This window comes from Anoplopoma fimbria, chromosome 9 (genome assembly GCF_027596085.1).
Source record: "Anoplopoma fimbria isolate UVic2021 breed Golden Eagle Sablefish chromosome 9, Afim_UVic_2022, whole genome shotgun sequence".
In the NCBI taxonomy this organism is placed as follows: Eukaryota; Metazoa; Chordata; class Actinopteri; order Perciformes; family Anoplopomatidae; genus Anoplopoma; species Anoplopoma fimbria.
The window spans coordinates 23,489,979-23,632,536 of NC_072457.1; the positions used below are offsets into that span (position 1 = coordinate 23,489,979).

Genomic DNA, 142,558 nt, shown 5'->3' on the forward strand with positions numbered 1-142,558 from the left:
GAAGGAGAGGTAATAGTGAGCATTTTGTAAAAATAACTAAACTTGTGCTGCCTTCACACATCCAGGACACCTCTTATGAAGTGATGAAAATATATTTTCTCCGAGTTTATATAGTTTTTCTAGTTCATAAATGTATCCAAATAAATGAATCACAAATGCACTACTTGCCACCATCTCCTAAAGTAGCATATGAGCCAAGAAAAGCATCTACTTTTTGATTCAGCGACAACTCATACCTCCGGAGCGCTCTTGAACGCATCGCGGACCCTGGGGGGCGGGGCTTCTTAATTTACCTGTAAACTGAAGTGGGCGGATTAAAGGTGCAGAGCGTCCATCATCCCGCAGAGCCACGCCTGAGCAGCTGGACCACATGAGAGCAGAGACACCCGGCAGGAGACACAAGAGGCTTTCCCACCGAGAGGCGTCTTGTTTTATCGGAGCGGGACTTTGCTGCTGCAAACACGGACACACTGCTGCTGAAAACCAGGTGTGATCTCATTATTTATTAATATCGTGTACAGCTGGGTGGGTTACACTGTGTCTTCTACAGCAGACTTGAGTTCTTATGAATGGTGTGCACTAACTTGTAATTTTAGCAGCATAAATAGTTTTTTGAGAAGGAAAAGAAAAAGTTTTAGTTTAAGAAAGACTAATAGAAATCTGTTTGTTTTGCACAAAGTTACCAGGTGTTTTCATCAGGCGGCACAGAGGAGCTATTTAAACCCGCGCATGCTCAGTTATCACCTGGTTGCCCCTGAATATTGATTTATTTGTATTATATGTTGTGCATTTGGGCCACTGAAACCTTTCTATGTGGCTTTTGCTGACAGTTGTGACATGAACCCACAGCCGACAGCTGACAAAGTCACTTCTCTTTATGATGCTCACAAGTAGAACGGACACCAGTATAACCAGTAACATCAAATGGTAAAGTTTTCATAAGGAATAGTCAATGTAAATAAAGATAGCTGTTTTAATCAAACCGGTTGATCAACTCGTTTTGATTGAAACATTAAAGGAATGCCGTTGTTTTTATTATAGCTGTGTAAACACACACACACACACACCTTGTAATCTTTAATTTAGGACCGGTTCCATGCGTCATTTTTTTTTTTTAACCAGGAAATAATGAAAATAATCTGCGCAGTGACACAATCCAGCTGGAAAAGGAAAACAGGATGTTGAATGAAAATTCCTGTTTTCCTCTCTGGTATTCTTTGTTTAGACTTGAGCTTACATCTTTCACATTTACCTAGTTTGGATCCTCAAGTGCATTTTTGTTTGTCAGGTGAGCCAAGAGATTATCTTTCTTTTTTTCATAAAGCATACTGCACACGCCCTGCTGCCTCGTGTTTCCCCCTCGGGATACAAAGTTGAGTATATGCAGTCATAAAAGAGGACTTGGCTTTGTGTTGATCATGAGGAGCTATGTCTGACACGACTGGTTCAGCTCGGGCATATTTCTGCTCATGACTTGTGAAAATAGTTTACAGATCAAAATGTAGTCTTCCTCTTTTGGTTCAGTCCGGAAACTAGACAGCTCTGCCACATCTCTTTAATTCTGATCTTGTCACCTTTTTATACATACAAACAAATCCTGACATCTTGTTGAGCAGCTATCTACCCATCCACCTCAAAACCTTTCCACTTAAGCAACATCTCCTCGTTCACTTTGACTAATCCCTAACATGTCAGTGCCACAACACTGTCGCCCCCATAGGCCTGGTACCAGCAGCCGGGCTGCAGATGGCTCGTGCTCTCTCTGTTGGGTCAACGCCATGGAAGCCCGGATAAAGCGGGGATTGACTGGCAGCCAAGAACGGGAGAGAGAGCAGGAGCCTGGAGACGCTGTTGAAAAAGTGCAGGATAAGAACACAGGACATGGGGATTAAACAGGCCCACACAGACAATAGGAGTGGTGAGGTTAACTGGGTGATTCTGTCTCCAGACATGGTTAAATTGTTTTGACATGAAACCTTCCCAGTCAGACATTAAGACTGACCTCCTCATCCTGAGGTTAGGGATGTAGTGGATACTCTGAATGATAAGAATCAATACAGAGGCGTGGCCGTGAAGATTGAAGCGGTTTTGTCTTGTCATTTTGAACCACAAAGTGTCAAAATGTACAGAGGCAGAGTTTGTGCAACTTCCTGAGGAAGTTAGCCCATGGATAGCTTAAACAGCAAAGCCACATGCATGTGAATGTCACAAGTTTTCTGTGTTAATGGTTTTGTGTTCTCAGTACTGGTGATGCATTCAGGGCCTCATGTACTTACTGTAAATACGTGAATGCTCTTAGTTTTGTCTGAACTCTGCTGCAGTTTTGATTTTGGTGCTACATGATCAGAAGAAATGGGACTGAGTTCCTCATCATCCTCCCCCACTGACGTTGGAGAGTCTGAGCACATAATGAACTTAAGAGAGACACAGATGACACCTTGTGCACTGATCCCTTTATCCCTCGCTCTATAAGCACACACACACATGCTCAGCTGTTTTTTGTTTTTTTTTCATCATCCATCCTTAACTGGGAGTAGGCAGCTGCTTTAAAATGCAGTTGCTGTACGAACACATACATAAATGATTAATCTTTGAATAGATAATATCACCTTTTAATTGAGAAGAGAAAATTCACTTAATTCCAAATGTACTTGGTTTTGACTGACAGTAATTTCCTGGAGAATAGTTGTTGGGAATTTTTCTCCATTTAAAAATAATTTGGGGGAGTTTTGCTTATCAAACCCAGGATCTTAGGATAGCGGGTGTACAGATTATAAGATTTAGTGTTTTGGGGCTAGATGGATGAAGTTGATTTGACTTTTATACAAATAATATTACTGTTTTGAGTTGTGGATATTATTCAAAGTCCCAGTCATTGTTTTTCTTTATAATCTTTGACTCGACTGTTGCTACCTATTTAACACAAGCTGATGCTGTTTATTGTAATAGTAGCAAATCATCTCCTTTCACTTTCTGAATTATATTTAAAACAGTTTATGCAGATTTATATGTATGAGCCTCCTAATGGTGTCGCTTTAAATGCCTTAACATACTACTTTTTCATAATCATTTGTAGCACTTTTTAGATTTTATTGTTGCGAGAGAAAACAAAGGGCTCGCAAAAACCATATTTCAGCTACACATCCTATGACTTTTTCTCTAATCTCCTTTTTTTTTGTGAAATACTGGATAGTTAATCAAACAATCCAAAGATGGAACATGACTCACAGCTCATCTCATTTTACTTAATCAGATGAATCAACTTGCATCCTGTGGATACATGACTGCGCTAAAGAGACCACTTCACTAAGGTGTGGAAATTAAGAAGGGACCACGCGTTCAACTCAACTCAAACATGTTAAAAGAAAAACAATTATGTAAAGTTCCCATTGACTGGAATAACTTACTGTGGCATGTAAAAACTTCTAAGATAATTCAAAACTAGCGTTTTTTTAATAAGAAATCAAGTGCCTTGCTTGTTATATTTACTTGATGCAATCGGATTATCTCGTAAACAAGAAATTAGTTCAACGAACTATTAAAGGCAGAATGGAGATGTTGGACTTTATATATTTTAGGGTATCTTCATTTTGTTGTGAGTGCTCCTCAGGGCGTGGTTGGTGAAGAATAACATTTCCGTCTGTGTCCAGACTTGCTCCTGACATTCCTGCGAAGCCTCCCTCCACAGACCTCCACCAGCACTTTTACATAACTCACACTGCTAAAGGCTTTAAATGCACAAAGACTGCCTCACTCTCCTGAGGCAGAATATGTAATCGCTGCACCTTGTATTACCTGTGGCGGAAATCGTCATTGGTTGTAGATAATGAGGAGTGAGAGATAGTCCCGGGAATTTGTGGAATTCTGTGTTTAATGAGCTGGTGAAGAAGGAATGTGGGTCAGACAGGGAATAGAGGAAGGACAGGTAGAAAGTTGGAGAACGGGAGTAGCACTATAGAGCTCAGGTGACAAGCAACTATTTGTTATGTTGATTGTGTTGAGACTCGAGTCATGAATACAGTGGCAAAGAAAAAGAAACCGGTTTGTTTGAATTGAACATTTGGATTGCTAATGCTACAGCGTCTTTTTAACATCCTCTCTACAGTTGGTTGTTTTGAATAACTTCGGTGTACAGTTAGATTATAGGTCATAGGTAAAGACGCTGCATGCTGGTAATAATACAGTGAAACATGAAACGACAGCTGCTGTGGTGGTAATGTGCCGAAACCCGTGCTATACCTCCTGTTGCCTCCTGACAGAGCAGATCATTTCAGTGCCTTGAAGAGTCCACGTCAATTCAAACACCTCAGTCAAAATGTATGTGTATTTAAGTTATTGTAGCCCTCAAACTCCACACAGACACTTTAAATCACACACGATGAGTGACGCATGTCAAGCAGCGATAACGATTATGGTTTTAGAACAAAGTGTGCTTTTTGTGTACATTGTTGCATTGAAACGTGTTTCTGTCTTCCCTCTGTATGTAATTTGAGGGTGGGCAAAAGGTTCTCAATATTAAATAAAATCGAATGTCAGCACTATAAAGAACTCCACCAAAGCTACAAAGGCCTTTTAAAATTAAGCCATTTTAATTATTGGTTAAATATATATAATTTGATTATTTTAAATATTTTTTTCTCTTAAATAAAGGGGGGGGGGGACCACTTGGTTCAACCAATTTAAATGTATCTTGAAGCTTTGCACCAATTTGTTGCTTTAATACCATACAACTTTGTAAGAACACTTGAAGTTCATAATTCAACACTTAAGGCAGATAATGTTGAAGCTTGTTGGCCACGCCTATAAGAATATTGGCAACTTATTACTACAAAATAAAGTTGTGCATCTCTTCTTTCTGCTTCATCTTTACTGTAGGTGCCAAATTATGAAGATGTTAGTTGATTACTTAAACACACTCACCTTCTGGCAAAGGCAACATATTGCAGAACCACCATGATCAACACCCTACATTACTGTTTTTTATGGATCCAATAATTCAATTTGTTGGTGATTTAGCAAAAAACCTGTGGAACAAAGAATGCACAATGGTAGAAAATCTGAATCTTTAATGGGCATAAACTAATGTTTTTTTTTTTTTTTTTAAACATTCTACTCCTATACACTGTAAATCCATCTGCACTAAAATTACAAGGATCACAGTATAACATTGTTTGATTCTAGCTCTCTTCCAAAGATCAGACTCTTTAAAAATGGCTCCTTTTTAGTTTAAAATGTTCTCTTGCTCTGCCCTAAAGCTACCATGACGGACGCAGACAAGTTCCTGTATGGGGACCGCACGGGGGTGACCACCTCTCTGGCCAATGCCGACTGGGCCACCAAGAAGCTGGTGTGGGTCCCCTCTGAGAAGCTGGGCTTTGAGGCCGGTTCCCTCAAGGAGGAGCAGGGAGAGGAGTGTTTGGTGGAGCTGACCGACTCTGCCAAGAAGGTGAGAGTGGAGAATTTCTCTTTTACAATCTAAACTCTTGTTTGATTACCAACAAAGAACCAGCATTTTAATTTCACTATTGATGTCAAAATGTACTTCTTACAAATGTGTTTCCAAAAGTTGTAGCCTGGTTCAGGATGTCCTTCTGACAGGTGTCTTGTCTCCGTAAATCTCAGGTGAAGGTAAACAAGGATGACATCCAGAAGATGAACCCACCCAAGTTCAGCAAGGTGGAGGACATGGCGGAGCTCACCTGCCTGAACGAGGCCTCGGTGCTGCACAACCTCAAGGAGAGATACTACTCTGGACTCATCTATGTGAGTTTGGGTGGACACACGCGTTTGTATATATTCTAATGTGACAGATCTCCTCTTGATGGCAGATATTTATTTAAGTAGCTGGTTGCATTAACACTCCTCTCTTCTGTGTTATCCAGACGTACTCGGGTCTCTTCTGTGTGGTGGTCAACCCGTACAAGTACCTGCCCATCTACTCCGAGGAAATAGTGAACATGTACAAGGGCAAGAAGAGACACGAGATGCCTCCTCACATCTACGCCATCACAGACACGGCCTACAGGAGCATGATGCAGGGTACCGCAGCTGATTTGTTGAGAGAATTAGTGTGTCAGCCGCAGTATTGAGAAGCCTAGGGTGCCTCTCGGACCATTAGGCGAAAACTCAAAGATTTTTAATTCACAATGATGTAAACGAAGAAAATGAGTCTTCACATTTGAGTAGCTCGATCCAGATAAATCTATTCATCAATGTATTAACCAGCCAATCATTTCAGCCCAACATGGCTCACATGCACAAAACTCACACACAAACTCTGCAAACTGCAGAGTTTAAAAAACAGAAGTCTTATTATTTCTGGGTGTCACTTCGGCTTCCTGTGTTTTGTCGTTAATGTCATGACTTTTCCTCTGTCTCTTCCTCTCAGATCGTGAGGACCAGTCCATCCTCTGCACGTAGGTTACTCTGTCCCCTTGGTATCTTCACAATAACTTGGTTTAGAAAAGTGAACAGCTTTTATTTCCCTTTTGATACTTTTTTGCACTTATTCAAACAGACGTCTGTTAGTTGTAGGATCAAGCTTGAATTTTGTTTTCCTTCAAAACCTGATTGACTCAAGTCAGATTCAGTGCAACGGAGCTATGTTTTTCTCAACAAAACAATCTCACCTTTAGCTTAATTTAGTTGCTTTTTATCACATCACATGATCAATATCAGCAGATACAATTTACCATGTTATCCTTGAATTTTAGATGTTAAAGTTATCAGTTTTTTATGAGCCCTTTCAGATTTTTTTTTCACCATGTTTGGATAAAAAAATAGGTTCAGAGTTTGATCTTGACATTGGAAGCATTGTTTTATATTTCTGCAGACAATAGGGGATAAACAGGTCAAACTCAACTTTTAATGCCTGATCATGATGTTTAGTGTATTGACTTCTCTGATTGATGCATATTATGTGTCTAAATCTTTCTTTCTCTACAGTGGGGAATCAGGAGCAGGGAAAACAGAAAATACCAAGAAAGTCATTCAGTATCTTGCCCACGTTGCCTCATCTTTCAAGTCCAAGAAAGACCAGGTCAGTAAAAACATAACTGTTTTTTTTTTTTTGTTGTTCCCTTTTCTCTTCCTGAAATTCTTCTGATGGTTCATACGAAGATTTTGAAGGAACTGGATGGAACCCCCCCTTTATTTTCTTCTCCTCCCTGTTCTTTCCCTGATATCCATGTCGGTTCATTTCTATGAAGCAGTCTACCTGAACGAGCCGCGTGCAGGCCTCGACATGCCGGCTTCACCTCTCGGAGTAAAAGTGAAACAGATGTGAATTTGTCTGCTTGTGTTCATATTCTTTATATGCAGGTCGTTTTACAAGAAATGTTTGATGTATCACTTTTTCATGGTTCATCAGGTTACAACAGGTTTCCTCTGCAAATGCATAATGTGTGTGCTGAAGTTGATATCAAATGTGTTGAATTCTGTCCTTTTTCACCTCCTCTCTAGGGCAGTGCAGTTTTATCACATGTGAGTTCATCTCTTTGACTCCATACGCATGGTGTCTGACTCTGTATGCACATGCACTTCTCTACTAACAGGAAACGTTGTATTGTCTTTGTCTGGGTTTTGGAGGAAAATAATAAGATTACTTGAATATAGCCCACTGCACTCAGTAAGCAATACTTTTTGTTTCTTTATTATAACAGAGACCATGTGCAAATAACCTTTACCTTTCTTATAAGGAGAGATGTAATGTACCAGGTTTTTGCAAATGGTTATTTTCGCCCCATAATCCCTGGGCAGGTACATGGGAAATTTCAAGAAATATTCTTGCTAAATTTCTTTATCAAGACTTATTCATTAAGGTTGCTATCAATCTTATGCTTGTATGTTTAATGTGAAGCTACAGCTGGTTAGCTTAGCATACAGCCTACAAACATGGGAAACAGCTGGGCCCTTAAATCTAACACGTTGGGTTTTGTGCTATTATCGTTGGACAGAAGCATGCTAGCAATACTCCCCTGTTTTCAGTCTTTATGCTAAGCTAAGCTAACTAACTGTTGGCTTTAGCTTCATATTTAGCATACGGATATGAAAGTGGTATCAATATTCTCATCAAACCCCTCAAAAGCCTTTGGTATGAGTTCAATAGTTTCTTGTTAAATGCAACAATAAGTTTTCCTTCCGTAGTAAACAGTCTGGTGTGGGTTGAGAGGATTAGGAGACATGTCTGCTCAACGGTTATTTCCCTTGTAGCAGTAAACGGCCCAGCGACACAGCAGAGTAGTTGAGCAGTGACCTTATCTGAGGTTTGTCCCAAATGCTGGAATACACCTTGATGTGTGTGTCTGTAGTTTTAAAGCCATTTTGCCTGACAGTATCCAACTCCACCCAGCAGATATCTTATTCTTAATCTGTTCAGTCCTGAATCTATCATTATGTTGTAGTTTGTATCTATGTAGGTTGTGTGGGGTGTTATGGTGCACTCCTGCATCTCTTTTGGGGATCTTGGCTAACTGGCTTGTTTGTGCCTGCATGGACAAAGAGTTTTTGCTTGAGTGGGCTTGCTGGTATGTGTTGGAATGTGTAGGCTTCAGAATTTGCTTGTGTGTGGTTGATTGGGCAATGATAACATCCCCTGAGGTAGTTCTTCTAGTTTTTTTTTTTTTTTTTTTTAAAGACATTGCAGGCGCCAAGAAAATGCATGTTTTTTTAAGCTGCGCTTGCCTGACTAATATGCAGCTTAAAGTCATGATAAATAAGTTATTGTTGTCTATAGTTTCTGATACTGTGTCCTCTCTGTCAGGGTGAACTAGAGAAACAGCTGCTGCAAGCAAACCCCATCCTGGAGGCCTTCGGCAACGCAAAGACCGTCAAGAACGACAACTCATCAAGATTTGTAAGAAAAACGACTGGAAGGCTCAGACAACAATGTCTCCAAATAACATGAAGTTCATGTCTAAAGCACCAATCAAAATACATGGCATTGGATATTATTAGGTCTGAGTTAAACACCCCGCCCACTTCAAACCAGTGAGAAGAGCACAGACAAAAATCATAACAAATCTTTGAAACTTTGGCAGATTATTTTGCGTTAATGTAGAACTCCATCATTCACTTCAAGCTTATTGTGAAAAAGGGCCTTTTAAATGTTTTACTTTAACATAAAAACACAATACAAGTTTTAGTGCTGCATCATATAACAATTATTTGATTTGTTTTCTCTTTTAGGGAAAATTCATCAGGATCAACTTTGATGTCAACGGATACATTGTTGGAGCTAACATCGAAACTTGTATCCTTTTTCAAAATATGCAAAAATGAGTTTCCCTCAACCTGTGTGTGTGTGTGTGTGTGTGATAGAACCCAGTCAGCTATCCTGTAATGCTCAGTTTGGGATCATTGCGGATATAGATAAGTCTGAAGCCCTATTCACAGGGATAAGCCTGCTGAAAAATTCAGCAGGCTTATCTCGCCGCATGGAGACTTATTTGCACTAGAGCAAGAGTTCTTTGAGTGTTGTATGAACATACATATAATACCATTTATAATATTAAATATGAATATCATATTGCACAACTTTAAATTAAGCAGATGTTACGCAGAGCCTTGACAACATTTCCGAGGGATAATGTCAGTAAATGCCAGTAAAATATAAACGGGGCCACAAGGTGGGGTAAAAATGCAGATGCAAGAACAACCTTTTGTCTCGTACTTTTCAGTTTTTTATTTGTCCTTTAGTGAACATAACCAGACGTTTAGATATTAACCATATAAACACAAAACACAACATGTGGGTTGTTCCAGTTTTGCTTCTATACATTTAAAGATGCTGTTGTCCTGCTGCGTTTGCATGTTTGTCCTTAACTGAAATGTTACCAGATCTGCTGGAGAAGTCTCGGGCCGTCCGACAAGCTAGAGTTGAGAGGAGCTTCCACATCTTTTACTACATGCTGAGTGGAGCGGGGGAAAAACTGCGCTGTGAGACATTTTATTATGACGTGAATGTGTCCAACTGGGCTACGTGAATGAAAGTCGCAATGTGGTTTAGTGAAAATTGAACTTGTTCAAGAGACAGGACATTTATGTCGTTACTTATAGAGATACAGGAAGTAGCTGATTTAGTCCGTCAATACTGGAAACTGAGCTTTTCATCCCTCAGTTTAGTTAGTGTCTCTACTACAATGGGGCTGAAGTTGTATGCATTCAAGCCACATGAAAACGTACTGCCAGATTTCTCTCAGACTAAAATGGTCAATTCTTCATGAATGGTTCTCTCCTCTTTTTCACCATCCAGCTGAGTTGTGTCTGGAGGATTACAGCAAGTACCGTTTCCTGTCCAACGGAAACGTGACGATACCCGGCCAGCAGGACACGGACCTGTTCACTGAGACCATGGACGCCTTTCAGATCATGAGCATCCCAGAGGAGGAAAGAATTGGTACTTGATCATCTTGTTTTTTTTAAAAACTTGTTTATAGACTGTGACTAAGGATTTATTTCATTATCAATGAAAGGTTAGGGTGAGATCACATCAAACGTGTAGTACGGTGGCACATAATCGTCATCATGCGATTCTTTCCTCTGCAGCACACAGTGACCTATTCTGTCTTTCTGTCAGGTCTGTTGAAGGTGGTGTCGTCCGTGCTGCAGTTGGGGAACATGACCTTCAAGAAGGAGCGTCACACTGACCAGGCCTCCATGCCCGACGACACTGGTAGGCTCATTTACACAGACACATCCTCATCCTCATTATCATTATCATCGTCATTATCATCGTTTCCTCTGCACATGCTGTCTGTCTCATTTTCTCAAACCTTCCCAATTCATCAAACATCCACCTTCACGTCTTCCAATGTGACCCCCATGTTTCACCCCCAGCCGCCCAGAAAGTGTGTCACCTGCTGAGCATCAATGTGACCGACTTCACACGAGCCATCCTGTCTCCCAGAATCAAGGTCTGCATGGCAATGGATACATGATTGTTTCTTTGTCATTGGATAGTATAAATGTTGACTATGTTTTTCAAATGATTATGGTTAATTGATGCGAATGTCCACCTTCTTGTCTGTCAGTTTATGGATGCAATGTCAGGACATTTTAACCCTTTTTTTCTCGCTTTTGTTTAAACCTGGTGTGACTTTAGTTTCCTCATCCCAAATAAAGGAAAGATATTTTGTCAATTGCCAGTTTCTTTTTGTAATGATGTCTTTAGCATTGCAGGATGACATTGGATTATTTGTTTTTGCAGGTTGGCAGGGACTATGTCCAGAAAGCACAGACCCAGGAGCAGGCTGAGTTTGCTGTCGAGGCTCTGGCCAAAGCCTCTTATGAGAGGATGTTCCGCTGGCTGGTCCTGAGGATCAATAAGGCCCTGGACAAGACCAAGAGACAGGGAGCCTCCTTCATTGGGATCCTTGATATCGCAGGATTTGAAATCTTTGAGGTGAGCTGTTCAGGGCTTGACAGATTGATAGTTATGCATTGTAACTCTAGTTCTGTAATCAGACAGAGCACTCCGATGGGGCTCGGCCAGCAATGCAGGAATCTGTTTAATGCTGCATGCTATAGAGTGGTGTCAGAGTTCAATGAGATTAAAAGATGTGGGTTCAATTCACAACCAGTCGATGCATCTTCATTTATCAAATTCCTCATAGAAATGAATGGATAACAGGCAGACTGAGTAAAAGCACCTGTGTTGGTTGGGTCTTTAACAGTGTCCCTATAAGACTCCACACACACACACACACACACACACACACACACACACAGCGGGTAAAACATTATGGTGAAGTCTGCAGCCCCGTCTCTCCAGGCGTGGAGGCCTTATGACGAACGTTGCGGATTTTAAATTATCTGTCCTTTTGAGTAATGTTTTCTCTTATTCTCTCTTGCAGTTGAACTCGTTTGAGCAGATGTGTATCAACTACACCAATGAGAAGCTGCAGCAGCTCTTCAACCACACCATGTTCATCCTGGAGCAGGAGGAGTACCAGAGGGAGGGCATCGAGTGGAGCTTCATCGACTTCGGCCTTGACCTGCAGCCCTGCATCGACCTCATTGAAAAACCTGTAAGTCGTCTCCCAATTATCATTCCTCCTCAAGACTTGTACAGATAACACTCGCAGTACTTTTCTTAGCCTGAAGTAAGATTTGAGGTGACTTTTCTGCAGAAGTCACTGACTAAAATACAGTTGTGTAAAACAAACTGAGGCATATGATTATTTGAACTGCAGACCGACTGAGGTGTTTCTGGGGTTTGTTTTCTTCTCTGTTCATCACAGGCCGGTCCTCCAGGCATCCTGGCTCTGCTGGATGAAGAGTGCTGGTTCCCTAAAGCCACAGACAAGAGCTTTGTGGAGAAGGTGGTTCAGGAACAGGGGACACACCCCAAGTTCCAGAAACCCAAGAAACTCAAGGACGACGCTGATTTCTGCATTATCCACTACGCTGGAAAGGTCAATGATAATAACTTAGTTTGTGTTGTTTAGTTTGTGAAAGAGCGATGTTTAATTACTTTTGATGGACTATCATGACAGTAATATTTAGATTTTTTGGTTTGTGGAGGGAGATCATATTTTAGCTAGTTTATAAACTATTTGGTTGTTTGATCTATAAGAAATTTTATAACTCATCATATGCTTTTATTTGAACAATCTTAATCTGCAATTTAACTATTATTAACATCTGTCTTGTAAATATTTATTGGAGTGAAACATACATTATATCACTCTTAAATGTAGCAGAGTATAAAGTACTCAAGTAAAGTATAAGCAGCTGAAAATTGTACTTGTTCTGGTAGTTTCTTTCAACCACTAGATGGCCACGACATATTAATCTGGCTCATTTCTGAGTACACAAAGTATGGCCACTGGTTACACAGCATAGACTGTATTTGTAAATAAAGTCAATGTCATAAAGAAATTTCTGTGCATCAGAATAAAACGGGCATCAAGCAGCATTAACTCAAGGAAACATTGATCTGGTAGAAACCTAAACTTTGCAGCCCTTCTTCATAAACATGTCTCTCCTCTGGTGCAGGTGGACTACAAAGCAGACGCGTGGCTGATGAAGAACATGGACCCTCTGAATGAGAGTGTGGCCACTTTGTTCAACCAGTCTACAGACAAATTTACTGCTGATCTGTGGAAAGACAGTAAGTGACTGAATTTACCAAAAATCTCGTTGTGCAAACTGCTGTGCGCTTCTGTTGTTGCTAAAATTATTGGAGATGCAATTTTTGTTGCCTGTTGAATGTCCATGACTGGAACATCTCGGGCATTTCCAACAGATTCGTGCTGACATTGTGCAGGGATTTCATTTAATTTAATTTAATTTTCTTACACAATGAAGTTTGCACTTGACATGACCTTTTTTTTTTTTTTTTTTTTTTTGATCTGTCACCTTAAAATAACCCTCAACTTATTTGTCAGTAAAATATAATTCCTGAAATGCACAGATAGTAGAAGTAGGTTTTCAAATATTTGTTAGCTCCTCTGGTGTTTTGTCAAAATGTATTTTGTTATCTACATGTAGAAGATGTGAGTTATAAATATGTTTTCATTATGAGGAAATTACTATTTCATTTCAGCGTCCTAAAAAAACACTAACAACATTGTTTTCCACCTTGTCTGTGTCCTGGCAGTGGACCGTATCGTCGGCCTGGATAAGGTGGCAGGAATGTCGGACTCCATTCACGGTGCATCCAGAACCCGTAAGGGCATGTTCCGCACTGTGGGCCAGCTGTACAAGGAGCAGCTGGGTAACCTCATGACCACGCTCAGAAACACCAACCCAAACTTTGTCCGCTGCATCATCCCCAACCACGAGAAGAAGGTAGAGAACAAAGAACACTTGTTATATTAAATATAATGAACTACCAATGTGCACTGGTGCTAATTCATCTCTGGCAAAGAAGAAAACAACTGGAGGTAAAGCTGGGTAACAAAAGTCTTCCACTTAACTTGACATGTGGGGATCCAGCGGTACTCATTTACTCAAACATGGTGTATTGGACAAGATGGTTTTGTTGATGCAGCCGATGTCGCAGATTTGTACAACGTATGACACTCTCCATCCTTAGATGCTCAATTCTAATGATGTATATATTTTTAATAGTATGACGATTAATAACAGTTAAAAAAAGAAACACAATGATGATGCTTTATGTTTCTTCTTCAGTCTGGTAAACTGGAGCCTCACCTGGTTCTGGACCAGCTGAAGTGTAATGGAGTCCTAGAGGGGATTCGCATCTGCAGACAGGGCTTCCCCAATCGTATTGTCTTCCAGGAGTTCAGACAAAGGTGACAAACAAAACACATACCTGACAAACACTTACTCTATATCTTATACACTCAATTAAGAGCCCAGTCCTGGTCTAAACTTCAAGTTCTCAAGTAGGACAAACATGAAAAATAAAGACCAAAAAATAGATACAGACACACATCCACAACAGTGATTGTGCCTAAAACTGCATAACTACAGGAGGCCTAAAGTAAAAAAAAAACAACACACATTTAATTCTAAAAACAACTCCCTCCTTAATTAAGCATTTAGAGTCAAACTACTTGAGTAATTTAATTCTGCTTGTCTGTCTCTCAGGTATGAAATCCTCACCCCAAACGCCATCCCAAAGGGCTTCATGGACGGCAAGCAAGCCTGTGTGCTCATGGTAAGAACAATAACTCAGAACAAAATGGCTCATTGTTCTCCATTTCAAGGTTTAGGACCTGTCACTGAGTTTTTCCATGTCTTCTTCATGTCAGATTAAAGCTCTGGAGCTAGACCCAAACCTGTTCCGCGTCGGCCAAAGTAAAGTGTTCTTCAGAGCCGGAGTCCTGGCTCACCTGGAGGAGGAGAGAGACATTAAGATCACTGATGTGATCATCAGCTTCCAGGCCTGGTGCAGAGGATATGTGGCCCGCAAGTATGAAGGATTAACACTGAAAATATTTTATGAAGAAACTTGTTTTGTAGTTCAGTTTGTCTTTTTACTGCAAATGAATAAATTGAATATATCATTTATATTGTTTTGGTTTTTACTTCAGAGCCTTTACCAAGAGACAGCAGCAGCTGACGGCCATGAAAGTTATCCAGAGGAACTGTGTTGCTTACCTCAAACTCAAGAACTGGCAGTGGTGGAGACTTTTCACCAAGGTAAGAGCTTAATGAAGCTGCTGTCACTGGACAACCTGATAATAGGGCAGAAGTAGTTAAACAATGTGATGGTAAAGAAAATAACAGTATCCAGATTACAAAAATTGGTATATCAACTTAACCACTAAAGCCAAAAGTCCTGTTCTGAATCACTCTGCAGACTTCAAAATCAGTTAGTAACTTTTTATTGCAATATTATGAATCTCGGACAATCTGAGCAGCTATTAATGTGCACCCATTTAAAAAAAAAAACTAAAGAAAGATCCTTTTAAATATCTTAAAGCGGATAAGAAGATTGTTAACACACATGTTCCAAGTCGAGTTGCAAGCCCTCTTTTTTTTCACAACTCTGCTCCAACTTGGATGCAAATCTGAATCTTCAGCTTTGGGTGTAGATTTGTAGATTTTTGACTACCTACTTTGACGTCATTTGTGAGATATTGAGATCTCTATCAAGCATCTATTGGTCACTCACCTTTTATTTATATTAAATTATTTTAACACAACAGTTTTCCGCTCACCATCGTCAGTTTCTCACTAGGGTGCCAATTCATTCACCCTTAGAAATATCGCTATATGCTTTGATAACTTTGCGTTTCTTTCTTTTTCTTCAGGTGAAACCTCTGCTGCAAGTGACTCGGCGGGAGGAGGAGATGCTGGCCAAAGAAGAGGAGATGGAAAAAGTGAGGGAGAGACAACTGCAGGCTGAGCAGCAGCTTCAAGAATATGAATCAAAGCAGAAACAGGTAGGAGGCTCCATGTAGACACTGCAGGGAGCTTAAGCTATGGTCAGCCTTATTTTAAATATGTGAAAGAGGTTTGATTTTAATTTGTGGATCTGCATTAAGTCATGAGTCTTTTTAATTCAGAATGATGCATCACCGAGATGTAATCCTCCAGTCTCTTTTCTTTGACTCCCCGCTGCTAGCTGAGTGGTGAGAAGTTAGCTCTTCAAGAGCAGCTCCAGGCAGAGACGGAGCTGTGTGCGGAGGCCGAAGAGATGAGATCCCGTCTGGCCACCAGGAAGCAGGAGCTGGAGGAGATCTTACATGACCTGGAGTCACGCCTGGAGGAGGAGGAAGAGCGCGCCACCCAGCTCGTTACAGAAAGAAAAAAGATGCAGCAGAACATCACGGTCAGTTAAGTCCTGTGGGAAACAGAGTGTGAGATGCGATGAAAATAACTGTGAAAATGCTTTAATATTGCAAATTGTTTATGTTGTTCATCCAGGACCTGGAGCAGCAGCTGGACGAGGAGGAAGGAGCCAGACAGAAGCTCCAGATGGAGAAGGTCACCACGGACGCCAAGCTGAAGAAGCTAGACGAGGACGTCATGGTGCTGGACGACCAGAACAACAAGCTCAACAAGGTCTTATTGAATGCCTTCACCAGAAAAATGCAGCCTTAATAAACAAAACCATTACATCTAGGGCAACGAGTAAATTCTTTGTTTCTTTATTTTAATCCTCAGGAGAAGAAACAGATGGAGGAGAGGATCTCTGAGTTCACCACCAACTTGGCTGAGGAGGAAGAGAAATCCAAGAGCCTGCAGAAACTCAAGAATAAACATGAAGCCATGATCACAGATTTGGAGGGCAAGTATCTGTTGTTTCATATATCTTTCATAATTATTTGTGTTTTGTAATTCATTTAAATTCCTTCACTTGTGTTATACATTTTCTTTGGTGTTGTGAGAGTCTGTAATCAGATGTCTCACATCAAAATCTATTAAATTGAGAACAAAAGGTAATTTATAGACACCCTTTTTTTTTTTTTTTTTTTTTTTTTTTACTCCTAACACGGCCATGCCCATTTTTTTTTTTTTCAATCCTTTAAATGTATTATTTGTTTTTTTTACCTTTTGCAAATATAAGTAAATAATAAATTTGGGTTTCTGTCTTCTCGCACACAGATCGTCTAAGAAAAGAGGAAAAAGTGCGTCAGGAGTTGGAGAAGAACCGTCGTAAACTTGAGGGCGACTCCAGTGAGCTCAATGACCAGATGGCAGACCTGCAGGCTCAGATCGATGAACTCCGAGCTCAGCTGGCTAAGAAGGAGGAGGAACTCCACGCTGCACTGGCCAGGTATAATAAAAATAAATACATTTTTAAAACTTAATGTTGAATGTTCTTGGAAGTGAGAACTAACACACGGAGTACCTGTTTGTCAATCTAACCCCTCCGCTTTACCTCACCTTCAGGATTGAGGAGGAGGCTGCAGCCAAGAACATGGCCCAGAAGAAGATCAGGGAGCTGGAGGCTCAGATCTCCGAGCTACAAGAGGATCTGGAGCTGGAGAGGCAGGCGCGTGCCAAGGCTGAGAAACACCGCAGGGACCTGGGGGAGGAGCTGGAGGCCCTCAAGACTGAACTGGAGGACACTTTGGACTCCACCGCGGCACAGCAGGAGCTGAGGTAACGATCAAAATGATGTAGTCTTACTGCAGTCCTACCAGAAGTGTTATGTTGTTGTTTTAAAAATGTTATGTAGACGGATCTAAGTGTTCATGTGGAAGGCTCCGAGGGCAACATGAATGCACAAATATTTATACATTTTATTTGTTTCGCTTTTGTTCTCGCCACACTTCTCATTGTGTCTTTATAAACTTCCTCATTCTGTCTCTTCAGGTCCAAGCGTGAGGTGGAGGTCACCCATTTGAAGAAGAATCTGGATGAAGAGGCCAAGGTCCACGAGCAGCAGATGGCTGACATGAGACAAAAACACAACCAGGCATTTGAAGAGCTCAATGAACAGCTGGAACAGGCCAAGAGGGTAATGGCAATGTTATTATTTAGCACATTTCAATACAGGTAAACACAAATAACTTACCATTCAAAGGCAAAATATTAAAATACTGTATAGGCATAAATATAAGAACAAAGGCAGCCCAAACAACACAAGCATACTCTGCTTAGTTTGTCTCTGCAGGATGTCCAAAAACATTTACTGCTGAATACAGACTACACTGAGATGCTTGTAGTTGGTCCTAAAATTCAAGTGATATCAATTCAGTTTGGGGAAAAGGAAAGGGAAATGTGAACTGTGCATCATCTGCATATGAATAGTTTGATACATGGTGTTTCTTTATGATAATACCAAGCAGGACCATGCTCAAATTGAAGACAAGTGGCCCAAGGACTGACCCTTGTGGAACCCCAGAGAACATTTTTGTATAGCAGATATAAACCTACCGATTGAAACATAGAGGCTAGGATGAAAACCAGTTAAGAACCGCACCAGCTAAACCGACTGAAACACATTAAAATGTCAAATACAATGTCAAAGACAGCAGGGAGAACAAGCAGTACTAGAATCGAAGTTCTCTGCGAGTCACTGTTGATCTTAAGGCCATTGCTTACTCTTATGAGAGCTGTTTCATAGCTATGATTTGCTATGAAACCAGATTGGTATGTATCATAGATATTGATGATTAATATATATTCATCCAATTGCTTTTTATATCATTTTTTTTCAAGTATTTTGTTCAGAAAAAGAAGATTAGAAATTACCTCTCTGCAGGGAGCTTTTAATACTATTTTCAATGTTATTATTAAAGCAATGAAAGACAGATTTGAACAGTTTGGTATAGATGGAACTGGGTAACAGGTGCAAGAATAAAGTGGGTGGTCAATAGAGAAGGATGCTCGATGCTTAACAAACATCTGAATAACAACAATCGCATGCTTCATGTGTGCTGCTCCTGCAGAGCAAGGTGTCTGTTGACAAAGCCAAGCAGTCTCTGGAGAGCGAGTGGAACGAGTTGCAGATCGAGATGAAGACTCTGACACAAGGCAAAGCAGACTCTGAACAACGTCGCAAGAAGGCTGAAGCCCAGGTCCAAGAACTCCAGGTCAAATACAGCGAAAGTGAACGACAGAGGCAGGAGGTGGCCGAAAAGATGGCCAAAATACAGGTACTGTATTTTAAAGGATGGTTGACTGAGTGAACGGGAAGTAAAGGATGCGTAGGTGGGGGAAAGACCGATAGTTTGTGATGATATTTCTGTTAGGATGGGTTGAGTGGCTAATTAAGATTGTCTCAATGATTCTTTTCTTATTTTTTTTTCTGGGGTCTAGTTGGAGCTAGACAACGTAAACAGCCTTCTGAGTGAAGCAGACGGCAAGAACATCAAATCCAGCAAAGACCTTTCTGCTACAGAGTCTCAGCTGCAGGATAACCAGGTACAAACAAATGCATGTTTATTGTGTCAAATGCACTGTTGTCTGAAACGAGAAGTCGATTAATCAATGTTCTTATTTATTTATTTATTTATTTATTTATTTATTTATTTATTTATTATTTTTATATTTTGCAAAAATGAAAATATTTACCAGTTCCAGCTTGTCCAATGTGAGGATTTGCTGCTTTTTTCTATTTTATAACATCGTTAATAGAAAATCTTTGGGTCTTCAACAGTTCTATTGACCAAACCATTATTTGAGAAAACAATCGGAAAAATTATCCAATAAAGAAAATAATTGCCTTTTTGCCCTAATCTCTTACAGTATCTATTTACCCTACACATTTTCATTTCTATTGATGGACATGCAGATGCATGTTTGCATCACCCACGCATCCAACTTTGCAGTCGATTTTTCTCAGTCAAATCTGAACAAAGAAATAATTTAGTTTTTAGATTCAGTGTGACTCCCTCTTACCAAAGATATTTATATCCCCAATGTCCATAAATGTACAAATCAATTATAGAAAAAAGACATGCCTTCTTAACTTCTAGTCTTTTCTGTTATTGATCACTTTCGTCTGGCTTCTTTACTGTTAAGTCATCTAGTGATAGTTTCTGCACGTTCATGGTGACACTTCAAACAGGAACTGTCAATCGCTAGCTCAGCATGACTTTTACGTTTTTAGTGCAAATATACCATGATGTTAACAAAGTTATGTTCGTCTTTTTTCCTTCTCTTTCCTCCAGGAATTGCTCCAAGAGGAGACTCGTCAGAAGCTCACCCTCTCCACCCGCCTGAGGCAGATGGAGGACGAACAGAACAACCTGCGGGAGATGCTGGAGGAAGAGGAAGAGGCCAAGAAGAACGTGGAGAAGCAGATGACCACTCTGCAGACCCAGGTCTGTGCACATCGTCACACTCTCTCTGTGCACTTAAACAAAGGCCTGATCTGTGTTTTACATCGCACACATCAGCAGTTCTTGAAATTTATAGTGTTCTTAGATCTTAATCATTCAGGAGAGTTGATTTTAGACTGGCCTCATCAGGAGTCCACAATGTCCCTGAACTTCCACACACTTCATTCTTGTCCTTTCTAATGCCCCCTCTTTTCTTCTACGTCCTAAGCTGGCAGACATGAAGAAGAAGCTGGAACATGAGGCCTTGTCCCTGGATGGGGCAGAGGAGGGCCGCAAGCGATCCCAGAGGGAGTTGGAAGCCGTGATGCAGCAGCTGGAGGAGAAGACGGCAGCCTACGACAAACTGGATAAGACAAAAACCCGTATACAGCAGGAGCTTGATGACCTCATAGTGGACCAAGACCACCTGAGGCAGATCGTCACCAACCTGGAGAAGAAGCAGAGGAAGTTTGACCAGGTATCACGTAAACAGTGTATTTTCTGCACAGAGCAAAAACGAGTAACATTCCCTTAAAGACTGAATATTTTTCTTTTGACAGTTGAGAGGGTATTGTGATTATATTTCATTGTATCCCATTTTGAAAGGAAGACCTGGTCAAGATGGCTGCATAAAAGTCAGACAGAAAAGTAAAACTCAAGCAACGGATACAATAATACATAACAAATCAGAACAACAATAAGTGTCATCGGATTATACAGAAAATCAGAAATCCCAAAACGTCGGATCATTATTCCCAAATAATATTGAATGCACTGTTCATTTCACCACAAAATGTCGCCTTCATTCAGAAGTATTACGTTTTAAAAATGTTTCTACAGTGATGTAACTGCCTCTCCTGATCTCCTCTCCATAGATGCTGACCGAAGAGAAAACAATTTCTACTCAGTACGCAGAGGAGCGCGACAAGGCCGAGGCTGAGGCCAGGGAGAAGGAAACGCGAGCACTGACACTGGCCCGCGAGTTGGAGACCATGTCAGACCTTAAAAACGAGCTGGACCGGGCCAATAAGATGCTCAAAGCTGAGATGGATGACTTGGTCTCCTCAAAGGATGATGTCGGCAAGAGTGTAAGAGAAAAAAACACTCGTCTTTTGGTTCACTGGAATAAATTGTTTTTTGCTAAAAATGTCAACCATGGAAACATGTCTTTTTTTCAAAGATACAACAATGCATAGTTGCTCTCAGCAGTTAAAATGAGAGCAGATTGTTGCTCATGATCATTTCTAGCATTGCCCCTCTTCACTGAATGCCTAAAAGCCCTGTATGTGTAACTATGCAACCTCCTTGTCCGCAGGTTCACGAGCTGGAAAAGTCTAAGCGTGTCATGGATCAGCAGCTGGAGGAGATGAGAGTTCAGCTGGAGGAGCTGGAGGATGAGCTGCAGGCCACGGAGGACGCCAAACTGCGTCTGGAGGTCAACATGCAGGCCATGAAGGCCCAGTTTGACCGAGACCTGCAGGCCAGAGATGATCAGGGAGAGGAGAGGAGGAAACAGCTGGTTAAACAGGTACGAAAGAAAACTCTTAACTGACGTTTTCCCACAAACTATCGCACAGTTGTATATAATATTCAATTTTTGCATATATTTGCTTGCAAGCAAATGCTGAGTTGTAGTTTTACTGACTAAATTGCAAATTAAAACGATTCTTCCTCTCCTTCAGGTGCGTGAGATGGAGGTGGAGCTGGAAGATGAACGCAGGCAGCGTTCTCTGGCCCTCTCGTCCAAGAAGAAGCTGGAGATGGACCTTGGAGAGCTCGAGCTCCAGATTGATGCTGCCAACAAGGGCCGTGATGAGGCCCTAAAACAGCTGAAAAAACTCCAGGTGAAATAGGCCTCCATGCACTCAGACACAAGCAAAAACGTATTGCCAAAGTGAGATTGACTCTGCTAATATTTCATAACTGAATTGCTAGTTTGACTGAGAAATCAACATGAACAGACACAAAGACAAATGAAAATAAAAAATGCAGCCTCATCACTTCAAAATTAGTTGACATGTCTTATTATAAACAGACTAGAAAACAATGAACTCATGATTTCTGAGGATTGAACACATTTTGCAGTAATACCTTCAAACCTTTCAGAATATAGGCCACTTGTTGTTTTCATAAACACATAAAATGAGATATAATCTTAAACCCACAGTGTTCAGTTATGGGGAAATACCAGTAAATTGAATAAAAAGATTACAGTTTGGTCCTTTGAGCACCTGTCACTTTAGAAGTGTGTAGGCTGTCCTGTCACACACTGATTAGTGAATCCCTCACAGTGATGGTGTCTAACCGCGACACTGCTGTCTCCATGTCTACTTTCCAGGCTCTAATGAAAGAGCAGATGAGAGAGCTGGACGAGCTGCGTCTGTCCAGAGACGAAGTTATCAACGGAGCCAAGGAGACCGAGAGGAAGCTCAAGGCCATGGAGGCAGACGCCCTGCACTTCCAGGAGGTACGAATGTAATAATGGGACACCTGACTGAATGTGGGAAAAGTACCTGGTTTGGACAGTTTCTTAGACTCAACCAGATATTATAGATAAGGTGTATTACATGGAATATTATAGGATGGTAAATATGCAAAAATATAATCATTTTTAATAATAATATTGTATATTAGAAAAACATTTTTCTTGAATCTTTGAACTTCTCAAATTTAAGAAAAATCTAAGATACTTCAGTATTCAGCTTTGAAGTATACATTTGTTTCTTTGGCTTCCTCTAGGAACTGGCCACTGCAGAGAGAGTCAAGAGACAGGCTCAGAACGAGAGAGACGAGCTCCAGGAGGAGATTAGCAGCAGCAACACCAAGAAGTATGAGCCAATAGATAGTATTGACGTAAAATGCATTGAAATTTCACAGCAACTAAGGAAATCCGTCTTTATTCATTTACTGTCTTTCCTCCTCCTCACTCGTTGTTTCCAGTTCTCTGCTGGCAGATGAGAAGAGGAGACTGGATGCTCGTATCACCCAGCTGGAGGAGGAGCTGGAGGAAGAGCAGCTCAACACCGAGATGGTCAACGATCGTCTGAAGAGAACCACACTGCAGGTTTGGACACATCATCGCAGATATGTTTATTATAGTAGATAATAATTTACTATTTTTGTTTGCAAGTAGGAGAAAACATTTTGTGTTTGGTGTAAAAGAAAGGATTGTGAAAACATGTGCCATTCGATCCTGGAGTTGCTCCAAGTTTTTTTTTTAAGTTTGACTAATTATGGCATCAGTTTTAACACCAGGACAGAAAGATTAAGAGAAGAAACACTAGACTTAAGTTATTGTCAGCTGGACTTGGAGAGTTGCAGGAAGAAACAACCCTGTGATTAGACCCAAACATGAACAACATTTTTTTAAAGGAATACCCAGGGTGACTGAAGTCTTTGACAAATGCTTCTCCACTGCCTGTTTCTGACATCAGACCGAGCAGCTGACCACGGAGCTGGGTGAAGAACGCAGCGGCTCCATGCGGCTGGAGGGGGCTCGCTCCCAGCTGGATCGCCAGAATAAGGAGCTGAAACTGAAGCTGCAGGAGCTCGAGGGAGCCATCAAGTCCAAGTATAAATCCTCCATCACCACCCTGGAGGCCAAGATCGCTCAGCTGGAAGAACAGCTTGACATAGAGTCAAAGTGAGTACCAGTGCAATGGACACTTTGAAATATCCTCAGATTTTTATTTTGATGACCACATCAGTTGTCATGACAGCTCCATTTCGGCTTTACCCTCTTTAATAGTAGCTACAATTGTTTGACAGGAGATTTATTCCTTTTTTATATTTGTCTTAAAAAAAGTTTCAGTAATTGTGCCTGTGTACTTGTGATTCAGTACAGACAGATGTATAGTGAGGTAATCAGTAAAGCCATGTACTGAGTCCTCACTGCATTTGCTTTTCCTACTCATTTCAGGGAGCGCCAGCAGGCCTCCAGGTTGACCAGGCGCACAGAGAAGAAGCTGAAAGAGGTGTTGCTACAGGTCGATGACGAGCGGCGCAACACGGATCAATACAAAGACCAGGTAAGCCCCATCACTTAACTCTTTTTCACTTTTGCTTTTCAGATTGTTAAAGGGACGACGGAAGAGTCTGGTTGCTTAGTTCCTCACTTGAATCCTTGCTGATCTGGCTGCACAGTTTTTGGCACTTGTTCCTCTATTGGTGCTCTCCTCACTAAGTGAATCCCGTCTCTGCAGGCCGAAAAGGTGAACAGCCGAATGCGTCAGCTGAAGCGCCAGCTGGAGGAGGCAGAGGAGGAGGTGACCCGATCCAACGCCAGCCGTAGAAAGCTGCAGAGGGAGCTCGAGGATGCCACTGAATCGGCAGACAGTATGAACCGAGAAGTCAGCAATCTGAAGAGCAAGCTCAGGTAGAGGCCCCTATAACATTTATGCATTTAACCTTTTATAATAATTTAATTAAGAATTATTTTTAATGTGTCAATACATTAATCATTAAAACGTATGTAATCATTTCATTGCACCATCCCGTCACCCCAGCACACACAAACGTCCTCTCAACTTGCCATTAATATCAATTGTCAATCATAGATTCAGTTCACAAACAAAAATATATATCTTTCTATCTGCCCCTCTATTTTTTTGTATATATTGTTAACAAGTTGGCCACATATCCTGTCAAATTTAATGGGTTGCCTTTTAACATTGTGCATCATTTTCTTCTGGGTTGCAATAGTTCTCTCAATCATGTTTTATTAAAAGGTGGGTTCTTTGATTTCCAGTTAATTAACATACTTTTTTTTACTGCGGTCAATATGAAAAGTATTAATTTCGTCCACCATTATTAAACTTTTGAGCATTGCTACGTCTCCAGATATAGATATTTGGGGGTCCGGTGTAATTACTTTCTCTAATGTGTCTGACATAAGTTTAGAAATCATTAAATTATTGCACTTTGAACTTTAACACTCTTGCACATATATCCACTACGGGGTCGATTGTTGGTCAGAAAATCCAGAAAAGCATGCTTGCGTGCGTACCGAAAAATGCGATCTGATCCAGTAGAACATCCTGGTATTTTTGGCATACTCCAGTGAACATACTATGTATTCAGATTTGGAAGGCACAGCATGTTTATTAGATCACCTTTATCTTGGGCGTTTAGATACAGCAGTTCAGCCCCAATGCATCTCCTATGTGGGGTTTAATACATGCAGTGAAATATGTTAAATTGTAATAGATTTTACTAGTCTTTCGGCATATATATTCATATGTAACATCTTTTCCCATTCATGTTTGTGCTGTGCAGAGTAATGCTCAATTCCGCTGCCCAAGGCATTTTTCAAATTTTTATATTAATCCCTTTTGTGAGTCTGCATTCAGAATAGTTTAGACTCAAAATGTTAAATAAAAAGCCCGCATTGCATGCTGGGTATGTGAATTTTCAAAGAGGGCAGGGAAGGTCAATTGAAAAATAAGCTGCATTAAGTTTCTGAAAGGTCAGTTTAGAAGTCTGAGTAATCCTGCTTAATTGAAAAAGGTTGTATAAAGCCTTTAGTGGCTGCAGAAAGTATTTGTGCAGCACCTGACTGTGTTTGCTCCATCATTTATTTGTTTTAAGACGTGGGGACCTGCCTTTCAATATGAGACGTACCTTGAATCGCACTGGCCTGGACAGTGATGAGGATGTGGACGTGAAGACTGAAACACCTGAGCCTGCAGCTGAGTGAACGGAGGACGGCCAGGAGGGAAATAATACAAAGACCACAGTCAACGTTCAGATATAGTTTTTAAAAAAGCCATGAAAGCTATCAAGTAAGATTTATTTTTTGTGAGAGGATTTAGCCATGTGTTCTCATTGACATTCGTCTTCTAGCCATATTGTTACTTTCCATAAAATACATTTATATTTGGCTAAAAAAATCGATTTCAACTCAGTGAATGTGAGCAGTGTTTTTCTGAGGCTTTACACTTACTTTTCAGTCTATTTTTCTACTTAATGGGTATATTATATATTATCTCGCTTGTAATAAGCCATTGCAATTTAGTTTTATTTTTGCATGAGGTTTATGTGCAGTTTCTGTACCATTTGTGGGGAAAACACTGGAGATTTTATGCTTGTTTTGCACACAAATATGGGTATTTTGGGAGTTTTGATGCAATTCTAAACTCTGGTTCACATTTGCTATTGTCAGCATAAATCTGCATTTGTACTGTATGGTTTTCCTCTCACTGTGTCATCCTTTCATGTTATTACCTCAACAAATTTTGCTCAAAGCCAACACAGACAAAATGAACACACAGATTGGAAATTGTTCTTTTCATCAGAGGTGGTGTAGTCAAAAGGCAGCAATGTTGGTGAATATGTTGGTAAAAATGTTGTACCATCATCTATGATAGCTTGGTTGATGTATCATTTTTCAATGGTTTTACACTTCATTGATTGTTGGTGGTGGGTCATCATGTTGTAGCTCTCACTGGACTATGCTTTGCACAGCGGAGGGGGGGGATCTGTAAGCACATTAGCCTCTGAATGTTTCCATTCATATTTTAGATTCAGTATGATACCCTAACACTGTATTATCAAACCAATAACATGTTATATTGATGCCAATATTTTAAGGTTAATCTATATTTTAACAAATGCCTTAAATGCAATAAATTGACAAACTATCAAATGCATTTGACTCCCTCGTCTCTTGTGAGTTACCTGAATTCGAAATGTTTGAGGGCTTGAAAGATTGATACATTTTTTTATCTAATATTTTTTCAGGTCTGTCCTAAAACAATACTTGCATGCCAATACACACACTGAAACTGTTATCATTCCTCTGTCCATGACTGTGAAAGGAATCCTTCCTAAAGCAAATATTAATGCCAGTAGCCGAGGCCAAAATCTGCATTCCTCTTTGAAGAAGTTTAAAGTTCAACTAAAGCTAGTATGAGGCCTCTGGAGTCTGAGTTGCAAAAGCAAAGGTTCTTTGAAAGTTGGTCTTATTGGTAGAAAATCCCCTCTTTGAAAATAAATGAACAACACAAAGTAACCCTGAGTGAGTGATTGCCCTAAATAAGGAACAACCTATATCAGCTTTAAACAAGTTGTCCTCTTCTACTGCAATTATTTCCAAGGAAACTCATAACTTCCCGTTAAATGATGATGCTGCTGCCATGGGGAGAAGCTGAAACCTGGTCTCAGCAAGCATCCCATCAACAATGGCTTTATGTCTTTGAACTGTAAAACATATGGCCATTGTAGTCTGTGTGAGGCTGCACATTTAACTGCAGTCAGTCATCTCCAAATGCATTTATTTGTGAATGAAACCAACAAACCTATACTCAGAGGATCAGAGAGCGATATACTCAGAAATATTTGTCAGCTGTGTGAAGGAGTTATGAAGGAATTCTGCAGGTATTGCATTTTGTTGTTGTAGTATGAAGGGATGGTATGCTGGTTAGATGGTAAGAGGAGAATATGTCTCAGGTTTGTACAGCATTGGGCCTCAAAAGAATGACGCAAAGTAGTCAGACATAATCTGAGAGTTGATTTATGTTCTTACATAACTCATTTACAAAAGGTCTGCAGGATTTCTTTCTTTCTTTTCTTAATTAACAATATATAACTGAAACATGGGTGAATACTAAGCCACACTGCGACATGATTCACGTACATTTTTATATTAATCCCTTTTGTGAGTCTGCATTCAGAATAGTTTAGACTTTCATCTTAATAACCACGAAGTGTTTAAATAGGACATTACATGAATGCATTCATTACATTTAATGTTATTTATTTCTTAATGCCGTATTTATGTAATACTGAACAAGTTGGAAATGGGTAATAGTCAGGCATATATTTTTTATTTTGTTTTTTGGGAGGATAAATTGTTGGATTATATTTGTAATCATTAAATTTACACTTGATCATTAAGTTTTGCTGACGGAATTAGACTTTCAGTAGTTTAAAAAGTCGACTGCCGTTTAGAAGTCTAAATAAATAAAGGTTTTACAAATTGTGGCACAAATGTTGTCAAATAATGTACGATACATACACTGTGTAACTGGTTGAAAAACACATTTTATACCTTTAACTACTTTTCATATGAGGACTGACACACGGTCAACAGCAGCACCCGGAGGCCACTATTAGAAATGCAATTAATTACATTGTCCACATAACGGCTTGTTTTTAAAATAAATTATAACTAATACAGCAAGATGTGAACTCCTCTCTTTACTTACATTTGCTTGTACCTTATGATGCCGATTTTGCACACAAACAGAATTTACCTCACTGACCAAACCAACCAATGCACCCTGTGATGTGTGTGTCGGTAGTCTAATGAGTGTGTGTCGGTAGTCTAATGAGTGTGTGTCGGTAGTCTAATGAGTGTGTGTCACAATGAGATGATGTGTGTGTCGGTAGTCTAATGAGTGTGCGTCACAATGAGATGATGTGTGTGTCGGTAGTCTAATGAGTGTGTGTCACAATGAGATGTGTGTCAGTAGTCTGAGTGTGTGTGTCACAATGAGATGTGTGTCAGTAGTCTGAGTGTGTGTTGGTAGTCTAATGAGTGTGTGTGTGTGTGTGTGTGTGTGTGTGTGTGTGTAGTCTAATGAGTGTGTGTGTCACAATGAGATGATGTGTGTCAGTAGTCTAATGAGTGTGTGTCGGTAGTCTAATGAGTGTGTGTCGGTAGTCTAATGAGTGTGTGTGTGTGTGTGTGTGTGTGTGTGTGTGTAGTCTAATCAGTGTGTGTGTGGTAGTCTAATCAGTGTGTCGGTAGTCTAATCGGTAGTCTAATGTGTGTGTCGGTAGTCTAATCAGTGTGTGTCTAATGTGTGTGTGTGGTAGTCTAATGAGTGTGTGTGTGTCAGTAGTCTAATGAGTGTGTGTGTGTGTGTGTAATGTGTGTGTGTGTGTAGTGTAATGTGTGTGTGTGTGTAATGTGTGTGTGTGTGTAGTCTAATGTGTGTGTGTCGGTAGTCTAATCAGTGTGTGTCAGTAGTCTAATGTGTGTGTGTGTGTGTAGTCTAATGTGTGTGTGTCGGTAGTCTAATGAGTGTGTGTGAGTGTGTGTGTGTGTGTCGGTAGTCTAATGAGTGTGTGTGTGTGTGTGTCGGTAGTCTAATGAGTGTGTGTCGGTAGTCTAATGAGTGTGTGTGTGTGTAGTCTAATGAGTGTGTGTGTAGTCTAATGTGTGTGTGTGTGTGTGTGTAGTAAGTGTGTGTGTGTGTGTGTGTGTGTGTCGGTAGTGTGTGTGTGTGTGTAGTCTAATGTGTGTGTGTGTGTGTAGTCTAATGTGTGTGTGTGTGTGTGTGTGTGTCAGTAGTCTAATGTGTGTGTGTGTGTGTCGGTAGTCTAATGAGTGTGTGTGTGTAGTGTGTGTGTGTGTGTGTGTAGTGTGTGTGTGTGTCGGTAGTCTAATGAGTGTGTGTGTGTCGGTAGTCTAATGAGTGTGTGTGTAGTAGTCTAATGAGTGTGTGTGTCAGTAGTCTAATGTGTGTGTGTCAGTAGTCTAATGAGTGTGTGTGTGTAGTGTGTGTGTGTGTGTGTGTGTAGTCTAATGAGTGTGTCAGTAGTCTAATGAGTGTGTGTGTGTGTGTGAGTGTGTGTGTGTGTGTGTGTGTGTGTGTGTGTGTGTGTGTGTGTAGTGTGTGTGTGTCGGTAGTCTAATGAGTGTGTGTCGGTAGTGTAATGAGTGTGTGTCAGTAGTCTAATGAGTGTGTGTGTGTAATGAGTGTGTGTCAGTAGTCTAATGAGTGTGTGTCAGTAGTCTAATGAGTGTGTGTCAGTAGTCTAATGTCAGTAGTGTGTCGGTAGTGAGTGTGTCACAGTGGGATGTGTGTAGTCTAATTTCAATTCAATTGTGTGTGTCAGTTTATTTTGTCGGTAGTCAGAATCACAAATTACAAATTTGTCTCAGAGGGCTTTACAATCTGTGTCACATGTGACATGTCTGTCCTTCCCTCACATCGGCACAGGTGTCCCCTAAAAAGTCTAAAACCCTTTAACAGGGAGAAAAAAGGAAGAAACCTCTGGGAGTGTGTGACAGAGGAGGGATCCTTCTCCCAGGATGGACAGAATGCAATAGATGTCATGTGTACAGAATGAGCAGCATAACAGTTCTTAGATACAACACATTCAATGTATATGACATAAATTATTCATATAATAAGTACTTATAATAACAGCAGCAATTATTACAGTAGAATTATAGCCATGAAAATAGGGATAGTAATGTGACTAATAATATATATATAATGAGTGTGTGTGTCACAGTGGGATGTGTGTAGTCTAATGAGTGTGTGTGTGTATGTTACATCAGAGAGCCAGGCTAGAGTTCAACATCGTGACGTCATCACGTCGACGTAAGCGCTGCCAGAAAGTTCCTCGTTCAGCTCCTCCGCAGTGTCAGCAGCCGTCAGACCCTCTCATCTCTCTCATCTCTCTCAGATCACCACAGTACACCTGAACATGGCGCTCCTGAGGCTGTCACACGTGAGCTTCACCTGCATCAACCCTTAGCACACGTCACAGTCCGGTAAGACGAGCTAGCACGCCTGTTAGCATGCTACCGTAGCTAGCTCAGACTAGCTCCACCAGCTCCACCAGCTCCAGGCAGCATGGAGGCTCTGCGGCTGTGAAACGTGACTGCTGTCGGCTGACTTCCCTCCTTTTCTTTAGTGACGTCGGCTGAGACTGTCCAGCTTCAACACGGCGGCTCCAGGGGAGAAACTGGACTCAGCATCCAGGTCCAAGATGGAGCTATCAGCGGTGAGTCTGCAGGTCACCAGTCAGTCAGTGTCACCAGTCAGTGTCACCAGTCAGTCAGTGTCACCAGTCAGTGTCACCAGGCTGTCAGTGTCATCAGTCAGTCAGTGTCATCAGGCAGTCAGTGTCATCAGGCTGTCAGTGTCATCAGGCTGTCAGTGTCATCAGGCAGTCAGTGTCATCAGGCTGTCAGTGTCATCAGGCAGTCAGTGTCACCAGGCAGTCAGTGTCATCAGGCTGCCAGTGTCAGTCAGTGTCATCAGGCTGTCAGTGTCACCAGGCTGTCAGTGTCATCAGTCAGTGTCATCAGGCAGTCAGTGTCATCAGGCTGTCAGTGTCATCAGGCAGTCAGTGTCATCAGGCTGCAGGTCATCAGGCAGTCAGTGTCATCAGGCAGTCAGTGTCATCAGGCAGTCAGTGTCATCAGGCAGTCAGTGTCATCAGGCTGCAGGTCATCAGTCAGTGTCATCAGGCAGTCAGTGTCACCAGGCAGTCAGTGTCACCAGGCTCAGGCAGTCAGTGTCCTCAGGCTGTCAGTGTCATCAGGCTGCAGGTCATCAGTCAGTGTCATCAGGCTGTCAGTGTCCTCCAGCTGTCACTCAAAAGGCTGAATTGACAAATATGTTAACGTGCAAATTAAGCAGATGTCATTTAACCAAATTCTCTTCATGAGTGTGGGAGACCACGTGATGTTATTTTGCAGATACACATTGTCACCTTCAACATTGTAGAAAAACATTTTATATCTTTAACCCTTTCATGCATAGAGGTCACTACAGTGGACGGTTGTTCAAATGTTGTGTTCTTGTATATGCATGGGTTTTGATGGCATAGTTGCACATCAGCCACTACAGTGAGCGCTGTTGTAGTGGCTGATGTGCAACTATGCCATCAAAACCCATGCATATACAAGAACACAACATTTGAACAGCCGTCCACTGTAGTGACCTCTATGCATGAAAGGGTTAAGAGTATTAACTGTATTATTTTACATTGCCTTTGTATTCCTGCCCGTTCTGTCTCAGTAACCGTAACCTCTGTCCAGACAGAAACTATTTTAAATTATTTAACAAACCTCTGTTAGTAAAACCTTTTGGTGTAATGTGAAGATTGCTCAGGCCAGCCCTGTAGGAGGTCATTAATAATGTATTAATCACTTTTTCTTCCTGTAGAACAGACGTGTATTGAGCCTATGTTAGTCCACTACTACAGACTTGTCAGTTTGCTTCTCAGACTCAACTCACTCTCTGAACTGACAATGAATACATATCTTGGGTGCTGATTGATCAAAGGTCCTTCCTTCTTGAGAAGCTTAGCCCAACCCACACCATCTGTTTAACTGTTGTTTCCTGTAACACTGTATATAATCTTGACCAGGACCTACTGTAGTCAGAGAGAATTATACAAGCATACTGTGCAGTTCTGTCTCCACTGCACAGTGAATAAAGCTCATCTGAACCAGCCACTGAATTGGACCTTAAAGAAACTTTTCTTCCACACTATAAACTGTCCAACCAGCTACCAGGGGTCAGTTAATGATAAAAAAGAAACACCCAGTCCAACTTGATGGCACAGCAATTGAAAGTACATATGGGCAGTACTGATCAAACTCCTTTATTACAGTGTGTGTGTGTATAATGGCATTGGAGACTTGCCTATCACATTGGACGTCCTAAATTTAGAGTTCTTGATCATTAAATAATTATTTGCTGCCCATGGTTATGACAAAGCCATGACCGTTATTTTGAAATTCAAAATATGGCTGCTGTTAATTAAAAAATATTTTCTGAAATAGGCCTGTAACAAATGTTGCCATTGTCACAGACTAAGCCTACACGGGGCGCACGCTCTATCACCTGTATGACATGTGAAAATAATACAATAGCATGATAATGCAAGAATACCCTTTTTAAAATAGCAATTAACTTGTATTTCTTAAAAATGTTCAGACATTGGAATTGGAATACATTTATAAAGATACATAAAATAAGACAACAAACAATAATTCAAATTGACTCTCGGGTTCTGTTATCAAAAATATGCGATATCTTATAATGGCAGAGAACATGGGGGGGTTTTCTCTTTCTCTTAAATCACACACACACACACACACACACACACACACACACACACACACACACACACACACACACACACACACACACACACACACACACACACACACACACACACAGCCACTTCATGACTCATGCCGTTTGACAAAGATGCAATTTAGCAGTGAGCTTTGCAGAGGGGGGCAATGCAGATGTGTCGGTGTGTCCCTGAAAGATAAAGATAGAAGCCCATAGAAAAACCCAGGCTGGATTAAGCGTCTGCTTGGCTGTGACACAGGGTGGGGGTTTGGAAGAGAAGCAGGAGAAAAGCCATTGTGGGTCGGCACTGGAGCAAGAGAGATAGTGTGAGAGAGGGGGAAGGAGGGTTTGTGAGAGAGATGGACGTGTATTTTATAGTATGCTATGTTTAATAGCAGCATCACAGAGAGAGGGAGGTGAAAGAGGGCAAAATGCAGGAAAAAGAGGATTCTCAGAGCAGAGCCCCTGGCAGGAAGGTAGGAGTGTGTATTTGTCAGAATGCGTGCATTAAAGTGGCACATGTGTGTAAACGCTACATATAGTATGTTGTGTATATTGCAGACAGCTAATGTATGGTGCTGACATTTTATTTTGTGTGTAATTATGGTTATTGTTTTGCCTTTATAAGAAACATTTTCTTTTATCCGTTTACGTATTTTTTATTTTTATTTCTGGAGCTGTTAACCTTAAAATGCAGCTAAATATAGTGATTATCTGTCTTTCTGTCAATCCATTTTTGTGTGTCATGTTTGTCCGTGAGGCATGTAACCACCGATAATGTCGAGTCTCAGTTTAATTCTACCCAACAGCCGTGTGTGCGTGTGTGCGTGTGTGTGCGCGTGCGCGTGTGTGCGTGTGTGTGTGGGCGGTGGGCTGTCTCTGCACATCTCCATCATCTCCACTGTGTGGGAACCTGACCTCTGCTCTTTGCTTCCAGCTTTTTTTTTTTTGTAAACAAAATGTCATACACGCATATTTGTATTCAAATTAAAGTCTATTTTTTGTTTATGAGATAATGTTTATGATTTTAGGGCACATTTTTGTTGCGTCGGGATTTTGTGATGCAGATATTTGTCTGGATAATATTTCCATGCCCTTTTATAGAGAGTCTGTGGCATTCAAGGAGAGATGACACATGACGGGAAAGCTGTTGAATGTCACATTTTCACATTATGCTTTTTTCTCTGTGACTAATCCTTTATGTTTCTCTTTGCCTCGTCCCCTCTCTCTCTCCGTCTGTCATCCTCCAACACCACCCTGCCTGTCCATAACTCTGATTTCTCTTTCCTCCTCTCTTTACCATTCCTCCATCCCCCTTTCGTTCCGTCCCTCTGTCTCTCTCCTCTATTGTGCCTCTCTCTGTCTGTCTCTATCTCTGTCTGTCATCTTCCTCAGGCTCACCCAGCTCTCAAAGCCTTTATGTGTGGCTCTCTCAGCGGCACCTGCTCTACGCTGCTCTTCCAGCCTTTGGATCTGATCAAGACACGCCTGCAGACCCTGCAGAACAATTCCAAGCCGGGGTGTGTGTGTATGCGCGCATGTAACACATAGAAACACTTCATGTGTATGAACTTGCAAACACCAACACCACACATTTTGCCTGCATGCCATGAGAAATATGGACTTCAGCATGTCCCCGGTGTTATCTTTCTCTTACTCTCCCTTTTTTCAAAACACGCTCTCCAGATGCAAAATGACACATACACAGCATTGCAGGGCACGATTTGCAAGCAGTGCTGGCCCTGAATCTGCTGTTATGACCGATATAGGGCAATTAGTCACACCAGCACTGTAATCATACTGTCAGTCCGCTAGATTGCAATAAGCCCCACTGGAAACAGGAACAGGAAATGTTAACAGCTAAAAGAGGATTTAGGCTTTGGTTAATTATTGTTCAACATTCAAAACAATTGTTTTTGGTCTGTCTTTGAGTGCTGCTATTGTTTTTTTGTTTTTTTTAACATGTTTGCACATTTGAATGTGTCTGTAACCATTCCTAAATGTCCTCCTGCAGTGCACCAAAGGTGGGGATGTTCACCGTTTTAATCAACGTTATCAGGAACGAGAATTTCTTCAGCCTGTGGAAGGGAGTTTCACCAGTGAGTAACTGACCTTACTTATTACCATCAACACATTGCAATTCAAAAATCCCTGCATTTATACATCCTGTAGCTGCATGTATGTATGTAGTCAGTGAGGGGTTTGTTCTCCAGCATCTCACTGTCTTTCAGATCACAATAACATCATCTCTCTGTCTTGCTCTAAGAACCAGACAAACACTCAGCCAAATTCTGCTTGCCCCTAAAAAACAAATAAATAGTTTTCAGAATATCACTGTTTTTTTTTTTTTTTTTAGCTAAAGCCAACTTTAGCATCGTCAGATTCATCAATTCTAAAAAAATATTTAATACTGCTATCTCTCTCTTGCAGTCTTTCGTGCGCTGCATCCCCGGCGTGGGCATCTACTTCAGCACCTTCTACTCCCTGAAGCAGCACTTCTTCCTGGAGCGGGCACCCAACGCTGGCGAGGCTGTCCTGCTCGGAGCGGGCGCCAGAGCCGTGGCTGGTGTCTCTATGCTGCCATTCACAGTCATCAAGACACGCTTTGAGGTGAGCGGCAGTTTCTTCACACACTGAGAGACCTCTGAGCAGAGATGTGCTGCATGATTTATGGACTTTAATACTTCTCTGATCATCTCCTCACAGACAAGTTTCAGTTGATGTTGTTGAATTAACTAGGCAGTTTACAAAGCAAGACAGTAGTTGATGTATGAAAGGCTTAAGGCAATGATTTGTCTTTGTCATCTGTTTTTTAACCTGTTTTTACTATCTTGTTATAAACCACTTTTTTTCTGGTGACATTACATCCCAGAATAAAAGGCCTTTAGCAGACACATGTTTGAAATACATAGGTGACAATAAATCTAAAAATATTGATCCAACAAAAATATTTTATGAACACTCATGCTCCAAGAAAGGAAGCTACTTTGTTTGGGGCTATTGGGTCACCAAATGAGGAGTCTTATTTATAAATAATACTTATGACTCCTGTGTATGGGGTCGTCTTTTCTTACACAGGAATATGCCTCTCCCATTCTTGATCTTGCCTACAAAGCTCTGATTGGTCGGTTGTTTTTAACACTAGCACAATTAACCTAACCAAAAAATACACACACGACTCTACTTGTTGCTGCAGTAGAAAACAGAAGAGGATTTTGAGAGTGATAATGTCCTTTCATGAAACGTCTACCTCCATCTTATTCATTAATCAGTTCTCCTTGGTTATAGCACTTATTGGCTGACATGAGACTGCACAGTTGAGCATAACAATTACTGTATGGTCTCCAGTGACTATCTGTATCTCTGAGAAAGAGACTTCGTACCCCAATAAATTATCATTACACCTAGCATGCATAAATGAATGACCATAATATTCACCTGGTAGTCCTCTGCAGCTGCCTGTAACACTGTATTAAAAAAGAAACTGTAACCAGCTGAGTGTATCGAGGCGATAATACAATTAGTGTTGGCAAAAGTGTAAATAAATGTGTTCCATATTCATTGTCCATGTTTGTATGTTGTTTCAGAGTGGCTGTTACAACTATGTGAGTGTGGCAGGAGCTCTGAAGAGTGTGTATGAGACGGAGGGACTCAGGGCTCTGTTCTCAGGGCTGACTGCCACGCTGCTCCGAGACGCTCCGTTCTCCGGCATCTACGTCATGTTCTACAGCCAGGCCAAGAAGGCGCTGCCTCAAGGTGAGAGCCACACCGCATCAGCTCACCAAAATGCAGGTCTTTAAAATGTGAAGCGCTGTTTTTATATATCTAGATCTGATGAGCAGGGAGTCGGCTAAGTGTTGTCCTTGTTCTACAAAAAAATCAGTCAAGGGTATAAAGAGGTTAAGTGCTTTTTAGTATATGTCTTAAAACGTTTTTTTCATACAGCAACACAAGGTGTGTTTTTATACACCTATTTTAACGCATTTTCAATTGATAAATACAAAATGAGTGGAAAAAAACTGAATAAAAAAAAAGTAAAGTCTTGAATGAGGTTACAAACATTGGTGTACCGATTATTATTTTTTTTACTCCAAGTGTAATGGAAACAGGCTAATAAATCATGATGTACATGAACTTAAATGTCACTCGCCACTAAAGACGGAAGATTGCTATAGATAAACACATCTTTTCTCAAATACAAGACAAAGACATAATACAATATTTCCATCATGTTTTTTCGTTGCTTGAGGTTTGGGTGCCATCATTTTATAATTGGCACCCAGCTAGACCAACAATGTCACCATCTGTGTATCTCAATGAGCCCAATTGTTCACGGATAGAAACGTGCGTTAATACATATTTTTCTTTTGCCACTTTTTGGGGACGTTCTGTAAATATTTGCGTTTAGTTTTAATAGAAACTTAACCGCCGTTTGTTTCATTTTAGTACAACAAAACGTCCAGCCCTCTGCTCTTTCTTGAAACATGCTCTCCTACTTTTCTCCTGACGCCTGGTCTCTCTTCTCTCAGAGGTGACGTCGTCGCCCTACGCCCCGCTGGTGAACTTCAGCTGTGGGATGGTGGCAGGCGTCATGGCGTCGCTGGCCACGCAGCCAGCAGACGTGGTGAAGACCCACATTCAAATCAGCCCATCCCACTGGGGGACGACAGATGCTATCCGCTACATCTACACGGTGTGTGCTCGTTTGATCACAGCTGTCAGTTTTTGTCTTGCCTCATGTGCACTTTATTTCAGTGAGAGGCATCCCTCATTCTTGTTGGCAATAAGGGTGTAGCTTGGCGACTCTAGCGGTATCATACTGATCTTTCCTGGTCTGTCCTCTCCCTCAGGAGCACGGCATGGGCGGGTTTTTTCGCGGGGCTGTCCCCAGGTCTCTGCGACGCACCCTGATGGCGGCCATGGCCTGGACCGTCTACGAACAGCTGATGGCTCGAATGGGCCTCAAATCCTGAGGAGCATCATTTACAAGACGCAACAGAACAGGATGAAATATGAGGGATAATGTCGTACATTATTTTCTCACTAAAAGCCCTGCGAAAGAAGAAAAGGGATCCGAGGAGCTCGTAGAGACCGGGAACCAGCACAACCAAGTTTTTGAGAAGAATAACCAGGTGGATGAATGTGAGAGAGTAAGACCGCTGTGTGTGTGTGTGTGTGTGTGTGTGTGTGTGTGTGTGTGTGTGTGTGTGTGTGTGTGTGTGTGTGTGTGTGTGTGTGTGTGTGTGTGTGTGTGTGTGTGTGTGTGTGTGTGTGTGTGTGTGTGTGTGTGTGTGTGTTTGTTTGTTTGTGCGTTTTTGTTGTTATTTAGTTGTTTGTGAAAAATGTGCTTGTGTGTGTGTCTGTACGTTTTGAGATCGTGATGTTACACCTGACACACTCTTAATGTCAATCTTGGGCTGAAGTGACATTCCCTGCTGTGAAGTGAACTTATTCCTCATCTCACTATTTATGTTTGGACACCCTGAGGTCTGGCTGCCACTTAACAGAAAGAGGCTCTGTGACTGTGCTTAGGTGTCTTTGACAAGGTGTTTTGAAAATCTGTCAAGACAACGGGGACTCTCAGAAAGCTGGCTGGTACATCTGGTGAGGTAACCAAAAATCAAAGCACTGCAGAGAGAAGAGCTCTGGCTTCTGCCATATTTTCAAACGTTGCATAAGATTGAGCAATGTTTCTTACTTGCCAATTAACAAGAAGACTTTGATTTTTAATTTGATGCAGGCTCAGACAATCGCACATGCTCAAACAGCTGCATTATCGGAAGAAAATCACAATAAAGCCTTTTATTGCAATAGCGCTCAAAACTATGCCAATTAAATTCTTATAAAACTGTGATGCATTTTGTGGCTCAGCAAAGTGAACCCAGATGTGATTTTTTAAAGAAGTTATGATAGTCCGTCACATCTGGGCTTAACAAACGTAGCAGACAAATATTCAGACCTGTGATTTCAGTCAGAACAGGATTTTGTTGATTTGAATGAGTTTTTTTTAATTTAAATGCTTCTTTTAGGATAAAAACAGCAATGCAATTTGCACTTTTTAAATTTGATTTATTTTTCCCCATACGCATTAAGTTAATAGTTTAATGACAAACTTGCAAACTTTACTTCAGATTAAGTTTGGGAGTCAGTCACCTCCTGTGAGCATATTTCAAGAAAATGTAGCTTGCAAGTGAAGCATTGCTTGATCATTGTGCCACTGTGTTTATAAAAAGGATACAGAATCCTTACCAGTGCTGGAGAGATGTGGACGTTTTCCAGCGTCTTGTTTTTGTAAATGTTGGACTAGATACAGAATTATTTGTTGAACGGACGAAAGCCCTGTTTTTATGTACATTGTACAGACTCTCTTCGCTATAGATATTTATTATTGTTGATATAAAAAACAGGTGATATATTGAATTGATTATATTATATTTCCATAGTGTTTATAGAAATAATGCCAAATGTAAGATCTCAGTAGTGGAGGAGCTTGAAAGATAGAATGGATCATTACACAAACACATTTGAAGATTTTTTGGAAGTCTTGATAAGATGACAGAAGGTTCACTCTGAGAATTTTAATGACGAGTAGATTTCAGTGTTTGCTGTGTATCTACATGTGCCATTATTCCCATGTTGAAGTTTTACCTCTTTGATAATCTTCATCAAACTCCAACGAAGACTACTCCTGTAGTCTTCGTTGATCCTCTGTTGGGGATTATTTTGTTTATGGTAATTGTATATATTTGGTCTGTGCATGTGTTTGCTCAGACAGACGTTGTGCCTGGCTGGTTTTTATTGTCAATAAATTTCTCTTTTGAAAAAATATTTTTGACTTTTTTATTGTGGTTTTCCATTCCTTATAGCATTTGATATAAGAACCATACCAACTAAGGTTTAACAAACATTCTCACAATTGTTCAACATTTGACGAAATATTTAAATGCATAAAAAAAGGTTGTCATTGATAAGTTTGTGGCTCTTAACAAACCTGTGCCCTTTAGTTTCTAAACTGACTTGAAAGACAGAAGCATAAAATGTTTTGCTAAAATCAAACACTAACTTCACCATGTCATAATAGTACAAATGGCAATAATAGCAAGAAATAGTTGTACAAAGCAGAAAAACAAAGAAAATTAAAAGTATCCCGTAAAGATGTGAATCACATGTTACCTCCAGTGAGACGTTTAAAACGTATGTGACATGAATGACATTTAATAGCAGATGAAGTTCAGTTCTTCACTGCAGTCCCAGTTCTCCCACAGCCCCTCTTTGGTTAAAGCTCCACAGCGTTTCTGTATAGGACACTGGTGCTCCTGAACTCCTCTCTTGGGCCAGGCCTCATACTCCAGAGGGTCACCGTTCACCCACAGCCAGTGGTCCCCTAGGTAACGCAGGCCGATCCACACTTGCTCGGTGATGTGATAGTGCTTGATCTCCCTCAGGGCCAGAAGGTGCTCGGTCTCAGAGGCCAGACTTGTGAGTTCAGTGTGTTTCTTTCTGCAGTACAACATCGCCTGCTCCCAGGTCCTCTTGTACTCCACCACGATCAGGTTGAAGCATAAAAAGGGCAGTAGACGTGAAGATTGTAAATTGTGCCATCCGTTCCAATTACAGCTGTGCCAACAAACAGAACCATAATCTTGATTTTCGTCTGGTTCGTCCTTATCCCACGGTATGTTTGATGCATCTCCTCCTCCTGACCACTTCCACTGTTTTGCATCTCTGTAGAGACCGATCCAGAACAACGTTCTAATGTTCTCAGCTTTCAGTCTCTCTTCAACCCATGGTGTGGTGATGGGGGACAGATCAGTATAATTATCTCTGCAGTACTGTTGAGCAGTATGCCATTGGTGTAAATCTTCCACATATACATGCTTTCCGTACTGCCCAGACACACTCGCAATAAACAGCATTTTTAAAACCACGTTCTCCATGCTGGTGAAGTTAACAGGTAATTGTAGAGATGAGTATCAAGCGTGTTCTGTTCAAGGTGAAGGCTGTGTTTCAGGTTTCTGTTGCCTCTTCATATAAGTTGGTGAATTCCCCCTGTTGTGACTAAACGTCATTGTTTGCATACGTAAATTATGCAAAATTCTATCTCCTTATCCGGGTTGTCCTGTGTTTATACGGCCCTCTCACCCCATGTTTCCTGTCCAACTCAACTGTTCAATTATCAATAATGACCAAATGAAATACCCCCCCAAAGAAAGCCATTAAATAGTGGCACAATTGCCTAACTTGATATGTACGGGAAATGCAGTGTTCTTACTGAAGAGGGCCACGACATAGGATAATCATCAGAGGCCACGCAATGGCTTAGTTTAGCCATGCTTGACTGCCAGAAGTAAAATGAACAAGGAAACTGCTTTGCAAGTCTGTGAAGCCTTCTCGCATTTTACTAAAAGTTTTGCTTAAGAATTGTACTTGAGAAACAAGTGGGGAGTTAAGTCCTGTTTGAAGTCACGATATCCAGCCTGCCATTTGACTTTGGACAACATCGCATTGCATCATAATCTGTGACCTATCAGATTCTGTGGGGTAACGATCAATTTTAGATAAAAAGCCTGATGTGTTGAAATAACATTGACAGGTGAGGTGTAAGGACCATGCAGACAGACCTACGACTGGCCACCAGTTTCTGCTATCACAGCCACATCATGTCACAGCTGGTAGTAACAACATTGTGATCTTTGTAAAAAAAAAAAGAAAAAATCTGGTCACAGATTCTGATGGGTCACATGTCGTAAAATCAGAAACAATAGATTTATAAATGAACAACACAAAGAGTCTACAGCAGCACTAGCAGATATGAAGGCTTTACTCATCAGTCCTTTTCAAACTGTGATTAACATATGTCTGAGTATAATTTATTACCCCTTACTCAGCTCCTTTTTATTACTATTATTTTCATTTGTATGATTTATTTTTATATTTAAATCCTGTTTATTTATTTTTCTATATGTTCAACAATAATGATAAAGATAACAATTTGTAGGTCAGAATGGCCAGAAAAGCATGCTTGTTTGCATGCTGCAAAAGGCAAACGGATGCAGTAGAACATCCAGGTATTTTTGGTATACGGCATTGACATAGTATGTGTTGGGACGTACTAAATAGTATGGTAGTAAGGGTAGTAGAACGCACACAGAAGTGATTGAGATATACGCACACAGAAGAGACAAGACGATAGACATGTCTGAGGAATAAGTGAGTGAGAGAAAAGACATTCAACATCTGTCCATAGATATATAAACACCTGGCAGAGTACTTAAGCACCCGTTTGTGGTAGTTCCTGCTACGGTAGGTGATGGTAGGTGTCTCCAGCACCACATTATGGTGTGATGACACACACACACACACACACACACACACACACACACACACACACACACACACACACACACACACACACACACACACACACACACACACACACACACACACACACAGACTCACAAGCTGAAAACAACATCACCAGAGTCGATGTTGCAGCTGGTAATAAGAATGGACAGACTCTTCCCACAGACAGTAAAAAACCTGTATGTCTCATATTAGTGCCTACAACGCACCAAGCGGCTGCTCTTTGAAACAGCAGAACATAAAAGAAAGGAAACAAATGTAAGTAACAATAAAAAAATTAAGAAAAGACTTTAAGAGAGAACACCACTAAATATATTTTAAACCTGTGTTAGATTTTTAAAGCGGAACTTGTGAAAGCTTGCATTGCCTATGGAGTTACCCTGCTGTTGTTATTCATGTGTAATGGTAAACAGCTACTGAGAACTGCAGAAAATATTATGTTATTGTGATAAATAACTGTGTGCCAATGAAAATCATGATTTGCACAACTTGTTTCGACTGGAAAATACATTTTCAGACAGAAGGCACTGACCCACTGTTATTGAATGAATCAAAAAAGCTCATAAGATACAAAAGATATCTCACAAACATTTGTAACTATTCAAATTCTGAATATAACTATACCAAATGTAGAGTGTCAATTAGAGTCATTATTAGAATAGCATGTTATGAGTGGAAGATAATCGTTAAAAATAGTTATTTTTTATATTGTAAGAGGTCTCCAAGACAACTATCTTTCTGCTGAAGAAGATCTTGAGATGCAGTTGAAAGCTCTAGAAAGGCTAGTTAGTTGACTTTGAAGCAGGAATACTCTTCGTCAAACTAGATGGTTACAGTTGTGTCAGGATTTAGGGTTAGTCTTATCAACAGGATGATACAATATTTTAATGAAACTTAAGTCAACTCACTTTTAATTTGAATGTACTTTTATTTTGACAGATACACACACACACACACACACACACACACACACAGACACACACACACACACAGACACAGTACACACACACCACACACAACACACAGACATAAAACATAGCAGTCAAAAGTTTGGACACACCTTCTCATTCAACTACTTTGAAGAATGTAAAATATAAAACATATTCTGGTTTGTTGAGCATTTGTTTGTTTACCACATAATTCCATATGTGTTCCTTCATAGTTTGGATGTCTTCAATATTAATCTACAATGTAGAAAAAAATTAAAAGAAAAATAAAGAAAAACCATTGAATGAGAAGGTGTGTCCAAACTTTTGACTGGTACTGTATCTATCTGCTGTATGTATTGTTCATGTGTGCTTTATTTGAGAGACCTCTGGTCTCTACTAGGCATGGCTCTATCACGTGGTCTCTCCTGCTCAGGCTTTCTGCTGTTCCATTAGTGCGCCTGGCAGGCATGACTCAGGGCATGAATGTCCCTCTCAATACGGAAGTAGATCCCACTATAAATTCAAAGGCACTTCCTGTTTCCTTCCCTCTTCACCACGACACCGTGCTCTCCATGCACGTGGTGAGTAACAAACCAACTCTGGTCTTGCTCATTGCCACAAGGCCTGTGCTCTCTAACACAGGAGTATGTGCTGTATTCAAATAACATAAAAAAAACAAAACTGTCTGCATGTCCAAATGTGTATTTCCATGAGTCTCTTTCGTTTTGCATGCGTTTGAATAAAAGAAAAGGCCTTAAGTCCTCGCTGAGTAAAAACCTCTGGACCTCTTTAAATAATGTCACTTAATATTCCATTAAAAGTAAATGATGTAATGATTTAGAATACACATTCATAAAATAATGGAAGATTTGCACACCACATATGGTTGATATCTGGCCTTTTTTTTATAAAAGCCTTGTGTCTTTAATAGATTGAGAAGGGACCCTGTTCACTATTCTGTGCTGCCATTTCTACCAGGTGTCTTTTTATAATAAGACTGACTGACATTTTTTTATTTAACCAAAGATGATCCCATAAGGAGGTTGCCATCAATGTTTGTACTCTTGTGGTCATTTTGTTGCAGAGTGTAAAATGTATTTCTGTTGTCCTCAACTCTTCCAGCTCTCCCACTAAACTCAGTGGAAACCATGTCTGTCTGGGCTGCAGATGGAGGAGGATGTGCTGAAGGGCCGTTCAGTAGGAACCAACATGCACTTGCAGATGGAGAAGTGTCCACAAGAGGAAGAATGACAGTGAGTCTTGTAATCGCTTATTCCTGCGAACATAAAAAAGCTAAATAGTTCTAGTTACAAAGTTCAATTTCTGTTGTAAGTACAGTTATAAGAATTATTACTGTTGTATTAATCACTAGTCACCGTTTGTCCTTTTCTGAGCTGCATTTGCTCAGTGTATGAACGTATGAATGTGGTGGTAATGTGTGAAAATTGCTGTGTCCCTACATAGGCTCGCTGTTGAAAGTTTTACTTAGGTTTGATAGTTTTTAAAATTATTTTTTAGTTGTCTTATGTCCTGCTGCGATTGGACACTGTTCAGTGTATCAGAACAGGCTTGACCTCAGGACAGTCAAATCACAGGACCTTTCTTTGAACTGGATTTATTCAGATGTTTGTGTGGCAAGTAATTTGCCTTCCTTTTGCCTTTCCCTCTCCAGGTGTGCACATTAACCTGAGGACGACCTGGTGGCCGCCAGAGCCATATTTGCAAGCGAGAATCCCGGTATCTCATCCAGGAATACAGGTCTGTTTATGGAAAAAGCTACATTAGTTTCATCTTTTTAAAGTAGGATTACTTAAAACCTCCAATTATTTTGGTCTTGAAGAGAGATTAAAGCAAGACCATGTCACTTTAAAATAAAAATGGATAACAAATTTGTCTCAAATAAAAAGTTTAGATCACAACGATTAAAGCGCAGAGTACAAAGCTTGACTTTTTTTTAGAAGTAAAGCGTATTCTATTGCACGAAACATGCAGCACACCATTAAAGCCTGGCACTGATCTCATCTGTGTTAAGGTGTCGGAAGTGTGCCAGAGTGATATGGCCGGGTTTTCGCTAACACCATTAGGACTGCTGTCCCATGACTGGAGTTTGATAGTGACCTGTGCCACATTTCAACATGAAATACTTAAGAGCTTTTTTTCTCTCATACTCTACTAACTCTGTACTTTCTGCAGACCCAATTGCCTTTAATGTTATAACCCTCGCAATATGTTTTTGTTGCTTCAAAGTGAATTGCAGCATGTTTCCAGTTGTGTTGTAGATGTTAGTGAAGTCGTCACTATGCTGCATTTACGGTGTGACGTTAACGGACACAATGTAAAAACAAACTGTCCTGTACTCCAACTTCGGTCTTGCTCATTGCCACAGGGCCTGTACACTCACTAACACAGGGCTATGTGCTGTATTCAAATAACATAAATAAATGTGTCCAAATGTGTATTTCCATAAGTCTTTCGTTTGGAATGCGTTTGAATAAAAGAAAAGGCTGTAAGTTGTTCTCGCTGAGTAAAAACCTCTGGACCTCTTTAAATAATGTCACTTAATATTCCATTAAAAGTAAATGATGCAATGAAAAGCTTGGCTTTCTATCCATCCATATCGAATACACATTCATAAAATAATGGAAGATTTGCACACCACATATGGTTGATATCTGGCCTTTTTTTTTTTTTTTTTTTTTAAGCCTTATGTCTTTAATAGATTGAGAAGGGACCCTGTTCACTATTCTGTGCTGCCATTTCTGCGAGGTGTCTTATTATAATAAGACTGACTGACATTTTTTTATTTAACCAAAGATGATCCCATAAGGAGGTTGCCATCAATGTTTGTACTCTTGTGGTCATTTTGTTGCAGAGTGTAAAATGTTTTTCTGTTGTCCTCTCCCAGCTCTCCCACTAAACTCAGTGGAAACCATGTCTGTCTGGGCTGCAGATGGAGGAGGAGGATGTGCTGAAGGTCCGTTCAGTAGGAACCAACATGCACTTGCAGATGGAGAAGTGTCCACAAGAGGAAGAATGACAGTGAGTCTTGTAATCGCTTATTCCTGCAAATGTAAAAAAGCTAAATATTTGTAGTTACAAGTCAATTTTTGTTGTAAGTACAGTTATAAGAATTATTACTGTTGTGGATTTGGGGGAAACACTAATCACTGTTTGTCCTTTTCTGAGCTGCATTTGCTCAGTGTATGAACGCGTCCTTTCTTTCTGTGGAGACAAATATCAATTTGTTGGCAGAAATAAATTGTTATACTAAAAGAAAATCTTAAAACACTGCAAGTTAATCAGAGTTAAGGTTCAATGTGAAAAGAGCAACGCAAAATCAGGTCTATGTTTGGAAATTACTGTTTATGAAGTCATTTACAGACTAATATGAGGCTCACTGTTAGTTACTTAGTTTTCAATATATTTTTCTGTCCTTTAGTTTTATGTTCATGTTTGTTTTGAAGATATATTCTGTTAAAGCTAGACCATGTCACTTTAAAATAAAGAGAAAACAAATTCTTTGTCTCACAAATAAAAAGTTTAGATCACAACGATTAAAGCGCAGAGTACAAAGCTTGACTTTTTTTTAGAAGTCAAGCTTATTCCATTGCACTAAACATGCAGCACACCATTAAAGCCTGGCACTGATCTCATCTGTGTTAAGGTGTCGGAAGTGTGCCAGAGTGATATGGCCGGGTTTTCGCTAACACCATTAGGACTGCTGTCCCATGACTGGAGTTTGATAGTGACCTGTGCCACATTTCAACATGAAATACTTAAGAGCTTTTTTTTCTCTCGTACTCTACTAACTCTGTACTTTCTGCAGACCCAATTGCCTTTAATGTTATAACCCTCGCAATATGTTTTTGTTGCTTCAAAGTGAATTGCAGCATGTTTCCAGTTGTGTTGTAGATGTTAGTGAAGTCGTCACTATGCTGCATTTACGGTGTGACGTTAACGGACACAATGTAAAAACAAACTGTCCTGTACTCCAACTTCGGTCTTGCTCATTGCCACAGGGCCTGTACACTCACTAACACAGGGCTATGTGCTGTATTCAAATAACATAAATAAACAAAACTGTCTGCATGTCCAAATGTGTATTTCCATAAGTCTTTCGTTTGGCATGCGTTTGAATAAAAGAAAAGGCTGTAAGTTGTTCTCGCTGAGTAAAAACCTCTGGACCTCTTTAAATAATGTCACTTAATATTCCATTAAAAGTAAATGATGTAATGAAAAGCTTGGCTTTCTATCCATCCATATAGAATACACATTCATAACGTAATGGAAGATTTGCGTTGATATCTGGCCTTTTTTTTCCTTTTTTTTTTCTTTTTTATAAAGCCTTGTATCTTCAATAGATTGAGAAGGGACCCTGTTCACTATTCTGTGCTGCCATTTCTGCGAGGTGTCTATTATAATATGACTGAGTGACATTTTTTTATTTAATCAAAGATGATCCCATAAGGAGGTTGCCATCAATGTTTGTACTCTTGTGGTCATTTTGTTGCAGAGTGTAAAATGTATTTCTGTTGTCCTCAACATCTCTTCCAGCTCTCCCACTAAACTCAGTGGAAACCATGTCTGTCTGGGCTGCAGATGAAGGAAGAGGATGTGCTGAAGGTCCGTTCAGTTGGAACCAACATGCACTTGCAGATGGAGAAGTGTCCACAAGAGGAAGAATGACAGTGAGTTTTGTAATCACTTAATACTGCAAATGTAAAAAAGCTAAATAGTTCAAAACAAATTCTTTGTCTCACAAATAAAAAGTTTAGATCACAACGATTAAAGCGCAGAGTACAAAGCTTGACTTTTATTTTAGAAGTCAAGCTTATTCCATTGCACTAAACATGCAGCACACCATTAAAGCCTGGCACTGATCTCATCTGTGTTAAGGTGTCGGAAGTGTGCCAGAGTGATATGGCCGGGTTTTCGCTAACACCATTAGGACTGCTGTCCCATGACTGGAGTTTGATAGTGACCTGTGCCACATTTGAACATTAAATACTAAAGTGCTTTTTTACCTCTCATACTCTACTAACTGTACTTTCCTGGTGTCTTTTGTTTATTTTTTACCGGGGGAGAAAAAATGAAGAATGCAGATAAATGTAAAAACATTCAACAAAAAGGATATAATGAAATTTCACACGTTTCCCTTTGTTCTCTACAGTGGACTGGAGTGGCAAAAATGAAGGCTGGTCTCCGGCTGCCTCTGCACAGAGCTCAGACTGTCCTATCAGAACACATGAGAAATGCAGAGCACTATGAGCAGAGAAATCAATAAAGTTGGCTGTTACTCATAATACTGTCTTGTATCATTCGTCTGCCTAAAGTATGCACATGCATCATGTTGAATATCAAATCTGTCAAATGTTTAATTCATGTTTATATTTATAAGTGCATAGCATTGTTCAATGCCACATACTATAGCAATAATGGCTGGCAAAAGTGTGCAATGCCTGTCTTCATCAAAGGGAAATTAATACAAGACTGCTACTGCAGACTCTGCCGACCAGGTTGATATCATTTTATGTTTGTGGTGTTTGAAATGTGACCAAAAGGGCACTCAAAATGAGCCATCACTCATCTCTGTATAAGAGATTCATAGGGACACATGCACTTGTGCTTCTGTGCGTGTGTCACTGGTTGCCATGATGATTGGAGCACCTGGGTGGAGAAGCAGACTAATTAAGAAAGGTTAGGGTAGACAGTGGTTTTGAACAACACTACTTCTCAAACTCCTGCCCCAAATTGTAAAGCCATGAGTCCAATGGACAACATATTGATATCATCAGAGAAGACTCTGAGGAATGCAGAGATGTACTTTGTATGTTTGTTTTAAAAAATGTGAGCTTCAGAGCAGATAATTGGTAACATCTGCTTTCTTTAAGACATTGTTGTCAGATTTAACATGGAGTCTAATGGAGCAGTTGGTTGGAGTTCATGTCAGTTTCAGGCTCATGGAGTCAAATGTGTAAGTCTGTTGGATGTCATAGACACATGTCTACGACCAGCGCATTATTTCCTACGTTTTTACCACAAAATGGTGTATGAAAAGTGAAAATTGTGGAAAAAAAGAGCAAAATTACAGAATATTTTCAAGCTGTAGGTCTTTACAGGCTTGTTGCCACACAGAATGAACTGATGCGGTAATGTAATAAAACCACTTAATGAAAAGCTATATAACACAACTATACCAGAATGTCTAATCCAATCATGATCCATGTTGGGTTTCTTTAGTACGGACTCTTTATTGCAATTGCTGATCAAAAATTGTATCGAAAATGTAGCGATCAGGAACGTAAACTTTTGTTGAATCGGTATTCATTAATACAGCTTATGGATGAATGATATGGTGTCACTTGATGGGGTATATGGTCTAATGCTCCACATAATGTACTGCTGAATTTAAAACATTCCACCCCAGATGGGACTCGAACCCACAATCCCTGGCTTAGGAGGCCAGTGCCTTATCCATTAGGCCACTGGGGCTTTTCTGCACTGGCGGTTATCGGGTTAATTCAAAAATGGAACCAGCAGCCAATCAGCTCCGTTCCGTTGCTAGGCAACAAAGAACACACCACTTAATCAAGCTCAACGCAGAGGAGATGAGCCGTTTCCGGTTGAGACCCAGTATATTTGTGTATTCGACTTCAGAATAAATGTCATGCGAGAGACGTTTTATAAAACGGCTGCAAGTGTTTGGTATTTTCCTTCAATTGCCATCTCCAACCTGGGGTTCATGGGGGGTTATGACATGATTCAACCTGATTAGGTGTTTAAATACCTCGCTACAGTGTCGGGTCCTTTGCTTGTGCTTTTACTTTGAAAATACGAGAGCGGAAGAATAACTCCACGTTAATGGAGATCACACGTGATTCTGCAGGACGGAGTGGGGAAAGGTGCTGAGATGTCTTGTTAGATGTCTTGTTAGATATCTGTTAGATATCTGTTAGATATCTGCTATTGTGTCCCTGCAGCCGTAGCAGTGACATGCTGTTGTTTATGTTAGTTTCAACGTAAGATATGAAGATAAGCTTGTAAGGTAACATGTGACGTTATCAGTGTGTGTTCTCGTTACCTAGGTTAACTAGATAAACAAGCCCTATCAACACGTCTGCAGGAGACACTGCTCGACATGGTGAGTTAATGCTTCTACATATCTCTGAAACTCTTATGCATGTTTAAAACTTAACAGTCTGAGACAACTGTGCACCTTTGCAGATCCTCTCTCGCGTGAAGCCAGCCCTTGGGGGAGACACACCTGTGAGCATCAGCGAGAAGAAGAAGAAAAACAAGAATAAGGTCCCCCCCCTGGAGGACTACCTGCAGCAGAGGGACTACCTGGGGGCTTTCACACTGTTAGAGGTGCTTACAAAGTCAGCTCATGGGTCAATAACATCATTATTGGATGCACAGGCTTTCTGAGTGAAGTGTTTGTGTTTCTTTTATGTGTGCTTTACTGCAGCTGGCCTACATCTCATTGGAAAAATGCACATCCAAAAAAGGGGTCGAACAAAATGTCACATAATTATTTTTGTTACCACTAAGTAATCATACAGGAGTGTGATTTCAATACAAATGTAGTAAATGCAAAATAACCTTAAACCAGTCTATCATCAGTTTTGCATATCACTTTAAAGTCAAAGTGGTTGGGATTAGGTAAAGGCAGGAGCTGGAGACAGGTAAGATCAATGTGTGTATAGTGTAACGGATGAGGTCAGAGTAGGCAAATTACATTATGGAGAGTCAAACCAGATGATTCAAATTATTAACACACATTTTATTTGTGCATTTGTTATTAAATCAGAGCAAATACCTGCATTTAGGCTGGGTATAGCATTGTTTTTGTTTCCACTCATCAATAAAACAAACAGAATGTACGCTAGTTTATCATATTAGATTCGATAGGTAGGCTTTAATTGTCAGAGCAATACAAACATTCAGGTTCTCTCATGTGGCTCAAAAGTGTACTGCAGATATGAATGGTAAAAGACTATGGAAGAGATTTAGCAAATTTATTTGGTGACCCTAATAAAATCTCCTGCAACCCTTCTGTGGGTCACTACATACTTTTTGGAAATAACGTGATTAGACCATAATTTTTCCAAATTAAGTAATGAAGCAGCATTTCCTATAACCAAAAATATCAAAATGTGATGATTCAGTGAGATGGAACTACTGGGTTAACTAGCCCCCGTAGCTGAATAAATAATTGCTGCTCTTTCATGAAGGGGTTAACCATTTTTTTTCAACTGCAATGCCTCCTGCAGATTATCCTGTGTCATGCCCTGGTATTTAAGTTTCAGAAATAGTATCACTCCCACATCTATGCTACAGACAGCACTGTATTACTGAGTTCTGCTGCTGCTGATTTGTTGCTGTGTCATCTCCAGTTTCAGAGAAGTATTGGCGAGAAAGAGGAGCATGCAGACCTCTGGATTGGCTACTGCGCCTTCCACTTGGGTGATTACAAGAGAGCTATGGAGGTATTCTTTTTCTATATATGTTTCTGAATGAGTGTGGGTATGTTTGTACACAGAATTATGCATAAGGTACCCCACATGCAGTAGTTAAATAACTAATCATTCTGAATACTTGTTGGATTAATGTATAAGAATGTGACTGATTGTTTTCTGTAGAGTTTGATCACACGGGTAATATTTCATTATCATGTTGTGACAGGAGTACAAGTCTCTGACCATGAAGCCTGAATGCCCTGCTGAGGTGTGGGTCTTTCTGGCCTGTGCACTGTTTTTTCTGGGTCTCTATCAAGAAGCTGAGGAGGCTGCATCTAAGGGTAGGCTGTTCCATCTGTTAAGTCCTCCTTTGCACTCTATTCTAACCACTGCATTCAACCCTCTTACTCACCAGTACACCAAGGCATTGTTGAGCATTTGATTGTCTCTAGCTCCTGAACATAATATAATTAATATCATAACATCCAACCAGTACTATACTATATTTATATTTTCACATATAAAAAGATGAAACATATTTTTGCTATTGATTGGACCATACTGGTGGAAAGATGATGTGGGTTCTAAATATCTAAATATCAATAATTGTTGTTTTGTTCTTTCATGTGATTTCAGTGAAGTATCAGTTTTGTCATCTTGGATTTGATTTGTAGCTCACCAATACATAATCCAATGTCACCAATTATGAAAGTCCATCATTTTCGGCCAAGTGGTGTCCTCATACTTTGGCCATATGGTGTGTTTTTGGACAACCTTCAATTGAAATAGTTATTGTGCATCAAGTTTTATTCAAGAAGTCTAGTAATTACTTGCAGTCTTTTATCATAAATCAGCTATTATTGCCAATACCTTTTTTGGAGATTGAGAAACACAAAGACATACAGTAGATTTAACAGGTTTTGCTAAATGGGGTTGTTGGTACACTTTTGGTTCCCATTAATTCACTCCTCAGTTATTGTCTACATTTATGGTTATGATGTTAATGAATTGTGCCCTTTTATTTTCATGTGGTTTGCTGTCTAAATACATGTGGTGTCTCTTGCTTTCTGTAGGGCCAATGTCCCCCCTCCAAAACAGACTACTCTTCCACTTGGCTCATAAGGTTGGGAAACTGCCATATTATTTTACTATTGACTGTCACAATATCAGATTTTCTAAAGTGATTATCATGGCCAAAATAATTTATTATAGCGATATTATTGCAATATCTGTAGAAAATTTTAAAAATAATAATGCTATGAGTCAATTTCATCTTTAACTTTGTTTATTTTGCTTTTTGTTTCTTGTTGGCAAATTAATTACAGTCATAATTCAAGTGCAGGCAGGTGGAGAAAGGGTTTGTAGCCATAACTGTATAAATACAATTATTTAAGAGGCCCTGGCTTATTAACACAATATTATCATATGTGTATTATTAACATTTCAATAATTCATGTTTAAATATCTGTTAACGTCTAAACCGCTTTATTGTGATACCCCTACATACAATACTGATCTTATAGTTAATTTCACCTTGTTTCGTTTAAACTTAAATATGAGGAAAACGTTTTGGCATATCCAGTGTTTGTGTAATAGATTTTCTGTATGTTAATTTCAACACAGACCCCTTTAAATCATTTGATATGTTTACGTTTATTGTCTGTTGTCCGCATATTGTGTCTTAGTTCAACGATGAGAAGAAGCTGATGGGTTTCCACCAGAACCTGGAGGACGTGACAGAGGACCAGCTGAGCCTGGCATCCATCCACTACATGCGCTCCCACTACCAGGAGGCCATCGACATCTATAAGCGTCTTCTGCTGCAGAACAGGTGTGTGCTCTCCCTTGCCTTTTACTCCCGCAAATTAGTTTCACAGTCCTGCTGCACTTGGGTGCACGTGCCATCCCAGCACCACCTTGACAGGTGCAAGTGTTTAATTTGAGCTTCACACCTTGTGGAACCATGAAGATAATTCAAGTGTCAGTGCAGCTGGCCTGCTGAGCTAGCTTCCTCTTACACTGATTTATTGTATCTGAAGTAGCGAGGGTAAGAAAATGAAAGACTTTGAGTGTGCCACTTCTCAGAGACTTATTCACGGGTTGGTGGCATCAGCCTTACTACTAATACTTCTTTCAAATACAAACAGATCAATGCAAAAACATGGAAATAGCGCTATGCAAAAATGGGCTTTTGTAGCCTCGAATTTCTGTTTGCTAGACTGCAAATATCCATTCCTTTTCAAAACGTGTTTGGCATTCAGGTTTTCTGTTGTTTTTGTCCCTTTTTTTTTATATGACAACTATTTGTCTCCCTCTTTTTTTCCACATGTGAAATTTTAACAAAACTGTATTATGAAAATATGTTGATTTATAAAGATAATTGTTATAATGTACAATAATAAGATTTTTCCTTTGCTGAAATGCTATGTTGAGTATGAAAGAGAACATGTAAATTGCTACAGATTCTACAAACTGTACCAAAGGTAAGTTTTAAGTGAACTCTGGCCCCCTTTGTCCTACATGGGAAAACAGGTACACACTCTTAAATTAAATTAAATTACGAATCACTGCTCAAGATACAAACATCAGCTCAGCGGAGAAGCACTTGCTGAGAGCAGTCCAGACTGCACTGCAGACTCCCATTAGATACAAATCTTATACCGAAAACTGATCACATTTGAGTCCATGCTCTCAAATCTCCAACCACTTTTACCATGTCATGAATTGGCATGAAATCTTAATTTTCTAATCTGATTTAAGTATTAATTTAATTAAATCTAAACAGAACAAACATTGAGAGTCAGTAATCAGTGATGTCAACATGTGTGAAAAAATCTGAAGCAAAAATCTGAACAATACAAAGAAGAGCCATCAAACAGGACACAGACCCCTAGTGGAAAGGAGGGGTCGTCTCAATACCAACTATAATGTCAAGATACATAAGACAATAGTCAGTGATTAACTTCATGACACGGATAATAATTGCAAATGTTCCTGTTCTAAACAGCAAACTGTTAATGTAAAAAAATATATATATATTTTGTGTCTAACTACTAAAAGTATAAGTCAATTTCACACCCACATTGCATCTTGTCTTTCAGAGATTTCCTGGCTCTGAAGGTTTACGTGGCTCTGTGTTACTACAAGCTGGACTACTACGATGTGTCCCAGGAGGTGTTGGCTGTGTACCTGCAGAGCATGCCCGACTCCACTATCGCCCTCAACCTGAAGGCCTGCAACCACTTCAGACTCTACAACGGCAAGGCAGCTGAGGTACTCAGGGTCTAATTGATGCATATCTTGGTTGATATTTTTGTTTTTCTTCATATGATGTGTTTTCACATTATTAAATGAAAGCAACAGCATTGTACTGTAACTTTAAGACAGAACTAATTAAATATATGTTAGTGGTGTCAGTGCACAGTATTTGTGTTTTTGTTGGGAATCTTTTTTTACATTTAATTAATTTAAAAACCATTCATGTACTATTATTGCTGAGTCAGGGACAACTTGTCCTTTTTATTTCCTTGGGGAGATACGTGGTGGTAGGTTTGACTTAAGTGGGTTCTCTCTCCCTCTTAGGCTGAGTTGAAGAACCTAATCGACATCTCCTCCTGCTCCTTTGAGTTCGCTAAGGAGCTTATCCGACACAACCTGGTAAGCTCTTCACAAGCTCTAGCTGTGTGTGTGTGTGTGTGTGTGTGTGTGTGTGTGTGTGTGTGTGTGTGTGTGTGTGTGTGTGTGTGTGTGTGTGTGTGTGTGTGTGTGTGTGTGTGTGTGTGTGTGTGTGTGTGTGTGTGTGTGTGTGTGTGTGTGTGTGTGTGTGTGTGTGTGTGTGTGTACACTAGGGACTGACATGCTACTTTCCATACACTGAATCTGTACCCTGTGTACTGCAGGTGGTGTTTCGTGGTGGGGAGGGGGCGTTGCAGGTGCTGCCTCCTCTGATCGATGTGATCCCCGAGGCCAGACTCAACCTGGTCATCTACTATCTCAGACAAGGTGTGTAGCCATGGCATAGTGGGTTTCTGGAACAAGCAAAACAAGGAAAACGTTTCTCCTGAAATGTATCAAATGTCCTACATTAATATGATAAGTGAAGAACTGAATATCTTTCACCTATACTCATCAAGAATAAGTTATGATTACACAGGTACAATACAAGAAAACTGATCAAACGACTACCCTAAAAAAAATGAAAAATAATATACTACATAATGAGATCAGGCTTTTTTATGAAATGCTCTGCTTTATTAAGTATTGTCTAAAATCTTTGTGGGTGTTAAAGAAAAGGTAGGGCATTATTAAGTCCTCCCACTGTTAGATTTATCATGCGGCATGTTTAGTAAATGCATCAACCCTTTGTCACGCTGCTGTTAATTATATGTTTAGATGTTTTAAGTGTCAGATCTCAGAGAAACCTACTCTAGCTCATTGATTCCCTTGCTTATTTTTTACTTCCAGATGATGTCCAGGAAGCTTACAACCTCATTCAAGATTTGGTGCCAACGACACCTCAGGTGATGATTCAAAGTGACATTGGGTTTTAATATGGTGTTAATCTTGTTCTTTCAAGCACAATGTATGAATGAAACATGAAAATTAAAACAGAAGCTGTATTTAGCTTTAACCTTAGCTAATATCGACTATTTTGCTTTCAAGGGTTTTTATAGGTTACACTTTTTTACGCGAAGGAAAGTGTACACTGTAAACCAGCATCGTGCCAGATTAAATAATGCTAATAAATATATAAATAATAAATATCTTCTCCTCGCGCCACTTAAGAGTTCCTGAAGAGCATTTTCTTTTATGTGACCGGTGTTTTATCTTCAAAAGCCCCTCAATGTTGCCTGGATCTGAAAACCTGTGAAACTGATGTGGCTTCTGTATCTTTTTTATTCTTTTTTACATGTTGAAGTGGATTTTGATTGGGTTTGAAGCAGCAATGAAGAAATAAATCAAATGATTGATAAACTAATTGTTTAATGACGTGTATATTATCCACAAGAGAATTATTGCTTTTAAAGTGTTTTTTTATCAAGATAAACGATGTTGCCTTTCTCCCTTTTTAAATTATTTCACCATAAAAGGACTTGACAACAGATCATACAAAGATTTTTTTACTTTGATCATTTATTTTCTCAGGAGTATATTTTGAAAGGAGTTGTAAATGCGGCATTGGGACAAGAAATTGGATCAGTGAGTATTTCTGTTAAATAAATAGTCACACAAAAACAAATGTGATAATAGTCGGTCTGTTTGACAAATGTTTGTTGTTGTGCTTTTATCTTTCAGAGGGATCACCTGAAAATTGCTCAGCAGTTCTTTCAGTTGGTCGGCGGCTCGGCCAGCGAATGTGGTACATTGAGTTGAAATTTGATCAATATGAGCTTTTAAAGCAACACTGTGAGGATGTGTGTGTAACAGATTTCTCCCTTTCAGACACTATTCCTGGCAGACAATGCATGGCCTCCTGCTTCTTCCTCTTGAGACAGTTTGAAGATGTTCTCATATATCTAAACTCAGTCAAGGTTAGTGTTGCTCAGTACAAGGCGCACATTGTATGGTGTATTCCAGTGAAGAATGGCAGTGAGATTACTTTACAGTGGTATCAGAATGTAAGATGGAGAGTAAAAAAAGACTCCCACACACTGGGAGACAAGTGTCACTTTAGATGACAAGTGGTGCTTGACAGATGCAGTACATTTGTTCATGTGTGTGCGCGCTTTTGTATCCACTTTTTGTGAAGGCTTAATTGTGCTTTTTATTTGCAGGGTTACTTCTATAATGATGATACGTTCAACTTCAACTATGCTCAGGCTAAAGCAGCCCTTGGCAACTTCAAAGAAGCAGAAGAGGTACTTTGCTTCATCATACATTTACACAACTGCTTTTTACAGACTTTGATCAATTCTGATGAGTGTCTGACTTTTGTTTTGGACTCATTTTAATATTTCTTTCAGGTTTTTCTGCTGATTCAGAATGAAAAGATCAAGAATGACTATGTTTACCTCAGCTGGCTGGCACGATGCTGTATGTATAGTAGTCGTACTGTTGATAATGTATTTAACTACAAAAATCTTTCTGCAAGGCAAATTCATTCCTGTAGCAAAATTCGTTCACCCATCCGTCAACTTAACATACATTCAAATTTCAAAAGGAATTGTAAACAAAATTTAACAGAATGAATAAAAGCAAAATTAAAATAACATTATTGGGCAGTTAAAAATAACAGTAGGTCACTTATTATTATTTTTTTGATTAATCATAAAAATAGTTAAGCAAGAAATACAGAAGAATAGGAGTTAAAACGACAAAAAAAACATAAATGTGTGTCTGAAATCAGAGCAAAGGTCCAGTTTTTCAACTCCGAGCAGTTGTCAGGCTAAGCTTTGGTTCTCAAGGATTGATAGGTTAATTATTAAATGTGGGTTGATACAGGCAACAGGCCGCCAGCGTGAGAATACTGGGTCAAAATGCCAGACTGCTGGTGAGCTGTTTTGTTCAGCAAGAAGGCTGGATGGTAACATTTTGCTTACTTTATATTATAACTGGAGCAATATCATCCAGTACCCAAGTGTTCGCTGTTAGACTTTCTGCATTTAGCACCAGCTGCACAAGAATGAAAGACTGAGGAAGCCTGTCTAGTTGTTCGCTGAGGCTGAGTCAAACATCACTGCCAGATTTCTAGCCTTAGGTTTGTAAAGAACTTAGGTTCACTCTTGCACCTCAGCAGCTCTAGAGAAGGATATCTCCATTAAAAGATTTTTCTGCCCTTCTTGGCTTAATCCACATCAATAAAACCTGCCCACAGGCATTTCACATTTTCCAAATCTGAATCTATAAAAGTTGCTGAAGCTGCCTGTGAATCACGGATGATTGAACACTCATCTTGTTCTTGTCAGACATAATGAACCAGAGAGGTCGGCTTGCCTGGGAGCTTTATCTGAAGATGGGCACTTCCTCCGATTCCTTCAGTCTGCTGCAGCTCATTGCCAACGACTGCTACAAGGTGACTTCATTCTCTGATATCTATATCTTGTGGTGACTAACTCAAAATGAATTTGATTTGTAAATTTTCTTAAATGAATGAATTATTGCTCGAACAATCAATATATATATAATATATGAAAATGTTAAAGCAATATTTCAAGCAAAAATGCCAAACACTCTCCAGTTCCAGCTCCAGTTTCACATTACTGTATATTGAATATATCCAGATTTGGACTCTTGGTCAGACAAAAAAAAAAGGTAAATTGACAACATCACACTGGATTCTGGGAAATTGTGATTTACTTTTTTCAGATTTTACGAAAATAAATTAACAGATAAATTGATATTTTTTCTTATTTAATTGCAGCCCTAGTAAGAATGTTTAGTTTCCGCTTTCCTTTGAATTTAAGTATGATGCTGCAACTCATGATTGTCTCCGTCATAGGTTGATTTGCAAATGATTTACAAATTTTCCATCACAATTTCCCAGAGCCCAAGGTGATATGTTCAGATGTCTTGTTCTGTCCTACCTACAGTTTGAAACCAAAAGGTATTCAGTCAATCTAAATATTCTTATTTTTAAGGAGCTGGCACCATAATTATTTTGCTTGAGAAGAAGTGTCTCAAAACAATTGATACATTTACAAAAGAATTGCTGAATACTTTATGTCAATCGACTCATTGTTTTAGAACTCGTATACGTCAAATGTATATGTAAACTTGATTTCGAAATGTCACCTTAAATTCCCCACCTGCCTTCTTTTTCTCATACAAGCTTTAGCCGTTACATTGACTTGCATAAGCACATTTCAGCTTAGCTGTCCTTATGTTATAAAAGGTGATGTCGACCAAAATGTCCTCAGTTTTCTCACCATATTTTTGAAATGCAACCAAAAGCGTTAGCAGGCGTCACAAACATGTAGCTCCTGATAAACTCTTTAATCTAAGTCAAAATGTTAATTTGGTTTAAAGGTGGTATAATCTGTTCTGGGAAGTCATTTTTTTAGCATACTGGTGCTCAAAACCACGGCCTGTTGTTTCAGATGGGTCAGTTCTACTATGCAGCTAAAGCGTTTGATGCACTGGAGAAACTGGACCCAGGATCCAACTACTGGGAGGGCAAGAGAGGGGCTTGTGTCGGCATCTTCCAGCTCATACTGGCAAACAAGGAGTCCAAGTATGTTTGTCTCTTTTTCTTCTGCAACCCAGTAAAAGTAAATAACATCTGGACTGACGTATCAAAAAGTGGTCTGTTTGAGTGGGTGGGTGTGATGTCTAAATAAAAGAAACATAAGAGATGGTGAATTCTTGATCAAATCTTGTTTCCTCTCGTTTAATGTTTGTGTTCTAGGGAGACACTTAAAGAGGTGTTGTCTCTGCTGCGGAATTCAGGAAACCCCCAGGTTGAATACATCATCCGGGCTCTGAGGAAGTGGGCCAAGGACAACAGAGTCCTCCTCTCATGAGAACTTTGGGTACTGAACTTAAGCTACTACATCAGGAGTGGCTACCTTATGCAGACGTGAGCAGTCATAGTGCATTTGGTTATTTCACTTGATAAAATTGTATGAATGATATCTATGCCCCATGAAGAAATACGGAACTATTATCTCTGCCACACTGTTGTGAAAATATGTACGTTTTGAATTGCAATTCTCTATGTATTTGTACATTTGTATTAAAATGTGACTTTGTATTTCGTAAATTAGTTCTGCGATTTTGTCAGTGATTGCTTTGTATGAAATTCAGTACAGTAACTGACTTTGCGCAGTTTTCCCCTTAATGTTTTGTAAGTACAAAATCAATTTTTAGAACAATAAAGAACAGAACAGTAAGCTAAAGAACGCAGGCACACGATATAAGCAAGTACTGTAGAGAAAGGGTTAAAAAAAGAAATAAGCACAAGACAAAAATAAATTATTAGGATTATCAAGAGCTTTTTATGTCAAATAACAAATAAAAGGCATCTTTAATACGTAACACTCTGGAAAAACATTTTGATTTATTTTCTTTGTGTCATGTATTTGGCAATGGCATCAAAGTTGCATTTTTTTAACATGCATTGGGGCATGAAATGTACCATTTCCTGTTAGTATAACAATATTTAAGGAGTACTCCATTGGTTTTGTATAACACTTCCAAAAAGTGAAGGGTTTTGCGTGAGACAGTTTAAAACAAGAATAGTTACAATAAAAGCAGCTGAGGCCGAGAAGTCCTAAATTGTAGTCCATAGTTTTAATTAAGATAAAAAAAACAGTTCCCATGATGCAGCTCAAAAGCATATTTCATTAAACCTTACCTTACTGTTTCAATATCCTTGCCTTTCAAAATGTTTTACATCAAAACAGTTCTCCAGACCAACCCGACCCTAGTGACACCATCATGGTTATTTTCTTCCAGAGCCACAGATGACATTTTGCCACTGTTTTCACAGATTGAGTGCACATTAACGTGGTTTCATTGGTAAATGAATATTTTTCTCTCTCTTTAAGACTGTTTAAAGGTTGGAGGCAATGTCCAACAGTGCTAGTAAATTTAAGAACATGACCTTAAGTTGCCTCTTACTTTCATTTTTTAAATGCCAATATACCTGAATACACAGCAGAGCTGTTATTATTAAGATGTGCTTATGTTGATTTTTTGAGCTCACGATTATAAAATAAGAATTTTATCACATCATGGAAATGCATGTTGTGTTTATGAGCTGCAATTAAATAAGTATTTCATACAAAATATGTTAAGAGAACAACTATACAACACAAAGAAAACTGTGTTTGTATATAAAGCTAATAATTTCACACTAACATGAGTTGTATACCTCATGATTAAACTGATCATCATGCATACAATCTGTGAAGCGATCTTTCAATTGCAAATTTTGCAATTTAACAGGACTGGCCACATTGTACATGGGGCGGTATGTTGGGGGGGGGGTTAACAGAGGCCATAAACCAATGTTTGCCCAGGGTCTTTCTAACAGGTTAATCCAGCCGTGGTTTCTAAATGACTTCATATATATCTTTGGTATTTCTTCACTGCAATTTTCTTGTTAATTATGGACCCAGCATGCATCAATACCCCTATACACAATAAGCTCATTTCGGCTGCTTTATTGGTTTAAATTACTGTTTTGTTTCTTCAATTAGTTACTTGTTATAGTCAAATACATTTCATTTATAAAGCAAATTCTCAGCTTTACAGTCGTACAGCAGGTGACGCCCTTTATCCTTTGACATGCGGGAAAGAGGGACAAAGGCAAAAAAGTCAGGAGCAACCGAGACTAACTAATTACAATGTCTGATATTATTTATTTTAAATACAAGAGCCAATGTCCAATTTAATTTAATTCCCACCTATTGTATATAATAATGAGCAGGTCTGTTACAGTTAAACTGAATATCAACAGGTGGTCGGTAGTGCCTGAAACTAAACCAGCTGTGTTGGGCTGGTAAACTTAGATCAGACAACCTTCTTCCTTTTAGGATGTGATGTTTGACTGTGTGCTGCTTGAAGAAAAATGCACAATTCAGCATTTTTCAGAATAGAAAAAAAAGGGAAAAAAGCTTTTTCCACTGAAAACCATCGATTGTTCAATTGATATGAGGCTGTTAATCGATACTTGATGACGCACAGCATGTGGTGAGTGTTTCCCACCGCCTGTCCTTCACCCGGACACTTTATAAAGGTCATCATAGTACCGACAGTGTTGTTATTATCGCCCGCTGTGACGAGGGGGCGGGCCTAGGATCGGGGCGCGCTGTGATTGGCCGTGACGTACCCCCCGCGTGTCACGATGCTTCCGGTCTGAGCGTACGCGCATGCGCAGCGACCCCTCTCTTCTGATATTCTATTTACTCCCGAAACCCAAGATGGCTCCCGTGAATGTCTCGCTCCCGTAGCGAATCGAGGATGCGAGTAGCTGCCGTGAACACAACTTTCCCCCGACCGTCTCAGCCCCTGGAGTTCGTCTCGTATGCTGCGGAGGAGGCCCACACACCCGTCTAGGCACCCCCCTTCGCTTCCCCCCATTTGGAGTAGTTTCGCGAAGTAGCGCTTGTCCTTCTCTCTCGCCGTCCGTCCGGAGCGACGCTCAGCCAGGCGGCTCATCCCAAATGGCCGAGCCGAGAAAAGTGCAGTTTGTCACCCTGTCGGCCTTCGCAGCCGGGGAGTCGAGGAAACGCCGGCTGGAGGAGGAGGAGGAGGAAGAGGAGGAGGAGGAGGCCGAGTTCAACTTGGGCAGAGCCGGGGAGGAGGCGGCGGTGACCGGGGAGCAGAGGAGCACGGTGCGGCTCAGCCTGAGCCTCCCCGAGCCCGACGACCGCTCCTCCGCAGAGTTCAACTACGCTGAGCTGCTCCAGCACCTGCAGGTTAGAGCTGCTAGTCCCTCCAGGCCGGCCCACCCTGCAGCTGGAGTTCATTTGACTTGTGTTTGTGTGGACTTGTGTCATTGCTCAGTGAGGGGGGGAAGTGCACCTTGTCCTTCTGGGCTGAAGATGACCACTAGTGGGACAACACACAAAAGACCAGCCTGCTGCACAACTTCTGCTGCAACATGCAACCTGCAGAGATATATATATATATATAATGCTCCTCTACCTGTGTCCTGTTCAGTCAGACTTGCCCAGCAACAGCCCACACACACACACACACACACACACACACACACACACACACACACACACACACACACACACACACACACACACACACACACACACAGCCATTACAGCCCCGTGGAAGTGCCACATGCAGCTTGGCCCTCTGGCTGCGGGTGATAGATAGATGATAGAGCTGATGGAAGTACCAGGATGTAGCATTGGGAGCAAGGCAAATGTCAGAGCTGAGAGCTCAGAGAGAAGCTCGGCTCATTGTCATTTTGAGACTGTGCAGTTTGGGATAATCCAGTTTATCATGTTGTGATTTACTGGGGGGGGGGGGGGTGGAGTTGTGAGAGTGCAAACAATAGTTTAATTAAATGTCTCTAATTGGATGCAAAAGGTGGCCATGCCAGCACCATGTTTGACATATTGTGTGTGTTTTGTAAATTCTGTTATTTTTAGGTTGCTGCTAATATTGTGATAATGTATTGATATTTTCCCAATTTTACTTTTCTTTACTTTGAGGTTTAGTCGTGTCTTTGTGTGAGGGGCATTTGAACCATAGATAAGATAAAATAATCCTTTATTAGTCCCGCAGTGGGGAAATTTACAGGATTACAGCAGCATAGAGGATAGTGCAAACAAGAGACATAGTAAAAGAAAAAAAAAATAAGTATTATAAATAAGCAAAAAAAAAACGGTAAAGAATCCACAGTAGTTGAAGTATTGTATATACAGACAGAAACTATTATAACTATTGTATTGCAATAGTTATAATATAGCTCTGACTTCTGAAAATGCATGTTCATAATGTTTAATATTAAACATTTTCACTGTTTGTTTCAGGTAAAGAATAAACCACCAAATCTGACTAAAGCGCCCAACAATCCCAACGACCCCTTCAATGATGACGAGAGAGAGCGGCTCCAGGTTGAGGCCCTGGCAAAAAAGTTTGAAAATAAATATGTGAGTTATTATTATTATTTTTATATAAATTCTGAGGTGTTTCTTATTTGATCATGTTAGAATTATACCTTGACTAATACTGGATTATTGAGGCAGATTTCAATATTCCTATTTGAGTTTTAAAAAAAAAATCTGCTCATCATGTATCTGTTGATTAACACAAAACATAACCCGATATGAGCTGGACATTTTACAGTTGAAAAATCAACTTGCCAGTGCTCTCTGAGGGACAATCAATGTGATAGTGCAAAGTGTTTCTAAATGAATCCATATATATCTTTGGTATTTCTTGTTGCTTATGGACCCAGCGTGCATCAATACCACTATACACAATAAGCTTATTTCGGCTGCTATATTGGTTTAAATTACTGTTTTGTATCTTCATTTAGTTACTTGTTATAGTCAAATACATTTCATTTATAAAGCAAATTCTCAGCTTTACAGTTGTACAGCAGGTGACGCCCTTTATCCTTTGACCTGCGGGAAAGAGGGACAAAGGCAAAAAAGTCAGGAGCAACCGAGACTAACTAATTACAATGTCTGATATTATTATTTTTTTTACATAAATGCAAACCATAAACATTTTTAAATAGAAATACCTTTTTTTTTTATATATTTCTGACCAAGCTAAATAATTAGTAGTACATTTTACAGTTAAAAAAAACATTAGTCAGTGCTCTGTGGTGGACAGATTATGTAATAGAGAAAACGTTTATGAATGAGCTCAAATTTATGTTTGGCATTTCTGTTGGGCAATTTCATGATACCTATTTGCTAATAACCATATATCTATAAAATGCCTATATGGGCATGATCGATATATCAGTCAGGCTTTAGTTGTCTAACGTGGCTCTGTGTTCTTAAGAGGACCTAATACCCGTAAAAAACACATTGAGAAAGTGAATTTTGTAAATCCTCACTCTGAAAAAGGGCCATTTTAAGATTCAGATTAGAATAAATTCGAGATACTTTCATGAGAATCAAATTCCAAACTTAATATTATATAATATTTTTAAATTATTTTTCAGGGTGACACAGAGAAGAAGAAGAAGAAGGACAGAATGCAAGATTTGATTGATATAGGCTTTGGCTACGACGAGACAGACCCCTTTATCGACAACTCAGAAGCTGTGAGTGCCCCTCACTTTATTAATAATAAGGTGATTTTTCACCTATGGTTTAGTTTTTTTGAGGATGTCCCTTTTATTTAGTCGGATGTCTCCCTTCAGGCTTAATAATAACGTTGCACATTGTCCTCTTTTCTCACTTATTATCTGCTGATTAATTGGCCGTCCTCGTCAGATTCCTGAATTGCTGCTCTCGCTTCTTGTTGTGTTGAGGTAGACATTATTCCTAGGCTGTTAAATATTTATTTCCTTGCTTTATGTTTTTAATACAGTCATACATTCAGTGGCTATTCTAAAGATAGACCCTTGTCCCTTCTTACAACCAACCTGAGCCTATGGTCTAAAATCATCCTCATGACTCATAAATATTTATGTGCTGCTTGTGTTCACACAGGGATATGCTGTTGTTTTTCTTTGAAAGTGTTTGTTGCTCAGTTTTCAGAGATATCACTCTCAGTCTGACTCTGAGAGCTACAGTTATGCTCTTTGTATGCAATATCCGCTGTTTTATGATATTTGTTTTGTTGTTTTGATAGCTGTCTTTTCTGCACTCATGAGTTGGCAGCGACTGTTTGACCGTTATTTTCTCCTTTTTGTTTTGATATCCTCAGTGATGGAAAAGTGTGTCATCTTTGGCCTGAAAGGACTGTGACATTTTATTTATTTTGGCAAAAGAGCACAAGCTTATTTGTAGAATTAACAGGAAACATCTCAGAATCCGCTTTTGTTGTGTATAAGGATTTACTGTTTGCAAGATTCCTGTGATGCTACATTACAAACTGTCTGCTGTTGTAATTTTTCTCAGTATGATGAGCTGGTTCCTGCCTCTTTGACCACAAAGCTGGGCGGATTCTACATCAACACTGGCACGCTGCAGTTCAGAGCGGCCTCCGACTCCGAGCCAGAGGAGGACAAGGTGAGACTACCTTAAAACGTCCATAAGAGAACATAAGAAAAATTGTTATTCAAATGTTTCAAAATCACTTTCAGGCCTGGAAAATGTTTGTTGTTTTGTGTTAAATTTATTTGACTTTGTGAGATAAAACTCTTTCTCACAAAGTCAAATGAGAGAGAGTATGCAATTCAACAAAAGATGATGAGGAGGACACAATGTGTTTCTATTTTGTTTCTTCATGTAAAATAGCATAGATGCAGGAATGAAAAGTGGCTAGGCAACATCATACTACCAACAAGCCAACACAATACACACTTATATTACCACCATTGAAAACACTCCAAGTCAAATATTCAGAAAGTAATAGTACACAAAAACTATGATGATGCATTTACCTTCACATTTTGGATAAGCCATAACTTGTATGTGCTTATTATTTTGATTTAGGAAGGTTTACAGAACCTAAAGTATTAAGTATCTGTGTTGGAAATGGCATTGGTCGTGGGCTAGCAATGTGGTCCAGACCCAAATATCTCAACTTCTATTGGATGGTACAAAATGTTGTACAGACATTCATGTTCCATGCCTCCACAGTAAATTAAGAATCCAAAAAACGTAGAAAAAAACTTGATGATTTAAAGTAAATGGGGGCTGCTTTTAACAACCACAAAACTATATCATAACATCTGTTTACAAACTCTCACACAACTCGGGCAGTATAAGTCTCATTTATCCAGTCTCATGCTAAGTACTGTCCAAAGATGCAGCTTGGCTAAAAGCTTCCTATTTAAAACACTTCAGTTTGAAACAGTAAATGTAGAATTGTAGTTGAAAAGTAGTTCAGATTTTAGGGAAGGTGCATTGTGTTTGGGAAGTGAGACTTGGATTGTTCTTCACGAGATGTGTGGGAGTTTGTGAGCAAATGTTTTGCTGTTGTCAAACACTCCAATTAACCTCAATTCATCAAAATTGTTCTCATTCTGCATTCGCCGCCATGGAGGCATGAGAGAAGTTTTCTTTTAAAAAGTAACATATGATGAGTAATTGATATACAAATGGTCATTTTATTGGAGAAATATTCCTTTTACATCAGCATTGTCATTGTGAGCATGCTAGCATTAGCATTTAGTTCAAAACACTACTGTGCCTAATTGCAGCCTCACAGTGTTGCTAGCTGCGCTTTAGACTTTAAGTTTTTTTTTATGATGCACTACCTCACAAATAAATATATTTCAGTTAGGCAAAACAACACGTTGGACGCTGTGGACAAATGGCCGTCTTAGAAATTGAAATGCATTATAGAAGTTATAAAGGATATGTTTTCATTTGGCTTTGAGAAGTGTGAGCTTTAATACCAAACCATGCTTTATTCCATAGTCAATAAAGCAGGGTTTGTGTGGCATCTATTATTTTGAATAAACAATATTGCTAAATTTTTACTTCCCATTGTAATTGAAACAAATGATACGCAGGATCTGAATAGGCACATCGATGTCCTCCCAACAGGAGCTTGTTTTTCATGGGTTTAGTCAAACGTGTTGTAGATGTTATCCGTCACCACATCAAGAAAAATCTCTGAAGGACATACTGGTGCACGCTCACTCTTTCTCTCTAACACACACACACACACACACATTCACAAACAGGGCACAGCGTGCATTCCTCCGACAGAATGGATTTTTGCTTCTTTGAGTTAAGGAGTGTATGTGCTTTCGTTTCAGAAGCTGAATGTCAACAAGGAACAGGTAATTAAGAAGAGGAAAAAGAAGGAAGAGAATAATCTGGAAGAGAAGAACCCGAAGAATAACAGAGTACCTAAACAAGGGTGAGAATCATGGCAATACAATATTACTGTCTGTCTTTATATTTGTTGTTGTCTTGATACATTTATACCTTTTCATATAAGTGATTTTTATGTTCATTGAAATGGCTCATGAGAAGCAGAGCAAGCTGCCTTGTGTGTCGTTGCTTTCCACGCATCTGTAAAATGAACCTTTTAAGAAAAATCTACCACCTAATCAAATGAGTCGTAACCATTAAGACAAGCTATTTTAAAAGAAAGTGTCACATAGACACAGTGTGCTTGAAAAGTTGACCTTTTGGACACCGATAGATTTGTGGGCCACTGTGAATATGTGCTGATGCATTTGTCCACTCTTTACTGCGCTAATAATCCACCTCCCAGTGTGACATTATACTCCTGGGCTTTTGTGCGCATCCTCTCATACATCTATCATGAGGCAGGGCTGCTGACTGTGACTTGCTCTTAGCTGGTGTGACAAGCCAACCACCTTCCAGAAAACACCTCATGATCCACGCTCAGATAGGCCAAATAATCCAACATGCCACCACTCTGAAAGTAACCTCCAAAAACAGTAGCAGCTATTTCTATTGTGCCATTATGAAACCGATGATGTTTTATATACCGTATTTTCCGCACTATAGGGCGCACTGGATTATAAGGCGCACTGTCAATGAATGGTCTATTTTCGATCTTTTTTCATATATAAAGCGCACCAGACTATAAGGCGCATTAAGCGAAACAAAACAGTCAGTCAGTCAAACTTTATTAAACGTGTTCACAATAACTCAACATTGTTCAAACGTTAATGAGCATATTCACAATAACTCCCAACTTGGTAATCTTTTGGCAGTTGCTGCGAGACGGTAGTTCGTGTGCGGATGGAGAGATTACGTCTTTTCATAAAACGAAAGCACCAAGAAGGAACGCCTCGAAAGTCATTGATATTCATGTCCCGTGCTAACGCTGTTGCCTTCAGTCGAATAGAGACTGTAGAGACGCTTCTACCTGCTGCTCTCTGTTCAATAACCCACTGTTCAATTTTGTCCTCTAACTGTGGCCATCTCGCTTTGTTCCCTCGGAAACTCTGTGTGGTCTTCTTTACTTGGCGCTGGTCATCTTCTTGCTTCCTCCACTTCCGTACCATTGATTCATTAATGTTGAATTCTCTCGCAGCTGCTCTATTCCCATGTTCTACTGCGTGACTGATAGCCTTGAGTTTGAAGTCCGCGTCGTAAGCGTCAAGTCTCTTGACAGGTGCCATTTTGGGGTCCTTATACACACACACTGTAATATTATGGTGAAGCACAGTATGTATTACTCCGCGACGCTCCTGACTACGGTAGCCGTAATGCTGCAAGCGGTGCGGCTTTGTAGTTTACCAAAGTCGTACTAAAACATTTTGACAGAGCGCCGTGTACCAGAACACAAAATCGCACTGTCGTTTTTTGAGAAAATTAAAGGCTTTTAAGGTCAGTAAGCACAACCAGAATTAATACATATTGGAGTATCCCTCAGTACTCCAGGAACTGGGACACTCTGGCATGTAAACACTCATCCACATTTTTAATAATTCTCTTTTGGTACAGAACATAGTGACTGCGACATTGACGAATCAAGACACAATTGCCCACAGATTACTAGAAAACGGAATACCAATTGAATCATGTAAACCAGCAGATTTCTTAACGCGTTTCATCAAACGTCATATCCTAAAGAAAATCGAAACCTGGATATGCATGTGAATATAAGCGTTCTCAGTGCGGGCTGAATTAATGGAGTGAAACTAAATCCAGATGCAGTTTGAATACCTGTACCGGCATTTATTTAAGACTTGTATTAAGCATTTTGTATGTACTAAGGCATTGCTATGTGCTCCTCCAACAGAGTGACAGCCCTTACCCTCCACCGGCCGGAGAAGAAGAAGAGGAAGAAGCTGATGAAGGACTCGCTGTACCTGGCAGCCATGCTCCGCCGCTTCACCCGGGAGAAGGAGGATATGAGGAAAAGCAACACGAACTTGGCTCAGCCCGGTTTGGCAGGAGTTGTGACTAACAAGCGACTCTCCACCAACCCAACAAACCACCCGTTAGCCTCAAACTCCACCCATCCACAGGGCAACACAGTCAGCAGCGAATTCTCACTGACTGACCTCACCTCGGACCCAGCTGTGATATCACTGCTAGGCTCGGCCAATGAGAGGGAGCTACAGGATATCCTAGGCGACCTGGACTTCAGCTTGTTGGACACTGACCAGCAGCACGCCATGGTGGCGGCAAGGGAGAATGGCATTCTGGGAGTCGGTGTTCCGGGTCTCAAAGGAGCAGCAGTAGGAGTTGGCCAAGGGAAAGGCCCGGGGTCTTCCAGCGGGCTGCTTTCTCCGCCTCTGCTGCCTGATGGACTACCTGCTCCGCTTATGAAACGCATCGAGGACCTGCGGGCGGTGAGTCAACTGTAGCCTGTCTGTGGGCGGCTGAAACGAAAATGCCCATCAGCTCAGGAAGTGGCACAACATCTTTATTGTTTAGCCCTACGAGAATAGGCTCTTCTAGGGCCTCGGAGAAACATGGCTCCAAGCTGAACCCCAAAGGTTCTTTATTGAACTCAAACAGCAGGGTTGGCCTCACTGCCTCTGAAGATGTTCTCATTTTCCTGTTGCTTTCATATCTTGCTGCTACAGAGTCCATTTGTAGCTCAGAATTGTTTTTCTAGATGTTGCAAAGAAATGCAAAGACAGAAGACAGGCAGAGAGAAGCCACTGAAAAGGATGATTCAAGTTAAGTATACAGAGGTGAAGAAGAGAAGAGTGAGGAGGAGGGGGGCAGAGAAATAAATAAAGCCATTGATTTTTATTGTTGCTTCAAAGATAACAAAGATATGGGGAAAGCCTGGGAGATTCAACTTAGCAAGGAGCATTTTTTTGAATTCATCAAAGGAAAGGTCACTTAGGTAATTTTACCTGTCGTTAACTCATTTGTTCTAAGCCAAGTAAAAAAAAATGTTCATTGTGGCCTTTAAGTTCTTGTCTGTTCTGCGTTCAGATTTACGTTTTTACAAACAAACCAAGAGCCGTAAGTTATCCAGTTATCCAACAGGGCAGATTTGGTGACTGCTGTGCGACATTATCCACTCTTTGTGTGGGGAAACCAAATTCCAGTGACAGGCAACAGATCATGCAGCGCTTTTGTGCGTTGTTTGTTTGTTTTTCTTAGCTGGGGTTCACACAAGTTTGCAAAGAAATAGTTGGTTATGAGCATTGTTTGTCGAGACTGCAACTGCACCTTATATGTCTTAAATGGACTGGTATAAAAGTCACGGAAAAGAGGTTATACACAAATATCAGAGGAGGATAGATACTTTGTGGTTACTATGTTTCTCTCACTGTGTTTTTATTAAGAAACTAACCAAATATGGAGCAGGACTCAAGCACAAAACATGCTGTTGTCATTAATTCGCCCTTTCTGATTAATCAGGGAGAGTTTGGGCAATCCCTTGCTGATGGTGTTACCAATATCCTTCATACATGCCGTTACTTAAATGGCTTACATAGACCAGGAAATCCTTGACGGTTACTGTAGTCAACAGTTAGATTTAACAGAGTTTTTTTAAATTCATGCTAAAATGGCACCCATTTGAGTTTGATTGATAGCTTTCACACCAGCCAACCTATTAGGTGTTTCTGTCAGTACAAAGTCCCCAAAGGCACAGCATCACAGATACATGTATTTGTACTATATGGAACAGGGGAATGCTGACTCCACTTTTTCTCCCACAGGCCTCGCGGCAGTTTGATCAAGAGGGCAGGAAGAAATTTTTCACCTTGGACATGAATAACATTCTCCTGGAGTGAGTAGGACAGCTTTTTAAATCACCGTCAGCCAAATCCAGGCACACTCCTCCTCCCTTTCAGTGTTTCACTCTCATTTTCAGCAGATTTCCCTCACCACCTCTCCTGCTGTCTTTAAGTGTTTTGTTTTCTCTCCGTCTCTCATTGTCTGTGTTAATGACATGCTTCTCATTTCCATTCCTCTCTCTTACTTTTTCAACCTCCCCTCATTCTGCACAACTGCGCTTTTTTCTTCCCTGATCTTCAATCTCCCATCGCTCTTTTATTCCGTCACTCTGTATCCCACCATGTTTTTCTCCCTTCCAATCTCCACTACCCTAACTGTCCATTTCCTTGATTTTTGAACCTCACAGTCGTGTCTTTTTCTCCCTCCTCTTTCTCCTCTCAGCATTGAGTTGCAGGTCCAGGAGCAGCCTCTGGATGTGCGCTTGAGAATCTACTCGCACATGGAGGCATTTGTGCCGTGCAATAAAGAAGCCCTCCTCAAACGCCTGAAGAAGCTCAGTCTCAACATCCAGGTAAGTGAGGCTTATCTCTGGAGGAAGCAGGTCCCGGCTCTAGACTGCTTTAAATGGTCGAACAGTAAGAGATGGTGGTTGGTCACCAATGACTTGTCTAAATGTGAGCATTATTTAGTCTCTTTTTGTTATACCAGCGAGTACAGGTAGGCTGTCTACAGTAATCAGGGCCTCCCTCAAGGATATGGAGTAGCCAGCCATTGGGGGAAACACTGTGGCCGTAAAAGCCAAAATATACACTGATCTTAATTATTGCATATTTATTGTGTTTGCCTACCCAATGGTACACATGTAATGAAGTGTTGTTAAGGTGAAGTAGGCTTCTTGTGCAATTTTTACCTCCACCGTCTGTAAGTAGAAATTAATCATTTTGTGTTGCATCTTTCCTCTCCCTTTTCTTCTCTATTGATAAACTCCCCAACTAAATACTTTCTTCCAGTCACATCGTTGGTGTCGTAGCTCTAAAATGGCAGCTCAGCAAGGAAAGCTTTACCTCGGTGCTTCAGCGCGTCACAACATGAACGCACATCACCACAAATCTGCACACAAAGACAGATGGAGAGATATTTACAATTAGTTAGATACCGATAGAAAAAATAAAGACAATGATTTGGAGAAACCGTTAATAAATAATTACATCAGACGATTCGGCCAGACACTATTTAAGTAATAATTCTGATATCACTTCGTACATGGTCAAATAGTTGGTTAATTAATGTTACACAACAGCATTTGCACTGAAATACGCCTCGATGCTCAAACACGAAGCACTATGTTTGCTAAAAAGAAGTTGGAAAAGAGGCTATGATGAGCCCTGGTAACCAGGCGTTGTTTAAAAATGTCCGTAGGACGTTGTTTTCCTAATCTTCACAGAATGTTCACAAACCAGATTATTGCAACATTTCTGGAGATATCATGTTTATTCTTTGTTGTTTACCTGGTTTCCACATAAGGTAGCGGAAGCAAAAGTTCAGATCTTGCATTATTTTACATATTTACACGTGTGGCCAATCACTAAAGTGAGTGTGCAGTTGGAATGTTGTTTTCAGAAAGTTACAAACTAATGCTTGACTGAGGCCTAATTCAACGTCGGTGCTCAATGACTTTCAAAATGTTTACAGCAACTTTTACCAATAACAAAGGCGGAGTCAACTAGTGCAGACTACAATCTTGTAAATGATACCTGGCGGAACTGTGTTCTGTATATAAAAGTGCGCTGCTATAGTTTTTTAAAGTTTTAATAAAGAATCTTGCGTCATGTAAAGAAAAACAACCATTAAAATGTTAGCAAATAATTGTCATTGCTTGACATAAAAAGGGAATAATGGGGAAATAAGCCATCATTAGTGCAGTTTCCATATCATTTATTTATGAGATTATATTGTAGATGTGTAGCTGTGCAGGGGATGTGCAAGTATTAGTATTTGTCCATATTCAGTTTTGGGCAACAATTATCTAAAACTAAAGAAATTACAAATCTTCATATTTGTAGCTGTAAGTGTCCCATAATAGTCTTTACATCTTTGCAGCGAACTTTAAAATTGCACGAGTTCTCTATTTTTTTTTTCTGTTCATCTAACTACTTCCTGTTTCCTGCTTCATACTAGTGATTTGTTATGGTCCCTTGTGGCACACACTCATGCTCTTCTCTGACCACAAATACATTTAATGAATTTTTCATAACAAACAAACAAAATACGACAGTATTTGTTTCCCACAACCCCACTGTTTTTCTGAGTTTTAGCAACCCTGTAGTTTATCCACATTATTTATTCCTTTTCATGTAGCTTTTAATCCTCAGACATCTTCTCTGCTTCAGTTGTTAATGTGCACGGATCTCAGTGTAGGCTGATTACTGCAATGATGTCTGCCACTGAAAACTGGCTTTTAAATGTCTTTTGTCATGGACCATTAAAGTAGCAGTGGTGACAAAATATATCGACATACTCCCCCCACTCTCTCCCTCTTTGAATCTTCCTGTTGATGCCCCTGCCTCCTCTTTTTCCTCTCCCTTCTCTACCATCTCTCTCTTCCTACTGTTTCTTCCTTCATTCTTCTCATTTTACTCATTTTATTTTGCCTTATTCGTCTCTCCCACTGTTGCCCTGCTACCATCTTATCCCATTCTTCTCACTCTCTGACTTCAACATTTTTAGTCCCAACTTTTTGTTCTTGTTGTTCTCCCGCTGTCCTTTTAATACAACCACTTTCCCTTCTCTCTCTCTCTCTCTCAGGATGATCGTCTACGGACGCCGCTGTTGAAGCTGAAGCTGGCAGTGTGTAGTGTAATGCCAGAGCAGATAGCCAGATACAACATGGACTGCATGGCCAAGGTTGCAAAGTAAGTAAATCATCGTTCGTGCTTCAAGTAAGAAACGAAACGGGTGAACTCAAACTCAAACCCATTGCCCTAGTTTTCCCATCTTTTGCTTCTGCCTGTCATCGGGTCTGACTTTTATGGCTGTTCACCACTTTAACCAACAAAACTAAAACTGACAACCATCTGGATAGAATTACAGACAGTTATGTTTAGTTTGAGTCTGAGGACAGAATCACTTTTGTTTTTGAATTTAATCATAGCCATTTTAGACATTCAGATGTCTAAACTACCTTTTCCTTTAACTGGACCATGAACCTACAAAAATGTAAAAGTCATTGAGATTATACAATACAGTTTATTCAAACTGTTTGTGAATGTCTACTTGTACGTTTACATATTTCTGACTGTGTATGTATGTATGTATGTGTGTGTGTGTGTGTGTGTGTGTTCCCTGCAGGCAGCAGTCAGAAGAGGGTGATAAGAATGGCTCAGAGGAGGAAGATGAGGAAAAACCTGGGAAAAGGGTGATGGGCCCGCGGAAGAAGTTTGCCTGGGATGACAAGCTCAGGTAATGATCCAGGACTGTCGAGCTGGAATAGCTGGCTGGATTGTGTTTTTGATGCTACAGGTTTGGCTTTGTATCCTCACTATCCCGTCCCTTCTTGTCTTCATCTTTCCTGTTGCTCTCCCATGTCTGTGTCTAATCTGGTCAACCGATCTTAAACAGGCCTTAAAGATTGTCCAGATTTGCTGGGATGGAAAAAAATATGGAATTTGGATTTTGAAAATGAATGAAAGGAAAAACGTCAACGGTGTTGAGAATATTCCTCACCTGTTGTGAATTTTACCAAACAAGACTTTTTTAAAAGAGTACTCCACATGATCAACATTGCACTCCTTCAACACTGTTGCACTCACAATAGACAGTTTAAAAAAAAAAAAAGAATATCCAAATCGATGCAACAGAGATATCATGTTATTTTTCCACTTATTCTTCTTCCTTGTCAAAACCTGGTGCCTACATTACCCACAATGTAAAGCAACCGCCAACAGGTGGTTCAAAGACTGTTGTGTTATTCAAGTAACGGCTTATGTGACCTCAAGCAGAGATGAGGAGCAGCTGCAGAGGTCTGGTAAACGTACCTCTCTTAACTCCACAGCCCCAGATTTGATTTATTTTCAAACTTATAGTCTTCAGCCCCAACTGATGCTGCCGTGACATCACTGGAGGCAATTTATCAGACTTTGCGCAGCTCCCTCTGGAGCCACAAAAGGTTTTATACAACCTTTTTCACATACGCAGAAGAACTCCCCCCAAGACCTGCAAACTGACTTTGATGTGTACAAACGGTGAAAAACCCCTTAAAAGTTTCTTAGGAAAGCACTCAATTGTTTGCCTGCATGAATGTGGAAACCCTGAGTACTACTCTCCTTATGTAATTACAAAACCCTTGATACTGACTCTCTGCTCAGCTGCTTTTCAATCATCATTCATTTTTGTAACAGCCTCCACATTTTCAGGAATGGTTTTTTAATTACCTCTGACTCCCTGAAGAATAACAGTCTCCTTTGTCATTATGTGCTCAACACCTGCAGCCTAATTTAGATTTTAATAGTGAGTGATTACCGTTGAATTGAACATTTGTGTTTGTGCAGGAACCTGCTGTGCAGCTTGGTGCGAGTGAAGCTGAGCTGCTACGAGATGGAGAACCAGTGCTCTCTGTCTGTGGAGGACTACCTCAAGGCCTTCTTAGAGAATGAGGTCAAACCACTATGGCCCAAGGGCTGGATGCAGGCCAGGTCTGTGTGTGTGTCTTTGTGTTTCTGTGTGTGTTGTTCTTAAATAGCCATCATATTTATAACAAATTCCTTCATGGCGATAAGGCAATTACTGAAATTTCTCCAGGGTGAGAACAGTGGAGTTGACCTTTTTAAAACTAGAATTTAGTTATGTGACGTATTTCTTTTCAGAGAAGCATTAGTATCGTCTGGTGAATGTTGTGATGTTTCCCATCGAACAAAGTATTCTAAAACCAATGAAGTGACAGGGTAGATACAGACACAAGACATTAAGACGCCAAAACCAGCAACAGTGATCATGCGACAGTACAATCACCATAGTTCAGCACATTCAGCCATGCAAACCAGCACAGAGCAACAGAACATGAATGAGTAATACTCTTATTTAAAACATTTTGCACACATTAGCCATGCAGAAAAATGAGAATAAAGTAAAATGTTAACCAACTAGTAGTTTTTGTTGAGATGGTAATAGAAATAGCTTCAAGGTTTGCAAAGTGCTAATATCACAAACTGAACACGTAAGCCATGCAGCAAAAGATACAGTGTCAAAGCTATATTTGCTTAAATATTAATGATTTTCAAGTGAATCTTCACCCTCCAAAATGGACATAGTTGCTCCTGTGCCAACAGTAAGCAACTATTACTCTAACAATATTTAAAACGCTTTCAACTTGAATTTCCATACCATATTCTTTTGTGCGGGCCAACTACAGTACTATCTCTGCATACATTCGTGTTGCTCGTAAACACCCATGTCAGTTGAAAAAGTTTTTCTTCTTTGTCATCCATGACAGTCCTTTGACATGAACACTGTGTTTTTTTTCTCTGCTCAGGATTCTGCTCAAGGAGAGTCTTGTCGTTCACAGTCACCTCACTGGAAACCCGTGAGTATTTACTTACTTATTTATCTTGCGTGTGTCCTCAACAACACCACTACGACTCAGGGTTTTCTCAGAGAGTGAGCTTGAATGCAAATTGTAGATGGGGAAAGTCTGAATATTTGCCTGCATTTTTCCATACAGAGTCAAGAGAAGAATGGTGCCTGGGCCCAAGGCCAAAGCCAAGGTGAGTGACAGCTCTGATAATGTACCAAGGTGATACAGAATTTTATATTTTTAACCCAATATGATAACTTTAATCTGAATTTTCAAAAGCAGCATTTTATTATGAAGAAACAATATGATAGTGTACTGAGTGTCTCATAATGTGTCTTGGCTGCGAGTATCATACTGGCTCAGTTCTGAAGACAGACTGAAATTCAGTATTAATTTCATTTTATATGACTGAAATAACTGAAGTGGATCTACAGTATTTGATGAGTCAAGAGTCATATTTTATTATTTCCATGCTGGAGGGTGTTTTATCTTTGTAACTGCTGAATAAAAGCTTGTTTCAAACAATAGCCGGGGGCTTAGCCAACAATAACAAATAAAGGCCAGGTAAAAAAAATTAAAAGCTCACATGCTAAATTTAGTATTATGCGCAGGGGGAAATAGAAAATAAAGGCCTGGCTATTTGTGCCTCTGAAGTACTGACACTGATCACATGTCTTCTGTTCTTTAGGAGGGTCTTTGGATTCACAAACCAACTCTCACAATGACCTCCTCCCCGTCTCTGTCCTCCACCCGCCAGCCCCCTCTTGTTCTTCGCCCCCGGAGCCCATCTGTCTGTCGGACTCACTGGATGAGGATCTGACCGCTCCCTCTTTGGACTCCATCTCCCACGCACTGGCCCTCCTCAGCAATGCATCTAAGGGCCTTGGCCTCTCAGACAGTCCGTTGTCACCCCCACCCCTGCAAATGCCCACCTCCTCTCCTCCCCCTGTCACCCCTCATTACCCCTCAGCCTGTCAGCTCTCTTCCGCCATTGCATCAACAACGCAGCAGCATTCCCTCTCTAAGGTGGAGGCTGCTCCGCTGGCGTCTGCTGGGAACTTGCCAACAACAACAACGCTACCAACCTCCTCTTCTACCTCCTCTTCCTCGTCTCCTGCTGTTTCCTCCTTGGCTCGTGTGCAGACAACAGGCCTGTTGCTGGCCTCCAGGACTGCAGATGGTCCTTACGGACTGATTAAAGGATCTGGCACCATGGGCCAAACCCAGACTCAGAGACTTGTTACCATGGCATCATCCAATCACAGGCCAAGCTTGGTGATGGGCGTGAGTGGCAAGATGCAACCACACCCGTCCCCATCGCCCCCGAAGCAGCGACCCCCTCCCACCGCTTCCCCACTGCTGCCACCCCATCAGAAGGGCTGGCCTCCAGGACTGCAGATGGTCCTTACGGACTGATTAAGGACGCATGGGCCAAACCCAGACCTCATGGCATCATCCAATCACAGGCCCTTGGTGATGGGCGTGGAGTTGCAACCACACTCGTCCCCTCCTGACCCCCTTGTTAGCCCAGGGGGATTCTGGGAGCTATGGGAGGCCCTCAAGGACTGGCCAAGAGCAGTGCCAAAGCCGGCGGCATCAGCAGCAACGGCAGCGTGAGCAGCAGCGTCACGCCTTCTTCCTCCCCCTCCTTACTGTCCCGCTCTAACTCTAGCACCCACCCTAGCCTGCAGTCCTTCTGCCCTCCCTCCCCTGTGGCCTCCTCGCCGTCCCACACCTCCCATACATCACACTCCTCTCAAGTTAAATCCCACACACATCATCATCATCATCACCACCAGGCGAATTTCATCACACCCATGCAGGCCACCCTCACCAAGTCCTCCCACAGCAGCAACTCCTCTCCCATCATCAAGCTCACCCCTCGGCCTCCTGCTCCCACCCCGCCTCCCTCCTCCTCCTCCTCACCCTCCCCGTCATCTTCGCCCTCACACCCGCTCTCCCTTCAAATGATCCCCATCCAACAGCAACAACACCAGTACTCCCCCAAAACCCCCAAAACGTTTCGCCCCCCCTTCAGTGTATCGTGCAGCGGGCAGGTGAAACAGACGCAGGGCAGCTTCAGTTTTGCTGGAGGCCAGAAAGCTCAGTCCACGACAAGTAACAGTAGCATTATCAACAACTCCATCAACAACAAGGGAGTTATTTCAGCCGTGTGCAGTCGCCCAGTCAGAACTCCCCTGTCTTCTGCACCTTCAGTCTCGGCCAATCACGGGCAGAGGCAGAGGATGGTGGGTGGGGCTAACCAGAGCTCAAAGGCAGGAAATGGTTGGGCTGCTTCAGGAACTTTGGCCACGTCCTCCACAACGTCACACCTCTCACAGGTTTGTTTCTTTTGGGCCCAAGAAGAATATTGTCCAGAAGTTTCATATTTAGCTTTTCACTTAATTGGACAATAGTTATATATTATATATATTTCTGCATAAATGGAAAAATAAACCTTGTTTGCATTTAATTTTTGCAGGTATCAACAGCAGGCACTTCCCTCCTGGGCAGCCCCTCCACTCTGCCCCTGGGCTTTGGGATGTTAGGGGGCCTTGTGCCAGTCTCGCTGCCCTTCCAGTTCCCCCCGTTGCTCAATTTCAACCCTCCTGGAGCCCCAGGGATCGCTGGCATGGGCTCAGCCCCCAGCTCCAACTCAGGATACACCCTAGCACAGAGCGACCTAATGGGTGAGTGCACAGACAACTTGTGAGCGCGTGATTTATTGCTTAACATTGATTCAGAAAAAAGATGTTGGTGATATACTGTAGGTTTTTGTGTCAACAATTTCTATAAAGAGACAAAATATAGCAGTGAATCAGACAGTCTCTTATTACTTTCTGATTTCCTACATTGTCTGCAACACTCATTTAGCCATTGATTTTTTTTCTGAAGAGGTGAAGATCTTTAATATAGTGTGTGTGTGTGTGTGTGTGTGTGTGTGTGTGTGTGTGTGTGTGTGTGTGTGTGTGTGTGTGTGTGTGTGTGTGTGTGTGTGTGTGTGTGTGTGTGTGTGTGTGTGTGTGTGTGTGTGTGTGTGTGTGTGTGTGTGTGTGTGTGTGTGTGTGTGTGTGTGTGAAATAAGGAGAGATTGGCTGGAATTAACTGAGCAAATGGGGGAAATGGAAACAGTTTACTTATTCATAGTGTTTTTATTTCAATTCCAGCCTTGTGTATGTTAATGTGTGTGCGCTCTTACTAAAGTATACCAGCAGCACCTCCACTGTGCCTGCTGTGCTCTTCATCGCTCGCTGTGAACCTCTCGCCCGATCTCCATTTTGTTTTATGAATCACTGTCTCCCTGCTTTGTTCTCTACATCTTTGTGTCCTTCTCTGTCATCTCAACCTTTTGTGCCTCGCTGCCACCCGACTTTGATCCTCTCCTCTTTTTTGTTGCTGGACTCTCATTTAACATGCCCCCCCCGTCCTTTGCGCCATCTTTTCCATGGTCCCTTTTATTGTTGTTGTTGCCTTCTTCCCTCTCATCTTCCCTCCATCTCTCCTCAGATCTGTATAAGAGTCTCCAGGCAGGGTCGCAGGCTGCCCTACCTCCTCACTTGCAGCTTGCTTTCTCAGGTAATCTGCATTCCTCCTCCTCCTCCTCCTCGTTCTCCATCTGTCTGTGTCAAAACGACCTGTCGTCCTCTGCTCGGCTGCTGTGTTGTTAGCTTTGTAACTTTCTGCTTGCTTCAGTATATTTAGTGTTCAGCATGCGTTTCGTTTGTCCCCTGTAGTGCAGTAAATGCATGTTGTAAAGCCTCTGAAGCTATTCAGAGATTACTTGTTCTTTCATTAGACTGCAGAATGCACAGTGAAGATTTTTTGTTTTCAGGGATGTAAAGATGGTTCTTCAATTTGAGAGAATCAGTCTGATTAACGTATGAAACTATGTGCATGAATTATTAAAAACAATTGCTAGCTGATGTCCACCATGGATGTTTGTAGCTTCATCTGTGGCTTAACTCAATAGTAATTATAGCGGCAAACTCACAGTGTCGTCTCAACTGGATTATTCATGGCACTCGGATCAAAGAACCATCTGAACATCTAAATCAGGAGACCCAAACTCAAAGCACAGCTCATCCTGTTGCACTAGCTCACTATGTGATGAACCTCAAACTACAATATAACAAGCTTAGTTAATTATGAAAACTAAACTTAAGTCTTTGCTCAGTTACACCTCTGAGATTAAAATATGCCTCTCGAATAATTGAATGCTGCCTGTCTGCAACAAACCTAAGTATTTTAATCTTTGGTTTCTTAAAGGACATAATCAGGCCCTAAAAAAACAATGACCAACTACTACAGTAATACCCAATCTTAACTGATGATGACTAAATTAACCCATAAACTTCCCCAGCTATTTAACTTTGACCGTGCACCTAAAATGCAGCAGATGTAAGGTTGAAGTTTGAACTGGTAATTCTCAACATACTGAATTTTGAGACCAGTATCAGTATTGTAAATTTCCCCGCTGCGGGACTAATAAAGGATTATCTTATTTGAGAATTTCAAAAAAATCTATCAGTCAATATTTTTTTTTTTTTTTTTTTACATAAACACATAATATAAACATGCTCTTTTGATAAGATTCCTTACATTTTGTTATTTAAGAATCAACTTGTGGTGTTCACTGCCCTCTAAGGTTTTATAGGTCAAATAATGACTCAGACATTAAGTAAAAGTGAGACTATTAAAAAAACTAAAAAGAAATGAATGATAATTAAAGTATAGTCGTGATAATAACCAAGATTAAAAAAACTGAAATATAACAAATAATAATATAAGATTAAACAATAATAATAAAATGAATAAGAAATGTTGGAAATAAGTGTGCTTACATTATAAAAAAGCTTTGTTTTTTCAAAGATGAGTTTTGAGAGCTGACTTAAAAGATGTCACAGATGTGGGGTCTTACTCAGACTGTACAAGGAGACAAATTTTCCACATAGAAATAAAAAAGGGAGCCAGGCCTTCTAAAAGTTTGAGGTGGAGCCTTTCAAAGTATGCTGGATAAATATAAATGTTACATAATGAAGGGCATCTTTAATTCACAGAGTGGGTTGGAGGTTCAGTCAACGTTGAACTGGTTTTACTGTCATCCAGATACTAAGTTGTTAAAATCTCCATCTTCTCCACTCAGATGCGAACCAAAGCCAGGGTGGAGACATGAAGAGGAAATCCCACTGACCAATAACAGCACCGGAGGCCGACACCAAACCGGATGACATCACAGCCTCGTGGACACATCCACCAATAGGAATCTTCACTTTGATTGAATGACACTGATGTGGTATGAGGGGGCGGGGCTCCACTGCCTCTTTTAAAATGGACCTAAAGGAGAATCGGTTTATCCTCGCTGCAAGTGGCAATGATAAATTAATTTAACTGTATTTTCTAATGAACCGGGTATGAGAACAAGGCGGAGTGAATGATGAGAACACTTTTATTTTTTTTCAGCTTATTTTTATTTTTTGTCAACATGTTTACATATGACCGACCTTGATCACTGTGGAATGAGTGTGAGCGAGGTGGTGATACAGATGAGAGTAGTAGTATGCTACGTAATATAAGTTGTATTTAAGCTTATGTGGAATAACAGGACTCTAGTTCTTGCAGTACAAAAAGAAAAAAAAAAAAAGATTAATTTTTTATTTTCTTGTCTTTTTGTCTCAGATGTGGGAATCTTTGTGTCGGTAGAAATTTTACTGTGGTCACCTCTGCTCCCACAAATGACTGTTAAGTAGTAGCTTAAATTAATATTGATAAATTATTTGTAATTTACACAGGGACAAAACATGTCATGGTGTGCGGGTGTGTGTGAGAGAGAGTGTGAGAGAGAGAGAGAGAGAGAGAGCGCAGTGAAGTTGATTTGAAAGTGTGTATGTACATAAAAAAACACAATATACTGTTAATCTCTTTCCAGATTATTCTGTATTAATGGGTAAAGATGTGTACCCCCTTTTCACAATAATGAGCGAGTGTAAGTTTGATGCCCCTCTCTTGCTCAGTGTGTTATTGGTGCTGTTTATTCACACTGGACCTTTTCTGGAAAAAAGACTTGAATTGAAAAAGTTTTGGGCTTCTCTTCTGAAGAGGGGAGCCGCCTGTGAGAGAGGGGGAGGGGGGGGGGAAGTCAAGATTGTAGCCTACTTGAATTGTTTTAGTTTTTTTTTTTTTTTTTTTTTAGTTAAGATCTTTTATTTACTTTCTCTGCTTATTAACTCGATCCAACTTAATATAACACAACGCCTTAGTTTGTATTGAAAACGTATGAAAAAGATCTATGCAGGACTGTAAAACGCTCAATGCAAAAGTGCAAGTCGTCGCTTGGCTTTCAACCTCTACTCAACTTGTCAGTGCATTTCTGGAGATGTAAATGTTTGTAGATGTTATGTTACTCGAGACTTCTTTTTTCTGGGGTGTGTTCAGACAGAATGCAAAGCAAATTTTAGAGGCCGTTTGCACACAAAGTCAATGGACAGAAGAGATTTAGATGCAAATTTGAGGGGAAAGAATTGCACTTTTCTAGCTTTTACATCCTATTGTTTAAACCGGTATTACAAGCAGCGGCAGACTGTGAAAAGTGCTGGCTTCAAAATTAAATCCAATATTTATACTAAAACACTAAAGAGCAATACACTGTTTGTATCTAGATTCACATGGTGATAAACTGCTACAAATGCATAACACAACACAATAAGCTAATTTAGTATATCTGTTGCACTAAAAGGTTAGCAGTGGGGCTAATCTTTTTGGAAGGATCTGAAACCCAGAACAAGGGATTTTTTCCCCCTTCTGCTGATCAATACCTGGGGCTTAGTGAATTTACTTCATTAATGTAGAGATGAGAAAGGGAAAAAAAAAAAAAAAAAAAAGATACAGTCGGTGTGTTTACACAAGGCTAAAATTCACTTTGCTGTCCGTCTGAACAAACCTGTAGAGATACCTTCCTTCTGCTGAATACCTCTGTTAACAAAACCGTTCTTCCTGAGTCTCTCGTTGTCCTCACCCGACTAGTTCCTACTCCATGTGTGTCTGACTGACCAGCTGCACCGAGAATGGCGCCAAAGATTGTTCTGTAGCTCACTTAGATGGGGCGTTGCTGGTCACTGTGCGTGTGTGTTTGAGTGATTTATTCTTACATTTTCTCCCCAAAATGTAAACCCATGAGTGTCAACGGGTGGTTCTTCAGGATTTCATTGTGAAGTCATGTGACTGGAGCAGTGGGTGACATCTTATAAATTGTGTTTTCTTTGGGGGTCGGGGAGGATAAAAATGACATTTCGTGGTTAACTGGTTACTTAATAATTTGGTCTTTTGTAGATTATTTTTGTGTGTCAAATATGAAATTAAACAAAACAAGTGGTTTTCATGATGACTCTAGACTTTTTTTTATTTTTTTTAAAGGTTTCTTTCTACATCTTTAAGTGCTGAATCTGACATTAAAAATCAGTTCAAGGATATTTTAAATGAATTAGCACTGAACATTGGTTCTGGTATGGAGCCACATGGCCATTCTCCTTAATGGAGACAACAAGCTCATAAACTGTATAACCCTCCTCAGTCAATTCACATGCTTTTCATTGGTTGTCTTGACTGGAAGTTGAAGGGTCATCAGGTGACTTGGAAACACCTGTGGATCAGAGGCTGTGAGAGAAGTCATTTTCATTTTGGTTTCTGAAGAAAAGGGTTCCTGAGCTCTTTAACCTTCAACACTGAAATAAAGATCCAGTTTCTTTTGTTGACCTGTAGTTGTGGAAATGGGGCCTATCAGACCAGGCTCATCGAGTATCCGACCAGGTAAGGCCACTGTTTAAAGATTATGTTTGTAATAAGACCGACACATTTCTTTTTAAACGGCTGATCACTGTAGTTTTTAGTCTGCAGCAAAAGAGACATTTGTTTGAGACTGTTCAGATTAATGAGCTTGGTGCTTCTTGAGTATTTAAAGCAGCAGGATTGTGTAAATTGGATTTACTGAACATAAACTACAGTGCTCCTGTTTATTGTAATTACCGTAAGGAATGTATCACCCAGTGTAGTATAGTATGCCATAAATGTCATAGACTAGAATGCCCCACAAATTAACAGTAAAGCATGCCAAAGAAAGTCAAAAGTATTTCATTAAAAGTGATGGTGTGGCATAAGGAGGCACTGCATGAAATTTCATTAAAAAGTGCAGAAAATAATCCATAGTATAGTGTGTCATGAAGTCTTTAAAGCAAGGATTCTCTGTCTGTCCTTTGCATATCTCAAGAACGTCTCATCCCATCTACTTGACATTTGGAAGGTGTTTTGCTGGGAATCCCTGAATGTGGTGCAATTTGGACACAAGACACATTCAACATTACTAAACTTTAAATGAACCAGCACACAGCAGTCCCAGCAGAGCGAAAAAAGCCATAGTATAGCATGTCGAAAAAAGTCATAAAAACAAGTCATAGTATAGCATGTTGAAAAAGGTAATACTATAGCATGTCGTAAAAAGTCAAAAATAAGTTATAGTATATCAAGTCAAAAAAAGTCATAGCATAGCATGTCGAAAAAAGTCATAAAAATAAGTCATACTATAGCATGTCGTAAAAAGTCATGAAAATAAGTCATAGTATAGCATGTCAAAAAAAGTCATATAGCATGTCGAAAAAAGTTATAAAAATAAGTCATAGTATAGCATGTCGAAAAAAGTCAAAAATAAGTTATAGTATAGCATGTCAAAAAAGTCATAAAAATAAGTCATAGTATAGCATGTCGAAAAAGTCATACTATCATAAAAAAGTCATACTATAGCATGTCAAAAAAGTCATAAAAATAAGTCATAGTATAGCATGTCGAAAAAAGTCATGAATATAAGTCAGTATAGCATGTTGAAAAAGGTAATACTATAGCATGTCGAAAAAAGTCATAAATAAGTCATACTATAGCATGTCGAAAAAAGTCAAAAATAAGTTATAGTATAGCATGTCAAAAAGTCATACTATAGCATGTCATAAATAAGTCAAAAAGTGATAAAAAAAAGTCATACTATAGCATGTAGAAAAAAGTCATAAATATAAGTCATAGTATAGCATGTCGAAAAAAGTCAAAAATAAGTTATAGTATAGCATGTCAAAAAAAGTCATAGTATAGCATGTTAAATAAGTCATACTATAGCATGTTAAATAAGTCATACTATAGCATGTCGAAAAAAAATTCATAAAAATAAGTTATAGTATAGCATGTCAAAAAAAGTCATACTATAGCATGTCAAAAAAGTCATAAAAAAGTCATACTATAGCATGTCGTAATAATTCATAAAAATATGTCATAGTATAGCATGTAGAAAAAAGTCATAAATATAAGTCAGTATAGCATGTTGAAAAAGGTAATACTATAGCATGTCGAAAAAAGTCATAAATAAGTCATAGTATAGCATGTCGAAAAAATATGTAAAAAAGTCATACGATAGCATGTCGAAAAAAGTCATACTATAGCATGTCGAAAAAAGTGATAAAAATAAGTCATACTATAGCATGTCGAAAAAAGTCAAAAATAAGTTATAGTATAGTGTGGTATATTTTCAGGTCTTGCACAATACAGCGAAGGCCACACGTGTCTTTGTTTTAGATAAGACGCAGATGTGCAGGATACCAGGGTCCAAAGGGCAAATGTGTAGAATGACGGAGCCCCATACATGGTCTGGACTTCAGCCCAAATGTGAATAACATGTACCCTATATAAGGAGGTGTGAGAGCCCGAAAGGTAGGACTCTCACATTCGACTCGAGACCTCCGGGCGCTCTAGACGTCCGTCATGACATGTGTTGCTTGTTTGTAATAAACTTTATTATACCAGCAAGAACAGTGTCCGCGGAGCATCCTTTCTCATCACTTCAACAGCACTGTCGCATGAAAGATACGACAATAGCATGTCAAAAAAAGTCATAAATATAAGTCATACTATAGTATGTCGAAAAAAGTCATAAAAAAGTCATACTATAGCATGTCGTAAAAAGTCATAAAAATAAGTCATACTATAGCATGTCGAAAAAAGTCAAAAATAAATTATAGTATAGCATGTCAAAAAAGTCATATCATAGCATGTCAAATAAGTCATAGTATAGCATGTCGAAAAAACTCATGAAAATAAGTCATACTATAGCATGTCGAAAAAAGTCAAAAATAAGTTATAGTATAGCATGTCGAAAAAAGTCATACTATAGCATGTAGAAAAAAGTCATAAATATAAGTCATAGTATAGCATGTCGAAAAAAGTTATAAAAATAAGTCATAGTATAGCATGTCGAAAAAAGTCAAAAATAAGCTATAATATAGCATGTCGAAAAAAGTCATGAATATAAGTCAGTATAGCATGTTGAAAAAGGTAATACTATAGCATGTCGAAAAAAGTCATAAATATAAGTCATACTATAGCATGTCGAAAAAAGTCATAAAAATAAGTCATACTATAGCATGTCGAAAAAAGTCAAAAATAAGTTATAGTATAGCATGTCAAATAAGCCATAGTATAGCATGTCGAAAAAAGTCATACTATAGCATGTAGAAAAAAGTCATAAATATAAGTCATAGTATAGCATGTCGAAAAAAGTCAAAAATAAGTTATAGTATAGCATGTCGAAAAAAGTCATACTATAGCATGTAGAAAAAAGTCATAAAAATAAGTCATAGTATAGCATGTCAAAAAAAGTCATAAAAATAAGTCATAGTATAGCATGTCGAAAAAAAATCAAAAATAAGTCATACTATAGCATGTCGAAAAAAGTCATAAAATAGTCAGTATAGCATGTTGAAAAAGTCATATATAGCATGTCGAAAAAAGTCATAAATATAAGTCATACTATAGCATGTCGAAAAATTCATAAAAATAAGTTATAGTATAGCATGTCAAAAAAAGTCATAAAAATAAGTCATAGTATAGCATGTCGAAAAAAGTCATAAAAAAGTCATACTATAGCATGTCGTCATAAAAAAAGTCATACTATAGCATGTCGAAAAAAGTCATAAAAAAGTCATACTATAGCATGTCGAAAAAATATGTAAAAAAAGTCATACTATAGCATGTCGAAAAAAGTCAAAAATAAGTCATAGTATAGCATGTAAAAAAAAGTCATACTATAGCATGTCGAAAAAAGTCATAAAATAAGTCATACTATAGCATGTCAAAAAAAGTCATAAAAAAGTCATACTATAGCATGTCGTAAAAAGTCATCAAAAAAAGTCATATATATAGCATGTCGAAAAAAGTCAAAAATAAATTATAGCATATAGCATGTCAAAAAAGTCATGAAAAAGGTAATATAGCATAGCATGTCAAATAAGTCATAGTATAGCATGTCGAAAAAAATGTCATAAAAAGTCATAGCAAAAAAGTCATACTATAGCATGTCGAAAAAAGTCATAAAAATTAGTCATAGTATAGCATGTCGAAAAAAGTCAAAAATAAGTCATAGTATAGCATGTCGAAAAAGTCATAAAAAAGTCATACTATAGCATGTCAGGAAAAAAGGGTCATAAAAAAAGTCATACTATAGCATGTCGAAAAAAAGTCAAAAATAAGTCATACTATAGCATGTCGAAAGGTCAAAAAAAGTCATACTATAGCATGTCGAAAAAAGTCATGACATAAAAAAGTCATAGTATAGCATGTCGAAAAAAGTCATAAAATGAAAGTCATACTATAGCATGTCAAAAAAAGTCATAAAAAAGTCATACTATAGCATGTCGAAAAAAGTCATAAAAATAAGTCATACTATAGCATAAAAATAAGTCATACTATAGCATGTCGAAAAAAGTCATAAAAATAAGTCATAGTATAGCATGTCGTATAAAAAAGTCATACTATAGCATGTCGAAAAAAATAAAAATAAGTCATAGTATAGCATGTCGAAAAAAGTCATAAAAATAAGTCATAGTATAGCATGTCGAAAAAAGGTAAAAAAAAGTCATATATAGCATGTCGAAAAAAGTCATACTATAGCATGTCGAAAAAAGTCATAAAATAAGTCATACTATAGCATGTAAAAAAAGTCATAAAATAAGTCATGTAAAAAAGTCATACATATATAGCATGTCGAAAAAAGTCATAAAAATAAGTCATACTATAGCATGTCGAAAAAAGTCATAAAAAATAAGTCATAGTATAGCATGTCGAAAAAATGTCATAAAAAAGTCATACTATAGCATGTCGAAAAAAAGTCATGAAAAAAGTCATACTATAGCATGTCGAAAAAAGTCATAAAAAAAGTCATAAAGTCATAAGTCATACTATAGCATGTCGAAAAAAGTCATAAAATAAGTCATACTATAGCATGTCGAAAAAAGTCATAGTATAGCAAAAAAGTCATACTATAGCATGTCGAAAAAAGTCATAAAAATAAGTCATAGTATAGCATGTCGAAAAGTCATACTATAGCATGTCGAAAAAAAGTCATAAAAATAAGTCATAGTATAGCATGTCGAAAAAAGGTATAAAAAAGTCATACTATAGCATGTCGAAAAAAGTCATAAAAATAAGTCATAGTATAGCATGTCGAAAAAAGTAAAAAAAAAAGTCATAGTATAGCATGTCGAAAAAAGTCATACTATATCATGTCGAAAAAAGTCATAAAAAAGTCATACTATAGCATGTCGAAAAAAGTATAAAAAAGTCATACTATAGCATGTCGAAAAAAGTCATAAAATAAGTCATACTATATAAAATGTCGAAAAAAGTCATAGTATAAAAGTCATAAAGTCATACTATAGCATGTCGAAAAAAGTATAAAAAAAGTCATACTATAGCATGTCGAAAAAAGGTATAAAAAAGTCATACTATAGCATGTCATAAAAAAGTCATAAAAAAGGCATACTATAGCATGTCGAAAAAAGTCATCAAAATAAGTCATAGTATGGCATGTCGAAAAAAGGTATAAAAAAGTCATACTATAGCATGTCGAAAAAAGTCATCAAAATAAGTCATACTATAGCATGTCGAAAAAAGTCATCAAAATAAGTCATGTCGAAAAAATGAATAAAAAAGTCATACTATAGCATGTCGAAAAAAGTCATAAAAATAAATCATACTATAGCATGTATAAAAAAGTCATACTATAGCAAAAAGTCATAAAAATAAGTCATACTATAGCATGTCGAAAAAGTCATAAAAAAAGTCATACTATAGCATGTCGAAAAAAGTTATAAAAAAAGTCATAGTATAGCATGTCGAAAAAAGGTATAAAAAAGTCACAAACTATAGCATGTATAAAAAAAGTCATACTAAAATAAGTCATAGTATAGCATGTCGAAAAAAGGTCATAAAAAAGTCATACTATAGCATGTCGATAAAAAAAGTCATACTATAGCATGTCGAAAAAAGGTATAAAAAAGTCATACTATAGCATGTCGAAAAAAGGTATAAAAAAGTCATACTATAGCATGTCGAAAAAAGTCATAAAAATAAGTCTATAGCATGTCGAAAAAAGTCATCAAAAAAAGTCATACTATAGCATGTCGAAAAAAGTCATACTATAGCATGTCGAAAAATGTAAAAAAGTCATACTATAGCATGTCGAAAAAAGGTATAAAAAAGTCATACTATAGCATGTCGAAAAAAGGTATAAAAAAGTCAAAGTCATATATAGCATGTCGAAAAAAGGTATAAAAAAGTCATACGATAGCATGTCGAAAAAAGTCAAAAAAATAAGTCATAGTATAGCATGTCGAAAAAAAAAAGTATAAAAAAGTCATACTATAGCATGTCGAAAAAAGCATGTAGCATGTCGAAAAAGTCAAAAATAAGTCATACTATAGCATGTCGAAAAAAGTCATAGTCATAGCATGCATGAAAAAAGTCATAAAAAAGTCATACTATAGCATGTCGAAAAAAGTCATAAAAATAAGTCATACTATAGCATGTCGAAAAAAGTCATAAACTATAGCATGTATAAAAAGTCATAAAAAAGTCATACTATAGCATGTCGAAAAAAGGTATAAAAAAAGTCATACTATAGCATGTCGAAAAAAAGGGTATAAAAAAGTCATACTATAGCATGTCGAAAAAAGGTATAAAAAAGTCATACTATAGCATGTCGAAAAAAGTCATAAAAATAAGTCATACTATAGCATGTCGAAAAAAGTCATAAAAAAAGTCATACTATAGCATGTCGAAAAAAGTCATACTATAGCATGTCGAAAAATGTCATAAAAAAGTCATACTATAGCATGTCGAAAAAAGGTATAAAAAAGTCATACTATAGCATGTCGAAAAAAGTCAAAAATGTCGAAAAAAGTCAAAAAAGTCATAGTATAGCATGTCGAAAAAAGGTATAAAAAAGTCATACTATAGCATGTCGAAAAAAGTCATACTATAGCATGTTGAAAAAAGGTATAAAAAAGTCATACTATAGCTTGTCGAAAAAAGTCATACTATAGCATGTCGAAAAAAGTCATACTATAGCATGTCGAAAAAAGTCATAAAAATAAGTCATGTCTATAGCATAAAAAAAAAGTCATACTATAGCATGTCGAAAAAAGTCATCAAAATAAGTCATAGTATAGCATGTCGAAAAAAGTATAAAAAGTCATACTATAGCATGTCGAAAAAAGTCATACTATAGCATGTCGAAAAAAGTCATAAAAAAAGTCATACTATAGCATGTCGAAAAAAAAAAGTCATACTATAGCATGTCGAAAAAAGTCATGAAAATAAGTCAAAGTATAGCATGTTGAAAAAGTCATAAAAATAAGTCATAGTATAGCATGTCGAAAAAAGTCATAAAAAAAGTCATACTATAGCATGTCGAAAAAAAGTCATAAAATAAGTCATGTATAGCAGTCATAAAAAAAGTCATACTATAGCATGTCATACTATAGCATGTCGAAAAAAAAAGTCATACTATAGCATGTCGAAAAAAGTCATAAAAAAAGTCATACTATAGCATGTCGAAAAAAGTCATAAAAATCGAAAAAAAGTCATACTATAGCATGTCGAAAAAAGTCATACTATAGCATGTCGAAAAAAGTATAAAAAAAGTCATAGTATAGCATGTCGAAAAAAGGTATAAAAAAGTCATACTATAGCATGTCGAAAAAAGTCATCATACTATAGCATGTCGAAAAAAAGTCATAAAAAAAGTCATACTATAGCATGTCGAAAAAAAAAGGTATCGAAAAAAGTCATACTATAGCATGTCGAAAAAAGTCATAAAAAAAGTCATACTATAGCATGTCGAAAAAAGGTATAAAAAAGTCATACTATAGCATGTCGTCATACTAAAAAAAAAGTCATACTATAGCATGTCGAAAAAAGTCATACTATAGCATGTCGAAAAAAAGTCATAAAAATAAGTCATACTATAGCATGTCATAAAAAAAGTCATACTATAGCATGTCGAAAAAAAAGCATGTCATCAAAATAAGTCATAGTATAGCATGTCGAAAAAAAAGTCATACTATAAAAAAGTCATACTATAGCATGTCGAAAAAAGTCATAAAAATAAGTCATAGTATAGCATGAAAAAAGGTATAAAAAAGTCATACTATAGCATGTCGAAAAAAAAGTCATACTATAGCATGTTGAAAAAAGTCATAAAAATAAGTCATAGTATAGCATGTCGAAAAAAGTCATACTATAGCATGTCGAAAAAAGTCATCAAAATAAGTCATACTATAGCATGTCGAAAAAAGTCATAAAAAAGTCATACTATAGCATGTCGTAAAAACTCATGAAAATAAGTCATACTATAGCATGTCGAAAAAAGTCATAAATAAGTATAGCATGTCATAAAAAAAGTCACTATAGCATGTCGAAAAAAGGTATAAAAAAGTCATACTATAGCATGTCGAAAAAAGTCATACTATAGCATGTACTATAAAAAAGTCATAAAAAAAGTCATACTATAGCATGTCGTCATAAAAAAAGTCATACTATAGCATGTCGAAAAAAAGTCATACTATAGCATGTCGAAAAAAGTCATAAAAATAAGTCATACTATAGAATGTCGAAAAAAGTCATACTATAGCATGTCGAAAAAAGTCATCAAAATAAGTCATAGTATAGCATGTCGAAAAAAGTCATACTATAGCATGTCGAAAAAAGTCATACTATAGCCTGTCGAAAAAAGTCATAAAAACAAGTCATAGTATAGCATGTCGAAAAAAGTCATACTATAGCAAAAAAGCTATAGCGAAAAAAGTATAAAAATAACAAAGTCATACTATAGCATGTCGAAAAAAGTCATAAAAAAAGTCATACTATAGCAAAAAAAAGTCATAAAAATAGTCATAGTATAGCATGTCGAAAAAAAAAAGTCATAAAAAAGTCATACTATAGCATGTCGAAAAAAGTCATAAAAATAAGTCATACTATAGCATGTCGAAAAAAGTCATACTATAGCATGTCGAAAAAAGTCATCAAAATAAGTCATAGTATAGCATGTCGAAAAAAGGTATAAAAAAGTCATACTATAGCATGTCGAAAAAAAAAAAGTCATACTATAGCATGTCGAAAAAAGGTCATAAAAAAGTCATAGTATAGCATGTCGAAAAAAGGGTATAAAAAAGTCATACTATAGCATGTCGAAAAAAGTCATAAAAAAAAGTCATAGTATAGCATGTCGAAAAAAAAAAGGTATAAAAAAGTCATACTATAGCATGTCGAAAAAAGGTATAAAAAAGTCATACTATAGCATGTCGAAAAAAGTCATAAAAATAAGTCATAGTATAGCATGTCGAAAAAAGGTATAAAAAAGTCATACTATAGCATGTCGAAAAAAGTCAAAAAAAGTCATCTATAGCATGTCGAAAAAAGTCATACTATAGCATGTCGAAAAAAGTCATAAAAATAAGTCATACTATAGCATGTCGAAAAAAGTCATACTATAGTCATGTCGAAAAAAGTCATACTATAGCATGTCAAAAAAGCATATAAAAAAGTCATAGTATAGAATGTCGAAAAAAGGGTATAAAAAAGTCATACTATAGCATGTCGAAAAAAGGTCATAAAAAAAGTCATACTATAGCATGTCGAAAAAAGTCATACTATAGCATGTCGAAAAAAGTCATAAATAGCATGTATAGCAAAAAAGGTATAAAAAAGTCATACTATAGCATGTCGAAAAAAGTCATACTATAGCATGTCGAAAAAAAGGTATAAAAAAGTCATAGTATAGAATGTCGAAAAAAGGGTATAAAAAAGGCATACTATAGCATGTCGAAAAAAGTCATAAAAATAAGTCATACTATAGCATGTCGAAAAAAGTCATAAAAATAAGTCATACTATAGCATGTCGAAAAAAGTCATACTATAGCATGTCGAAAAAAGTCATAAAAATAAGTCATAGTATAGCATGTCGAAAAAAGGTATAAAAAAGTCATACTATAGCATGTCGAAAAAAGTCATACTATAAAAAAGTCATACTATAGCATGTCGAAAAAAAAAAAGTCATCAAAATAAGTCATACTATAGCATGTCGAAAAAAGTCATAAAAATAAGTCATGTCGAAAAAAGGTATAAAAGTCATACTATAGCATGTCGAAAAAAGTATAAAAAAGTCATACTATAGCATGTCGAAAAAAGTCATCAAAATAAGTCATAGTATAGCATGTCGAAAAAAGGTATAAAAAAGTCATACTATAGCATGTCGAAAAAAGTCATACTATAGCATGTCGAAAAAAGTTATAAAAAAGTCATACTATAGCATGTCGAAAAAAGTCATACTATAGCATGTCGAAAAAAGTCATAAAAATAAGTCATACTATAGCATGTCGAAAAAAGGTATAAAAAAGTCATACTATAGCATGTCGTCATCAAAAAAAAGTCATACTATAGCATGTCGAAAAAAAGTCATACTATAGCATGTCGAAAAAAGGTCATAAAAAAGTCATAGTATAGCATGTCGAAAAAAGGTATAAAAAAGTCATACTATAGCATGTCGAAAAAAGTCATAAAAATAAGTCATAGTATAGCATGTCGAAAAAAAAGGTATATAGCATGTCGAAAAAAAAGTCATAAAATAGTCATACTATAGCATGTCGAAAAAAAGTCATAAAAAAAGTCATACTATAGTCGAAAAATGTCATCAAAAAAGTCATACTATAGCATGTCGAAAAAAAAGGTCATAAAAAAGTCATACTATAGCATGTCGAAAAAAGGTATAAAAAAAGTCATACTATAGCATGTCGAAAAAAGTCATAAAAAAAGTCATACTATAGCATGTCGAAAAAAGTCATAAAAATAAGTCATACTATAGCATGTCGAAAAAAGTCATAACTATAGCATAGTCGGAAAAAGTCATAAAAATAAGTCATACTATAGCATGTCGAAAAAAGTCATACTATAGCATGTCGAAAAAAGGTATAAAAATAAGTCATAGTATAGCATGTCGAAAAAAGGCATACTATAGCATGTCGAAAAAAGTCATACTATAGCATGTCGAAAAAAGTAAAAAAAAGGTAGCATGTCGAAAAAAGTCATACTATAGCATGTCGAAAAAAGGTATAAAAAAGTCATACTATAGCATGTCGAAAAAAGTCATACTATAGCATCGAAAAAAATAAAAGTCATACTATAGCATGTCGAAAAAAGTCATAAAAATAAGTCATACTATAGCATGTCGAAAAAAAAAGTCATACTATAGCATGTCGAAAAAAGTCATAAAAATAAGTCATAGTATAGCATGTCGAAAAAAGGTATAAAAAAGTCATACTATAGCATGTCGAAAAAAGTCATAAAAATAAGTCATACTATAGCATGTCGAAAAAAGTCATCAAAAAAGTCATACTATAGCATGTCGAAAAAAGTCATCAAAAAAGTCATACTATAGCATGTCGAAAAAAGGTATAAAAAAGTCATACTATAGCATGTCGAAAAAAGTCATACTATAGCATGTCGAAAAAAGTCATCAAAATAAGTCATAGTATAGCATGTCGAAAAAAGGTATAAAAAAGTCATACTATAGCATGTCGAAAAAAGTCATACTATAGCATGTCGTCATAAAAAAGTCATACTATAGCATGTCGAAAAAAGTCATACTATAAAAATGTCATAAAAAAAGTCATACTATAGCATGTCGAAAAAAGGTATAACAAAGTCATAGTATAGAATGTCGAAAAAAGGGTATAAAAAAGTCATACTATAGCATGTCGAAAAAAGTCATAAAAATAAATCATACTATAGCATGTCGAAAAAAGGTATAAAAGTCATACTATAGCATGTCGAAAAAAGTCAGCAAAAAAAGTCATACTATAGCATGTCGAAAAAAGTCATAAAAATAAGTCATAGTATAGCATGTCGAAAAAAGTCATACTATAGCAAAAGTCATACTATAGCATGTAAAAATAAGTCATAGTATAGCATGTCGAAAAAAGGTATAAAAAAGTCACTATAGCATGTCGAAAAAAGTATAAAAAAGTCATACTATAGCATGTCGAAAAAAGTCATACGATAGCATGTCGAAAAAAGGTATAAAAAAGTCATACTATAGCATGTCGAAAAAAGTCATAAAAATAAGTCATAGTATAGCATGTCGAAAAAAGTCACACTATAGCATGTTGTAAAAAGTCATAAAAATAAGTCGTAGTATAGCATATCGAAAAGTAATTCTATAGCATGTCGAAAAAAGTCATTAAAAAGTCATAAAAATAAGTCATAGTATAGCATATCGAAAAGTCATTCTGTAGCATGTCGAAAAAATATATTATAAAAAAAAGTAATTGTATAGCATGTCGAAAAAGGTATAAAAAAGTCATAGTATAGCATGTTGAAAACAGTCATAAAAAAGTCACAGTATAGCATGTCGAAAAGTCATAAAAATAAGTCCTACTATAGTATGTCGAAAAAAGTCATCCTATAGCATGTCGAAAAAATATAAAAAAAAGTAATTGTATAGCATGTGGAGAAAAGGTGTAAAGTGATAGTATAGCATGTCGAAAAAAGTCATCAAATAAGTCATAACTATAGCATGTCGAAAAATGTCCTACTATATATAGCATGTCGAAAAAAGTCATTAAAAAAAAGTCATAGTATAGCATGTTTAAAAAGGTAATACTATAGCACATCGAAAAAAGGTATAAAAAAGTCATACCTTAGCATGTTGAAAAAAGTCATAAAAAGTCATAGTATAGCATGTCGAAAAAAGTCACACTATAGCATGTCTAAAAAAGTCATCAAAATAAGTCATAGTATAGCATGTTGAAAAAGTTAATACTATAGCATGTCGAAAAAAGTCATATTATAATGTCGAAAAATAGTCTTAAGTCAGAGTATGGTCTGAATAAAATGAAAAAAGAACAACGTCACAGCTACAATGAAAATGCTTTATTTTCCTTACAAAAACAAACAAACCAAAAACATAATGTCTAGAAATACAGGTATACAAGAAATTATATGATGGGAGTATTTGCAGTTGAATGCCTGGTTGTCAACAGCCAGCTTGGAAACAATAATAATAATAAAATAAAAATTGAGTTAACTACTTGTGGATGTTAAAGCTCTTAACCAAATGGAATCCTGTGCAAACCATCGTTTCCCAAAATAGCTTCAGTACTGAGCCTCGGTTTCTCGGGGGGGACGTTAGTGCAAAAACCATTTTGGGAAGCTCAGCTGCCAAGGGCTCCACTTCTCTTGTTGATATTGATACGGTAATACTGATTTGACCCAAACACTCAAGCTAGGCGGTTATTATGAACTTGGAGTTACACAGCCGATATGATATGTAGCACAGAAAAAATACAAAAGAAAGAGTTTAAAAAGTGTTGAATCTCTCCTTAGTGTACTCGTCTCATCTTTAATTCACATCTGTAGTGAAACCATTGCCCGCTCATGTTCTTATTTAGTGTCCAAGGCACTTTTAAAGAAACATACTGTTAACAATTAGGAGAAGAGCAAAGAAGTCCTCTGAAGACAACCACCCTGATCTGCAGATCCATGATCAATTAGAGACTAAATAACAAGGGTTGGATGGATATGGGCTCCCTGGCATGTAGTTTTCACACTGTAGTGGTTTAGCTGTTGCAGTGGCTGCTCTATTTAAAGCAGATCTTTACGAAAGAAAATGTAAGTGCAATGTAATACTAAGTGCTTAATCAGGTCTGTTGGTCGTCTAGAGAGTCCGGCTTCAAACCACAAAGCAGCCCCAATTTGTTCACTATCATTTACTGCTACATTTGAGTGACAGAGCTGAGAAGTCTTTTTTCTGAAAAATAGAGTGCTGGGAATAATGGTTAACACTTACTGAAGGTATTTCAAACAGTGAGCTTGAAAAAACCCTGCCTTTTTTAAGAAATGTGATATGAATATGAACAATTTAAAAGAGAAAAAAAAATAAGAAATTAGAATTGATAATTGATAATAATTGTATGTGCCCTTACATTATGAATAAGGAAATACTTTGGAAACCAGTTGTCATGGGATAGTAGCTGTTACGTTTTTATGAGCCCTTTGAGGACTTATCATTGATTATGGTTAAAAAGTTGTTAGATGACCTTGTGTTTCCAATTTTTGGAAGGTAATTTGAAAAGCTGATGCTCTGTGACTAGAATGTAGTGGTAATACAAACTGGGGCATTGCACAAACGATGAAATGTAGCAATAATATGACTATTCAATCTGTCTGCGTGTCTGATCAAACTCATGACCTTTTAGTGTCAAATAAATGTGGACTGAGTGCCAGTTTAGTTTTCTCCCTGTTGGTTTCCAGTTAAAAATTCAAACATCTTCCTGTGCATTTTTTTTCAGCATCTTTACATTATTCGCAGCTCAGGCCGACCCACAGTGGAGGACAAATGGGCAACAATACAAAATGTGTTAACCTTGTGAGCTGAGATTTCAAGTTAAAACCCAGCGAGACATTCCTTCATTAAAAGTTGAGATGAAGCAACACAGAAAATAAAACACCTTTTTTTTTTCACAGTAATACACTTCAAATCCAGAGTCCGTGTTCTTCAATTGCATGTCCCGAGATGTTAGTCATTCCTGTAGTGTTGAAGCAAGCAGTCTGTACATCGGAGGGAGACTTATGCAACAAAAGCAGCTGGCGTGGTCCTTTGAGAGGAGGGAGTGTGTCGGGTACGAGATGGCTTTTACACTAAACTAGTGAGCAGAACACTTAAAACAACACCAAAGTGGAACACGTTTCCTTGTAGTCCTGCATTTCCAGTATGGGGTGCGTTCACATACGTTACATACTTGATGTGTGTACACTTCACAGCCTCAACCTACAGTTTCATATGTATAAAAAGCACTTTGCACCTATGTATACTTTTTCAATAAGCTGAGCAGATAAGTTGACGCCTGGTGGAGGGAGAGTGTTACCTCAGGACGCTGAGATGATACGATGCCGGTAGACGGGCCGGGAGTAGCAGCTAGCCGGAGGAGAACAAAGTAAGGCAGAGTTGTCCGTTGCCCCTGTGACTCTGTAGGCTGTAGACCTGACTTCAGAGGAGGGTGATGGATTTTCCCTGCAGTGTTAACTGATACAAAAAGGGCTGCCAGGCACACTCCGCCCAGCATTACCAAAAACATGGCTCTAATCAGTGGTTTGAAATGAATTAAGATGGAGACGCCAAAGATCTTTTGGGGGGGGGGGCTGGGCGCAGGTCACAGGTGGGTGAGTGACGAGGGAGGGAAAAGGCGAGGAATGTAAGGGTCGCCATGGTTACTCAGCGTTGGTGGTTTGCGTCTCGTTGAAGTCACCAGCACGGCTGTCGACGTCATCGTCGGACATGTCGACGGAGGCACCGTCCAGATTGAGGTTGCGGCGGCCCGAGCGGCTGGATGAGAAGCTGCTGACCGGGCCACCACGCCTGGTCAGTACAAATCAACAAAAACAACATCAACCTCTGCTGCTTCGAGGAGCCGTTCAACATTTGAGAAATTCACTAATCTGCTTTCTGATTGAGTGTGAGATGAAAAGATCAATATCTGTGGCAAGGAGGTGATTAGATTTAGGGGAAACAGCCGGCATGACTCAAAGCCTACCGACATCTCTAGATACACAAATGTTACAAAACATAAAGGGTTGTATGCTTGGACAATTTCTTGGCAATCAATCAACAAACTAGATGCCTCTGAACTAGTGAACATTAGGTATGGGGGCGAAGGGAAGAAGAGGACAGGGACAGAGTAAAATAAGTAAATTGCTGTAGCGTGTTCTTACAGTACGTGTTGACGTCGGAAACTGTAATGGAAGATGCCAGCCTCCACTTTAATAAATCTAACCCCCCCCCATGTTGTTTTGTGGTACGTGTGTGTGTATATACAAGGCAAAATCAAATGGAATGGTAGGGCTGTATCGTACCTGAGGCGGTTCTTAAGGGAGTTGACCTCTCTGGTGAGACCCTCGCTGGCCTCGGTGGCATCGTCCAGCTCCCTCTGTAACTTCCTGCGGCTAGCATTAGCTCGGGTGGCCTCCTCCTCTGCCTCCTCCAGCTGACGCTTCAGCTGCTTCATACGAGAGTTGGCTTTCTCCATCTGAAGGGAGGACAAACGCATGGGGAAATGGGTTGTGGGTAGTTGGTTGGAAAACCATCCTTGATTATAATTAAATCTTTCTAATAGGTGCCGCCTTGCTTCACGCGAGTCAATACCTGCTCCTTGAACTGGTCAGCATGACGACGCTCATCCTCCACCTGCATCATCACCTCCTTCAGCTTCTTCTCCGTACGACGGACGATCTTGTTGGCTGCTGCTCTCTCCCTGCAAGTTCAAAGAAGAAACATGTAAGACAAGAGCTCATTAGCGTCTGTTTTCACTGTTTAGTCCAACTCTGTCACACAAGCAGCTAAATCTTCTGCACAGGACTCCCACTAGCACCATCTATCACATCAATGTCTTTAAAATCAATGTCATGATGATTTATTGATGTTGAAATGACAATGGACCTTTATGTTTATCCCAATAGCTGACCAGAAAATCTCTCCGATGGGGTTTCATCAGTTGAGTGTCTCCTCAAACGAATACTAAATGTCCTCTGTCCCATCTTGTGTAAACGGGTGGGTTTGGTCACTTACTTTGCTTCCTGCTCCAGCTGCTCCTCCAGCTGGAGGATCTTGGCCTCCAGGGCAGTGATGGACGCCTTGAACTTTGACTTGACGGTCCCCTCCAGCTCTGCTAGCTTGGACTTCAAATCCTGCGTTTATAACATGCAAGTGTTAGGATCATGAGCATTAAATAACCAGAAAACAGTAAAGGTGAAACATTAATGTTCCCTATTGTGATTCTGTATTAGATCACTTTTCTCATAGTGGAGGTGTCTTTTACTAGCTCACATTCAACATGCAAACAAAGACAACAGGTGACCAGCTTCCTCTGCTGTTTTATCCAACCTCTGTCTGTATACAAGTGCATATATCATATATTCTAATGTATTTAACAAGCTATGCAAGACCTTGTTCTGCCGCTCCATCTGTTGCCGAGCGTTCTCACTCTTCTGGGCAGTGCTGCGTTCTCCAGCCAACTCGGTGTTCAGGTTGTCGACCTGCGGAAGAGTTGTTATGTCACATTAATGAAAGCTATCTGCCATTTTTGGAAACAAAGTTTATGACGATGCCTATTGTCATTATCTCAGGTGCCGTCTGTTTACCTGGAGGTTGGTCTTTCTGAAACGGTCGTTGAGCAGCTCCATGTTGCCCTGCTCCTCCTCCAGCTCCTCCTCCAGCTGGGTGATACGAGCTTCCAGTCTCCTCTTCTCTTCCAGCAGCGACGACCTGACACACACACACATTTTTATTCAGGGTATATGCAGAAATCCTAAGTTAAACTTAATTTTCTTTTAAGACATTTTTCACTTCAAATATTAGTATGAACAAGGTGACACTGACTTTCCAGAAGCACTGTTGGAGATCTCATCAGCCAGCTCATCCCTCTCCTGTTCAGCATGTCGACGGGCCCTCTCAGACGCTGCATGGTCCTACACAAACAACACAGACCACCCATAAGTATCAGTATGGAGACCATCTTGTATGAGCTGCAGTCCCATTCTTGTCCATCAAATAGAGAAATACTGACCTCCTGTAGCTGTAGGATCTCAGCTTCTAGGCCCTTGAGTTTCTTCTCGTTCTCCTTGGACTGGGTGAAGATCTCATCCCTGGAGGCTCTGGCCTCCTCCAGCTCCCTCTGATAGTCCTTCATCTGAACCTACAGACAGAGACAATGTGGACCAGAAAAATAACAGTAGGGGTTTTAATTTAGCTCATTGATTTTTCTTGACAATCAACGCGGACAGCAGTTGCAAAAAAGCAGCAGCTAACACACAGATAATGGATTCCATCAAGTTACCTTAAAGCCCTTAACATTAGAAAATGGTACCGAAAAACAACACTAAACGGGCACCGGTGCTAAATTATTAAAGAGCGTAGTATTGATAAGCTCAGACATTGGTTCCTTAATCAGTCATTTTCAACGTTTTGGTTTAATTTCTTATCACGCTGCTTGATCTCTTCGATCTCTGCGTCTGGGGTTGGATTGCGACACCAACGATCAGCAAACAGCAGGGCAGAGGCCACGAAATGAGCCAGGTGAGGTTTAGATATTAATATTACTTGAGTTGTGTTGAACTGCGCTTGTAACTGTACGTACAATAAAACTTCCTTAAGTATAAAGCCAATACTTTATCAGTAGACCTATTCAACAATCATAAATCCAAATAGAAATCACAGAAAAACAATGCTCCTTATAACAGAACTCCCCTGAGAATTACCACGTTTAGTTATTCTTCAGAATTAAAGTAATCAAGTGATAATTGTTTGTACAATGCAGACACAAAATACAAACAGCCTATTCAGCATACTCTTCATGGGACCAATTGGCCAAAATGTACAGCTAACTCACTGACTATCTGGAATACCAATGTTTATATCGCCCAAAGCATCATGTGAGCTGAAAGAAGTAATACAAAGAATAATAGCCCATAAGTAGTCACTTTTTTTGTGCTGCACCATCAATAGTTTAACTGTCCCATCAAAAACTGATACCTTCCTCTGTCTGTTCATAAACGGATATCTGCACTGTGTGTGCAACCTGTAAACCTTTGAAAAAGCAGTTTCAAATGCTTTTAGGCTATGCACAGAACAGGTGTGTGTGTGTGTGTGGGGTGTGTGTGTGTACCTGTAGTTTTTTGAGTTGTTTAACAGCCTCGTCCCTGCCTTTGTTAGCGGCTTCAATCTGTCCTTCCAGCTCGTTCAGGTCCATCTCCAGCTTCTTCTTGGAGGCACCAGCCAGAGTTCTCTGCTTCCTCTCGTCCTCCAACTCTGCCTCCATCTCACGCACCTGGAAGAGTTAACAACACGGCATGTCAAGAAATATATAAAGACATATTGAGGCAATTCATGCTGGTCATCATCTGTGTGCCCTGTGTACCTGTTTGACAAGCGACCTCTTCTTCTCCTCTCCCTGCTCATCTTTGGCCTGCAGGTCTCGGTCAAACTGGGCCTTCATGGCCTGCATGTTGACCTCCAGACGCAGTTTGGCGTCCTCTGTGGCCTGAAGCTCGTCTTCCAGCTCCTCCAGCTGAGTTCTCATCTCTTCCACCTGTTGCTCCAGAGTTCGCTTGGACTTCTCCAGTTCATGGACCTGTACGCATCATCGGGACAAACAATAATGTCAGCAAATGAGGCCGGGCTAAGGCGGAGCTAAGGTCTTCAGAGAGCCCTGTGTGGATTTCTAGAACTAACATTAAACTACCCTGGCTGATCAGATTATACTTTGATACTAAAAAAGAAGAATTAAATCAGATCTAATAGGTATAGCTGTAAGTGGAAGCTACAACTTAACTTTTTCCGTAAATTAAATCCAAATAAATTAAATCTAGACACTTTTATCTGACACGTCTGTGATCAATGTCATTTAACATTCAGCAATGTCATTTAAGAGGTCAAAGGTCACTCACATTCTTCCCCACGTCGTCCTTGGAGCTCATCAGGTCCTCCATTTCAGCACGGAGCTGCTTGTTAAACCTCTCCAGCTCCTCTTTGGCCTCCAGGGCCTCCTCCAGAGCTCTGGCCATAGACAGAGCCTTGGTGTCCTTCTCTCTGGCCTCAGCCTCCGCACGGTCACGCTCCTCAGCGTAACGGGCTGAGATGGTCTTCTCTTCAGCAAGCAGCTAGCGTAGACAAAGAAACAAACGCATTAAATACATACATACATCTGACATCAATCCATCATTTCTAGGGGTGCTAATTGAGAATCATTTTTTGACTGATGGCACTTGTTAACTGATCATTAACTGTTTAAGCAACAAGGTTAGCTTCTTGCATTCAGGGGTGCCGTAGTTAAAGTGCCTAACAAGCTGCTGTTTATGAAACTGAATTCATTTTAACTCCTCATACTCAAGCTTGGTTTCTGTGTCTTGCTTGCAACTGCTGATTAAAGTGAAGGGGGTTATCCTTGATGACGGCTCAGGCTCACTTAAGGTGGGCTGACCTTAATGGTGGACCAAATATTCTCATTTAAGACCCTCCTCATTTATATTTTTATCTTTTTAACTGATAGTAATTATTTTGACAAATGAATGCCATCAGTTAATGGTTACTTATTAACATCCCTAATCATTTCTGAAACATTTTGGGGGTCCAGCGTACCTGATCGAACTTCTTTTGTTTTTTTTCAAGGTTCGAGACAATCTGTCTCTGGTGGTCCAAGTCCACCATCAGGTCGTCCAGCTCCTGCTGCAGTCGGTTCTTGGTCTTCTCCATCTTGTCCATGACCATGGTCTTCTCCTCCAGACGCTGGCTGGTCAGCTCCACGTCCTTCAGAAGCTTTCTCTTCACCTCCTCCAGGCCCTCCATCGACCCCACGTCCTCCTCTAGCTTCTTCTTTGTCTCAAACAGCTACAGGACAGACATTCTTTGTTAAAAAAAATACATTAAGGTGATACAACATTTCAAGTGATCATCTTGCTAAAACAGCAGCGCTATGTGCAAAGTCAACGGCAAGACAACTGAAAAGAAAAGATGAAAATAAGAGTTTTAACCGTAAAAGGTTTTTTTTAAACTGAGATCCATCCTCTTCCAGACATACAGATTTTCACTTTATGTGTTTTTTTATTTGCTGCAAGGTCTCTCTGCTTTAGTCTGGCCCCTGTCTTGGCACACTTGAGTATAAGTGGTACCAGAAAAATGTGCCTGCCTCACACATCTGAGTGTCTTACACCCACAGACATATGTGTAGCAATGTGGACGTATGACTGTACCTGTGACTGCACCATCTGCAGCTGTTTCTCCAGGTTGCGTCGTGCCTCTTCATCCTCCTCCTGCTGCTCCAGCAAGGTATTCTTTTCCACCTCCAGCTGGCGGATCTGGCCGCTCAGGTTCAGCTTCTGGCGTGTCTCCTCCTGCCGCAACTCCTAAACACCACACAAATAAATGATGATCCAGACAACAGAAAAGCAGGAAGACAAATCGGTTACACCTGTTTTTATTATTAGTAAGAGAGATACCTGTTGTGCTAATGACTGACTCGCGATGACAGGATAAGGCCTTTGTAACTTTTACAGTCATTCTAGTTCATGTTTCCTGTAGCTTTTAACTACGCTGATGCCATCTTTCGTACCTCTGAGTCCTGCAGTTTGCTGTTCAGTTTGTCGACTTCCTTGACCAGCTTGACGCCCTTCTTGTCTGCCTCCTCCATCAAAGCGTATGCATTGTCCAGCTCCATCTAAAGAAAGATTAATGGGGTTATGAGGAAAGCATACCAAACAAAAACAAAGCGAGTCATTGATATTCTCTTTAGCAAAACAGCTACAAATCATTGCTGCTCTGCCATCTATGACCGTCTGTGGAGGTATTTACCTGGAGTTTGTTTGAGCGTTCGGCCAGCTCTACCTTGGCCCTCTCTCCCTCGGTGGCCCTGGACATGAACTCCTGCAGCTGGGCCTCCAGTTTCTTCCTCTTATGGTCAGACTCCATCTTTCCCTGTTGGAGACTCTTCACATCACAGGCCAACTCTTTGTTGTCACTCTCCATACACTGCTTGTTCTTCTCCAGGTTAGCCTTGATCTGTACAGAGCAAACAAAAAAAAGTACATGGTTGGTACATAGCCATAGTATCTGAATCTGCGGTTGTTGCTGGGACCCTGCGTGTTAGTTGCCAATTGAATTATGTTTTCTGTCTACATATCATACAGCTTTTATAGACCGATGTGTCCAAGCCCTGCGAGTGCAACAAGGTACGACCCACACACCCTCTTGGCCTGCTCCAGCTGTTCGGACACTTCTTCCAGCGCTGTGGCGTGCCTCTGTCTCACTTCCTGGATCTGGGCCTCGTGGTTTTTGGTCTCCTCATCTATGGCCTTCTTCAGCTCTGCCACCTCTTGCTCTCGCTTGGACCTGGAGTTCAGACACAAGAGAGTGTTAGAAGGAGAGGACACTGCCTAAGATGCCATAAAAAAAACAACTCCTTAACATGCAGGGTTCATTGCTACTGTTGTCTTAGTAAATACCCAAGAACTGTCCACTAAGAAATTAGAATATTATAAAGCTGGAGGTATCTTTGACATGATAAAACATTTTTAAAGATAGGAACCACTGAAATAAATGTAATGCATGTTTGTAGCAAAGGAGTGGCAAATATCAAACACTGCTCTGTGTCTAGAAAGAGAATGTGAATCAATAATATATTCACAAATAAATGTTATGCTTTTTGTCGAACCCTATAGTACACCAGTATGAAAACCATCCAAAACATGACTTAAAGAGTACCTCCACCGATTTAGCATTGAACTGATAAAACGTGTCAGACACACAGAATTTGAGATTTCATCTTTTCATCTTACTTGTCACAAGCTGGTGACTAAAATGTAACTCGATCCCGACAGTTTGGTCATGGAGTCACAAGGTGTGTTATGCTAATATCTGCTAATGTAGTAATGTAGCATTGGAATGCTAGCCTCAACCAAAGATGAGGAGCAGATTCAAAAGGTCTGATAAGACCACCTCTTTCTATGCAAACTAAAGTGACATAAATTGAGGCAAAAACAACGCATCTTCACATATGCGGTTGTAAATGGACTTCGATGTGTAAAATCGGCAGCGTTCCCCTTTGTAATCATTGATAAACCAACAATAAATAAGCACCGGAGTTCCTGCTGGGCAGCGGTGGTATCCAGCGTGTCCTCAAGCTCCGTCTTCAGGGCCTCGAGCTCCTCACTCAGGTCCCTCTTTAGTTTTTCAGCTTTACTTCGACACATCTTCTCTGACTCCAGGTCCTCCTGAAGCTCAGCAAGGTGGGCCTGAAGCTCCCGGACCTGCTTCAAGGCGTTGTTCTTCTGCAGTGTCTCTTCATCACTCCTGGTTAAAGACACATAACACAAGTCAGTTTATCAGAGTAGACCCTAATCATACAACATAGTCTTTCTTTTAATGAAGAAAGGTAAAGAAATCTCCTCAGCTTAGACCTTCAACTGCACACTGGGTGGCAGTGTGGTGAACTATTCACTGCCGAAGCTGTCCACATAAAACCTGTGCCTGTTCTCTATAAGGATGGACATGTTAATGAGACTGCTGAAGTAAGGCCAAGTCAATATATATTAAATTTAAACTTTATTCAATCGTCATTGTACATGCATATATACATGAAACTTGGCCTCTGCATTTAACCCATCCTAAGGAGCAGTGGGATGTTGAGACGTGCCTGGGGAGCAATTTGGGGATCAGTGTCTCGCTCAAGGACAATTGGACATGTGAACTGTAGAGGCCAGAGATCAAACCCCAAACCTTTTGGTTACAGGACAAACAAACACTACCCCATGAGCAACAACCGCCCCAAATTCATGCCAGCAGCAAGACTCCCATAACATTCCTAACTTACGAACTGATTAGACACACTGAATGTGATAATGATTCACTTTTATAATTAACAAAATGCCCGTGTTGATCAAAGGTACTAATGACACCAATATAAAAAGTAATTTCCCATTAATAGAAAAAAACAAACATATAATACATTTGTTCTCAAAATAGCTGCTAAATACAAAATCGGGTTTAATGAAAGCCTAATGATCCGGAGCTGTGACTAAACGGATGATTGCTGTGTGTGAAATTAGTCAGACAGACATTAACCAACAGCCCCTGTAGTCTGGACTATTGGACAGCTTTAAGGAGGAAATTACTGCGAAGGCAATATTAAAATAATCTGTGTTGACCTTCACAGCAACGACCTCCACAGCTGTTTACCTCATCTGCATGCAGTCTTGCGACGGCTAAATGGGAAAATGATTTCACATTACACCGAAAACCTGTTGCTCAGAATATTTTTCCCACTATGCATGGATTGAAAATCAGGATCGACAGAGGAGTGGGCTTAATTGAAGGGATAGAACGTTTTTCACAATCAGGAAATCTGACGGTAAAAGAAATAGGTTTGTTAATTGTGTCTCCTTCATTGTGAAATGACAGTCGGACTTAGCCTCGCTCTCTTTGATTTCCTCATGTGGAAAACTACTGCAAAGCCTGGCACAGAGCTCATCAATCAACATCAATTTGAGTGTAATCAGACACGGCTGACTCCAAGATGAATGGTCTCAGCCATTGTTGTTGAAAGCAAACACTGCAGCTGGGAGCTACAGAGGAAAATAGAGTGGGACTGATGGGATTGAAAGACGGAGAGAAAGTGTGCGTGTGCGTGTGCGTGTGTGTGTGTGTGTGTGTGTGTGTGCGCGCTGAAACACCAACTGCAGCTGGTGAAGAGGACGATAGCTGCTTTAAGTCAGAGCGGACTCGGTGTTCATTTGTGTGTTGTAGCGTCTATTTTAGGGTCTTCCTATTGACTTGGAGTGCGGTTGTCATGGAAATAGGATGTACTGCACTAGTGAGAGGATGTGCGGGAAGTTGAACATTACATACACAAAATGAGCAATACTAATAACAGTGATATTTTCCCACACAATTAGGTTTGTAGTGATTTGAGTTCGGCCCAGAAGGGGATGTAATACTACACTTCAGTGTATTTGATCATTGATTTCATACAAAACAATTTGTGTGCTTTCTTCAAATTAAGTTTAACAGTTGTTGAGCTGAGACAATATCTGTATCATTGTTACGTGCCAAACTCTTGGACATTTGGAATTCTGTCAATGAACAATAATTTAAAGGGAATAATGGCATTGGCTTCAGTATTGGTAAGATGAAGAATGTATAGTAGTAGAGTATTATAATAAGAGTATTAAACTGGAAGGGATTTGCCCCATCTGATGAATCCTTCTGGCTATTGCACTGGGGTCATATGATCCAATACTATCCTTTCTTCAATGATTCTGAATTGTCTTACTTTTATATGTTCTTTTTTTCAGTATTTGTACCATTATGTTTTCAAAATGAGTTAACTATCATTATGATTGTACCCTGTCAAAAGCCATTACACCATCTGAAAGGATCATGTCTGGAATTAGTTAATCAGTGTTTTAGATTTTGCAAAATATGTCCGATGCAATCAGTTTTGACACTTGTGTGTACTTTGATCATTTTTACATCATAACTGACCTGGCCAGCGCAGCCTGCAGCTCCTCCTCCTTCTTGCACAGTTGGATCTTCAGGTCCTCTATCTGGGCCTGAAGCTCAACAATCTGGTCCTGCAGGTCAGTGGTCTCAGCATCCAGCTTCCGCTTGGCCTTCTCAAGCTCTTGCCGTGTTTTCTCCTCCTTCTTTAAACGCTCTGAAAGGGAGGCATAAGCACATGTCTCATAAACAAGATTCATAAAGAACATGCTCAATCAAACATGGCCAATGATCAATTTAAAAAGAAAAGAAAACGTTTGCACTCAAAGGATCTCAAAAGATAAATGGGCAAAGTCCCAAGTCACACAAGTTAAAAAGTGACAAAAAACAAACACCTAATTGCTAACCGCCTGACACAAACATTGGTAATCAGATTACCTTCTTTGTCTAAATTCATGGGTGTTTTTTCAAACATTCCTACATACCTCGGCTCTTTATCGACCTGGCACTTAAGTAACCCAGATTAAGGGCCTGATCAGACAGAGTGCATTTAGCAGGTGGAAAATGCAAGGCCCACCACACTGCCTTTCTTTTGCCCGATCAGACGGAGCAATGATTTATGGTTTAAAGTTTTATAGCTTTGGGTATCCAGTAAAAGTCACCACAATGAGAGAAACTGTAAATTAAGTCAGGCGCCTTTAAACTCTGAGTTGAATATTTTGGAATGAGGCGTTCAGGAAGCTTCTGCAAAAACATGAGGCGCATAGAGCGGAAAAATACAAGTACATTTTTCTTTTACAAAAAGCTGCCCCAGGATTCTAAAGCGCACTCTGTCTGATTAGGGCCTAAGACATATATCAAAATCATATAGTTTGTTTGATGGAATGTATTACTAACAATAACAAACACGCAAAAATATATATTTTTACCATTTATGAAATGTTTACAATAATTGTTTTTTTTCTAAATGTATCCATCATTTCCAGCATTTTATATTCCATGAATATACTCTACTATCTTACATACAGGATACTTCAACTTAACTAGTCCTTAAACTGATGTGATGGCGACCATTCACCTATTTGTGTGTTCTGGTGAATGTTCCCTAGGCTTTGACCCAAAATGGCGGCAGTAGCAGTAGCTTACCCTCCAGGTCAACCATCATCATCTCCTGCTTGTTCTTGACCTTGCCGAGGTTCTTTGCTTTGTCCTCCTCCTCTGTCAGTTGAGAGGTCATCTCTCCGATCCTGTCCTCCAGCAGCTTTTTCTCCTGTTGTGTTAAATAAAACTGTTGGTTAGACTGGAAGCACAACTACTATATGGAGTTGAAACTGTCAGTACAATTACATTTTTATTACGCCTAATCAATCACCTTGTTATTTATTTTTGACCTTTTCTGCTTTCTGTTTTTTTGTTTTGTTTGACCCATCATCTGAAAATCTAATCCTCTCACCTTGAAGAACTTGGAGTTTTGGTCCTCGAGCAGGAGAATGTCCTCCTCCATTTTCTTGATCTTCGCCTCGGCTGTCACTTTGTCCAGCTGCAGCTTCTGTCTTGCAGCTTCCTCCTCATCAAGCTGCTCCTCCAGGTCCTGCAAGGAGGAAAACAAAGTTTATAAACTCTTTAAAGCCCTTCAGCACTTTCAGAAGTATTTCTCTACAAGCTAATCGGCTTCATCAGTGTGGTTTGATCAGATGTGTTAGACAAAGCTGTGGACTTCTACCCTCTTCAACTTCAATAAAGTGACTGAAAGGTTCTTTAAATGTTCAACTGAGGATAATGATGATTGTTATTATGATGCGCTTGATGTGCTTGATAGGCAAGTACTGTCAGCAAAGATGTTAGCATATCAAAACAAAAGGTAAGAAGTTTGTGTACGTAGAAGTTAAGTTTGAATAGATGAAGATATGAACCTGAATGTGTGACTGCATCTTCTTCTTCTCATTCTGCAGGCTCTGGTTCCTCTCCTCCTCCTCCTCCACCCTAGACTCCAGGTCATGAAGAATCTCCTCCAGCTCTTGCTTCCTAGAAAGCAGACGAACTCTCATCTCTTCGGCCTCGGCAAAGAGCTCCGTCTCTGCATGGAGTTGTTCTGCTAGAATGTTCTTCTCCTCTACGAGCTGAAGAGAGGGAACAGTTTGAAACAGTTTTTGTAATATTGATTTCTTCAATTGTTATACATTTGATAGAACACAGTAAATAGTCATTTCCTGACAAACACTCAATTAATAGCATGTCATTTTTAAATAATCACGTTTCTCTGAAGTAATTTTGGCCTTTATCAGGACCACAGTTATATTTATATCATAATTATTTATGAAAATATTTATTTTCCATAGTAGGGGGCAAGTCTACCTGTTGGTGTTTCCTCTCACTCTCCACAAGCTCATTCTCCACCTTGAGCTGTAACTCCTTCACTTTTACCAGCTCCTCATCTTTGGCTTGCATCTCCTCCTCCTGCCTGGTGACCTGTAGCAGAGGCTTCACCTGAGAGAGAAAGAGAGGGAAAGAAAATCAACCTCTACATAGTTTTTGCAGTGTTCCCAAAATTAAATGCAACACTTAGACATAGCCTGCAATTTAATACCTTTTTACTGAAAATCAGTAGAGACAATATGGCCTAACTGTTAATAAAGTACATTAATTTCTTGACATATAAATCACATTTTTCCCAGCAATATATATAAAAAAATCCTAGTAATATAATCAATCAATTACCTTGACTTGGACCCAGATAAAGCAATTAAACGATAATTAATTTAACTTTTTGCACAAATTGACACACGGCGATCATGATTATATGAACTGGCTCACTACGTTATCTAACATTAGTAGTAGTGGAAAGTGGTAGTAGTAGTAGTGAAGCAGTGTTTACAAGTCTGATGTCACTAACTCAAACTAAGAATGTGGCCTTCTATTCTTTACAATCTACTGTTTACCCCCAGGCTCACTTATCTTGTTTACAGGTATAGAACAGCTACCAACAGCCTGCAGCAAATACCAAAAATATATATCTCATGTTACTTATTTTAGACCTTTAAAAAAATGTAGGACTTTTCTAGTCTGTGGATACCCTGCTCTAACGAGCACAGTGAAACCAAAAAAATGAACTTCGTTTGATCAGACTACAAACGGCAGTGCAGTGCACCTTGTGTCTTTCCACCTGAAAATCCTATCACTAATTTATGAACTATTAATTTTGTCAAGTGAGGCAGAGATGTAGAGCTGTGTATGAGCTGCTTATCAAATATGAACTACTTCGTTGGAAGAGGTAACGTTAGCTGTCAGAGTTCTCACCTTGGTGAAGAGCCTCCACCACTGCCAGTGTCGCAGCTTCAAATAAGCAGCACAGTTCCTCTGGAGGACCTTCAGGGCACTCAGTTGCTGCTGCTTCTTAGCAAAGGCCCTGAGGGAAGAAATGGTATAAGAACAGGCAGCCAATCAATGTCTGGGTAGAGCAGTTCTATTTCAAGTCCGCTGTGTTTTTGAAGACCACGGTTGGGCTGCGTTTAGTGTGCAGATGAGCTGTAAATGCACCAAACTTATAGTTTTTCCCCTCGTTGTGCTGCTTTATGCTCTGATATGAATGCTAATAACTACAGGCTCTTCAGTACTCTGGTGATTTTTCTTGATGGGAACTACTGGGAGGAGCTTCAAGCTTACATCTGTGACTTGACATGACAGACGCATAAACGCTTTGTCACTCAGACAACCTCTTCTGGTTGAGCAATTGCATCACTGTCCTTAAATGCATCTTGGGTATCCAAAAGCAGATGTATGTTCATAGGTAAGAAATCGGAATCAAAAACATGAGAGCTGACACTCACTTGCGTGCCAAGTATCCACGGCAAACAGACTGGAAGTAGATGATGATGTCAGTGATCTTCAGATCTCTCTCCTCCTCAAGGTGAGCCAGAACACCAGTCCTGAAGAAGATCTTACTCTGACCAATACGGAACAGGTTGGGGTCCAGCTCCAGGGCTCGGATCTATAAAAGGCACATAAGGACTTTTTAAAAAATGTACCTCTGTAGACAGGGTTACATTTGCATTTTTTCAAATTCAAATTTTTTTCCCTGGAAAACAGATTGACATTATAGTCAAGCCAGCGTTTTTCCTTCATAAAAGGCAAATAGTCAGTTCCTAAGGCTCAGAAGATTATGTGGTATGTTTTGTTTCCTTAGCAGTAGCTTTAAAACTGAAATAGAGCAAAAAAGAAAAGAAAGGCACTACCATTCTCTCACAGGCTTGTTTCCCATCCATGAATCCTTTGGGGATAGCGTTAGGGGTCAGGATCTCATATCTGTGAACAAAAGAGAACACTAATATAAACATTTCTTCTGTGTTAAATAGAATTAGGGAGTTCAAAAGGCTTCTTGTTGTTTGTCACCTCTGTCTGAACTCCTGGAAGACGATACGGTTGGGGAAGCCCTGTCTGCAGATGCGAATCCCCTCTAGGACTCCATTACACCTCAGCTGGTCCAGAACCAGGTGAGGCTCCAGTTTACCAGCCTGAGAAGGATTAAATACAACATTAAGACCAGAAACATGTGTTTCAGTCTGACAATTTCTGCTCTCCCAAAGAAATTCTCATTATAATATAAAATAAACAGGTCCCTCCTGTTCTACTGCTTGATATGCAGCTTCTAACAAATACATTTAGATTCTTAATTTACTCTTTTTTCGTGGTTGGGGATGATGCAGCGAACAAAGTTGGGGTTGGTGTTCCTCAGTGTGGCCATGAGCTTGGTCAGTGACTCCTTGTAGAGCTGTCCCACCGTACGGAACATGCCCTTTTTCGTTTTGTAGGTGGCGCCAAAGGCTGTCTCGTTCATTCCTGCCACCTGGTCCAGGCCAACGATACGGTCGACTGATGGGGAGATGAGGAGAACTCGTTAGAGCAATGAGACTTCATCAGGAACAGATTAAAAAAACAGCAGCGGTGACATAATGTAGCTACATGAAGGGCAGATGGATGAAAAAGACATCACACACTACAGTCAAACAACGGCAATCTATAAAGAAGCATACAAAGTCTAGAACTACCGCTAGCTTGTGCATGGACACGGAGAGCGAGGCCTATCTACCCCTGATGGTCTGTACAGGGCTCTATATGTGCTGTTACCTGTTAGGAGAGAAGCTCCTTTTTATTATGATTTACTCACAAAGCATTAACAAAGTTTAAGAGCAAGAATTGAAATGGTCTTCTCTGGTGTTTGTGGATGAGCGACGATGCTGGATGGCCCCTAAATGAAAGCTTTTCAGCATTTTACTGTTTATGATACAAAACCTGCATCAACATATTACTAGTAAAATAATTTATTCTCAACATGCTAGTAATTAAGGGGTTGCAAACACTTGATGCAAAAATGTGAAAATACTTGTAGGATGGCTAAAGCAGCAACAATTATTTGTTTAATTAAAAAAAAAGCAGTTAAATCAACATTAAAAATAACTGTTAGTTTCAGGTCCAATAATATCTCCTGAGGTTCTGCAGGGTGTTTTGTGAAGTGTGGGCTTGGATAAAAAATAAAAAAAATGGCGCTGCAATTAAACAAGTTTAAAAGACCTGGGGATGTACCAATATGACTGGAAATGTAAGATCCAGCATGTTTAGGAGTTTGAACTAAACTAGAAACTAAAAGTCAGGATATCTCGGCATCTGCTGCATTCTGACCATCCGTTTTTAGATCTAGCAAGTCCTCAACATTTTGAAAGTGCAATCCTAAAATGCTAGAGTAAACCTTCAGAAGGAGGACATCAAGTTATTGTTAACAAATTCTATGAAAAGACCAAAATTAGCAATTCCTCCATTTATCCATATCCAAAACCTTTTTTGACTTCCCTGCCAGTCTGGCTCTCAGCTTCAAATCCATTTGTTGGTACTAAAGATAAAAATCTACAGAAAACAGGTCAACTGTATATACATTTTCTAAAACTTTTTTTACTTTACATTAATATTTTAGATTCTGATTTGGTGTGCATTTAGAGCAGCAGGACAGTGTATACGGGATGGAAAATAAATTACAATGAACAATGTCAGTCAGTGCAAGAGTGTGTCTCATTGTTTTTAATAGTTTTAAGATAATAATTAAGCTCCAAGGCACATAGGAAAAAGATGAATCAGGCTTTGGATGAACCAACAATTACTGTTGAATTCATTGCTGGTTTTGATCTTTTCATGGGAATTAAATTCTTCTTTAAAAAAAATAAGAGTAAATCTTTTCATGATCTGATAATGTCAGTGGACTTACTCTAGGATATATAGCTTGACAAAATGACGCAGAACATGACTTAATATCCAACACACGGGTTTAATAAAAAAAAAAAAAGTATTTGATGAGTCACAGACTGCTAGAGTTTTATCTGAGGTGATATGTGGCCTGCTGTCTGGATCCTCTACACTGAAGTCTGAGCTCGGAACCAAAACAAATACCAACATCTGCTTTCAATTCACTGCTACTGTGATCCTATACAGGAAGAAGGAAGGTGGAAAATGAATGTCATTAAATGTCAGCTTTATCAGTAAAGCTTAAAAACCTAAATTTTCTCGTGGATGAATCACATCACGGAGGAGCTATGAAGACTGCAAACAGCTGCACTAGATCTAATCGCTCGCCTCAGGGCTATTGACCATACAAAGATCACAAAACCCATGTCAGCCTACAAAAATGCTGACACAAATTAAAGCACACTAGTTCAACTAGAGGGAGCAGTTGACTATATTCTACTTCAAAGTGTTTAGGAATTAGGTACTACTGCTTTTGGCTGAGACAAAGGAGCCATGCAGCCTGGAAGCAAATGGGAGCCACTGGAGCTATGACAGACACAGCACCGGCTGAAGCATGACACATACAGCCAGATCTGGGCAAAAATATACCAGTAGCTACACTTCCAAGAAATGAATCTGCTTGGGAAGTGCTTATATTTAGCCTACCAAGCACCTTGAGCAGCTTGGCTTCACATTTCAAAGCTGATCATTTCCAGCTAATATTATTTTGGCCCAGGTCTGCTACAGCACGACCCAGTCATTCACCTTCCGGGTCATCCAGACTAGTGTCATAGAATGAAGCCCTTTGAATGGTCTGAATCTCTACAACACAGAGAAAGAGACAGGGAGGGAGGGGGATGTTAAATTAATTCTTAGAAATCATAAATGTATCGGCCTGGGTCAACAAGGCCGACAGCTGTTGTTAGTAGGTTTGAGTGAGAGACTTATTGACGTGCTTGTTAACTGAATAAGCAAACGGGTACACACATAATGAATATTAAAGGATGAATAAACAAATTGGATTCCTGCTAGTATCTAGTACTATTTCTAATGTTTAGAGATAAGAATGTGGCAGCTTACCGTCTTTCCAAAGTTCAGCTATAAATTTGTCAGTCGACTGATGCAGAAGTGTGGCCACATTGTCATTCAGAGGGTCCATGTTCTTCATTAGCCACTCATCTGCTTTATAATCCACCTGTAACGATAACGATAACAATATACAGTTCGTTTGCCTTTTTTACATTAATATAATTTTTTTTTAATCCTGTATATTAGCTTTTTTAAAGAATTGTAATGAGAATCTAAAGCATGTCTATTAGCATTTCTGTACATACTGTTAGTTATCGTCATATGAAATACACGCCGATAAGTGAAGCACAAAAATGTGTAGCATACAGTATGTCATGTATCGGCCAATAGGGTTGTCTCGATATACCACTATTAGATAAAAATGTTTTATATAATCAATCAGTGACAGATTTTGGTAAATTTAATTCATTACTAATTTACACAAGAGTTGTATGAATCAGAATATCTCAATATGTGAATTTTGTCTTGATATGTTCATAGAGAGCTGAATAATGATTATTGCCTACGGTAGTTTCAATGATTAACGCACATAACATGTATTACACACATACATAGTGTAAGTCTCAGGGAGCACTGACAAGTTTTTTGGTTGCACATTCTTAATAAAAAAATGATAAAGGATTTAAAAAAAATCTTTGTAAAGAAAAGAATAAAGAAGGATATTGGCCAATAAAGATCGAGATAAGATTTTTCTGAAACACAGTAACTCATATCAGCCTTAAAAATGTAGTCTGGCAGGGGTCTAACTAGAGGTATGTGGGGAGCCCTAACTTAAAATAATTGAATGGCATTGCACTTGGATGCTTAAACATGTCATCAATAACATGTTATAATATAACATAATATAACATAAATAATAGTTGCATCAATATGTTTTTGTACATCTGACACATCATGGTGACCTAATTCAAATACTGACTTACTATACTGTGCAGATCATACTTAATTGTAGTGATTCAGACTGCACATGTGATGCAGTATGTATTTGTGCATACATATGTTGACACCATTTACAACATTTGGCTTCATGGCGTGGAAGAGCAGACTTTTTTTTATTTCAAATCTGAGTTTTTGTGTAAAACAGCACAGTCCACATAATGAAAAGCAGATGTGCTCCTCCCTGCAGGTCTGAGTTCTATTTCATAACACCAATCACTACGTCCAAATCCACTCCAATACCATGCTATATAAATCAAACTAGGACACAGTATTTCCCTGAAATCCCACCACAGGAGAACCTTGCGTCATTGTTTTATCTTAGAGCTTTTCACTTGCTCTTTAACTTGTGCAGGAGAAGATCAGGGAGGAAAATAAATGTATTGGAAAATAAGAATGTAGACAGAAATAAAGCAGCTGGTTCTACACTGAACAAAAGTAGAATAAAAAGCAAGGGAGTCATATATATCACATATATCATCATGTTTTTGAGTAATTTGGAGGTAAAAAACACAACATTCCTTCCAGTGTGTACAGAACTGTCTTAATTCAATTAATGTGTTGAAGTATGTTAGAATGCTCAAGTAAACTAAAGCATTTGAAAGTATAGTAACAATTAATCATTAGTATGATGGTATCAGTTGTAACAGTCGTAACAGCTATGTCAATCATCATGATTAACTTTTTTCTTATCCGTCAGTCTTGAGGACCGCTTCTTAGAAGAGAGCCTGACTTGTGTTCGAAAAAAAGCTCCATAAAATGAAAGCTTTAACCTTCAGTAAACTGTTTTTTCCAAGGGAAGACTCAATTTAATTTTCCTTTTGAAAACCCGCCAGGTAGGGCATTCCAGTTTGAAAATGAAAACACATCAACAGTTTATTTAAGCAGAGACTGAAACAGGCCAAGTGTGATTCTTCAAGGGCTTAAAACGAGCGTACCTTGCCAGCGTAGTGGATAATGCAGAAGTCGGCCTTGTCTTTGAGCTGGCGGGGCTTCTGGAACTTGCTGTGTGTGCCCTGCTCCTGGATCAGCTTCTCTACAAAGGTCTTGTCTGTGGCCTTGGGGAACCAGCACTCTTCATCCAGCAGAGCCAGGACGCCTGGAGGATTTGCCTGAAGGAATATCAACACAGGATGGAACTAAAGGCTTCAGAGACATAAACTGTAACTACAGAAGCACGGCAACGACTTTCAAGTATTTGTTTGTGTTCATTAGATGGCTGCGTTGTGGTCAAGCCCCCAATATTCCCTAATGACAACTTTTTCTCAGTGTAGATGTCAGTAAGAAAGTTAAGGCAAAGGTTTTCCTTTTTAATTTAGGTAGAAAGTTGTAGCATGTGGTTAAAAATAATTGTTGAGTGAATAGTTTTTAGTGTCAAGATAGTTTGTTAGCATAGCTAAATAATTCAAGAATAAGTGGAAAATAAGAGAAGTTTCATTCATCTCATGGATACAAGTTAATCTTTCACACTGACCGGCCTCTCAATGAGGTCGATGCAGGGCTGCAGGTCGAGGCCGAAGTCGATGAAGCTCCACTCGATGCCCTCCCTCTGGTACTCCTCCTGCTCCAGGATGAACATGGTGTGGTTGAAGAGCTGCTGCAGCTTCTCATTGGTGTAGTTGATACACATCTGCTCAAATGAGTTCAACTGTAGTAGGGGAGGAATACAAGGAAGAACAATACTTCACTGTAAATGAGTGTGGATGACAAGAACAATAAAATTAAATATTTATATCTTCTAAAAGAAATCAACAGCAACAAAAACAAACATTATTGTCAACTGTTTAAAATAAAAACATTTCCCCTAGCCACAACTAGACAAACTGCCTTCTTTAAAGATTACAAAATTTAAAATATTTTAATCCAAACCTGGAAGATCTCAAAACCCGCAATGTCCAGGATGCCAATGAAGGAGGCACCCTGTCGTTTGGTTCTGTCCAAGGCTTTGTTAATGCGATGGACCAGCCAGCGAAACAGACGCTCGTATGTTGCTTTAGCCAAGGCCTCGACAGCAAAGTCAGCCTGGAGGGAGAGAAAAGAGAGGAGGAGGAGGAATGGAAAATAATGGTGAGACACTATAAGGAGATACAGAGCTGATTAAGTATATCAGCATAGTGCAGACATGATTCCGGATCCTCAATGGACAAATGGACTCAGAAGTCTTGGTTAATGTTCCACATGCTTTCAGAGTCAGACTTGAGACAACAGTTGTATCCATTGAGTTGAAGCCATAATCGGCAACTCAGAAGTCTGCAACAGTACTGCTCTTCAAATGAATGATTGATAAACAGGAGACGTACTTTGAAGTGGTTTCACAGAAGGTTAAACTAACCTTACCATGTGCCTAGTACAATATGAAACAAAGGCAAGATATCAGTGTTTGAAAGCAATTCTTCATATTGGCCATCAGTTCTTAAATCATTTCAATTTTGGGTTATGTATTTACTGATTCTTCTTAATACAACGGTACCCCTGGAGCTCAGCCACCGATGCATGGAGGAAGCCAGTCAGAAGCTTAAAACAGTGCTATAGAGAATTCTAATTCTAATTTTGTTGTTGCAAGTTGGAACAAAACATAATCACGTAAGTTTGGGACTCTCCTCGTGCTTTACTTGCACCATTTTCTAACACCATTAGTTTTAACTGATGATTTAAATGAGTTTAGGCTCATCAAAGCCCAAAATGAAACAGACTTTTACTGCCGGAAACCTGGATGTAGGGACGCAACTCTATTACTCCATAATGACATTACACAGCACTAAAATAGACCTACTGCAGTTGCTTTGCTTTACAATAGATTATCATTAGTGTAAGTGAGGATATTAGCTGAAAACCTAAGAGGATATCCACAGTGTTAGCTAACTGACCTGCTCTTTAGTCTGCGCTTTCTGGACGTAGTCTCTTCCCACTTTGATCCTTGGGGACAGGATGGCTCTGGTAAACTCCATTACATTCATACCCAGCAGATGACATAGCTTCTGAGCGGCTGGGAAATGAGAGATGGAAAAAGCACATAATAGGGGAAAAAAGTTTATTTAAATGAGAATAAAGGGAGGCCACAGTAATGGATTGGAAACTGTACATTTGACAGATACCTATGTGTTCCCAGTATCATTTTGACACTTGGATCCTCATAATAATAATCAATATGAAATAGATACTTAACTTTTACTGATTAATTAAGATTTATCACAAAGATGTTTTCTTATGAAGTGTAATGGGGAAAAATGTCATATTTTACATGGCTGGAGCTTGTGGAAAAGTAGAAAAAAGCATGACCCGGTCTAGATCAGCCAAGTCTCACTACTAAAAAAACATCTGCTTCAGTCCTGGATTCTGCACGTCGCATTTGGGAATATCTGGCTGAGCCGCCTCACTGGCATTAGGCTCATTCTCTCTCCCCGTCTCCCTGATTTAAGTGCCAAATATGCAGTGCCACATGTGGAGGAACTGGAAGACTGTGCCCCATTTCCTTCAGGAGTAAATCCTCATAATAATAAGGCTTAATGGCAGGTTGACAAGTCTTGGGGAGAAAAAGGACATAAATCAGCAGTCCCTCTGTTCTGTGGATGAGGACGCAGTGTGAGGGAGGCAGGAAAAGGGGAGGAGAGGAGTTGAAGTATATATGGGAAGAGGAAAAGAAGGAGAACAATGTCTGACCTTTGAGCTTCAAGCTACGAGGTTATGAAGCTGATGTAAAAGGATTGTTTGCAGTGTGTGTGTGTGTGTGTGTGTGTGTGTGTGTGTGTGTGTGTGTGTGTGTGTGTGTGTGTGTGTGTGTGTGTGTGTGTGTGTGTGTGTGTGAACCTACCAGTATTATCAGGCATAGAGGCTTGGTCAGAGTTCCTCTCCTTCTTAAAGGTAATGTTACCAAACTGAAGCACTGAGGACACCACCTTCAACATGGCTACAGATGTAAAGAGAGAAAAAAACACATCAAAATTGTAAGATATTATTTCATCGTGATTGTTCTCACTGGACATAATCAATTAAAACAACAAACATTTAACCCAGATGAATAAAATAAAAACATACTTTTTCCAAGTTCTGATCCTGTGTCCCTGCGTGCATTTTTTAAATATATTTTGGTGCGAAATATGTAGCAAAAATCATTTGAGTATTTCTACATCAAAATCGCGCTCTTTTTTTTCTTCCTGTAAATTACTACTCAATACTCATAAATTCATTCATTTGATAAATTCACATATACATTCATCCTATCCATTGTGATTTGGGACTACTAGCACTAACCCCACCCATCATATAAAACCAACCTTGACTATTAACTTGTTGGTTATACTCTAGTTTGTAGAAGAGAAATATCAAAGAAGAGGCAGTGTTCAGATATGTTGGCAAAAAAATTCTTACATATAAATTTCTCCATCTTCTGTGCGTGGAGGCCAATAGTCCTCTACAGCTCCACATGTTCTGTCTTCTAAATCATGCCTAATTTTGAAAATCCCTTATAAAATCAAACACTACCCATGTACCCCGTCACTCTGAGATACTTCTCATTACAGACGCTAAAAAAACATTTCGCTTTTACCTAAATTTCAAAAATCATAAAATCTGAGGGACCTTGATTAGCAATATTCTTCTAAAGTAATCTAAAACTGACCAAGGGAAAGCAACCTCCTTGAGAAATTGTTATGTTTACGTTATGGTTAACATACCCAGAATCTCCTCATGGCCGAAGCTCATGATGTGCATGGCCTCCATGGTCTCCTGAAAGTTATCTTTGTCCTGCTGACCCGGTATTGTGACGTTACCGTTAGACATGAAACGGTAGTTGTTGAATCCTTCCAAAAGCAGGTCCGCTGTGGAGAGAAATTAGGTTAAAACTTTTAGAAGCATGGTTAAGATACATATTTTTGTCTTTTAAAGAAAGTCTAAGTAAGGACGGGGTTTTAGTGGAATTGGTGGAAATTCTCAGTACGAATATAAATGTAATATAAACCCTGAAATCTGATAATTTATACTGTTGTTGCCAAACACAACTTCTCTTTTCAATAGTTGATCTGCCAAAATCAGCATGGTCTAGAGTAGCGACGGACAAAGAGAATAACAAGTATCTTGATAGTATAACAGCTCAGTTTACTTACATTTGAGGTGCTCACCAGCTCCAGCCAGCAGCTGGTAGAAAATGTGGAAGGTGCGCTCATCTTTGGCTTGACGAATAGCTCTGGATTTCTCCAGTAAGTCTGACATAGAACGGTCAAAGAAAAACATCTTTCTGCTGGGCTCAGTTTGATGTAAAATCTAAATTTAAAATGTCCATTCACACAATATCCAAAATAGTTTTCAGTTTCAATGTTGCCAATACATTTTGACAGCATTCCTTGATGCAAATGCCCAATTGGATTAATTTTTGTGTATGCCTTAAAAAAAAAAAAAAAAAAGGTTAGTCAGTATTAGTTAATCGTTTCAAAACAGGATACAGGTTTCAATATTGGCTCCAACAATGTATCCGGTGACATCAAAGTTGATCCGGATGAATTTCCCCTGAAAGATGAACACAAGATAAATGCTCAGGAAGTGCACAAGACAAGATATACAGAAATCAATCACCAACATTATGAATCTGTTGTATCACAAGCTGAGGCCTAATGGTGAGGAACGCTGATAAGTTTGATATACTAAGAGTCAGCATCAATCCTCTATAAACATTAACACTGATACACATCACCTACAGAATACATTACATTAAATACGTCATATTATATACAGTACAAGCACCAGTAGATTTTACTTTAAGTATTTTTGGATACAGGGCCTGAGGCACACAGAACATGACTGATCTGTTTCTGTTCAAGTGTAAATTGCAAGGCAATTTTTACTATCTAAGCTGGCCAGCTCTAATGCAAAGAAAGTTTAATAGGGTCCTTTTATGAGGCAACACAGTTATTTATTAAATAATAATGACCCTTAATTTGACAGATACTACAGTAATGCTTAAGCTAAGACCTTTACATTACTATTAAGAGGTCTGCTGAGTGGAGCTGACTCCAGTCTGAAACAACGGACCACATCAAAGGATTTTTTAATGACTAGCAGGCGCCTGTGTCCGGCTACATGACCTGTGCAATTGCTTACAGGAAAGAAAGTATAATCTAATTACTTTTAATAAGTTTTACCTCTGCTTATTCTCCACCGAAAAAAAAAAACTTGAGGAGGCCGTCACAAAGGCTAGAGTAGACTTTGTGAGATGCACATCATAAGTATTTTTTTCTGTACTTACAAAACGTGAAGAGTTGTCATTTTTCACTGTCTTAGCATTCCCAAAAGATTCAAGGATGGGGTTGGCTTGTAAAAGTTGACGTTCCAATTCACCCTGAAAAACAGAAGGACGTTACAGCAGGCCTTACCATGATGACTAAGTAAGAAAAATTATGAGAAATTAACTGTAAATCACTGACTTTCACTGAAAAACACATAAACATGCAGACAAAGACAGCAGAAACCTGAAGACCTTTTTTTTTTTTTTTTTTTTTTTTTTACAGACAGACCTCCCTTACATTATCCCTGTGTAGGTAAACTGGACAGACAAAAAAAAACAAAAAACTTTATTGTACCGAAAGAGGGATACCAAAGATGTTGAAGTGTATTGTAGTTATTTTGTAACTTCAGTTTTTTTGTAAGGTGGTGTACAAGGTACAGTGGTTCTTTCTTTTTTGAAAACCAATTTAAAGTGATAACTTCTTTATGCGATGGAAGATTCAAATGAGAAAATTATTGTTTCTGTTTTATCACATTGTGAATTAAATATATTTTGGTTTAGGATAAAACTAACAATTAAAGACTTGTTTTTGGACATTTTATAGGTCAAACTATTAATCTGATCATGTTTAAGAAATCTTAATGTTGGTAGCATTCATTCCTGGCAGTGGACTTGAGGATTTTCAGGGAGAATATGGGTTTTTGTGTGCAGGAAAGCCAACCGGTCTCTCCATCATGTCAGAACGAATGTGTCCACAATACACACAACAAAAATACTTTGGCTATAAGCAACACATCCTGATGTTTGGACAGGTGGTACACAGTGTTTCCATATGAGCCACATTGTGGGCTTCGCCATGACCAGAGAATCCAAGAAAGCTAATAAAAAATAAATTCTTCAGCAAAGTTACTTCTCTTCTTGTGGCTGAGTGGAATATTTTCCCATTACGTCAAAAATAGCTGCACACACTGAAAGTTTGAGGAGTCCATTTTCCACAAAAGGGAACTCTGTGGGACGAGGAATCAGCATTGCACTCAGGATGTGAGACATGTAATGTGATCTTTGGCCGCAGAGCATGATGGGCTGCTTTTAATTGAGTTTTTGAGCAGCTGGAATGAACCAGGATGAACTGGATAAACCTGGTCCTTTTCCAGCTATCAGAGCGGTGGCAGAGCCCACAGAGGGCAGAGGATTCAAACCAAAAGCCTTTGTTTCTGTATAAACGCAGGCCTGTGGTGAAACTTGGTAGCTGAAATTGTTCATTGGCAGCTTCGACCCATCTGTGTGGTCTGCTCTATGCACAAAAAAACAAAGAGCAGATTACAAGCACCGGTGGGGGTCCAATTTAGCAGCATTAGAAGGTGACCCAAATTCCTTTTTGCAAAGTGGGCATGTCAGGCATCTGACAGCCAACAGAGCAAGCTCCTTCACTTGAGCTGGTCAATTTTGTGTAGCTGTGATCAAATTTAAGCAACCTCAAATGCCTCAAAACTACCGAGAGACAAATTATCACTCACTGCAAATACTCTGTCACTTTCAAGCTAGAAAAAGGAAGAGGTAGAGTCATTTCTTTCCTTTTAGAAAGCATTTTAAAGTCATAGCAGTGAGTGTGTCTTTCGTCAAAGTGCAGGCCGTGCAGCAGTACTTTAGGGCGGATTGAGTGGAGTCAAAGAGGATCAGTCAAAACTGTTCCACTAAATCTTATGAGGCAGAGGCCATTTGTGGATGTGTGCTCACTGCTCTACATCTGCTCCGGAGGTCACAAGGCCGGACACATATTACAAGTGGCTCTTTTCAACGGGGCAAAAAAGAAGAGCAGTCACGTATCAAGTATCTAAATCTGGGCAGGAACACGCCAAAGTGGAGAACTCATCTGGGCCAACAGAGCGTTCACGCTGAATCTAACTTAATGTAGGAAAGTCAAATAAGGTTCTGCATCAGCCACTTTGTTCAGGTCAATTGATTTAGATCAACCACTGGGTCATTGTGAAGCTATAAGCTGGCTATCAGAAACAGACTACATTATTTGAACTGATTCTGTTCATGTAGAAACAAGACAGGTTTGTGATAATGCTTGGTACAATCCTATCTTGCTTTTTTTTTTTATGTGTCAACTACAAATATAGAAACCTCTACAATCATTTATAGTAAATGGTAGCAATTTAAATACAAAAAAAGGCCATTGGATATTTCCCTCAAATTGTTAATCCCTAGTTAACAGATAATTGAGCTGTGTTGTTGGATTTAAGTTCATCGTTCACAATTCTTTTTAAAGTGAGGCAGCATGGAATATAATAAACAGCGGATGTAATGTTAATAACCTGCTTCATTATGCAGGCAAATACATAACATTAGATCTATCAGCTTCATGGTTACCCATTAGTGTATAGAATGATTAGATGTTAGAGCATAGATTGATTTCTAAGAAAGGGGGTGTCCTCACACTGTAAGTAACGTAAATGTCAAATGTCTCAAAGAAGCAGATCCTTTTAATTCATTGAGGATAGGAAGTTCAGGTCATGCACTGCAAAAGTTAAAGCGGAATGAGAGTTACAAATGTAACTCTGGTTCTATGAAATCTGGATGACCACCCGGATACGTCTTTCTCACATATGCGCAGGTCGTTCGTTATACCAACAGTTACCTGTGACCATGCAATGATGTAGGACAGACGCCACAGTATAAAACCAGAACATCATCGGGGAAGGAGCGTAACGGCACTGATCATGACCAGAATAGCAAGAGGCTCTGAATTGTCCATCTGTGTGAGCAGGTAAATAAGAGGGTCTTGGACCAAGTGGCAAAAGTCAAAAGACCTCTCTGCCTTGGAACCAGAAATGATGCATCGCTTAGAGTCTGAGCAGAGGAGTTCACACCATATTCCTGAACTAATACGTCCCGTGTATACTACCACAGCTACCTGCCTCCTGCATGGCAGTCAAGTTTCTGGATCAAACTGGTGTGATGGGAGAACAGAACAGTTTAGGTTCTGACCAGCACGTCTGGAGTTCTCCAATATGTGGCTTAGCAGGAGGGACTGAAAATGCAGAGAGCTGTGGCATCTGCATGAAAAAAGCACCTGCTGGAGCTGCTGACACAGGAGCTTTGTCCAACCCCAGGGCATGTTAAAAGCCATCCAAATTGCTGGCTTCATTGAGAAACGGACCGATTCTGATCCATGTAATGACCCACCATTAGACCCCGGAGAAAAGGCATCAGAGGCCCAGGAGGCTGTGTCTCTGCCATCGTCTTGCCCCTTATCCGTTAACAAACTGCCAGAAGCTGCAGTAGTCATTCTCTTGACTAGGAGAGTCACCACCAGGAGCTGGCCCCCTGCTATCGTGCTGGAGATTGAGCAGGAGCTCCTTAATCTCGGCAAACTCTCTTCAATGCTGTCAGGACTGCAGCCACACTAGCAGATGGCGGCCAAGTATTACCAGCCTAACATGTCATGAAGTGGGTCGGACAAAGAAAAAAAAAAAAAAAAACTGACTAGATGAGTATACAGAAAATAAATACAGAAATAAATGGCCGCGATGGAGAGTGCCTCAAACACCCAAAACAAAAGCTATTTTACAGTAGCAGATTTGCACTAAAGCACTGCTTAATTAACTTTACCAACTGTGGCTTAGTTACCCCAGTAACCTAATGACTAATTAGCAGAGAGCTAACAACGCAGCAGGAGGTAAAAACACCCGTTTTAAGTTAGCAGTGGAGTCTGTCCAGCATTACTTCAGCACAAACTGAAGAAGTGAAATCTCCGCTGTTCATAAGAAAGAAAACTGATTATGAAGTTGGAAAAACAAACAAACACAGCTTGCTGCAGCATCTGGTTGACAAAATAAAGATAGAAATCGAAGCACCAACCCTCAGATAACAAAGCGCCAAGTGACAAGTCAAATTGACCTGCGATTAGTTTCCTCACTTGCGAGTAGAATGAACAGATTGCGTGATGATTGGGTTTTATACTGGAGCAGGCACCTGCAAGGTTACAGGTGACTTTGTTGGTACAACGACTTAACATAAACATGTGCAAGATGGAGATATCCAGTGAAAAAGCACCGCCGTCTAGCGGTCAGGAACAATAAAATAGATCCACAACAGGTCGATTAAAGTGGATGAAAAACATCTATCGCCCAACATCAGGCCACATTAAATATACATTTCAAAACAAAAAACAGGTTGAAGAAGAGGTGGCAACAGAGTGGGTAAAGCACCCCTTTTATTTGTGAGGTGAGATGGGAGAGAAACTACATACTACTCACATAAAACAGGGATCCACTCTGTGGGAATGGGGAGATTCAATTGTTATTATGGGAAAAAATAAATTGCATTTATGTCATGGTTACAAATTAACCTGTAGTTAAAGATGAACATTTTTAATGATACCTTAGTGTCAAATCTAGGTACAACCCACAACGGTCTATGGGTGGACTAACCAACAGGTGTTATTATAATACCTCACTAGTCTGTAATCCCGGCCCTCAAGACCAAGATTACTGCCGGTGTTCTAGGTTAACGGGTTGTTATGGTTTGTAATGTGGATCTCACAAATGCTGTAATTCGGTCACAGGTGGCTACAAGAACTATCTGCAGGGGTCTAGGTACTGACGACCAGGACCGATCTCAACTTACAACAGTCTAAAACACAAACCAGATATATGCCTTGCTAAAAAGTTCAAGTGCAGGAGAATTTGCTAAATTTTAAACAGCACAAGATGACAGCCAAGGCTAAACACGTGGCTACCACGACAGATAAAAACAACATGCATTTGACTATGTTTCACCGAGTGTGAATAACAATAATGGAAAGCAAATACACAGTGAGGACAAATTTTGTCATTCACATAAAACACAATAAAGGAAGTTCTAATATTCATGCTTATTCAAGTTATAAATTGTACTTACAACTGCATTTTGTGCCTGACAGAGAGAAACAATGTAAAAGCTAAATATTATTATTTATTTACACCATTTGAAGAACATTAGTAGGCTCATGTCAGACAGATATAGTAAGAGCCCATTGTAGATAGAGCAGGTGTGTTTGAGAAGACATTGTTTGTGTAGCATGCACATTGTGTAATAGAAAGTATACAAACTTGCCTGTTGTTTCACTGGTTTGGGTGATTCTGGCTGTTTGTTCCAGATAAACAAATGAAAATTGTTAGATTGTGTACATACAGTGCACAAAGCCCATGTTGCCTACTACAGGTTTTGGTATTTAATCTTTAACTACAACAATCCAACCCTGTCCAGACTGCTCATCAGTTACTTCTAAAGATGGTTATTCCTATGTGAGTGTCAGAGGTAAAAATAATAACCTGGTCTTAAGGGGTTGGAGGAGAATACACAGATATGATGGTGCTGGCGATTCATTTTGCATACAAATCCAGCATTTACGCTAGTATTTCAACATATTTAATGGGCTTGTTAAGTTTATGGCTTTTTGCAGGCATTGCCAAACTAAATTAAAGAGATGAGAAAGGAGAATACTCACAGGAAGGTTGTGGTCTTTTCTTCCTTTGTGGGAGGAGGCAACATGTGCCAGGTACTGAATGACCTTTTTTGTGTTTTCCGTCTTGCCAGCTCCTGACTCACCTCTGTGGAACAAAAGAAGACAATGCACACAAACACAAAAATCCTCAGAATAACTTGTGTGAAACAATTAACTGTTTGTAATGAACCCATCTACGTCTTAGCAATTCTAATGGCTAAGATGTTTCTAAAAGACTGGATCAATGAAGCTGAAATGCGATGTCCTCCTTTAGCATTATAGAATTGTAGATGCTTATTGGCAACTACAGAACAAAAGCCCTAACCTCTTTTCCACGACAAAGAAATGCACAAATGTAATCTTACAACTGAAACTAAATTCTGGTGCGTATCTGTTCATGTGTGTCTTTCTCTGAAATGTTTTTTCCAGTATGTCAGTCAAGTTAATGCCTGTGGTTGCTGACGTGTGGCTGTGCAGCCTGCTTTTCACTGCTCTGTCAAACTCAGACCATGGCATAAAAAAAACCCCCCAAAAAAACAGGGAAGAAAATCTCCAAGCCATGCAGAAATTGTGGGGGAGCAGTTTAGATTCAGAGCATACTTGAGGTTTTACACTAAGTGCAAATTTGCATACACCAAGTATGCACAAAATATTGTTTTGCTTTCAGATAGAGTGAGTGTGATGTGGCTGAGAGTAAAGACTGGGAGAGAGGTGTGTAAGTTGGCTACTATGAAAGGAGGATTGTTAAGGAAGGATTATGTCAATGTCTCTGTCGTTGGCCTTGGACTGCTCAGTGTTAGACTCTTCAGCTATTTGCAATCAGTTTGTGTATTTTAGTGCAAAGCCCCTTGATTATGTGTATATTCTATATTTTAATGTCTGTGTATAAGTGTGTGAAATCATGAATATATCCATGTTCTGTTTCACACAGCAACACACTTTAATCCTATACAATAACAATGTAATAAGTGCTAACTAGTGAACCTAATACTGTATTCCTTACTTTAAGTGGGAGGTGTTCGACTCTTGAGCATGTACTATTTTAAATTGTGAATAAAAAAAAAATGTAACGATCAGTTCAAATTCAAAATTCATAGATGTGTTACAAATAAATGTCAACTCAAAAGGTCACGGTTTAGGGTAAGTTTACCTCGGTCGAATTTTGAAATAATGTGATTCACTTGTTAGCTCTGTTTGGTCAAACCAGATTTTTATATATTTTTATTAACAGCCCTACAATATGTTATCGGTTTTGTTTCTGGTAGTGCAATATCATTTATTTTGACCCCTGTGTGTATATATAGAAGGGATACGTAACATGAACACCTCACTATTCACCCTGCGAGAGTCAAAGGGCCTTGCATGGTTTATGTCTTGATATCCCCTCTGGAATTATCTTTGGTGACATTCCTGTCATCTGTAGACACTTGTCACTGAAAAGACGCCAGAGGGCTGTGTCGCAGACACATCAGGCATTTCTCAGATCCACATTTCACACTCTCAAGGAGCGACAGTCTGGTCAGTGTCACCGAGATACACAATTAAGAATGGCTGCTAGGGCCCCGGAGCAGCTGGTTTACTTGCACTTATCCTGAACTTGTTTAATTGAAAGTGAACGCATTATTGTCAGTTTCATTTAATTCAGACCAAAAAGAAATGCAGAAGGGAAATATACTGCACCATGTAATGTTATTTCTGAGAATATAAAGGAGAAAAGAGACATGCATGAGGGTAATGCATCAACCAAGAAACTTACGCTGTTAATTTGGGACAGAGGGCTCAGTTTATCTCAGCAATATAAGACATAAAGGCCCTGGATACCTAAAAGTTCCTTATTAACAAATATTTAATAGTCTGAAATAACAGTTTTTAATCAAGCACAATAAATGTTAACATCAAATTGATAATATAAAATAAAATCCGTGCAGTGGATGACTGAGCCTGTGTACTTACGTGCAAAGAATGGATTGGTCCTCTCGATCTGTGAGAGACAAGAAGAAGGGGGAGGGGGAGGAGGAGAGAGTCAAACCTAAGCAGTCTTTGAAACAATCTCCACTGTGTAATCACAAAGTTTGATGGACAACCTCATCACCAAAACATTATGTCAAAAGAAAAGTCTTATCAGCAGATTGTGGATTTGAATATCAAAGTCAAGCTTGGTGTGCGCCCATGTGAGCTAGCCAACAAATGGTTTAAATGTCATGCTTTTCACAGCCTGTGCCTGGATTTTTTAATCAGGAAAATAAAATGACTTTTGTCGGGGCAGTATTTTTCAGTAGGCTCAGACTTCACAGCATTTCACAGGGAAGTGGCGCTGTGAAGTAAAGTCACTGCACGGGAGAGATAAGGTAACTGTAATCTCAGCTTCATATTGGTAAATAGACTGCTGTCTATTGCATGACACCATTTCTAAATAAACTCCATTTCTCTACCGATATTTCCTGTTACTTGCATGACAACATGTACACGGCTACCAATACATTTGCCAATTAATCCGCGTAGCTCTAATAGTCACAGAATAGATTGTATGGGGGGAAAAAAATCTGAATCTGGTCGTATTTGTTAAACATTGTATTTGTACCTGTACAATATAACAATATTTGTGCCTGTATAATGGCAGGTTTATCTAGTATCACTACTAGAATGGTCACCATTTGGTTAACTTTCAAATATTTAATAAGATAAATTGCTTATCTACCCTCAAATATTAGTATGTTATGTCATTTAAATGGATGTTTAAATGGATTAAATTATTTTTTGACAGAGTACGCATGTGTTTTTTGATGCACACCTAATTGGCACAAACATGATTTTCCCAGCTGCAGTGACCACATCAGGCCAAGTTTATGTTGATAGAATGCCATCTTATTCTCATCACAATACTGCTCATTTGCAATCTACACTACAGCGGACCATCCTGAAAAAAAAGTCTGGTTAATTTTAAAGGGAATGTGTTTCTGTTGAAGGCTAAACTATCTACCAGATCTAAATGTGGTTAAAGATAAAGCATACTTTTGTTATGTATTTGGGTGAGGATATACAAATGTAGACTACTATAATGCAGGATTTCTAAAAAAAGGTCAGCTAGATTAATAAATAAAATTATATGTGAGACAAAGAGGGATCCAATTATTTTAAACAATTCCAATGTGTTCTGTGCTGAGGGCAATTTGCACTGAGGTCATGTGGCAATAAAATATAACATGTAATGCATCTCCGTTAACCTTCGGGTTATTCCAGTTTGGAGTGTCTCGTGAGCTTGGAGTCAGGCAAATCTGAGTCATCTAGAGGCCCGGGATATAATGGTGATGATGTCATGAGAAAACACTACTTTGTTTTCCTGTCAATGCCCCCCCCCCAAAGGGACAGGGCCTGCTGTAAAGTCACATGAATGGCTGAGAACTCCAAAGATTAGATAAAAGTCATCAGACTGTCTTCACTCTATTGACTTAACGTTGCACTGTTCATGCAGAGCTAAACCGTCGGCCCTGACAATGCAACTGTTTAGGATTAATTCAGTAAGAACAGAAGCTATGTCAGGACTAAGTCTATACTGAGATCAGGATCATATATTAAGATAATCCATTCTTCTTTGGAAACAGTTAAAATTAATTTAAATTACCTGCCTCTAATGTGAAATTGTGTTTAAATATATGAATGAAATGCTTTTTTTTGAAGCATCATCTTAAAAAAGTTGTAAATAAACTTAACCTTAATTATAATGCTGTCATCACAACATGAAATTAAATAGTATGGAGATATTGCAGGTACAGTTCGTCACAACGGGCTTAAAACAAACACCTGTGATTGGCTTGACAGTTTAAGATTTATTGGGCATGCATCTCATTTCATTCTTGCAAAGACAGTTTCCTGTATTTGATGAGTAAGTGCCTGCTCATCAAGAGGCCTGATCTCAGAGGCCCTTAGAGCTCGAACTGTATTGCAAAGTCAACATGTTTGTTAATTGAAAGAGTTATCAGTGGCTGGTGATTGGCAAGCTGCTGCATTAGCAGATTGGCTTGGGAGAGTTAAGTCATCAATAAATCAGGGGGAAAAAACCTGCATCTTTTCTGACTTTAAGTATAGCTGTGTAACTGAACAAGCCGATTCTAGCCTATGCAAGATTTCATTTTAGTTTTCTAAAATGAATTCAGTAGCTCAACAACGGCCTGAAGAAAAGCCAGTCCAAGTTTGCCCTGAGCAAATGGTTGCAAGGCAACCATAGCTTCCCCAAAAATATTTTAGATATGAAGTGCTACAGCAGATGGAAAAGGCAACACAGTGATAAAACATCATTTCTCTGTTCCTGAATCAGTTGATGCTACAGTCTATGTCAGAATGATGGGCCATTAAAACCTGTTTAAGCGATCTATTAGAGCAGTATACAAATAGGACTCATGTAAAAGATAATAGTTTCCTGAAAAACTGCTGACCATGGGTTCTTCTGCCATTACAGTCACAAGCTGACAGGATATACATGATTCAAGCCGTAGAGATGGATGGAAGAGCGAGCTGATCATTTAACCATGAGGAGCAGCAGAGCTCACTTCCAGAATAAAAATGGTCCCATCATGTGATTGTGTGACCTCTAAAAAAAACTTCAGATGAACACAATCCAATGAAAAAAAAAAAAAAAAAAAAAAAAAAAAAAAGAATAGAAAAAAAACCACATTCATCACTGAGCTGCTCACCACTCCTGTTGGCACTTAAGGCCATAGCATGTGAAGAGGGATCACAAGTAAACATTGCTTCATTTCAATGGGGTCACGAGCCAAAAAGTTTAGGAACCACTGCTCTGAGACATGCTGTGAATATTTAAACTAATTTTGTGCATGTTGTGTCCCAGGCTGGACCGTTCTGCCAGAGGTGAAGGTTTCCTGGCCTGAAGTGCTGACTGTGCTCCTTTGGGGTAAAACGATGGAAAGTTATCTGACTGAGGACACAGCTGAATGGATGATCAGGGACAACATGCGTTTCCTGGCTTTAACCAGGAAATTCCTGCAGTTAAGCACTTCAACAAGGGGAATTGGCATCACACACATGCATGCAAGCAAACGCACACGCACGCTAAAGATACTCCGATCTAATGCCTCAACTGCTGCTTTGTGCATGACAGCACACAATCAAACACAATCCATCATTAGGCCACACCTCTTTCTCCTCTTTATCTTTAAATTCACATTCGTATCTGAATCAGACACAACACAACAGCGTTCAGAGTGCTAGTGTCTCCTTTATCAGCCCGTCTGCAGACACTGTGGATAGATGTGTTCCAGTCACTGTGAGACCTCTCATGTCCATTCACCAATCTGCCAGCACTGCTGCAACCCTAACAACTTCTCCAGACTGTCGAGCGCTGATTGGCTGAGGATTGTGGGTCCGTGGTCACTGATAGTTATTTCTGTAATATTACTTAATGGTCATAAGGACTGTTTTGTGGGTTTCGCATGACTCCATTATGTTTGGTAGACAGGGAAGATTCCCCCAGGATATAGAACATTTAGTTATTGTGAAAGCGGAGAAGTTTAAATCTCCTTTGAAGTATTGAATCCGGACCTTTTTTAAAGGGCAAAAACATTGACAATTAGACACGTTACAGGGAAAGATGTCGATAAAAGTAGCCAGCCAAACAGATCAGCCAATTGTCCCAGCTATTTTAGGCAGTATTGGACCGATATATAGCATTCTTGCTATCAATGCATCTCTTACGTCAGTGGTCTTACAATCTGGTGACAGTGATACATTTGAAGATGTCTGGCAGCTTTGACATAAATACAGCAGCTCTGCATGTGGTGTTTCTCCCAGTAAAAGGGAGTGAAGGGGGGGGGGGGAGCTGATCTCAGCTCACAGCTCACGACAGTGAGCTCATTGTGAAGCTGCGGCATGCTGGGCCTGATCCAGTATCTGCCACTGATGGCTAATGCCTGTATTTGAAGTGCAAACCCTCACCTCAGCAACCAGTCCTGCACTCTGATCTAGCTGTTACTGAAGTGTCACAGTGGGACAAAAACCTCCAAAACACAGAGATGTAAATAGCAGAACATATCATCTGAATGTTCCTATCAATGAAGACAAATCGATGAGCACTATGATGCTGTCTCATTAACACGAGGAACTAAAGCTTCCTCTCTGTGCTGTCTGTGAAGAAAAAGTGAGCTATATGTTTAATGATGATGTTTGCTGAGCTACAAACAGCACATTAAGCTATTACCAACATTTTCAACTGGCACTTGTAGACATTATATAAGTAGATGAATGTCCACTTAACTATAGAATGAAAATCAGAGCAATGTACCATACAGGGTTGTCCATGGCTTACTTAGTCCTTTGTCCTACAGAAAATATTAAGGGTGCAACAGATAAGAAAACTCACTGATTGGATCGTTTCCTGGTTTTCAGAGATTCTCTGATCACAGTTTTTTCCGCAGAAAGCGATAGTCCATTGTCGATAAGCCATATTGGCCAATAGGGATAGTTTTTTCTTGTTGTTTTTTGTGGGGTTATAGCAGCTGGTATACGAGGCTCCAGACTCTTTATGAACATGGGTGAACCTGGGTGGCAATCACAAACATCTTGGTGTCAATTCAGCGTCCCGAACCTGTATGCCACCACCCGCAAACCCCCCCCAAAAAAACTCACCTCTTCAATTTTGTTCTAAGCGTTTTACAAGCAAAAAGGACCATTGGAAATGCACCGTACTACAAAGTCCAATGTTGTTGCATTATTCATACAGACACTATAGCTGCTGTCATGATTTTTTAATACCATATATTTTTGAATGATAAATCCTAAAATGAATGCAATCCTGCAAAACTAGCCATACATCCAGCTACCACATGATGCATTCATAATGACCATGCATGGACTACCACATACATTTGACTTTCCAATTAAAATAAAGTAGTGGATTAGGTTTGCCATGTTGCAATTATGGGATTTGCTTCCGAGCACACTTGGATGGAGCGGTGGGGCTGGCATGAAACTTAACTATAACAATAACAGAAATCTTAAGCATTGCTGATTTTGAAGAAGTCTGGGTGTCGGTAGTGTGCTGGCACAGAAAAGCCATCTCATAACACAGAGGGGGCCTCAGAGCAATTATACTTATGACAGGGCGCTAAAGGGGCTTTTACAGAGACAGTTAATGGAAGGTTATGGTCATGTCTGCACTGGCATGAACCAATGCCTGTCTCTCATCTTACTGCACGGTCCACATATAAGAAAAACATTAACTATTGGTCCAAAGGGAGTGGACTATCCCTTGACACAGAGGTATCTGTCAATTTGGTTTTAAAAGTCAAAGCAGTCAATCATTTTAAACCATCCATTTTAGGGCTGTAATTGAAAGGCCTCTTGAGTGGGCAGAACTGGGGTTGATGCTTCAGCAAAGGATTTACAGATGGAAATAAATGGAATGGAGATCTAAAGTATTTAGTTTCCTATCCGAGAAGGGAAGTCTGTAAAGAAATCTGATAGGGAGATTAACTTTGTTTGAGAAGCACTGACAACAGGATTTAGATTTTTATTGAAGATATTTAAGCAAACTAAAGCTACGAAACAAATATGTGATTAATATCTACATTGGGTTCAAATCAAATCAGATGGGACAGGTAGTGTGGAAGAAAAACAGAGGCGACTGGATTTAAGAAGGAAATTCAGTGTGAAGGGAAATAAGACATACTGAAGGTTATATATTTCAATTTTGGCTTGTAATATTGTGTCATAGATTATTTGTCTGAGACGCCGTCTCCCTTCCAGAAGTTAATATAAAGAAAATATCCACCAGGTGAACTTTACGACCAAGACTCCTATAAACTAAGTCTGCCAGAAATCATTTCACACTGGGTGACGACAACAACCAGGAGGTATTTGTACTGCAGATACACAACTGAGCTTTTCTAAGATGGATGGGGGGAACAATAAAAAGTCAGCTGCTCCAGCAATCAAAACAACAAGGACTTTCCCTTCATCAGTCACAAAAGCTTTACGCTCAACAGTTGTGTTCTCATGGTAACTGGTCATTAGACCAACTACCTAACTGATCTCAACATACAACACCTACATCCGATTTTTCATCAGGTGTTACAGTACAGATCTAGTGTGTCCCCACTATGCAGTGCAGAAAGCAAATTCCATTGACGTTGGTTGTGCATTAATAAATGATTCACTGATTTACATTTTAATGGAATATATTTTAGTGGCTTCGGTTATAATTTGTTAAATACATCAGCAGAAAGTAATTTCTTTAAAAAAGTGTACGTATTGTAGATCTGTGTGTCAAGGAGGAAAGCATTAGCTTGTACAGAGAAGCTCTCCTCATATTCAGAGTTCCTCTCTGGTAGTTTCTAGTCACCTGCCCTTTTAGATTTCATTTTAAGGGGATCATTTTAAAGTAATAGTTAAAAGAATAGCAGTTAAAGCTCCAGCTGTGCTAGTACTATTTATGATACAATGAAGTGCTCCTTCAGTTACTTTCTAAGCGGTTTCACTGTCCGCAACCACATCTGTTCAAGTTGTTTTTATAAAAGGGAATAAAGAGCCACCTTTGGGAGAAAAAGAACAACAGTTTCAGTGATTATTAAACCTGTAACCCACCCACAGCTCCTTGAGGCATCTTTTTTTAAATGTGGTAGATCGCTTTTTCAAGAGATAAGCAAAAATGTTCTGTGTGCTTAACGCACTCTGGCGGATCCAGGAGGAGGTTTGAATTTGAAAGAGCCCGGCATCAAGCCTGGGTTCAAAAGGCCATCAAAGCCAAGACTGTTTGCTACAGACTCCGTTGGTGCCAGGTGGGCCAGTGTTTGCTGAGTGTACGCAGTGTAGATTACACAATGTACGTCACTGAAAACTTCATGGATCATGCTTTGCATTCTTCAAACAATTCCCATAATCTTTTATCAATATTAGTAGTGCTGCTGACATGAGAGATGAGAAGGGCTTTGTTCATTGTGGATAAAATTAACCTCTAGGAGAGAAATAAAAGAGATGTTTGTGGGAAAGAAACTAAATAAGCTCAGATGGATCTCGCTGGACTTGACCTAACATCCTGATTAGACACCAGAGAGACTCGAGAAGGGGGTTCCTAAACCAATTCAACTGAAACAAAGACCCCCCTGTTTCAAAACCACACCTTGGGACACTTTTCAATGATGTTGATGCATGTCCACTTGGAAACCTCCGAAGCTGCTGACATGACCGGTCCTTCAACACATGTATTCATTCCAGCAAGCATCAGCATTTCCTTACAACAAAAATGATAAAGTTAACTTCTTGTACGTCAGTGAGTTCACCTCGACTGAGCAGTGAGGGCAATTATGTAAAGTTTCTGGATCGCTAATCAATGACAGATGTGCAGTAAGTTCTAGAGGCCTGCTTACACACCCTGTCTTTGTTAGGGAACACCTCGTTTAACCTCCCATCTGAGTACTGGCTGGCTTCTCAGCAATGCTGAGGTAATTAACAGATCCCTGGGAGGTTTCGACACCCTTCAGCCACAAATATGATTTGCCAATGTGTTCGGCTCCAAAGGTCATAAATTAGAGGCACCAAATTATTTCAAGTGTTCTTTCTTGTTCAGATGGCAACTGACACTGTAACATCCAAGCATATGTGAAAAGTCTGATATTAATCACTGAAATGTAATGAAACATTCTGAAATAACAGGGACAGGGAGAAATATCTTTACTAGAATTTCAAGAGATTTAATTAACATTTAAGTCATTTGTGCCAAGACATGTTTAATATCATTAATTTGATCAAAATTGTGGACTGTTTTTCGGCGATCTGCTAATCAATAAAATGATACATTATTTCCCATTATAATCCATTATACAGGACCATTGTAGGCAATGTTGCAGGACTGTTTAATGGCAATATTGAATATCTGTATGATTGTTGTTGCATCTTGTAAGTCAGGTATTTTGTTTGCTGTCATTCCAGTCTTTGTGTTTCATCTTTAAATTGTTGATTGCTTTCCAGAAAATGTATTACATCACAGTGTATCCTTACAGCAATATAGAATAACCGACCCTGACAATTTCATCCATATATAAGAAAAGTGATCATATCTGCCTCTGTGTCTGGTTTTCCAAAGTCATTAATGACCATTTGGAGAAAAGTGAAAAAGAAAACACCAGTGCTGGTCTATACAGCTGGATGTTGTTATACCCACCAGCTTGCTAGAATGCTCAGGGCCACAGCTGAGCAGCAGCTGGGCTCCGCTAATCTTTAACCTACAAACCTAATTTTGAACCAACACTGTTTGTTCTGAATATGGGTTGGAGTAGCAGTGCATAAAAAAATACCAGGCTTGTTTATTCTGAGACATACAGTAAATACATGCAGTGTTTTAAGGTCATTGCTTCAAGAAAAAAGGAAAAAGGCACAAATATGTTCAACGCATTACTAACAGACAGGATCTCCCAGCCCTGCCCCCCTGCGATTATGTCCGTCCATGTAGAAACGTGCAACACAGAGTGTAGAGAATAGACGGTGTGAAGAAAGGAGGAGGAGGTGACAACAAATAATAAGCTGGACTCAAAGACGAGCTGGCAGAGCTCAACAAGATCTACAGCGGGGTTGCTGCTGAAACTACGTTCCTGTGCCTGTACATCATCAGCTGTAAAGAGATCGTGTCATTAAATCAACATCACCGAAAACATCTTTAGAATTAACCTTTGAAAGCACAAGTACAATAAACTGAACATTTGTTGTAATAAAGAATACAATCATTGTTAGGACTGTAGTTTTTGGCTAACAATGGGCGAAGCTATCATCAAGCTACTTGTTGACACTACCAAAACTTCCTTGTGTGTACCAACAAGGCCGAAAAGGACTGACGGGACTGTCCAGTTTGTCACCACCCCCACCCCCACTGGTCGACCTTCGCAATCACACAAAGGACCTATTGTTGAGCACAATGGGGTCACCCTCTCTGTTCTCGCTGGTCTGATCCCAGTCAGTCACTGCTCAGAGAGCCTGGAAGCTGGCCAACTACCAGGCGTCTTTGAAGACATCACTCTGAGGGGACGGCCTTCACTTACAAGGTTGTATGTTCCTAAATGAATTAAAATGGAAATAATGCGACAACTGGGGCAGACTGGATGATACATAGGACAGCAGTGTCATGCACTGGGAAATTTATGCAAACAAGTTGAAAGTCAGAGTTGAGACCCTCGTCATATTTGTATGGCTTCATAGAGACAGACGTTTTAACAAAAATGACGACCTATTCTGATGGTTTTGTCAACTGCCAGCTTTTACTGTAGGTAGATTAATGTTGGAGCCAAATGTTAAGCTTTTCTCGAAATAAACATTTTGGGCTCCTGTTCTGTCCATCCTCAAAATACCACACAATCACAATCTTAAAGTGTAAAACTTGCCACTAAAATGCTTTGAAGACATTAGGTTCTTGTTCTTCTAAATGACCAGGTAGCATTGACATATCACAGCTGAGAAGATGGGACTTTAAATGAGCAAACAATAACAAAGTGGTAGAAATGTATTTTGGAAAGAAAAGAAACCCATTAGGAACAATCAGTTCATTATAGAAAAGAGAAAGATACATCCTAGTAAGTTTGCGGTAACATTTCCATGCTACAATGACCCACACAAAAAACACTTCAAACTCAGATTATGCCTAAATTGATATAAAAATAAGGAAAGTAGACGTGACCTTTTAAAGGAGAAGCAGGCAGAGTGTAATTAACAAAAAACCTTTGAACGAAATAAAATGACTTTCAATGGTATATCTAAGTTCAAGTGGTCATTCTTGCATGTGAGGTGGACTGAGGTGGATGAGAGGCAACCAAATACAGCGGTGACACTCAGACTTACCTTGCAGCATGCACCTGTACGCAGACTCTGAGATGGCGTAGATGTGGGGGGGCATTTCGTGCCTCTTTTTGCCCCTGTACATCTCAATGATGTTCTCGGAGTAGATGGGCAGGTTTTTGTAGGGATTTATGACCACACAGAAGAGACCAGAGTACGTCTAGAAAAAGAGAAGAATACGTGGTTGATTGCTAATTCGTCACACAGCAGCCCTTACATCACCATTATGTCACAGTTATTGTTTTATATTATTTTAGTATTCGTATGCCTTAATAATACTGAGCTCTAAATGGACACTGAATAAGCACAAAAAAGGACTCTAGGGACATTTTTAGTGTGCTGACAAAGGAACTAAATTTAAAGCAAACAGCGCTGGATGTAGATTTTATTGGACGCTGACATCCTGTAGAGAGTAATATTATTTTACAATTTCTACTGGTAATTACTTCAACAATGTTTTTTAAAGGCAGTACAGTACATCTGGGCCCTGATATCAATGCTATTTTCATGCTTTTTTTCCCTTAAAAAAAAAACTAAAAACCCACTGGCCCTAATCAAAGGACATATTTGAACTTTAATCCTTAATTTCTTCTTTTTTCTGTGAGACGTGTTCCTCCGAGCCAGATTCACCAAACGAAGTGACTGATGAATGCCACATTTCATGAGGAGTTGCACATCTGTGAGATTTCATCATTAGCAACTTGCATGCCAATATATTTTTGTCAAACTGTTGTTTTTGTCATGTCTACTTTCACACAGAAAGTGAATAATCAGAGGCAAAGAAGCGACACAAGTGTTGCAAATTT

General features: G+C 39.3%; 5 protein-coding genes, 1 long non-coding RNA gene and 4 other non-coding genes across 14 annotated transcripts in view; 8 read left to right on the top strand and 2 right to left on the bottom strand.

Annotated features, from left to right (window-relative positions):
• Positions 1–299: 299 nt before the first annotated feature.
• LOC129095638 (myosin-9-like) lies at positions 300–26,829 on the top strand. Of its 2 annotated transcripts, XM_054604157.1 has the most exons (43): positions 300–487; positions 5,256–5,446; positions 5,623–5,763; positions 5,883–6,039; positions 6,389–6,416; positions 6,946–7,039; positions 7,462–7,482; positions 8,762–8,854; positions 9,187–9,250; positions 9,838–9,936; positions 10,253–10,396; positions 10,577–10,672; positions 10,837–10,913; positions 11,207–11,401; positions 11,853–12,026; positions 12,240–12,413; positions 12,997–13,111; positions 13,601–13,791; positions 14,137–14,258; positions 14,557–14,626; positions 14,721–14,881; positions 15,003–15,111; positions 15,726–15,857; positions 16,040–16,246; positions 16,342–16,479; positions 16,582–16,705; positions 17,023–17,194; positions 17,311–17,523; positions 17,737–17,881; positions 18,816–19,022; positions 19,186–19,290; positions 20,040–20,192; positions 20,419–20,667; positions 21,065–21,277; positions 21,505–21,717; positions 21,872–22,033; positions 22,528–22,656; positions 22,929–23,017; positions 23,130–23,253; positions 23,624–23,832; positions 24,109–24,217; positions 24,392–24,564; positions 25,776–26,829. In XM_054604157.1, exons 2-43 carry the CDS (start codon positions 5,261–5,263, stop codon positions 25,882–25,884), a joined length of 5,886 nt encoding a protein of 1,961 aa, XP_054460132.1. In that variant the 5' UTR covers positions 300–487; positions 5,256–5,260; the 3' UTR covers positions 25,885–26,829. The 2 variants fall into 2 exon arrangements, with proteins under 2 accessions (XP_054460132.1, XP_054460133.1); XM_054604158.1 differs by lacking the exon at positions 7,462–7,482.
• A 3,691-nt stretch (positions 26,830–30,520) lies between these two features.
• Positions 30,521–38,219, top strand: LOC129096200 (mitochondrial glycine transporter B-like). 3 transcript variants are annotated; one of them, XM_054604905.1, is made up of 8 exons: positions 30,521–30,696; positions 30,840–30,929; positions 34,415–34,539; positions 35,034–35,118; positions 35,450–35,629; positions 36,607–36,775; positions 37,549–37,712; positions 37,870–38,219. In XM_054604905.1, exons 2-8 carry the CDS (start codon positions 30,915–30,917, stop codon positions 37,990–37,992), a joined length of 861 nt encoding a protein of 286 aa, XP_054460880.1. In that variant the 5' UTR covers positions 30,521–30,696; positions 30,840–30,914; the 3' UTR covers positions 37,993–38,219. The 3 variants fall into 3 exon arrangements, with proteins under 3 accessions (XP_054460880.1, XP_054460879.1, XP_054460881.1); XM_054604904.1 differs by lacking the exons at positions 30,521–30,696; positions 30,840–30,929 and adding an exon at positions 33,198–33,495; XM_054604906.1 differs by lacking the exons at positions 30,521–30,696; positions 30,840–30,929 and adding an exon at positions 34,155–34,348 and having other exon boundaries at positions 34,393–34,539.
• Positions 38,220–43,853: 5,634 nt separating this feature from the next.
• On the top strand, positions 43,854–48,598 carry LOC129096222 (uncharacterized). The gene is made up of 6 exons (XR_008531416.1): positions 43,854–43,892; positions 44,434–44,564; positions 44,984–45,069; positions 46,217–46,350; positions 47,866–47,999; positions 48,482–48,598. It is a non-coding gene; the product is annotated as an uncharacterized LOC129096222 (long non-coding RNA).
• On the top strand, positions 45,300–45,442 carry LOC129096536 (small nucleolar RNA SNORA62/SNORA6 family). Its single transcript, XR_008531434.1, has one exon. It is a non-coding gene; the product is annotated as a small nucleolar RNA SNORA62/SNORA6 family (small nucleolar RNA).
• On the top strand, positions 46,932–47,074 carry LOC129096537 (small nucleolar RNA SNORA62/SNORA6 family). The gene has a single exon (XR_008531435.1). It is a non-coding gene; the product is annotated as a small nucleolar RNA SNORA62/SNORA6 family (small nucleolar RNA).
• On the top strand, positions 48,164–48,306 carry LOC129096538 (small nucleolar RNA SNORA62/SNORA6 family). The gene has a single exon (XR_008531436.1). It is a non-coding gene; the product is annotated as a small nucleolar RNA SNORA62/SNORA6 family (small nucleolar RNA).
• A 1,132-nt stretch (positions 48,599–49,730) lies between the features above and the next one.
• trnar-ccu (transfer RNA arginine (anticodon CCU)) lies at positions 49,731–49,803 on the bottom strand. Its single transcript has one exon. It is a non-coding gene; the product is annotated as a tRNA-Arg (tRNA).
• A 325-nt stretch (positions 49,804–50,128) lies between these two features.
• On the top strand, positions 50,129–60,665 carry ift56 (intraflagellar transport 56). 2 transcript variants are annotated; one of them, XM_054604525.1, is made up of 19 exons: positions 50,129–50,213; positions 50,397–50,452; positions 50,536–50,679; positions 51,708–51,800; positions 51,997–52,111; positions 52,844–52,893; positions 53,456–53,601; positions 54,872–55,043; positions 55,353–55,427; positions 55,670–55,772; positions 56,235–56,290; positions 56,916–56,969; positions 57,066–57,129; positions 57,213–57,301; positions 57,545–57,628; positions 57,734–57,803; positions 58,676–58,782; positions 59,807–59,940; positions 60,115–60,665. In XM_054604525.1, the coding sequence occupies exons 2-19, from the start codon at positions 50,450–50,452 to the stop codon at positions 60,227–60,229; spliced, it is 1,674 nt and encodes a 557-aa protein (XP_054460500.1). In that variant the 5' UTR covers positions 50,129–50,213; positions 50,397–50,449; the 3' UTR covers positions 60,230–60,665. The 2 variants fall into 2 exon arrangements, with proteins under 2 accessions (XP_054460500.1, XP_054460499.1); XM_054604524.1 differs by lacking the exon at positions 50,129–50,213 and having other exon boundaries at positions 50,220–50,452.
• A 1,690-nt stretch (positions 60,666–62,355) lies between these two features.
• Positions 62,356–83,640, top strand: ubn2a (ubinuclein 2a). The gene is given in 19 exon segments (XM_054604223.1): positions 62,356–63,130; positions 64,208–64,327; positions 65,356–65,457; positions 66,260–66,370; positions 68,071–68,174; positions 70,038–70,593; positions 71,926–71,996; positions 72,386–72,515; positions 74,750–74,856; positions 75,293–75,403; positions 76,492–76,635; positions 77,472–77,522; positions 77,661–77,703; positions 78,202–78,277; positions 78,280–78,907; positions 79,045–79,855; positions 79,996–80,203; positions 81,021–81,089; positions 82,657–83,640. Coding segments are annotated over 19 exon segments (3,744 nt in total). The 5' UTR covers positions 62,356–62,875; the 3' UTR covers positions 82,704–83,640.
• A 14,186-nt stretch (positions 83,641–97,826) lies between these two features.
• LOC129095684 (myosin-10-like) overlaps positions 97,827–142,558 on the bottom strand; it is a 55,523-nt gene continuing 10,791 nt past the window's right edge. Inside the window, exons 3-45 of the mRNA XM_054604225.1 lie at positions 141,756–141,912; positions 131,874–131,901; positions 129,924–130,026; positions 129,530–129,559; positions 129,335–129,349; positions 128,692–128,709; positions 124,448–124,540; positions 123,648–123,711; positions 123,312–123,410; positions 122,883–123,026; positions 122,021–122,116; positions 121,077–121,195; positions 120,079–120,231; positions 119,684–119,857; positions 119,148–119,321; positions 117,265–117,379; positions 114,590–114,783; positions 114,304–114,425; positions 114,147–114,216; positions 113,742–113,902; positions 113,212–113,320; positions 112,270–112,401; positions 111,828–112,034; positions 111,368–111,505; positions 111,061–111,184; positions 109,960–110,131; positions 107,557–107,769; positions 106,665–106,809; positions 106,273–106,479; positions 106,034–106,138; positions 105,675–105,827; positions 105,064–105,312; positions 104,373–104,585; positions 103,844–104,056; positions 103,592–103,753; positions 102,494–102,622; positions 102,307–102,395; positions 102,069–102,192; positions 101,874–101,963; positions 101,497–101,615; positions 101,074–101,182; positions 100,785–100,957; positions 97,827–100,290 (exon numbers count right to left, since the gene is read on the bottom strand). Coding sequence (XP_054460200.1) covers positions 100,143–100,290; positions 100,785–100,957; positions 101,074–101,182; positions 101,497–101,615; positions 101,874–101,963; positions 102,069–102,192; positions 102,307–102,395; positions 102,494–102,622; positions 103,592–103,753; positions 103,844–104,056; positions 104,373–104,585; positions 105,064–105,312; positions 105,675–105,827; positions 106,034–106,138; positions 106,273–106,479; positions 106,665–106,809; positions 107,557–107,769; positions 109,960–110,131; positions 111,061–111,184; positions 111,368–111,505; positions 111,828–112,034; positions 112,270–112,401; positions 113,212–113,320; positions 113,742–113,902; positions 114,147–114,216; positions 114,304–114,425; positions 114,590–114,783; positions 117,265–117,379; positions 119,148–119,321; positions 119,684–119,857; positions 120,079–120,231; positions 121,077–121,195; positions 122,021–122,116; positions 122,883–123,026; positions 123,312–123,410; positions 123,648–123,711; positions 124,448–124,540; positions 128,692–128,709; positions 129,335–129,349; positions 129,530–129,559; positions 129,924–130,026; positions 131,874–131,901; positions 141,756–141,912 — 5,652 coding nt within the window. The 3' untranslated portion in view covers positions 97,827–100,142. The remainder of the gene's footprint in view (positions 100,291–100,784; positions 100,958–101,073; positions 101,183–101,496; positions 101,616–101,873; positions 101,964–102,068; positions 102,193–102,306; positions 102,396–102,493; positions 102,623–103,591; positions 103,754–103,843; positions 104,057–104,372; positions 104,586–105,063; positions 105,313–105,674; positions 105,828–106,033; positions 106,139–106,272; positions 106,480–106,664; positions 106,810–107,556; positions 107,770–109,959; positions 110,132–111,060; positions 111,185–111,367; positions 111,506–111,827; positions 112,035–112,269; positions 112,402–113,211; positions 113,321–113,741; positions 113,903–114,146; positions 114,217–114,303; positions 114,426–114,589; positions 114,784–117,264; positions 117,380–119,147; positions 119,322–119,683; positions 119,858–120,078; positions 120,232–121,076; positions 121,196–122,020; positions 122,117–122,882; positions 123,027–123,311; positions 123,411–123,647; positions 123,712–124,447; positions 124,541–128,691; positions 128,710–129,334; positions 129,350–129,529; positions 129,560–129,923; positions 130,027–131,873; positions 131,902–141,755; positions 141,913–142,558) is intronic.

What these genes read in the sequence shown, in the direction of transcription:
- LOC129095638 (XM_054604157.1), top strand. Translation starts at nt 5,261, where the DNA reads ATGACGGACGCAGACAAGTTCCTGTATGGGGACCGCACGGGGGTGACC. An exon ending in AGATGCAGCAGAACATCACG is followed by an intron (nt 16,247 to 16,341) that starts GTCAGTTAAGTC and finishes TTGTTCATCCAG; the next exon opens with GACCTGGAGCAGCAGCTGGA. An exon ending in ACGCCCTGCACTTCCAGGAG is followed by an intron (nt 22,657 to 22,928) that starts GTACGAATGTAA and finishes GGCTTCCTCTAG; the next exon opens with GAACTGGCCACTGCAGAGAG.
- LOC129096200 (XM_054604906.1), top strand. Translation starts at nt 34,155, where the DNA reads ATGACGGGAAAGCTGTTGAATGTCACATTTTCACATTATGCTTTTTTC. An exon ending in TGTGGAAGGGAGTTTCACCA is followed by an intron (nt 35,119 to 35,449) that starts GTGAGTAACTGA and finishes TCTCTCTTGCAG; the next exon opens with TCTTTCGTGCGCTGCATCCC. An exon ending in CAAGAAGGCGCTGCCTCAAG is followed by an intron (nt 36,776 to 37,548) that starts GTGAGAGCCACA and finishes CTCTTCTCTCAG; the next exon opens with AGGTGACGTCGTCGCCCTAC.
- ift56 (XM_054604525.1), top strand. An exon ending in AGCTTATCCGACACAACCTG is followed by an intron (nt 55,428 to 55,669) that starts GTAAGCTCTTCA and finishes TGTGTACTGCAG; the next exon opens with GTGGTGTTTCGTGGTGGGGA. An exon ending in TATATCTAAACTCAGTCAAG is followed by an intron (nt 57,302 to 57,544) that starts GTTAGTGTTGCT and finishes TTTTATTTGCAG; the next exon opens with GGTTACTTCTATAATGATGA.